Raw genomic sequence first — 108,672 nt, 5'->3', positions numbered from 1 at the left:
GGGAGTTAAGCAAACTATGAGGCTTTTTCAGTGTTTAATTGTTGTGTGCCTGCAAGTTAATGAGCTATTTAAAACATATTCTCTCCATAAAAATAAAGTACAGCAGAAATTAAATTGAACATCTGAACCAAACTTGAACATCTGTAAAATATGCTTGCCATCTTGCTTCTCCTAATTCTACTGCCATCAAATTGAGCTCTGCCTTAAGCAAAAATATTTCTACAGCCCTCAATAGTGGCTGGTTTCAATTATACAATAATATTTTAAATAGTAAAGTAAACATGGAAAATATTGTCAGTTGGTAACACAATAATCATGAAACATACAGAAGCACTATAAAAAAAAGTCTTTTCATCATACAACTTTTTGACACTTATTTTATCCTCCAATCTCTTTTTTGTTGTTTGTTTTATTTGTTGTTTGTTTTTTTAATTCTAGGAATAAAAGCCTGTTGAAACAGACTAAATATTTTTGTTTGCAATGTTTATATATAGACAGTAAATAGTCAGCATAGAGGTCAGAACAAGGAAAGAAACACTTAAATCACCTAGCTCTACACAATATATTTGAGATTTAGAAAAAAATCACTTTTTTCTTTTTATTTCATGTTTTAGAGAATTTTCATAAGAAGTCCTAATCACTCATGCTTTTGTTCCTTTTCCACTTGAAAACCCAAACTGAAATTTTACCTATCAACATTTTAAATCCATCAAACAATAACAGCTCCTGCCTTTCCCTGGACAGTAATCTTACCAAAATAAAGCAAATTGTTTGTGGATTGGAGTCAACTTCTTCAGATTCTGGATATCCTCTCCCAACAGATATAGCATTGAACAGAGATATCTTTCACATTGCTCTAAATCCAAATATATAAACTGCCTCCCTGGAGTTTCTGTGACAAGGAACTTTTCTTTGATCATCAGAAAGAGGGGAGAAAGTTGCATAGGTGATTAAACAGATTTTACCCATGTCTTACCTGCTAAGGAATCACTCTTGGATATTATGGAGAGTTAATGTTACTTATGAAATAGATCTGTCTAAATAATTGGTTTTCCTATAACTATGTAAAACAAAATTTCAACAGAAATTCTCCTTGATGCTTGGTTTTGTTAATCAAATTAAAATTCACCTTTATGTGTGATCATCAATTTTATTTGAAACATAAGTAAGAGATAAATAAAATAAGTAAAATACATTGAGTAAAATTCAAAATTATAACATTATTATTTTCCAGATGTTTGTAGTGGGCTGACCCTCTCTGAATGCCAGGTGCCCACCAAAGCCACTCTGGCACTCTCCTCCTGAGCTCGACAGGGGAGAGAAAATACAAGGAAACGTTTGTAGCTCAAGATACGGACAGGGAGGCATCACTCAGCAGTTACCACAGCAGGCAAACCTCCGGGTTAACCTGGAGAAATAAACCAAACTCATCACCAATCAAGTTAAAGTAGGACAGTGAGAAACAAAACCAAATCTTGAAAACAGCTCCCCACTACTTCTCACTTCTTCCCAGGCTCAACTTCACTCTGATTTTCTCTACCCGCTCCCCCCCACTGGCACAGGAGGAAGGGGAATGGGGGTTGCGCTCAGTTCATCACACATTGCCTCTGCCACTCCTTCCTCCTTGGGAGGAAGATTCCTCAAACTCTTCATCTTCCCCCATGTGGGGTCCCTCCCACGGGAGACAGTGCTCCAACTTCTCCAACATAAGCCCATCCCACAGGCTGTAACCTTTCACAATCTTCTCCAGAATGGGTCCCTTGCACAGTGTGCAGTCCTTCAGAAACAGACTGCTTCAGCCTGGGTCCTCTGCAGAATTATAAGCCCTGCCAGCAAACCTGCCCCAGCATGGGTTTTGATTCCCATGGTTCAACACATCCACACCAGAGCCTGCTCCAATGTGGGCTTCCCCCGGGGTCACAACCTCCCTCAGGCATCCACCCACTCCAGTGTGGGGTCCTCCATGGGCTGCACATGGATATCTGCTCTGCCATGGACCTCCATGGGCTGCAGGGGCACAGCTGCCTCCCTTTGTTCTGCACCACAGGCTGTAAAGGAATCTCAGATCCAGTGCCTGGAGCAGACCCTCCCCCTCCTTCTTCCCTGACCTTGGTGTCTGCAGGGCTGTTGCTCTCACATATTCTCTCTCCTCTCTCAGAATGCAGTTGCACAGGGGTTCCTTCCCCCTTTCTAACTCTGATATACCAGAGGTGCTACCAAAGTCACGGATGGGCTCAGCCTTGGCCAGAGGCTGGTCTGTCTTGGAGCTGGCTGGAGCTGGCTTTATCAGACATTGGAGAAGCTTCTGGCAGCTTCTCACTGAAGCCATCCCTGTAGTCCCCTGATACCAAAACCTTGCCACTCAGAACTGGTGTAATAATACAGCTGAAATATTCCTTAATTAAATATTTTGTTGCAAAAGACAGGTCTAATACCAGTTATGTGATGCAAATTCATATATCCAGTGTACCTAAAATGTGCATTGTAAGTGAACACAAAATCATGGACGTAAAAGGGATTTCTGAGTTAAGACAAAATCAGATATGTATGTCTCAACACACACTGGTTAAACCTGTTTTTAAAGAACTTCACAGCTTCTCAGCAGCTCACTACTTTTACTCTTAGAAGTTTTTTTCCTAAATACCTTATATAACTCCTTATTTTTGCAATTTAGGCTACTATTGCTCATTTTATCTACAACAAACAGGGAAAGCATTACTCCCTTCATCTTTGCTAATGGCTTATTTACTGCATTCCTTCTCCACATCATATTCCTTTATTTTTATTTTGTTTTTAAAGAAAATAATCAAAATCACTTATTCTTTCCTCATAGATCATGGTTTCCAGAGTTGAAATCCCTGTTGCTTTTCTTCTCTATGTGCATTTCAGCCAATCCTCTGCCTGGTTTGGAGAGGAAAAAACAGAACTGAACAAAGTATTCTAATGGAAGCCTTGCGAGGGAGGTCCAGAGGAGAGGGATTTGCCTGTTTTGGATATAGAGTTCTGTTTATACATTTTCTTTTTCACAGCTGCATGCCTCTGCTGATTCATGTTCAGACATACTAATCCATAGGTTTTCTTTTGTGCACAAATAGTAGTAAGCCTCCTACTTCACTTATTTGAGCAAAATATTTTACTCACTCTTGTGAACCTTCCTTTTAAATTTCCTTCCCCAGCTTCAAAAGACTTCAAAGCCTTTAAGATTATGTTAGTAGAGCTGTCCCCATCACTCAATTATAACAAGGTTTCCCCGTCATAGCCAAGATACATATTATTCACATGCTGTAATAAGAGTGCTTTTAGGGAAGAAAGCATGAAATTTTGAGTAAATATTCATCTCTTGCCATTTCTGTCTTTTAGAAAATAAAGAGCAGATTTTCCATCCTTCCCTTTTCACACATGAATGCTCACAGGCACAAACTAATTTTCTATGGAGGACTCTGTCAGTGTTAGACATTTTTCAGAATGCTCTCAGCATATAGCTGGCACCTAAAGAGAAGGATTTTCTGGTTTTGAATGAAAAATTCTTGTGATAAACATTGGGGGAATGTCTTAGGTGTAATTTCTCAAAGTATTCAGTTGCATGATAATACTTTTTTAGAGAGAGAAAAGAAATCTGAAATTGCTGATCAAAGCATTGAGATATTTAGGTCATAGTCTTAAAGGAAGGGACTCATGCAAAAGCTTGATTTTAAGTGAATCACAGAGGGTCAATGAAACAAACAAATAAGTACTCTGTTACTTTGAAAATAATTTGATTATTCAATAATTGAAATGAGAAATACCAAGTAGACAGATAAATGAAGGATTTATTTAGCAAAATAGTGACTTGTGTGAATTAATTTCGTAGCTTCCAGGTTCTGTTACTGCTAAACCAACCATATAATTTCTGAGAAATTACAGGTAAGGGTCAAGGTAAATTCAAACCAATAGATTAATGACAACTGACGTTATACAGAAACAGAGAGTAGGACTGTGGGTTTTTTGTTTGCTCAACGGTCAAACTTACAGCTTTTCACTTCTGGTTATTAGTGTTACAATGAAAAAGGAATTGAAAACAGTTGCTGAAGAATGCCTTCCAAACATCAAATGATAGGTGAGTTGTTTAAGAATTAGCTATACCTCTATTGGCATAAATATTTTGAAATCTTGTAATACCAAATTGCTTCACACTGACAACTCTTAGTTTAAGATTTTTCACTGATTTATAACTTAGGATAACTGCTGTTGGAGGTGGTTCCCTGGTAAAAGCTAAGCTGTCATCAAATAAGGGATTTCTCCTGACAATATGGAGCTTCTTAAACTTGTTTTATGCATTTTCAAGGTCACAACTAGCAAACTCAGTGAAATTTGCTCTCCTACAGAAGTTAGGTGTTCAGCATTCATTTAGCAGGTTAAGAGCTACCTTATATGCACCTAACAGGAAGGGAGAAATTACTGCCACCATAAAAGTAATAAGTGACAATCTATACATATGATTACATAAAAGTATTATTTGTGACTAGTAATGATGAGAGAGGTTCATATAAAGAAATGAAATTTTAGGTTTTCAGAATGCTGGGAAACTTACTATTATTGGATAAATGTAACTTTGGTGCCAACATTTCTCATAAGGAAAAATCTTGTTCTAGCTCATTTTCATGTGAGCATTTAGACACAGCCTCCAGGAGAACCCACTGTAGACTAATCTAAATAATTCAAGCAGCATGACCTACTGCAAACTGACAAGAAAGCTATCATGGATTTTTGGGATACCTTTCATTCCTCTGAGGGTATTGATGCACAGAATATAAACCAGTCTCACAGCCTATGTTGCCCAGCATCTCTCTCTCCACCCTTTTGTGGATGAAAGTGGTTTCTATTCCCCTGAAGCTTTATCCAGAGAGGGTGGAGAATAATCCAAGCATGGCTTTTTAAATGTCCTATTCTCATCTGCTTAGTCCTTATTGTGGAACCTTTACATTTTCTCTAATTGAGTCACAGCCATTAGCTAGCATGCAAATAAAATAAAATAAACTTATAGCATTCTTTGACCATGGTCCTGACAGTCATATGGATGATATCCCCAAAAAACAGTGTAATTTTTGTTTTGCTTTGTTTTTATATAGCCGCAGCAATCCAAATTGTAATAAAATGCATCAAAACAATTTCATATTCTTATATCTGGGTTTCCAGTATTTCCAAGAGTACACCCACACCTCTAGTCCCTGCTTCCTGTTGCTAAGGACAATGTGTTCAGAATCAATACTTATTTTTAATTTTTCTCTGAACCTGCCAAAGTGTTCTGCATGTCAAGAATTACTAAAGGGAACTGCCAGTTATTTCAGAGAGCACATGGGGAAAAACAGACCTAGATACCCTTCCAAAATCCAGAAGTGTCAGCAAATCCAAATGCTTCCCTTGATGTAATTTCGAACATCTGAAAAAACATTAGTAACCCAATGTTAAGGATTAGTCTTAAATTATTAAAGCAAAGAAAATAATAGACCTGATTCTTACTGCATTTTGGCTCATACAGTTATTATCTATGTAAAACATATACAGAAGAAGACACTAATTTTAAAATTGAGAACGAAGGCAGTGAAACATTTCCTCTATCAAAAGTAAACTCTTTGGCATATACTGGTGGCTGATTTCATATCAGGTGGCTCAAATCTGTGGAATACTTCTCCTCTTATGCACTTTGTAAAGAAAAGACATTAACCATTAATTGGTGATGGTGAATTGTCCTTTTGCTTCCCTCTTCCATTTCAGTTGCATCTCTGATTTCTATGTGAGAAACGGAACATGAGGTTGTGTGCACTCTGGGAAACACAGTAAGTGGAAATGGGTAATAATACACTGAGGATTTCAGCATTTCAAGAAAAGACTTTTTTTTCTTAACATTAATTTATTTTTCTAATAAGATTCTTGTCTTTTGGTTCATACTTAATGGCTGTCATGGTTTACTAAATATATTAAAGTAAGTGACAGAATGCTATTTCAGAAGTGCACACGTGATGCAGAGGGATGTGTTCTGATGAAACATGAATGCAGTAAAAATTAATCATGTAGCATGGTAGGAAGAATTTCCATTCTTTTTTTCTGTTTGGTTTGTTTGTTTGTTTGTTTGTTTGTTTGTTTTCCCTAGGATCCTGGCATTATTGTTTTTATTTATAGTTCATCCAAGAGGTTCCATAATCTTGATTTTGCTCTTACCCATGTTTGCAATGGGGTAAATTGCTACAAAAATAAATGAGGTAAATTGCTACAAGATAATAGAGAGGAAAGGCTGGTTGTGACCACAGTTAAGGAAACAAAATAACTGTCTGAAAATTAATCATATCTTTATAGAGATTCCCTTGGGATTTTTTAGCTTTTTGTGTTTGTTTTTTTTTAAACCATAAATAAAAGGAGACAGTGAAAAGAGAAAAAGGGATCATTGGATGTAATTTCCATATAAGTATAAAGCTGCAATAAAACACGTTACGTTGAACATGGAAATTCCCTGCGTGGTTCTGGACTCCTGTCACAGCAGAGCCATTATGAAATCATAGGCAAATATATTCCTGGTCACAAAAACTCTTTCCAAGAAGTAGATGCAGCTGGTTAAGTTATATTTAATAGCTGCTGCTTGGTCAATCCTTTGACTGTTCAGAAGCATGTGGCACAATGCCAGATCGACATTACCAGTACACGTGATGCATCACAGCAAGTTCTGTAACTCTCCAACAGCATGTGACTTAAAATTTGGTTTCACAACTTCCAAACACAGCTGTTTGGAAATATGCAAAACAGTTTCCATAAACTTCTCAAGGACCTTGTATGCTAGAGAAGAAAGGGGGAGCCAGCATTCATTCAATAGTATAAAGCAGAAAGTCTTCAAATTATTCAGTAAACTAGAATCTAGTCAGCTGCAAATGCCCAGAAAAAAAAGGACTTAGAGATGACTACAGAATAGCAGTAAATTATCTTGCATTGCAAGTGAGAAAAAGGCAAAATAATTAATAATCAGATACACTTTTATTAGGAAAAGACCCCATTCCCAGTCCTGGGGTCCCAGTCCTGGAACTGTTTTGAATGTATGTGTCCAAACACCTAAGGCAGATCCAGAGGAGAACTACTTAGGTAACAAAAAGAATATTAAATTTGTCATTCCCATGAGACGGCTTGAAGAGCTTAATTTTTTTTTAATCTGGTAATAGAACCAGCAAGGATATATGACTGATTTCTGGAAAGTGAGCATATCCTTGTAATCCTGATGAGGGATAAACAGCAAGAACAAAAAAGAACTCTTTCAAGATAAGAAAGAATGTCAGGGGAAAAAAAGAAAGTGATTATTAGTATTTTAGACTTTCTTCTTAAAGATTAAAGAGTCCTAACCTGTAGAGCTTTCAGTATTTAGAACAGACTTCTAGTGAAAGCAGTAGGAGTAAAAGGTTTCAAATAGAGAACTTTGAAGGAACATAATGTGCTTTCCTGCAACAGAATGGGATTTCTCTCAATGACTTATTTCCTTCTAATCCATTGTTTCCAATACTGTGAACACATGCATGAGCACATGCATACACATATATGTATATGCAGCTAAAAATTTTCAGTACATAGAAACTACAAGTTATTGTATAATGCATTTTACCCATGGCAGTGTGTAGCATTTGATCTGACTGCATGCATGTGAACAGTAAATAGAGATATGTGAAAGGCTGGCCAGGAATTAAATGTCATAACCTTTTGCCACTGCAAAGCAAAATATGTACTTTGGGTGTATAGCCCTGAGTCAGTGTTTTTATTGACATTAAATTGTTATACAATATTTTTATTTTAGATAAACACAACGACAAAGAAAGAGCAAATAAATTTTTCCAGGAACTAGTTAGGATCTAGTGTACCTTAGTATACCCTGAAAAACAGTGTATAATTTAGGAGTGACTCATTAGGGCACCAGCTTTGGAGGATTGTTCAATTCCTGCTCTATCATGGACTTACAATTAGTGAGAAGAAAGCCAAGTGGGGCCAATTTCTACTATTGTTAGTTCAGTCACAGTGTTGATGGAATTACTGAAATTGGTGCAAACTCACTCACTGTACTGAGTACAGCACAGCCTTCAAGACAGTGTGAAAAACATTAAGGCAGTCCAGCAACCCACGGACAGTGAAAGAGGTGATGTCATCCCTTCCAGCCTCCTCCCTGATACCCAGATACACAGCCCTGCCCTCTCCCTCATAACAGCTCTGGGGCTGCCCTCCAGAAATCTAATTCAGCTCACAAAGCAATAAAAACAGGGAAAGAAGTCTATTCTAGCTGCTCAAAGTCAGGACCATGGGAGACAAAGCTATGCTTTTTAGTATGAAATATTCTTCAATTGGTTGGGTCATCTGAAACTATGTGCAAAGTCTTCAAAAGGGATGAAAAAAACTATTTCTCAAGAAAAATAACACCATTTCCACTAATGTCTTCTAGGCAATCATTCTATCAAAACATTGAGAAATAGGAAGGAGACATAGTTTTGTCAAGGATTATACCAAAAAGTACACTCATTTACATTCAGTATTAATCTTTAGCGCTAAAATACTTCTGTATAGATAAAAATGTCAATGCATTTGTGAGTGTATTGTATGTGTATAAACAGAGAATAACTGAGTTACCCATTTCATGTTTCAAAACTCATTATTAGCATTTATAGCCAAAAATACCTGGGACATGGGTGATCAGAATATTATCCAGAATACCAGCCCAAGCTAACTACCTAAAGAAGCAACAGTATTTGCTTCATAGTACTGAAGGGTTTCTTGGATATTTTTAAAGGAGTGAAAAAAAGTGTAGTATTTATTGAATCAGCTGAAAAAAGGTGCTACTCAAGGGTCTTCTCAGGCTAGCAATCTGTTAGGCTGGGTTTCTGAAGTCCCAAGTCCTCAAACTGAGCTGGATTAGTTTGAACAACTGGACATTGACTGGTTCATTTTGACTGAAATGATCCCAGGAAAAAATACATTAATAGTTCAGCTAGCAGAGCTGATGGAACAGTGGTCTCTGGCAAGACTTCATAATACACTTCCAGGTTTGAACAATTCCAGCCAGCCTACTTCTTTTGTGATGTGGAGCTATGCCTCAAGTCCCCCTGAGACACAGGGATAAGACCCACAGACTGCTGTCTCCAGCACATCCAGCTAGTTAAACCTGAGCTGCTCAATCACTACTACTGCAAGGCAGAATCTGGAAATCATCACTAAAAAAGATGAGGTTTTTCTATACTAAATGCTGCAATTTTTAATTGTATCTAATTTGTTTACAAATACAGTGTCTTTTCCACAATCACTGTGTTATCTAACAGCTCCATTTGTATTTGGAGCTGTTACCTCTATGGGTGGAAAAAAAGGATTTTTTTTTCTATACATGAACATGGAAATTATTAACAACTACCATGAGAAATTATTTTAAAAATTTAAAATTTAAAAAACCCCAAAACCAATCCAACAAATTACTTAATACTAAAACAATAGCAGCATCATGTCCCATCCTTAAGTGATGCAACATTAACAAAAGAAACATGGGATACATTTAATGTTTTACTTCACTGCCTTCATCCATCTTTTTTATGCTCAGTGGTATTAACAAAAGAAGTGCAGCATGCTCTCAGCCACTCCCAACAGCAAAACCCAGGAGCAGCCTAGGCAGTTGGAACAACCTGCCCTTCTCTTTCTAATGAATCAGCATCCGCTTACTGTGCGCTTGTATAACACTGTTTTGCAATAAAATGTGATCAATTTGTGCTGATTTATTTGCATTTGTTTCTATCTAACTGATAGAATAAATTCTACAACATAATATGCATATATAGCTCTGCATGACTTTATGCAAAAGCAATTCCAATGGTTCCCTTCTCCAGTTTTCCTTTTCAGTACCTTGGTGTTGCTTGCATTTGTGAGCTCTTTGCCAAAGAAAGAAATGCTTTCTTTTTCTGAAATGCTAAAATCACTAGTTATCATCTGACCCATGGATTATAGATTAAGACATGAGATTGTGCCTCAGCAGAAAAAAGATTGCAATAAAATTTTTATGAGTATCATACCTTTCTATTTCCCTTAAACTCTTTTCCAATTCTTTAGTTATTTTTGTTAAAAGGTTTCCCATTGTGAAGGGAATTGCATAAAAAGCACAAGTGCTGGAGTTGTACTGAGGAAACATTGTTGTGCTTTGTTATGAGTCAGACTGGATGGAGTCAAAACATATGACTTGGTCTTAAGAAACCCTGGCTGAAAAATAATCAAAATCACATATATACATCTGCTTTTATAGAGTATATAACATCTGGACTGAAATTCCTCCATCATCCAGTTGAAAGTGATAAATATTCTCTTTCCCTTTCTTCATTGGATGTATTCTAAATGACAAATTTATGATTTTTTTAAAGGTTAGAAATTTTATAGAAAAATCTGGTAACATTTTTCTGTGTAAAAATTATTATGCCTGCAGTCAGAATATCTTCTTTTGGTTCCCCTTTCACACAGTGCCAGTGGCAAGCTTTCATGTCTTCATAAAACTTTAGAAAGCTTTATCTCATGCTATACTAAATGCAAAGTCCAAAAACCAAGTTATAGACACAAACTTCCTTATTACTGTATTTAAAACCATTGACTTGTGCTCTTCTTTCTCTTCTGGTATCTTTAGTTGCACCCTTCACTTGCTGCAGCTTCCTCAAGCTGCAACACTCAAATGCAAAACACTTTGTCTGATGAATATCATCCCTTTTCATATCTACATGACAGGGGATGTTTTGAAGTCTTTTATGATCCAAAGAGAATAATAAAATCCACTTTACACAAAAGGGCTGAATGAAAGTATTTGTGCAGTTTTAGAAGGCCTTATTTTTGTATGGCACAGAACTTTAAACCTTGCTTTCCCACAATCATGGCAATTGCTCTTCAGAATGTACAGTATTGGAAAGGGGATTGCTGTGAGAGATGAGAACAATTGCACACCAAACTTATGGCTAAATACCCTGTGAATGTGGAGGTTTTTAAAAGCTGAAGTAAGCTATTCCTTTTGACTACATCAGATTTTTTCTTGAGTATGGAGAAAGATTTCACTTATTTGTTGCTTCTCCTTTTTGTTTTGTTTGCTTTTAACTTTTCCCCTGAAAAATTCTGAATGAGTTGCCTTCAAGAGTACTTTTTAAGTGAGTACCTAGTCCAGGAAGTTAGTGTAGAAGAATTTGACCTCATGTCTTCAGAGGAGGGTAGGGGATGGTTGTGGTGTGTTTGAGAATGAAAAAATACAACCCTCACACAAATCAGAGTGATATCTTTTATCCTGAATGGTTTTCTCCTGTTTTATCGTCTCACCAGTTTCATCCACCCATTTGAATGTCAGCTTATTATGAGAATGTTGATGGACTACTGTCTCTCACTCAATCCCCTTCGTGCAAAAATATATGAAAGGCAGGTTTTGGTGCCACTGAAGAGTCTTTAAACCTATAATGAATAGCTCATTTCATACAGTCTAGGAAAAAGAGGATGAAGAATTCTTTCATCCTGAAAATTCATGTGATGAAGAAGGGTGTACAAAACATTCTGCAAAATAGACTTGTTTCTTGTGGTCTTCTGCTCAGTTAAAATAAACATCTTTTAAGCCTAAAGCGATCTCCTAAATTTAGAACTCTCAGTTGTGTACATATCCTTGTGGATATCATGAAAACAAGAAGTTCATTGTTGCATGTTAAATTTATACTTGGTAAACCTGCCAAGAGTGTTTCCAGTTGACTTAGAAAAATGTCAAGCTATTGCCTTGGAAAACAGGATATTAAAATGCTTGTTGATAATTTTGTTTCCCCTGAAAAGAAAACATTGAGGAGAGAATCCTTCCCTGAACTGTCACATAATGATAGTGACCATGTGTTTCAATTCACAGCGTGTTCTAGTTAAAACACACATGAAATTGATGAATTACTGGTGTGCATATCTAACTGTGTCTTGCTTAAAGCAAGGTATGCAGGACAATAAAAATCTTTGAGCAAGATACATTATCAGATTGATTTACAGAACTCTAATCTTGAATGTACTCATCACTTTCCAGCAAATGATCAGTGTCACCAGGTGTACAGTTATCACAGCCAAACTGTATCTCTGACAGTTACTATTGGAGCTGTCATTCACAAGTTTCTCATTGTTTTCCACTAGGCCCAGTAGGTAGATCTCTGAGGTAAGAAATCAGGTAATATCACAGGTTATGGCTAAATATCACCTGATTATTTGGAATTGTATTGTTTACATACATCTATGTACATATATGTTTACACATGTGTGCTTATATAATGTATGCAAACATTACCTTGTATATTAGCTACTTGAAATCTTTGTTAATCCTACAAGCTGGCAAAGACAGCAACTATTTAGCAAGAAGTCAAAAATTTTACTCTGTATTATTTGGAGACTGGAGACATGTGCGGTGCCATGGGCAAATTACCACTATATGACTGACATCAAAAAGGTTCAATTGAATGAAGACTTTCTGTAAGACCTGTAAGTCTATAAGACTTTCTCTGCCATAACTGCAAAAGAACCTTTCTACATCATCAGTCCATTCCTATATCCCCTGCCTTCTTGTAGCCATAACTGGCATAGCAAGGCAATGTTTTTCTACATTGTTTTGTTTTCAGTCTTCCATAACAAAAACAGACAGAAAAGTCATGCATTGTATTAAACAGTTATTGCAAAATGAATCATTATCTGACATGCGTCAGAAAAAAAATGAGATTAATTATGGCATGTTCTAGCTACAGCATTTGGAATCTTGCCATTTGCCAAATTTGTTTTCCATTAACTTTCCTGAAAACAAGTCCACTAGTTCTGTTTAGATACTTGTTACTATCAGTTTTCTTATCAATCTTAGCTGTTATTTATCCATATAACATCATTAATATTTGTTCTTTAGTATCCACAAACTTTCTACCACAACATGAACATACTCTCAAGCAAAAACAGACACACAAAAAAGAAGGAAGAAAACACTGAAACAAACAAAAATAAGGAACTTCCTGTTACAAAGAGAAATATTTAACAAAACTCTACTCTCTACAATTCTCTAAGCCAAAACTTTAAGGGTCTGCATAAGACTGTCTTCAAGCAGGCTCTCTCAAACCGATAGGGGAATGGAAGGGCCTCAAATTCCAAAATTCAGGCTATGAGCCACAAAACATTTAAGAACTGCTTAATTTGAAGCAGACAGGCTTGGGTGTAAGCTTGGGCGCCTGTGTATGCCTGTTGACTTACTGACCTGCCTGCAGCTAGCAAAATGTTTTCCAAGCATGGAAGCCATTCTCATGGAGGTTGTGTCTTCAGTAGGAAACTAGGTGTGTTGTCACCTAAGGTAACAAACACCTAATAAATTACTAATGAAGACAGGAAATTTGTAGATTATATACATTAGCAATTCACTACAGCGGATTGGGCTGCAGCAAAGGTCCTGCTTGATCTCTAAATTCATGTTGAAATTCTGAACTGATTTATCTTCATGAGGACTTTACCTCATACTAGTAATCTTAGTTATCACATGCTAGTTAAGCTGAGTAATGAACACCTTGAGTTTTTTGGAGAAAACAAGATGTGTGAGAATCCATCTGTTTGCTTGAGATCTAAATTACAACTCATCTAAAAACAAAGAAGTCTAATGATTACATTGAGAATGTCTGCTGATCTTTATCATCTTAGTGTTACAAAAGAAGGAAGTTTCTTGAACTGTTAGGATGCAAAATACTGGTAAGGACCACAGGGAGGTAGAGAGTTGACTGTGTGTTAGGACAGATAGTGGTCCCTTGTCAAGGGCCTTCTTGGCAAAATTTGCTAATTAGACTGAATCATGTAGAAGGTTTTAAACAAAATAACTTTTTTCTTGGCAAGCAATCATCAGGTTTACATTCTTTTAAAAATCCAAGCCACGGTTCCAGTAATTTGCCTGGTTTTCCAAATGAAGCATACACATGTAATGTTCCTAGAATCCTGTTTGCTATGCTTTGGGTTTTTTTTAGTGAAGATAATTACCTGCTTTATTTCTTTAGAAAATGGTAATTTGAGAGGAGTTGCTTTTTATTGTTGTTTGCTTTGCTCGATTTTTACATCCATTTGCAGACCTATGCTGAATTAAAAGCTTAGTAGAGCCAAGATTCTTCAGTTTTGCTTTTAGGTAAAATAGATTAGGTTAGCAGTATGCCTTAAGGTCTCTCTTTTTTATATATATTTATTTACCCGGTAGAGAAACTGAGGTTCCTTGTCACTGCATGCATTTTTCTTGTAGTAATTACCCTGAGGTAAAGGCTTTCTTAATAATCAAAGCCAGACTGAGGTTTTTATAATTGTGGGGTTTGGAGAGGTGGTTGCATGCAGTTGGTAAGAACATGAAGCCTGATGCCTGCTTGGTAGTACTCTGAAATTACTACTGTTTAGTAAATACTAAAAAATTCACTTTTCCCTTCCAAGAGAATCTGCATGGAACCAAGCTAAGTCCTGTCTTGCTTTCAGATAAAATTTTTCTCAAATAATGTCTCTAGGTGCATTCTGAGTAAAAGTTTAAAGCAACACTGTACTTTATCCTATAGTACCACACCTTTACCACAGCTCCTGAACAGAGCAAGAAAAGGCAGTATAAACCTAGAAGAAACAATTGGACATAAAAACTCATATGCAATAATTATTAAATTAAGTTAATATAAGTTTAATTAACTTAGTTAAATTGCAAAGTTCATCCAGTAATTTCCAGTAAATACGTACATGTTTTTATTCATACTCTTCATTAATTGCATGAATATCTTTCTTTGACAACTTTGTTCTTCGGAATGTATCTATTGAAGAGGCTGGCAGCTGCTTGTATGTAAAAGAGAACCAAATTTGGGCAAATTTGTTAAGAATAGCATAAATTATTCAGTTTCAATGAAGTGACTACTGAAATTCACTAATGCAGAGACCAATTTAATTGACAAGAATAAATATAAAATAATAAATTGAAACGTAAATAAATAATGAACCCGAACTGAAGTACAGAAAACTATGAGACCATGGGCTCTGAGTAAAACTAGCATCCTGGTATCCTGATTCTAAAAGACAAAGGGAGAAATGAGGGAAAAGCTAGTGCAGGACGAGCACAGATTATATTTTCTCTAATATTTTCCTGGCCTCAATTGTTTTCACTTTACAAATTTCCTGAACCTCATGTAGTTAATCTATTTAATAACCTCTCCAAAGTATTTGCATCACATTTCTAAGTGTCTTTCCAGTTCTTTGCTTGAGCACATATTTATTTTTTTAATATAAAATATCATTTAGCAAAAAGTTCAAAATATATACAACACCACTGCATGAAAAATCACCTACTTGTATTTTAACTGCAGAAAAGCCTCTGTTTGTTAGCCCCTAGTTCCTGTCCTGTAAGAGGCAGTGAAGAGGTCTCTCTAGCTTCTACAAAACTATCTCCAGATAGCTATGATTCTGAAGAGCTTTTTCATATGCCTACCCAGTCATCTCTTTTTCAGTTGAATATAATTCTGGTTTATCATTATTCATTCTGAAGCTGGTTTATATCTTTGATCATCCTTGTTGTACTGTGAACTTTTTTGATTTCTGCTGTAGGCCTATACTCTGCTGAAATGAGATAAGAAAAAATCACAATATTCTAGGAGCAGATGAAGCATATATTTATAAAGTGGCATAAACATTTATTTGGCATTTGCTCTTTCTTCCTTTTGTAATAATTCTTAACAGTCCTTTTTGTCCACTGCTGAATGTCAAATCAGTGTTTTGACGGAGCTATTTATCATAGTGCCAGTTCACTTATGACAAAGAAAGTTGCAGACTGCCAGGTCACGTGTAAAGTTAGGAATGTCTTTCCTCATGTGCATTTGTTGTATGTATCTAGAATGAATATCAGTTGCCTCTTCATTACACAGTCACATCGATTCCTAAGGTCCTTTATCTGTCTTCAAATGCTCTAGTAAATAATATTATCTGAAAACTGTTTCACCCAGTAAGAATACAATTTTTTAAATAACTTAGAAGACAGTTATAAGCCAAGATGCAGTGCAACTGCAGTGGAACTACAGTGGTAACATCTCTCTTGTAATGAAAACATATAAATTCTATTTTGGTTGTCTTTTAACCAGTGTTTTATCAGTGGGACCTTCCCTCTTATTCCGTGATTATTTAGTCCCCTTAAAAGCCCTTGGACAAATACAGGTAAACAATCAGTCAGATTACCTTTAGCTCCATGTCTGGTGAGTCCTTTGAAGATCTTCAAGAAGTTTGCAATGCAGGATTTCCCTTTAGTAAAGCTATACTGAGTTGTCCCACAGGAATTGTAGTTATGCAGGCTTCTACCCTCAATTAATTCAATCTACATTAAGATTCCCACAGATAATTAAATGTTTAAATATTTTGCTTACTCGAGCCACCTTTTAAACAGCATGAAGCTACGCAAATAGGTGAAGTGCCATGTATGCTACACCTTTTTCAGGAATGCCTTGTGCTCTAATATGAGCAGGGGCTCTGATTCTTTCATCACTACACTAAATGTAGAGGTATAAGTGCACCACCAAACCTCTAAGCTATCATAAATTTGTTACACTGTAGTGATACTGCATTACAATGAGTCGTCTCTAATACCTAAGCTTCTGTTAGAACCTAGAAGCAGCTCTCACACAAACAGATGTTTAGTCTGGAGAGCTGGAGGTAAAATATGGTGTCTGGCAAGAGAATTTTCAGCATCCTTTGGACTCATTCTGAATTCCTGTTGTATAAAAACCAACAGCTGAGAAAACTTTTATTAGAAGTGACAGCCTTTGGGTTAAAGCAAGAGAGGCTATTTTATCTGAGACTATATATATATATATATATATGACAAAATAAAATTAAAGAAACAAGACAAAGCACAAACAAATTTAAAAGTAATATTAATAAAACACACTAGACAACTGTCAACCATTCCCAGCCTAACCTTCTTGGCAATTTTGCAGAGACAAAGAGATGTTTGGACCACTCCTCATACAGCTCAAGGCTCCAGGACACAATATAGCTCTAAACAATTTAAAAGCTTTTCTTTAATATTCATAGAAGCAAGGACTTTCAAAGCTAGTAATAGCCTTTCTTTATGAGTAATCGTTATAAATATGCTTTGATTCGGATAAAGCCTTCAAAGTAGTTACAGACTATCAATTAATACATATACGAATAAAAGCACTAACAGTTTTGTAATGCAGCAGAAGTGAGAGGCAAGAAATTATGTATTTGGACATACCAAAAGAGATGTAGTCAGGACGGAGTAGGAGATAAGAATAGGAGACTTCAGAAAAGACTGGATCTTCCAAGACATAGGCACAGAAATAGAAATCTTGTCCCGTCTGTACAATTCTTGCCATTTCAAAAGATCCTAGAGAGTTTCACAACATTTGAGAGTCAGAGGTTGCCTCCAAAATACTCTTATTTCAGACCAAAAGTGGCCTCATGAAGGAAGTCCCCCAGTTTCCTCCAATCACTGCATGCTGGTTTGCATTGCAAGGTAGTCTCAGTGTGCATGAAACTCTTTAGGGTGAGACTGATATACAGTGCAGAACTTCACTTCTGCTTAATAACACTTCAGCTGGTAACAGACATTCACTTAATGCAAGCCAGGAGCTAACCTGAAGTAATCTCTCTGTACTGCAAACTTGTACCATGGATGTCCTCAACAACTGGCTACCAGCTAAGGTAGATGTAGCCAGAAGATACATCAATAGCTCACACAGAGGAACAGTGCATGTATGCTATAGCATCCAAGTACTAAGTTTTGCTCAGTCTTCAGAGTAACATATTGCAAAATTTATATGATTTATTATTATTATTATTATTCTATATGGAGACTAGAATTAAGTTTAGCTTATGTTAATACTTAAAATTTATGCATGGAATTTATGCTGGTTAAACCTGCACTCAAAACAGATTCATCCTGAGTAGGAACAGTTGCTGGGTACGTGCAGTGGATGTGTCTTCCACATTTTAATAATCAAGAATGATACTTGGCCTGAAGCTGTTTTCCCTCCGTTCAACTTTTTGAGTTAGATGCCAGGTGGTAATAAATACCACCTACTTTGGCCTGTAAGAGATGGAAGTCTCAAACTGAGTCACATGAACATCATTTAAAGTCAAGTCTTCAGCTCTTTGTCTCTCATATCAGACTGAGAAAACATACTGTCTTAACACCAGTGTTGAATTTTAAGGCATCCAGCACTCACACATACACAAAACCCTACTTGTGCTTTTCAAGTCTTTGCAGGTGTGTAAATATGCCAGCAGAGTACATCTATCAGCCAGTGAATATTATCTTGCCTCTTTGCATGAGAGAGATCCAAAATTGGACCCAAGTAGCTCATAAACCAAAGTCAAGGCCAAATGAACATATTAAAAAAGGTTTATAATTTAGTCACAGCCAAAAAAGTCATAATTTATCTTAATCCCAGACATTTTAACAGGTCTTTGCTAAGCATTGTTCCATTTGTTCATGAACAGATATTTAGCATAGACTACTTGGTGAAAACATATTTACTCTACTTGACAAAAAAAAAAAAGGCAATATTGGCAAGCCTGTTTAAATGAAGAATCCTCTAGACTATGGAACTCCTGAGGCAGCTACAACGTAGATAACATCTAGCTTTTGGATTAAGGGCAACAAGGAAATTGTTTCAACAAAGCAACAGTGAAACATATGGAGTTATTACAGACATCTACGTAATAACTGGGGACATGATAATTACAGTGTCAATCAAGGTGGAACATGATCAGAAACAGATGAAAGAGAAGGCAAAGATCCAAGCAGAAAACATTAATTTAATTCAAGAGAAGGCTAAAAGATGGTAAAGACAAAAGGAATTTAGACAGATGACAGCAAAGATGAACACTTCAGCAGAAGCGAAAATGAAAATTTTATAGTACAGGAAGCTGTACAAAAGATTCTGCAGATAATTAGAGTAACCACAAAGGGTACCCAAGGGAAGACAGCTTTGCTGAGACAACGGGATAACTTGGCAGTGGTCAGAGAAATGTGTTGGAGCTCCACAGCAAATAGTGTTCTGTTATGTGAGTAGTCTTTTCTGTCCAACAAACAGAGATAAATTCATAGGTTTAACTCCTCTATTGTCTGACTTTCCAAACATTGCATTGCTTTTCAGGCACTGTATACTTTTCTAGACTAATTTTCTAAGCCAAACCACTATTTCAGCATGCAAAGATAGCTTAGAAATTTCTACAGTACAAGTAAACTGAACTCCGACTGAAATAGAATTAAATTTAATACAAACTAAGATGGAAAACCGGGCTGTCATACTTGCCAGTAGGAACTATAGCACACAAAGCTTCAACAGTAAAAAATGGAACAGATGTGACAAAGAGGTGTTTTATTGTTGCACTACCATGAGGGGCATCTAATGGAATACTGCACAGGATGTTAAAAGCATAATAATAATACCATAAAAACTGGTCAGATGAGAAAAGCCAATGCTTCTTGAGATAGATACACAATATAAACATGTTTGAAGAAGACTGTCTCACTGTCAGGTATTTTTTGCTTTTCTGAAAATCTGTTCACAAGTAGGACATGAAGAATGACTTTTTCTATGTAATACACACTGCTGTGATTTGCAAGGCCTCAGTAAATTTGCATGACAGTGGAATATTCAAAAATACAAAGAGGGTACTATGCCAAAAGAAGCAGCCAAATGGTTTATACCACACAATACAAAGACCTGCATGACAGTCTTAGGCAGGTATTCACAACCAGACTGAGCTGGTGAAAAAGACTGAGCTCAGATGAGTTAAGTGTTAGCAATCTCTAACCTACACAGGTATAATCAGCAGATTATCACAAGTATGCCTCAAGCCTAATGATGAGGACATTATTTGTCTGAGATATTTTTAATGGGAAATGGCAGAGGGAGTGTATTGTGATACTATCTTTTCAAATTAGTCACAAATAATTATCAGAGAACTTCCATTAGTGAGAAGTCTCATATGTGAGGCTCTGAGTCTGTGAGAGTGGGATATCAATACAAGCCACTGTCAACAGAGCTTAGCAGAGCTCAGACTGGAATGCTGCATTCTTGTTCTCACTGCATGTCTGGTGGTGCAACAGTCAGGAAAAGAAATCAGAAAGTATGGAAAACTATGTATCACATCCTAATGTGATGATGAATCCAATGAAGATGAACTACAAAATCCCAAGAACAGCCTAAGGAGCAAGTCATGACAGCTGGAATGACAGCAGGTATAAATCAAAAGCAATCCACAGCAATACTCATCCAAGGCTAATATGTAAAATGACACTACAATGAAGAGCTGTTCCTATGCATGACTGCCACTTAGGATCAGAAAACTGACAAATTTGTTGTGCCCTTCCTTCACAACTGCTTCTGACAGTGAAAGAACAGTGGTGTAAATAACATAAGCATTCTTATATGATCTCTTTGCTGTGTATGGCACTGCTTGTATTCCAGTTTGAAATGATTTGAGGTTTATTTTGTGGAAACACAAATTTGACATAACTGATTTGTGACTGATCTCATAATATGGAGAAAGAGTATAGCTGTACTTAATTCCTTTAACCTTTTTCTTTTTTTAAGAAAAGGGAAGAAAAGAGGTGTAAGCACTGTTTTGCATCTCACGAAAGTAAAGCTGCTTCCTTGGTCTTAATGAGATCTTGAAATTTTGCATGCCAAGAGAACACCTTTTTATCTAACATTGAAAGAATATTTGTGGTTTATGTGCCTAATGCAATAGTTTATTTTACCTGAGCCCACCTGTCTGGAATAGGTTTAATTTTTCCATCTCAGATAAAATTGTAACACCAGCTAGAATTTTCATTAAAATATATTCTATACAGAAACAACACGGATCTTAAATGAGCTGTGATAGTCTTCCTAACATAAAAGTTCATATGATTTTATGTCAGTGAGCTAAGAGATAAAGTGGAATGCTAATATTTATGCTGTGTTTTCCTTTTTTTATGCTGTCACAGCTGTCTTAGACTAAACAAGACTGATCTATTTTAAAGAGACTGTATAGTTACTTTAAAGAATTAACATAGCTTCTAGAATATTTGCTTTTAAGAGACTAATGGGAGATACCAATATTAAATAAACATACTAAAAGACAAATATACACATTGTCTAAATAAAAAACAAGTTAGAAGAATAGTTTGTCTATATATTCATTTAAACATGCATACATAGCTGGGGTTAACCATTTCAAATAATAAATATCCCCATCATTTTATTGTCCTACATATTGTTTTATTTAATTTCCATTTCCACATATTATTCATAAGGAATAAGGGCATATTTTTTGTATGTCTATATTTCTCCTTCAGTGACACAAATTTAATAAATCACAACATGAGAGACAAATACATTTTTAATCACTGAAGTGAACTGAAGGTCTATACTTTCAAGAAAAACTGTCAAACTCCACATTAGCTTTAGTGAGGTTTTAAAAAATATATTCAGGAAAACTAATGAAGTGTGTTGATTTGCTATGTATTTAGTTACTCCCAATTCTATAACCTGTATTAAAAAAAGTATACACAGGGATCAACATGTCTCTTCCTCAGTGGTGCTTGTGTCACCCTTTTTGGGAGGTTCATGACCATTCCAATATCTAGTAAATTACTTTTGATGTATCAAGAGTACAGGAAATTCAATCTTATGTAACAATGAATAACTGCAAATTCCAAGAAAAATTACTTCTATCAATTAGCCTGGGCAATTTTATTACTGTTCATAGCTTTTAAATCTCTTTTTCACATCTTTTCTGTCCTTATGTCATGTATCAAAAACCTTTCCCTGCAAGCTCATCTCCATGTTTTAACTTCATAGTGGTTTATGTCTCATTGCGTTTTCTGTAGATGTTTAGATCATGCTCCTGTATTTTCTTCATCACCATCATCACTATTATGCATAACACTAAATTACAGATCAGCATACACTGATGAAAATAGTGTTCACATACTGGAGTTGCAAATAATGGCACTGTGTGTATATATATATGTATTCAAAGCACTTCTATTTACAAGTAAACATTATATGAATAGGTTCTGTTATACTGTATAGAAGCTGCTTACCTAATTAAGCACATCAAAATAGTTGCAAGATCTGATCTTAAGAAGATTTCTGTAGGAAAGGAATAGCTTTGTATACTAATTGTTTTTAAAGAAGATCCCTTGGTTTTGCCCCTGAGGCAAAAAAGGCTGTGACCTACCACAGTTTTCCAGTTTATAAATGAAAATTATTTCAAAGTTTTTTGAGTTTTGGAGATATTCTCTATATTCCTATATTCCCCTGATATTCTCATAGTATTTTTGGCATATGAGTTTTAGACGAATTTAGCATAAGAACAAAAGTTTTGCTTCAGAATTTATTGTATCGCATGAATTTTAAAGGCTGTAATCTCGTGAAAAATTTTCATCCATAAGGACTTAAGCCTAAAGAAACATAAATCTGGAATCTCTTTACTGAAGTCAATGGATATGTTCCAGATTTAAATGGCTGAAAATAAGAGTACAGTTCAGCTTCAAATTTTATTCACAACCAGAAATTTTTTAAGAATAGGATATTTTGCAAATTATTTTTATAAAGTTTTCCTCTGAAAGGAAATATTTATTGCCATTACGCTGTCAGCTGGAAAAAATATGGTTATTTATTCCAACCCTTGAAAAATGAGGCTGATAGTTTTGCCACATAGGATGAACACAAGACTGAGTCATGGTTACAGTATGCTGGGTGTGGCTACAAAAGAAAGAAATATTCCTTACCTTGACAATATTTGTTTTTCTAGGGGGGAGGTGAGGATGGGGCAAATATGGGTGATTTTATCAGTGAATGGGTGTGTTCACAGCAAATTAGCTGTGTATGCCAGCTGAGTAGGGTTCTCTATGAACTTTTGGTACCACAACACAGTAGCAAAAACAAATAGTCTAACAAGGATTCACAGAAAATCTTGATGCTATAGGAAAACTCTTACACCAAGTTTGAAAGTGCCTAAAGCACCTGAAGGAGAAATACAGTTTTCACAACAAGCAACATTTTTCCAGGTTCCTGACGACCAGGCTGCTGGGTGCAAGGACAGGGAGATCACACACAGTTACCATATTTGTCCATCTATAACTTCCAAGTTATCCACTGAAATCCAGGGCAGTTCAGCAGCTATGTGGATTAAACATGATATCAATAATGTTTAATTAATCATAGGTGAAAGGTTAGAGCAGAGCATTTTTGCTGTTGCCTCTGGTCTGTGACAGCCTGGTGCTTTTCCTTCCTAAACTTGGCTGGCTCACGTTTCCATCTCCTCTGCCCCTTCCACTCCAGCCTCCATCCTCCCCAATTCCCATGGCTTGCTCTCCCTGTGACACAGACACACTGCTGTCAGTATCACCCCCTCCTTTCCCCTTGCAGAACTTACCTGAGTGTGTGGGTGGTCTGAGCACTTCTTTCCACAGAACAGAACTCTAAAAAGGCCTGGATTACTAAAAGCAAATATTTACACAAGAAAGTAAGAAGCTTTGCTTATGCAGGTGAAGAATAGCTATCCTTCCCTCCTTCAGGCTCCATTTCTGCATGTCAGCCCCAGCCTCAGGATCTCCCCTGGCATCCATCAGGGGAGATGGATGTGTGCATGGCCTGTGGGATCTGAAGACACTGAAACATGCTGTGCACACAGGCAGGGGTGAGGCACTCCCGAAGAGGGGAATCGTGGTGAGCTGAAGAACCATCCTCAAATTCAGCCCCAGTGTCACAGGGGCTGAGAATGGGTGAAGGCCTCTGGCCAAACAACATACAGACACAGACCTTCACTGGCAAAGCAGCATTGGACAGGGATGCATAGTCTCCAAAAGCATATGGAAGCAACAAGACAGTTACAAAAAGCGTCTCTTACCTTGAAAACTTTCCTTTTTTTTTTTTTTCTTTAAGTAATATTAGCGTTAATCCCATTCCTTATTCTGTCCACACCATCCAGTGGCTAGGCTGTTGCTGGGGGAACCATTTCACACAGTCTCAGAGAAGTTCTAGCAGCCGATGGTGACTGTTTAGGCTTCTGGAGTTTTTTTGTCTAAATATCATTACTGATCTGTCTAACCTACTCTAAACTGAAAAATTACTGATACTAAAATTACTGAGAAACCAAAAAGTGTCTGATGTATCTTGTGCACAAATCTGAACAGTACATTCTGCATCAATCTGCCTTTTAAATATCTGTTTGAAATAGGGAGCTACTCTTCAGACCTTTAAATGTTGTTGCAGGCCTGAAGAGAGCTTTTTCTCCGCGTCAGGGCTTAGTAGATGGCATGTTTGCCAAAATGATACACAAAGAATAGGGCAGGTGTTGGACTTATAGCTTGTTCTTCCAGATCTCAGGGAAGAACAGGAAGCTCTTAAAAGTTTGTCTTTCTAACATTTCCCTTATTAGTGCACTTGTTCTATATTTGTTTTGTATTCACCTCTGCCAGTGAACACCTTTCAGCAAGATTTCTAGCAATAAATTACCCTTTGAATCAGGATACTTGGGACGGATTTTAAAGTGGAAGCTTTGCCTTTTATTGAGTTAACAAAAGATAATTTTCAGCCTACATAATGAACATGTTCCAGAGAAATATCTGAATTCCAGAACTCAGTCCTGATGCTTTTCAGCTGAAATTCTGTATTTTAGTTCCCCTATGAAGCTTCTCACTTCCTATGAGAGGAAGCATAATGATACATGTGAGGGGAAACTCAGGCTAATATGACTTCACATTTCTTATTTTCTTTAAGCTCTTGCATCCAAAAAAGCACTGCCAGGTCACATGAAATCCCTCAGAGTTCTTCCCCAAGGACTGGCCACACATTGCAACAGAACTGCAAATATTCAATACTCTTCTTACTTTTTGTTATTGCTGCTAAGTCTTTTTAAGGACAGTCACACATACACAAAGACAGAGAAAATATTGTTTCTGAGTCAACTTGGATACACTGAAAATTTTCTTCTGGAGACCAAAAACTGATTTCCAGAAACCCAGTTCACACACTACTTCAATGGCACATTCAAGAATAAAAGACAGCAAGCACCAAAATATGTGCTCTCTGTTCAATGAAGGGAACAGAAATTAGTCTGGACAAGTTGATCCTTCTGCTTAAGACTATGTTTACCTCAATTTCCACTGGATTTCCTTCCTAACCCGAATATCCTTTCTTATCCCATTTTAGGAGAACAGTTCTCATTTCATCACTAAAGTGCTATTCAACTCCGTCTTACAAAAAAAAAATATTATAAAGGCCTCAGTCATATGTTAATTTAAAAGAACTGGTACCTAAAAACTTTTACTTTTGTTTCTTCCAGAAAATTATTTTATTTTCTTTTATCTGTCTATATTGTTCTCAATAGACCTTACCTTTTTTTATGCCAGGTGTTTGCTCCTATGCCTAGGTTCCCTACAAAAGTGAAGATATTTTAGATAAAGTCTTCAGATGCTGGATTTATTTTTCCTCAGTAAAAGTGCTGTCAACAGAACAAAGGCTTTACCTGCAAGGAAAACATATGACAGCATATGACAGCAAATGCCGTATTAGTCTAATACATTAAAAAACAGGTGATTTTAAGTTCATAACCCCTAACGCTGTTCTGCAATGAAACTTGGGCAAGGCTCTAAATCTTTCATTACTGACAGCTAAAAGTAAATAATCTATTGTAAAGGATGTAATTTTCAAAACTCCCTACTTTCTCTTTGCAATGTCATAACAAAGCTTTGTTGTGGCAGCTTTTATAGCTGACACCACACAAAATCCCTGTTAGCAAAAATAATCTGCAGTTTTAAAAAATATGTTTGTTATCTATAAACTCCAATGAAACCCTGGGTGCCAGTGAACCCATGGTCTGGTAACTCACAAATTAATGAGCTTTAAGACTAGAAGGTACTATTAAGATCATTTATTATGACCAGATACACAGGGTAGATTGAGAACAGATCAGCAAGTAAATGCTGCATTAAGTCAGTAATTTGCCCTTGAATTGAATTATATCACAGTACAGAAGAACTGAATTTCTATCACCTAAATTTTAATAAATTAATGGGAGCATGTGCTGGGAATACATGATGGAAAGAGAGCTTGGGAGACAGTCTTTACACCTGGACACATGGTAATAAATACAGCAGACTCATTTGGCAAACCAAATTTAAAGAGAAAAACACTGATGCTTCTAGAGCCCCTATAAGGCTACGCTTTCAGCTTCTGGACTATCCATCCTCAGCTGGAGATGTAAATCTCTTAGTTTCAGCTGCAGGTGTACACTGGTCATCCTGGCAGGATGGCTGTGACTGCTTGAAGAACATTTTATTAATAGTGATATTCCTTTTACATACAATCCAAGATTTTTTCAGGGTCAGTTTATATGTATTTGTTCTTGTGCCAGTGTTGTTCTTTAACTTAAACAGATCTGTTCCTTCATGGTGTTTATCCCTGAGGAGAGCAATCTTAGCCCCTCTCAGCCTTCCTTTTACAAAGTTAAATAAATCACACCCTTCTACTATCTCTCATTACTTAGGTTCTCCATTCCTGCTGTTACCCTAGTAGTGTTCTCTGCAAATTAACTATTTTCAGTTAATTTTTTTGCATATCTGTGACTGGACTTTTAACTATTCCAGATGACTGCAGCACCTCTGTCCTGCTCATCGACTCCCCTGGAATGTTTCAGTCTCATTTGCCTTTTTTCGTGGCTCCACCCCTTGAGCAATTTACACCCATGCTATGACCATCAAAAATGCTTTATGTTTCTCTTCCTTAACTACTTGCAACAAAGAAGATGCAATCTTGCAGCAAATATCTTTGTTATCAGCCCACAAATCATGTTCTTATCTATGATGAAATGCCATATAGATGACATTCTGAAACAAATCTCTTCTGGGCAGATCAAACAGTAGCAAGAGACATGCATGCATGGCTAAGAACAGTTAAAGATGAAGGCATGGAATGAAATTGCTAAATCTTCTCATTTAACCACAAGAGGATTAAGCTTAATGCTTGTTCATACAATAATAAGCATTTAGAGAGAGAGAAAAGTCAAACTTGGCAGTATCCAAGTACAGAGAAATATGAACAAATATTGTAAATCAATACACAGTCATTAGATTCTTTTTTTCTGGTAAAAGTTTGGTAAGGGTTTAAGTTTGGTAAGGGTTTTGTTACACAGAAATACTGAATACAGTGAACTTGTTAAAAATTCTGCATGCTTTCATACCTCAGAAATAAGGAAAGAGTAAAAATAAACACAAATTTTGCTTCCCAAAATTTGAACATATAAATAGCAAGCACCAGCATGTGTAGAAAAGTCTGAGATTAAAGTTGCTGAGATTAAAGATTCATAACTTGCTGATTATTTGCCTCTCTCACCTCTTAAATGAACCTTCTTTGGTAGTGGAAGGTTTTCTCAATCTGTCCTTGCCAGCAATAGTAAGTAATAGTAATTAAAACACAGCAGTGAAACGGGAATCCAGGTGCCTGTTTCTATAGTGAATGTCCCAGTGACCAAATAGAGTCACTCTTCTTCCAGTTTTTAGTCTCACTGAAACAGAAACTTCTGAAGTTTCCATAAGACAGACTGTTACAGGAATAGTTAAGAGAGCCATTACACACCCAGGAAGTTAGAATGCTCTTTCAGGAGGTAAAGGACATGATTTCAAATCTCAAAATTCTCCCATGCAGAATGCCAGCCCTGCATATTCTATGTCTGATTATCCCAGCCTCCTGGCAAAAGAAAAGGTGATCTTTCATTGGGTCTGTGAATACACTCTCTTGGGTTTTTTTTTTTCTGACAAAACCTAGAAGGCATTCCTTTTAAACAAAGGGTTTTTCTAAGTTGAGAATGAAGGCAAGGATCAAGTTTATTTCAGTACAGCAAACAACAAAACATATTCATTTAATAGAAAATATTTTTTCTTTTAATTATCTGGTTAAGCAGGCAAAACAGAGAACTTATTTTTTGCTTCCTTTTCCAAATCTTAGTCATTGCAATGTCTTGCAGCTGCATATTTTGACACTTTGACAGATACTTCCAGATCTGCCCAATGGCTGAGGAATGACTCTCTCACTTGGAAGAACTGTCTGAGGCATGGGAACACATAATGCTTTTTAAAGAGGAACTGAACTAAGCTTTACCTTACTTTTTAGATCATTATGTGTATAAAAGAGAAAGAATGGTTCTGCTATGGCTTGTTTCTTATATCAAAATGCTCATTGCTAGCACTTTTGATCTGATTCTTTATGGCATTTTATTATTCTATTACTTATTATGCAGTTGTGCCCCAGGCACTGACTTCAGCTCATTCTAAAACTTCAGATGATCAGCTAGAATTTGCGCAACAACACCAATTTCAAAACAAGGCTCTGTTTGCTTGTGCATTCATGCAAATTTAAGGGCAAAATATATACCCCATAAGGATGACTGCTTTTGACAGTTCATATGAGAAGTTTATACTTTAGTCTCAAGATCAAATCCTAGATTTTCTTCACATCACTGAAGAAACAGTCTACATTTACGATACCACACCTTCTGTGTTCAATACGGCTTTTTGTGCAAAATGGTAATTTTGTTCAGAATTGTCACATCAACACATCTGGCTTCTTTAAAATACAACCTTTCAGTCCATTTGGTTGTGTTCTGGGCCTTCAATCCAAAAGATATCTTCTGGCACCAGACATCCCCGAAGAAACACACTCCTAACTTCCTCAAGGAGGGTCACTACTTTCTTTTTGAAATGTTCATTATGAACTTTTAGTCAAGCAGCAAGACCTTTGTTTTCAATTTTAGACAGTTTAGTTCCTGTTATTTTCTGTACAGTTCTGTAAGGTCTTGAAGGTTATCTGTCTTTTGTTCTAACTGAGAGAATGTGCTTTGGTAAGCAAGTAGATTTGGCTAGAGGTGTAAAGCTGAAGTTAGTTCATCCTGTTTTAAGAACATGGGATATATATATGATTTTCAAATTCATATATATTGCGTATTAGTTCTGAACTCTCAACAGAGTAATGCTAACAGAGTCAAAGTAGTGACTAAATTTGCATTACATGAAAGTTTAAATTCTGTAAAGAATATTTCACAAGATTAATTTTTTGAGACCATACCATTCATAGGATTTTATAAGGATAGTGCCAGCATGAAGAATTGCTTTCAATTACACTGTTCAGAAGGGAATTCGTAGCTGGTTTTCAATGTTAATTTGGTTTATTCAGTAACTCTGTTTACGGAAACATTTTTATAATTGTGGTTGTTATTTTCTTTTTCACTGTTAAGGGCCTGGAAAATAGCTCTACATACATTTTAAGAACTTTTAATTTTTCATGCTAAAAGTTATCATTTTTCTGCATGTGAAGTTTTACTGTCATGTTCCAAAAACTCAGCAGAAGCTTCTAGGGTCTCTCATTCACAATGCTTGCTTTTCCATAGACACCATTTGGGAGCATTTTGTTCTTCACCTGTAAGAAAATGTACCACCTGGTAAATTGCTCTTTTAGGACATGTCCTCCCTACCATATTTTTTAGTTTGTTTGATCCATGAGGCAGTGCCATCCTACAGACACTTGTGGACAAGATAGGTGATCAGTTGTATTCTGCCAGCATCATCTCTGTACAGAAGTGCTCTTCTCGTGGCACTACAGAGCCAGGCAAATGTCCTTTTTAAGACTTCAGGGAACCTGTCAGTGAAGGCAGGAGCAGCAACAAACCATATAATGTCTCTGCTACTCCCTAGAAGAAAGCATAACTGTGGTCAGCATCCATACACATTACCTAGTGAAGTTCGTGGCTCCAGGGTGTTTGCAATGATATTTTTGCTGCCTCTGAAAAGACTTGCTACAGTGTGTTGAGCCATGCTGCTGGAATGAACTGATGAAATCATGAGAAGCAACAGTTAAACGTTATACTAAGAGTGCTAGCAGACACAGTGCTTGACTCCTTTTCACCTGAAATAACCTTCTGGGTAATACTTTTTACTGTGATTGTTTTAAATTTTTTTATCATGCCTAATGTTCCCACCCTTTTCAGATCACAGTCAAAACATCTGCATGGCCATCAAAAAGCCACTCAATAGTTTTGGGTTAAAAAAAACTAAAAGTGGAGATGCTCTCTACCAAGTAATATTTCCTTTGATCTTCCAGTAGGGAATGCATTTAGCCCAGTGCTGTGAAAAAAATGTAACAATATTCTTTCCATAATTGAAAGTAGATCACAATTACAGAATTAATTGAAAATCTCTGGGAAATGGCTGGAAGCGTTTGAGACTTTGAAGAAGTTATCTCAGGTGATCCTAGGCTGATTACAGATGTTCTTCTTCCACATCATTAACATTCTCAAAGTGAAGGGCTGTACCTCTACGTCAGAGTTTAGCTTAGGTAATTCACACTCACTGATTATTGGGATTCACGTTGCAAAACTTCCAGATTAGCTGTTCCACTTAGCAATGTTCCAGAAGTAGAGGACTTCTTTCTGTTTCTCCTTCTGAAGTAAAGGTCAGAGAAATACTGTGAACAGCCTGTACTGCTGTTCCTAGAATCATAAACCAGTTTGTGGCTTTGGGAATTGTGAAGCTGCCAGATCAAGCAGCAATATTACATTATCAGAGGTAGTTCCCTTTCTTTCTTGAGACTAGGGAAATTAGTAAATCCCAGTCCTCCTTTTCATCGTTCAAAAAATATACTTATGCATGCAATCAGTCAGTTTTTCTAGAGAATCATTTAAAGTGACTGCTCTTTCTGCTCCTCTGGGCAGTCCCTTCCCTTTACCACCATAAATAGACAGAGTTTCAAATGGAAAATCTTACAACTACAATAAGGGGCAGACTTCAAGTGTTATTGCTGTTTCACAGACTCACAGAATGAGTAAGGTTGGAAGGGACCATTGAAGGTCATCTAGTCCAACCTCCCTGCTCAAGCAGGATCCTCTAAAGCACATTACTCATAATTGTGTCCAAACAGTTTTTGAATGTCTCTAGGGAGACTCCACAACCTCACTGGGCAATTTGTTCCAGTGTTCAACAAGCCACACAGCAAAGTTCTTCCTCATGTTCCCGAGGAAAGTTCTAGTTTCTGCCTGTGGCCTCCTGTCCTATTTCTTGGCACCACTGAGCAGAGCCCAGTTCTTGACACCATCTGTTCAGACACTTACATATATTGAAAAGATCCCCTCTCCATCTCTGCCTCTCCAGGCCAAACAGTTTGCTACAGTGAACCATGGGTATCATCACAAAGTGTGTACTCACAAAGTCAACAGACACATGCAATAAAATGCAAGAGAAGTAGAACTTCTTGAAGTCAATTCAGAATGAAACAGTAAAACCACAATGGTACCAAATAGACAACATATTTTTCAATTAGCTTGAGCATGCTACTGGAAATTTTTCAGAAGCCAATACAAATTATGTGGCTTTGGTTTACCAATATTTTCTGTGGAAAAAATGCTATTCATGAAAAATTTGGACCAACTTTAGTGAAAACTACTTGCAAAGTGCAAGATAGATTTATAAAACCTCAGAGATTTGATTTTCAAAATATTCTTTTACTGATTGCAAAATCTATTTTTTATTCAGTGGTGATACAAAGGAGTTAAAATTTAGGAACAAACTGAGGAGCTAAAATTCTGCTAAAGACACATAAGTGAATAGTCACATGATTGCAGTTGTGCAGCAAAGAATCTACATGGCAACTATGAGTATATAGTCACCACAGCTAAATTAAATGCTAGTAATGAATACATTAAGTAAACTGCAATGAAAAACAGACTCTCATGTGCCAGAGGCAACATTTTTTTTAAAATCTTCCATCTTCCAAATACAATTATAACATCTTCCTGGAGTCACCCTGAAGTAATAATTCATTTCATACTCATTGGCTGTAAACATCCTGGTATGACACAAAAATATTTAAATTCTTTTTTATTTATTACCTTATATTGTTTCATGGCTAGGATGCCTTTAGAATGAGTTGCTCTGAGGTGAGAGAGCACCAGGCTTAATCTAAAATTATTTCACAATGGATTAAGAGCAAGTCATTTACGTGATCTCAAGCACTTCATGCTATCATGAACTCTTTAACTCCTTGTCTCCACCTATGTATATGTATGACACATGCACAAATGCACCTATATGCTCTGTCACCTGTCACCTCAGCATAATTCTTGGATCTCGGGATAGTAAAGACTATCAACAGGATATGACAGTTTTTATGTCTCAGAGAAACTACTTTTAGGAAATCCCCCCTTGATTCATAGGACAGAATTGGGTTTCATGGTCATGTGCATTGTTACATTTTCACTGTTGCTCCAGAAAATCTGGGTTTCTTGAATGCCCTATACAAATCTACCAGTGGGTATCTAATATTCCTTAAAGCATCTAAAATTATGTGGATGCTAATGTTCCCACTATTGTCTCTAAACTGAAGTAAAAGGTGTCTTACAGAAAACTGTGCTGTTCAAAGATTTGGTTTGGCACTTTAGCATTGAGCCATAACTATTTTGAGGCTTTCTGTGAAGAATTCTTAGGGAACAGAAGACAGCCATAATAGCCACTGCTCAAAAGACAGAATATTTTCTTTCTTTGTTAGTAAATGTAGACTGTGTGTGACGTACTTTCTCTTGGGAGAGATCTAAAGCAAAAAAAATTATTGCATGGTATAAGTCTGCATTTTTATTGACTATTGTTTATTTGACAGTGACTGTACTAAAGACAATCTATAAACATGAAAACTGAGTTGTTAAAATTTGAAAATGAATTTGACATTTTCTGACATGTTTGTATAGTCTAGTTTCTTAAACATTTGGACATAATTTGTGAATCTATTTTTCTTTGTATGTTTGGAAGAAACAGATGTTTAGTTGCAACTTCCCTATCACAGGATACTCCATTTGTATTTCACATTTATGGTATACTAAATTGTAGTTACCACATACTGTGTGTTTATTTACTTTTCTCATTTTCAGTCTCTCTCTCTTTAGTTCTGGTTTTCTTCTTTTACTTTAATTCTGACTACATATGCCTTTCATAATCAGAGCACTGAAAATCCAGTTTGACCAAAAAATGCAGTCGGATGCCAGAAAAACAGAGAACAGCTGTCCCAGAGTAGGCTGTTACTCAGTTGCATTTATTTACCTAATTTTTTGAAAAAAATATCCCTTTTTAAATACTAGTCACTACTAGTTAATGTTGTGATAAATGACATCTCCTGCTGATACATCTTCTAGGTTAAATGACCAGAAACAATACCAGGTAAAAATTCTATAGACTCACAGCTCTTTCTGCTTTACTTCTGAATCTGTTATTTCATTCTTCGTTGTTCTTGAAGACCATTTTTGCAATATCTAGATACAATAATTAATCCACAGTTGTGAAGACTTTTCTATTCCAATTTTCTATTTCTATTTGGATTTAATAATTGCAGAAATTTTTTTTAAGCCCACAGGGTGTGACAGCAGTTTTTGCAAGAAATTATATTGTCTAGAATTTAAATGAATCATGTTGGTACACTTAAAAACAAATAAACAACAAAAACATCTCACATAAGCCTGGATGTTTCTGCAACTACATAAAATGATCATTTACTTTAAAATACACAGGCATACTTCAGGAACTACTGAAGGACTACTTAAAGTGCCCTAGTTTCAAAAGAAGGGCATTCCCTCACACCAAAACCAGTATCACTGTACAGCCTCACAGCCTTGTGGTTAAACACTTTCTAGGGAGATATGGATTTCAGTTCATTCATTTTGTGAAAATGTCTTGAACCCCTTAGCCCCATATTCTATGTGAATGTTTTAACTGTTCAGGTATTCAATAAAACAGAAGACAGGTCATCTCTACCACCTCTTTTTAAAATTTAAAAAAGTGGTCAAAACATCAATATATTGACTGAAGTTCATATGAAGTTGAACAGGTAAATATTTGGGCAGAAAAACCCTGTTATTTCAAAGTACTGATTATATTTAAGTTTCAAACAGCTGCCCATCTTAAACCTAGCAAGATGGCAGTCGCTGAAAATAGTGACATTTTCTGCATTAGAGGAGTTTTACTGCCAAAAATACAGTCCCTAACATGGTTCAGCAGGGTTTTTGACAATCATAGTCTTGGATTTAGAAGCTCAAACAATCCACAGATCCACTTTTGGCACCATAATATTTTTGTGGATCTTGGCCTGAAACCCTCTGAGCCTTGATTTAAACTAGAAAAGCTCTACAAGAAACTGCAGGCATGCCAGGAGCTATTGGTGCTAGTAGTACTCTATCAGCTACCATGAGGACAGTGCTTCCTCCCCAATACTAATGGTGGAAAGATGTAGAGCAAAAGGCTAGTATAGACACATCTCTGATTGTTTAGGCTGATTATTTGTTCTCAGAGCAATAGAAGGAAGCTATGCAATGAATTTGTGCAATAAATTAAGTGTTAAGCAAAGTGTTTTCCCCGTTACTGATATTTTTGCAAAGTTTGCTGATTTCTCCAGCTCTCATCCCCTTTTGAGTTTGCTACTGTGTTAATTCTGCCTGATTAGTCACATACCTAGTGAATCAGCATAAAATAATTCATGTGTGTCTTAGCTTCATTGGATTACATTTAGTCATGCAATATTTGACTTGTCTTGGTTCCTAGATTCCTAGTGTATGATTTTGAATTTGCACATAGTTAGTCTCTAAATTTTTGGACATCTTTGCTGGTTGTTGAGACATCCTGCCTTGAACTTTATCTGCTCCAGATGCCAGATGTGGTTAGTAACTTTGAGCTAGAGCCCAGAAACTCAAAAAAAAAATAGGCCCAAAACAGATATGGAGAAAGAACCTACAGTAGTGCCAAGATCCACCCTCACTTTTCGTGCAGAGAAGGTACACTGAAAACTTTGAGCAAACAAGTGCTCCATCTACATGCTTAACGCTATGAAAAGATGACATTAGAAAAATTGCAAAAAGGAAACTGGAAGGCTCCAGCCTAGGAGTACACTTTGTACTTACTAGAAACCTCTGATTAAATATATATAGAGTTTACTTCTCTCTTATTCCGGGGAAGCCTCTGCATAACTGACTTGAAGAGAATGTATTTCTACCTTACAGAAAATATACATGATTTAAATAAATGGCCAGATTTACCTGTAAAAGCAAAAAGTAAAAAATAAAATAAATAAATATATTCACATTCAGGAATATGCTGATAGTAAAAGGCATGATAATAAGAGGCATGGTACTAGTTTTTTTCTTTATGAAGAATACTCATTTTTTACAGAGTTCAAGCAAGTCAAACAGCTTTATGGAGGCACAGAATATTTTTAAGTGTATTTTTAATATCTTGTACCTCTGTAATTTGCGAAAATAACACATTTCTGAAAGTCTGTTAAAAACAATGCTATTCTTTTCCTTAATTTGTGATAAAGTACTGGTTTTCTGTTGTTTGAAGACATATTATAAGCTCTGTGGTTAAACTGTCTTTAGGTTGTGGAATCTGATCATACCAGATTCTCATATGAACCACTTGATACCTGCAGCTTGCCTGAAATTAATTTAGAATCACACAGAAACTGGATTTATGGGCCTGACCTTAATCTCATGATATCCAGGAGGAGAAAGAACAAAAACTCTTCCTGTTTTAATATAAAAATATTGCCCATTGAAATTTCTTTTTTCTCATTTAAACAAGAATAATTTGTTTAAGGTATGGAATCAGATAAGTTCCTCAAAATGCTCTTTGAGATGCATATAAAATGCTTTTCTTGGCACTAAACACTGTCAGCCACACCTAATGTCACCTAAGCCAGAAAAGAAAACATAAACTCACTCTGTAAATACTGTTTCTCTTCTGCCAGCTTGTACCAGTTTGGGTATTTAATAATGGGCTAATTTATCTTTCAAATAGAAACTAGTGACATGGAGAACCAGCTTATTTCCTGGATATGGAAAGGTATGCAAGCTATGTGTATTTGTATACATGCACACAAATATACTTTGATTATTGAATGCATATTGATATTGAAAGAAGGACAGAACGAAACATACCTAAATTAGGTTAAGAAAAAGAAACATTTTTCAAAAATAATATTCTGCCTGGAAAAAATGTTCTGAAAAAACAGTGTGGAATAGGTTTTGTTAACTTTATAGACACTATAGCACCGCCATAATATCAAAAAATATGACTGTATTCATTCTGAACAAAGATCCACATATGCTAAAATCCTGGTTTTGACAGTCTCCAGAACATATGAGAACATACAACATTTACGTTGTAAGTCTTCCACATTTTGCTATCACCTTCAGTGATGGTAATTTGGCGTCTATGGGTGCAGGAGCATGCAAGTCCCAAATGTCAGAAGTCAAGCAAGTGAGGCAGAAGGCTGCTTGGCTGAACAGGAATATTCTTTGGAAATACAACAAAAAAAGAATATGCATGCACAGTGGAAGCAGGGTCAGATGGCAGGAGAAGAACACAGAGATTCTGCTCACCACTGTAGAGAGAAAATTCATGTGGCCAAAGCTCAATTTGAGTTGAAGCTGGCCAGAAATGTGAAGGACAATAAAAGGAGCTTATTTCAAATCCATTAAAGGCAATCGGCAGTTTAGCAGAAACATCAGCCCATTACAGGATGAGGATGGTCATCTCACAAACAGGGACAGGGGCCTGATGGGATTCAGCCAAGAATTTTCAAAGAGCTGGCTGATGCCATCGCAAAACCTCTCTGGATTATTTTTGAGCAGCCTTGGGAAAGGTCCCAGATGACTGGAAGCTGGTGAGCATTGTCCCAGTTTTCAAGAAGGATGACCCCAGAAACTATAGGCTTGTCACTGTCACTTCAGTGCCTGTTGATGTGGACTTTTTTCATTTCAGTGCTGGATTGTGAATATCTTCAGATCACAAAGCACTTCAATTAAAATCTGTTGCAGAATTCTGCTGCAATGCCTGTGCTGTAAATTGCCTTACAGACTTTGGTGTCTCAGCTGCTTAGAAATGGATTACATAATTCTTTACAATTAGGCTGGGATTCACAAACCAACACAAATTTTCACTCCAAAGTTGGGAGGATGATATTTTTTTAAATATCCTGATATATCGAATAAATTTTTGTGCAGCACACACTTGAGTATCTTGTGAGTGCTTCATGATTTAAAGCAAAAGAAAAGCAATAATTGGGAGACAATAAAAATTATGGGGGTTTCACTCATGGGAATGCTGTCTAGTAGTATTATACTTATTTGTTTTCCAGGCAGACAATATGTCTAAATGTGTTTGTCTAATAAGCCTTAAAATATAATAAGCCTTAAAAAACTCTGACTGGAATGGCTGACACTTTGAAGTTCAATGTTATGGAAAATTCTCACATTTCACAACTACACTACTTTATCACTACAAAGGAAGTCATAGTCAGGAAATTATTCATGGAATATGAAATTAGAAATTCTGAGGCAAAAAGAACTGTTAGAAAACTGAAACACATCAAAAATATTATATATAAGAAAAATTGCATTGTGACATAACACAATTAATAGAATATAAAAGCCCAAATCAACAATAACAAAACAAATTAAGAATAAAATTATTTTTGCCAAAAGAAATATTATTATTGCTAATGAATGAAGAACAGTCTTATTCTAATGATTTTTTATTTGAAACTTGTCAAAATAAATGTGGTGCCATAAGAGATTTTGCTTTCTTAATACTGAAACACTGAACATCCCAAATTACAGAGAATAGCAACTTGAAATATGATGTGGTATAGGGTGCTAGAAAGACAGAATGATCCAATCTGATTCATTTGACATTAGCAAAGATAATTTGGTTGTTACTAGGGTTCATTCTGGTGTTACACAGTTCACAGATTTCTGGCAGAGTATGTTCATTTTCATTTGCATCCCTATGTTCAGTCTCATATCCTTACTTTGGATTTTTAGCTTCTCAATTGCATTTTTTTTTCCTTTGAAAAGGCAAAGTAATTCTTAGCATCTCAAACATTGTACGGTTATTCAGTAATGTTACAGGACAGGAAATAATTCAAATAAGAGTGATATTTCTCCCCTAATTTAAAAGTAATTTCAGAAAATAAAAAATGTTATTTAATAATATAATGTAAGGTATTGACAATCTTCATTCCAAGAACAGAAATTCAGTAACAGGATGAAGAAGGACTAGATCCATAAAAAGATGTCTGTGTCTCAATACCTATGAATATATGTCAATTCTATAGACCTGTTAACTCCATCAACAGCAGTGCATTATAAAATTTAGGAGAGAAATTAAACATTCCAGTAAACAGTGTGCCTATCTTAACACAAAATTGATAATTAATTGATAATTAATGCACTAAATTAATGGCAAAAATGATAATAATGGCAAAACACTAGCTTGAAAGACAGCTATCACCATACATAAAATTGGAGAACAAAGTAAGGAGGATCATTGGTTTCATGGCTCCCTGCTAATTCCTTATTTTTCAGATTTGTAATGAAGTTTTTCTGGGGCTTCTCTCTCTCTCTTTTTTTTTTTTTTAATATTTTTACTTTTAAAGGTTAAAACAAATAGAATTGATACAATCAAAACAGTATTTCTTCTCTTCCCAACTAGATATTACTCAAAGTAAGCACATTACTAGTACTTATCAAATAAGACAATAAGACTCCAGCATTTCAACAAATATCAAAAAACATGAGTTTTATCTCTGTGGTTATAATCCTTTAAAGAACTAGACAACAAGTCACTTGCACTGGAATTGCACAGTTCTAAGAAACACAAGTTACTGTACTGTGTGGCCAGTCCGATTTTAATTGCTCACCCTAGCTTTTTAAAAAGCCATTTAAAATTTGAGTGCAAGCCTACATTTTCTTTGCAAACATACAGATATTTGCAGTGCTTGATGGGTTGATAATCAAATTAATAGGGAAGACAGTCAGTCCTACATACAGTGTGTTGCCAAAGTTGCAAGAGGCATGGGAGGGGTTCACATATTTTTGTTTTGGTTTTGCTGCCAGCTGCCGTACTGCTGTGGTGTTTAAAGACAGTGCCAAATACAGGGTTTTAAAGGTTCTCCTATAATTATATCAGATAGAGAAAGGGCAGGGCATGCTTTAACACTGGATCCTTCCTTATTCATTTAGAGTCTGTCTCGAGCCTTGAGAATTTTGAAACCTTGCAGAATTGCCTTCCTAGCAAGGCCTCATGCTCATTCTTCTAGCAGACGACATTTTTTTAAGTGTGTTATTGATTTTCAGGCATGGGATTAACCCCAAATTTCCCTATCTAGCAACATTTTAGAAGTGATTTTAATGATAGTGCTTCCATACTCATTGAACGTTGTGTCACCTTAATTGCTTTGAGCTTTTTTATTTTCTTTAACAGAATTAAATATCTGAGGGGAAATAAGAGCAGCTAAGTGTTCCCCAGTTATTTGACCTATATGCAGGACAATGGATTGAAATATTTACCACTGTCTTGCCTGACATGCAGACTGAGTTAATACTGAGCATGGCAGAAGGAATTTGATCAAGGAAAGATATGCTGGAGGGCTAGAAAGCCTCTCTGAATAGGTACTCAGGAAAGGATTTCTAAATCTTCTGTCTTTAGCTTCCTAGGCAGCTATTTTCTTCACCTCTTCTCTAGATATTTTGTCACTACATTATTTCCTTTACTTCAAAACTTTTCTTTCAGTAGCAGTAGATGTTTCCAAAATGATGGGAAGATCAGCATTCCTTCTCTAATGCCAATTAAAGGCAATCTAAAAACCAGTCATCATCTCTCTTGCCTCTCCTTTACTGTAACATCCTCTCACATGCTCTGACAAATCTTTTTACTAAATCTGTATAGTTTTTAGACATTCTTAAGAATCAGGAAATTGCACTGCACAAGTTTCTCATTCCCTTTTTTATCATCTGCAGTGACACCCCTTTTCTAGTTCATAAAGCAAAGTGATCTAGTCTTTACTGTATGATCCTCCTTAAGCTATTAAATCAAGACTTTTTATTCTCATGTACTACTAATGTATCAACTGCCATTTCTATTATGACAATATTGCTAACCTCAATTGCTATTTCTCGTATTTTCAAAAAACTCCACATAATGCTCTCCTATCCCACCTGCTATTTTTGAAAAGACAGACAGCAGGACTCTTTGCTTTAGAGTCTTACTCCAAATCTCACCATGAAAGTTATGACATCTTGAACATATAGTATGAGCACAATGAAAATAGATTTTTGACAACTGTTTTCTTGTACTCTACTATGATGTATCCCATTTTCTCCTATTTTCCCCAAGTACGTTATGTTTTTGTGCATGTTCTGCTGTTGTCCTGGATGAGCAAAATAATCTAACCACTCACCTACCATGAGCTGATATGATGTTGTGCTCTAAAAAGGCATTTTGGCAAATCTCTGAGCCTGTTATTCATTCATTTTCTTGCCCTCTGAGTTAGTCAGATATTTCTGGCAGCCAGTCTATGTCTTGAATTCTTTCGTATACACAGCCAGGTGTAATATTTGAAATGTAGCACAGCTGCTTAAGCTCATCTTATGCAGTAATTGATGACTTTCAACTTAACACATGCAGAGAGATAACACAGAAATTGCATTAGGAATAAGCCTCTCGGACATGGAAAACTGTTTTATACTTGCTGAACACCTAAGTTTCTTGCTAAGGAAGAAATACACACCATATTAAGTATGTGGCCTGAAACCTGTCTTTTAATTGTCCCATACAAACCTGGGGTAAATCCTCTAGTTTTGTTTTTCTATTCATTCTTCTTAGTAGAAATTGGGCAAATGCACTAAACTACATCCCAAAGTACACATGCTGCTTAGCTGTGTTTGCATGTCCTGCTACACACATTGCCTGATAATGCATTCACAGATGTGATACCACTCAGTTCTCATAGCAGCTTGGATAACGTCTTGCAGAGAATGAAGAGATGGTAACAAAAAATGAATGAACAGGGTGACATATGTCTGAGAGGTCATATTTCTGTCTTCATTACAAAAATAGATACAACTACCTGGAATTCGTTCAGACTTTGATACCACTGTGGTCTGTGAGGAACACTGCAGCACAAGCCATGAACTTACTACATGAAGGGAAATGGAAGAGGAACCATAGACATAAAAGGAAACCAAAAAAAGACGTGTTGCTAGCCAAGAGGTCTACTAGAAAGCAGTAAAGGAAATGACATTCTGTACACAAATAACATGCAAATATGAATAAGCATTTGACATTGCACTCCTTGTGCAGGAGTTTGTGTGAAAGATCTAACCTGAACAGCTTCAGCATCTCAGACTTTTTTTGTAGTATTATTATTTCTTAATTTTGAACAGAAAAGATAGATGACCTGTATGGAATTACTTGTCTCTCAAAGCACCATATCAAATATTCATGGACTCATTTAGTATCTTTTCATGCCTGTGATTTCAGATAATAGCCCTTTGTGATATTTTTGACTCTAGCTAATGTATTGTATAAAAACTCCTTAGGGCAACCATTAGTGCAAATTTCATTTTGGTGAAAAAAAATCACAAATATTATAAGATTTGGTTTGACTCTACTGTTGAATAATGCACCATTATTAACTGTCTCACATTTTCTTAAATGAGCATATCAGCTTAAATGAGCAAATCAGTACACACAGCATAAGGTACCCCAGGCATATACTCAGTCTTCTCTAAACTGGCCACTTAGAAAGACAGATCCTTTATGGTATATTTCTGCCTCTTGTGACAGCTCTTCCAACTTTTTATGTGAGATTGGGTATTCTTTTTTCTTAAGGATGGATTTTTTGAAAAGGTGAATCATTGAAACATTGACAATGGAAGTCCTCCTGCTTCCATGAAAGTGTTCTTTAAAATTGAAAGTAAGGTTCAAAAACTGTCAATTTATGAATTAGAGAGGTAAAATGTTTCACAACTACTCCCTACCCCCAAGTTTCACCAAGAAGACTGAGATGCTAACTCTGGATTTCTAACAAATGTCTACAAGGAGCTTCTTCCTATGGGCAATATTTTACCTTTTATGCAGTTGGTCAAATTAAAAACTTGTGGTGGTAAAGGACTATATGGAAACAAATTTCTTAAGAGTACCTGTAGTGAGTTGGCAGCAAATCCAGTGTGGTTTAAAAGACAGAAGCACACACATCCTTTACAGCCAAGCGATCTCTGCTGGCTCCAGGGGTAAATCATACAGCCGTCTTTCTAGTACTTCCTCCTGCATTTGGAGGATTGGCACATCCTGTTCCAGTTAGGAACATTGTCTCTTATATCAAATATAGTTTTCCAAGGTTATGGGTATCAGCGTGGATCCTTTTTTTGCCACCTTGGAAGATGTGTCATTTAGATTCTTGAATGAAACAGTGGCAGTTCAGCCAACATAAACAGGTAAGAAACTCTGGGTTAGTTCATCAGAATATTTCTAAACAATTTCAGCCTATAATACCCAAGATAATATTCAGCCAAGCTGATCTCTGGACACAGATTTATAAGCTTTGTTTTATGGAAACAGTGTGTGCACTCAGATCTTAAAGCATTCCAGCATCTCTGAAGAGTCCAGATTGTTCTTAACATTCATGCCAAATTATCAACAATTTAGAAAACTCCTGCCAAAGGTCATTCCAAATACAGCTGTTTGGAATACAGAGGGGTTTATTGATCTTTTCCTTTGCATAGCTCTTTGAAAAAATATTACATTGTGCAAATAAAGACCATGAGAGATGTTGATCATTGCCATAGGAGGGGGAAGGAGGGGCAGGGGGGTTTCAGGGTTAAACTGAGAGTGAAATACTACATTGCAATGTGATTGTTCAGTCCCTGTGTGCTAGTACTGTCCTCATGATGTGACTTTAACTTGGCACTGTACTTGTGTCCCAACAAATTAGGGAAGCTGGCTCAGCTGGTTGGGACAGAGCTCATTAACCATGCCACTTTATGTCACATAAATTTCTCAGCTCCAAAGCAAACTGGAGTCCTCCCAGAAACACAGGTATCATATTCTAACAAAATCACTAACCCCAGAGGCCATCTTTGACTGCTCTTATGAAGTACAGTGAATCATGATCTTTAGGAAAACTTGATGGCTGTGATCCAATTTAGCAGCTGGATTACATTAGTTCACATTTTTAAGGACAAAGGTTATAATAACAAGATCCTGTGTTACTCAATTTACTTAATTAGGTAACATAGTTACCTTAATGGTTCTGTAACAGTTTGCTGGGTGTTGGGAGCAATGTAATTTCTTTCTTCTAGATAACACAAAAGAAGGGAATTCCATAGATAAAGGAAGACTAGTAGAAAACAGAGGAGGGATAAGAGAGAGGGCAAAATAGGCACACTGTGGTTGAGAAACAAGGAGAAATTACAAGACGTTAATGACAGAGATGCTGTCTGAGTCAGTGTACTTCAGGGCCTTGAAAGCACGAGTAAAAAGTTTAAACCTGATACACCAGGCAAAAGAAAACAGAGAACATAAAAGACAAGTGTCATTTTTGCATGATGTGCATGTTTATAGAACTTACAACTGAAACAATGGATTTTTCCTGCCTACCCAACATTCCACAATATTGCATTTTCTATGGGATAATATTTGTGAATCTCGCAATAAGCTAATGAACAAAAACATTTATTCCAACTTTTAGATTTTTAAGGGTGCTCTTATGTCTACTGCATGGTGATATACATTGAGAAATTTTAGTTGCATACAGTTCACAGTAATGTAGCACACAGAATTTGGCTTATAAGATGTAAAAGCAGTTAAACATGTTTTAAGGTACAAGCTTCGTTAACCACAGACCTGAAAATTTCTAGAAAGCACTTATCTTGAGACGTCTAACATCTGTAACATTATATGGCTGCTTTTTCATGCAAATATATTCTGCTTACTACCGGAATGAGAGGGAGAAGGCTGGTGGGTTGAAGTGTGAAAAAGGGCCCTGTGTTTGTTTCTTTCGAGGTCGCCCTCATCCTGCTCCTAATGCAATTTGGGCCAACCAAAACTCACACAGCCCCAGGAGCTGCCAGCAGCCCTTATCAAAGCTTGTAGCAGCTTCTCACGCGATTTACACACACACACACACGGAAATCCCCCTCTCCACCGAGCGGAGCTGTAGCTGCCCTGAGACCCTTTCTCCGGGGGACGCCGCCAGCCTGTCCTCTCCGAAAAGCCTAGGAGTGGTAAGAGGGGATGAAACTGATCCCTCTGCCTCCTGCTCTCCAGGGCTCATGCAGACACTGGGCAGGACGATTTGATGACCTGCCCCGCCCCTGCTGCCCCCGCCCATAAGCTCCGGGCGGCTCTCGGAGTGGGGAGCCGAGGGGAGGGAGCCGCTGCGGCGGCAGGAGGAGCAGGAGGGAAGGCAGGAGGGAGAAAGGAAAGCGGACAGGTGACACCGCGCTGGGTTGCACCGGCTCGGCGGGCGCGGAGCGGGCGGCAGGAGCGCGGCGGCCATGCACGTCAATGGCAAGGTGGCTCTGGTCACCGGTGGGGCGCAGGGCATCGGCAGGGCTTTCGTGCAGGCGCTGCTGGGCAAGGGCGCCAAGGTAAGCCTCGGGAAGCGCGTCCTCCCTTTCCCTCCCCTCTGCCCCCAGCCGGCACCCGCGGGCGGGGGGTGGCGGCAGCCCCCGGGGCTCGGCTCGGCGGGAGACCTGTCCGTCTGTCCGTCCGCCAGCCCGCCACTCATTTTCCTCCCTCCGCGCTTAGGTAGCCCTGCTGGACCGCAACTCCGAGGCCGGACAGGAGAGCAAGGCGGCCCTGGACGAGCAGTTTGAGGCGCAGAGGACGGTGTTCATCCAGTGCGACGTGACGGACCAGGAGCAGCTGAAAGGTAGGACGGAGCGCTCAGCACCGGCGAGCGCTCAGCGAGGCTTCTGGCGGACAGCCCTCTTCCCCTCGCTCTGGCACTCGCTCAAAAACGATTTGTTCCTGTACGTACAGATGTGAAAAATTACTGCCGGCATTACTACCACAATTTCACTTTGTTCCTTGGCACATCCGAAAGAAAAGCCAAAGAAGTCATTTCCATTGAGTGTTGTGTGTGATATTTTTGCATGAAAGCCTCTGCAGAAGATAATTGCTATTTTATGAGTAATTACATATAAACTATAAAGCTGAGGCTTGCTTTTTATGAGGTTTCACTACAGATTCCAAGCTGCATTCCCTCGTCACAGGAGTAATAAATTCTGTACTGGGTTACAGTGCTCTTTCCATATACTTACTTTCATTGGGTGCTGCCATAGCTGAAAGCAGAACTGGCAAAAAGCAGCACGCTACTTTATCATGGGGTTGACTGTAGGGTGATAACATTTCACACACGTTTTGCAGATGCATGGAATGAAAGGAGCTTCCCTGATGAATGATTTGCATTTCTGTTTTCACTTAGTGGATAAACAGTGTTCCCTAACTAAGTTCTTAGAGTATCACATAACATTGATGTACCTTCACGATATTTCATAACAAGCACATCACTTCATTAAAGTGTCATTATTAAATGATACATTCATAGGTAGTGACTCAGATTCAGATCTTGACATCTCTTTTGTCAGTGCCCTTTCCCCAGATTCATTTCTGCCAGGCTTCATGTGAACAGTTTTAGTTCTGTTTTTGTTCACTTCACTGGTCACTTGCTCCACAGTGATCATTGAGCATATCCATTCCTCTTTTAGAAAACATTGCTGCTACTCCAGAATTCAGCAGTCTTGTCCACTGTTCCAAGCTAGCATGATTATTCCTAATTCTGTAGTTTTACATTGTCTGTTTGTAAGAGAGATGCTAGACTTTATTTAAATCCGGGATCTGCTCTAATCAGCAAAGTTTCCATCAGCGAGGTTGATCATTAACTTTTTTCTCCAAGTGGGAGGAGTAAGGAGCAAGAAAAAGCATCCTAGGGGTAGGAGTAACGTGTGCTGCTGCACGGGTGTTGTTCTAGTGTGCCTGCTCTCCCACAACTCATCCTCTCTTTAGTGCCAGGCAAGTGCAGGAGCAACAGGGTGTGAACTGGGAGCTGGACTGAGTAGGTCAGGTCAGCGGGGGAGTTTTTGGAACCAAGTTAGTAAGAATAAAGCAGCCAGAGTAGAATTGGAAATGGTTCTCGCAAAGAGAGTAAGAACAGGCGGCTGCTGCTGCTTTGCCTCTCTGATCATTGTATTAATCCTGCTGCAGATTTCTAACCATAAATTTGTAATTGTGCCTTACAATCCTTTGGGGATTCTGGGTTGGTTTAATGTTGTTTTTTTGCTTGTTTGTTTGCTTGTTTTTAACTGCTGGGGTTTTTTTCTTCGTATTTTTCCACTTTTAATTGTAAGCTGCTACTTAACAAATTTAGATTAATTTCACACATAGTGTTAAAAAGTCATATTAGATGAATCAGGTCCTGTGCTTTATGTTAAAGGTCATGTGCGTGAATGAAGTTCCTCCTTTTTTAAATTTAGCCTTTACAGTAGGAAGCAAATCTCAGTACTAGAACTAGTATTTGTAAGTACATGAGGCTTATGGGTAAGAAATCATCCGCTTAACCGACTTTCAAGTCTTGCCTCTACTTTTTCTCTAGTGGTTCTTTCACAGAAACTCCTCCAAAAATCTCCTATCTCATCCCACTTCTGAAAAATCACCATGCATTTACTTTTGCCCTCCAGGGACAGTTAGGAAGCTCACCTATAACTGATGTTTGTGCTTACTTTGCATTGTTTTTCTTACCTTGCCTTTAAAATGGATCTTCCTCTTAATTTTTGCTTCTCCATTCAATTTTTCTTACGATCATCTGCTTTTAATTTTTATGGTTCCATAAGCACTAATTAATGTGCAATGTAAAGAGAGAATTATTCTCCATATGAAAAGAAAGGAATAAATCAGCTTATACTGATGTGTGGGTGACAACTTTACTAAGAATTTATAATGAGTTTCTTCTTTTTGAAGATGGGTAATAGATGGGATTGCTGTAGGCAGATAAACTTTTACCAGAAATATTCCAAACACAGATAAGCAAAAGCATTTGGCTTTTTTTCTCAATGTGCAAATGAAAAACTACAATTAGTCAAGACTGCATAAATTTAATAAATAATTGGCAAAATCACTATTATCTGTGGTGGTTCTGAAAGATTCTATTAAGAATTAGGTTGATGAAATATATTGTTTAGAGAGGGTTTAAAAGGCAATCAGCCTGTTTCCAAAATTTGGAAGCTAAGTGAGAATTCAAATTATATTTATTTTACTCATTGGAAATAACTTAAATAATCACTTCTGCTTCTAATAAAGACAAAGGTTTTCATTTGCCCTTGCTGATGAGGAATTGGAAAAATAAGAAGTCACTGAAGAGTTAAGCTGAGAAACCAGAGAATGAATTGGCAGCAAATATAAGAAAATCCAAAAAGGCAGACAGACAAAACTAGAAGGTTTAGTAGTATTACAGTATTCTAGTATGGAATAAGAATATTAGAAAAATCTTTACCATAAAGGCAGTTGGACAAGTAAAACTTGTCCCATCAGCTGCCTAGCTCTTGTTTTGGTGACGAGATGATGACTATGATGTACCTGCAGCACTGAGGCAAAGAAAAGGCTGGTGCAAGAAAAGCTTTGCAGACCCCTGCAACTGCTGCAGAAAAAAGGTAGCTGTCTCAAAGCTGATGCTGTGCACCTGATTGACATGAATAGCCAAGCACTAAAGATCAGAGAAGGAAGATGCTTCTGGGATCACTTTTCATTGAAGGGATTTCATTAAGGTCTGTCAAGCATAATTTTGGTATACGTGAAATACTGTAGATTATGAGTCAAACACCAATGGTTTTTTAAACAATATTTTTTTTAAAACAATATGGGGGCAGGTGTCTTAGTTTACATAATAGTAAATATTTCGTGACAAGGAACAATATTTAGAGGGGAAAACAAGCAAGCTATATATACATGTCAGATAATGTGCTCAGTCCTGGAGTATTTCAGTCTGGAATGAACATCTGGAAGTTATCTCATCCAACTATCTTGTCAAAGCAGAGTCAGGCTTGATGAGTTTGCTCCTCATTATGACATCATCATGTTTTTCCATACACATCTTTTATCTCAGTTCTAACACTGTCACCTGGGAGAACACAATGTCATTGTGGAAGTTTCCCAGTTCTTATTTTGAAATTCTTTGGAAGAGAGGTCACTATTTTTATCCTCAGAAAAAAGAAGATTTGGATTTGAGAAACACATTATTAAAGGTACCTTACAAGTAGGATATATAACAACTTATCCATAAATAGATACATCTAAACAAGAATCATGATGAATTATTTGTAGCTGAAATATTCCTATCATTTATTCACTAAATAAAAATTGTGTATTAGGTTAAATTTGGACTAAATGACAAAATTTGTTCTGAACACATGAAGATTTTATTTTTCAATCAAAATAGATGGTGTCAGATCTTGAATTCACTGGCTATAACAAACTGTTACAAATCAAGCTATAAACGCTTATTTTATACAATTGGGGTGCCAAACATCCTATCTAATACAAAATGTATAGGTGCTAAGAACTTTCATTAGCTCCCGTTATCAGACACTATAAAACTGAATGAAAAGGCAACTATGCTACCTTAATCCTTCCAGTTTCCCTGAATATATCTAATGTTTGTTCATGTTAAAGAATTTAAATGCATGTTGCTCACTAATGTTTAAGAAAATAATGAAGACATTTTTGTAGACTAATAAATGATGCATTTTTATGTATGCACTGTATTTTATATCTTACTTTCCAAAGTTCTAAGAAATTTCACTCTTGGATCTTACTATAGGTGCTTTCAAAAAAGTAATTGAACATTTTGGAAGGCTGGATATTGTGGTTAATAATGCTGGAGTGAACAATGAGAAGGACTGGGAAAGCACTATACAAACTAACTTGGTAAGCATTATCTCTTTTCACTGTTTATATTTCAGTATTTAATGCTGGAATACAGTTAACAGCCTGTGGGTTGTACAGATTGTGCCAGGTGACAGAACTTTAATTATTGAATTGGTAAGTACAGCTATTGAAATAATCACCACATAACTGAGAGTGTGGTAGGTCCCTAAAATTGTCTATCCAAAATATACAGCACTGTGTGGAGGTGCTCAGGCTGTCACCAGACAACATTCTCTTTCTATAAAATCCAATGAAATCCCAAATAGGTGTAAGAATTGACTGCCCAAGACAGTAGAGCTGCATTTACAGTAGGCTAATGTGTTTATATGACTGTTTTAGAATATTTTAGTTACTTGTGAGGCTCAGCTGGCCTGCATTAGAGAATAAATTGCCATTTATTGATATTGCAAAAAAGCTTGTTCAACCAAGAGCTCCACACTATTCACCAACCATGCTAGCATAAAAGCTGAGCTTTTGATATAGGCCACTTCACCATCATCACTGGTAGGAGAACACTACTTAAGGGCACTTACTTGCTAAAATCCAGTACATTCAACAAGACTGAAAAGTTAATTTTCAAACAAACTGTTATCAGTTCTTTGATAATATCCGGTATCTCATCAGATCAAGCCACAAGATCTGTTTCTCATTTGAATTTTTTTTTTTTAATTTAGAGTACACCTCTAGGATATCTAAGCTCCAAGGAAAGAACTTTCTAGCATTAAAAAAATTTCTAGGTTAATAAAATTCTGACCAGCTTGTATTCTACCACCTGTGAAATCCTAATTCAATGGTGATTCAACAAGTCACACCAGAATCATACTTGCTGCAAAGAAAGTAGCATAAAGAGGCTTTGAAGAGGGAAATGTGGAGTTTTCTCATTTGAAATTTCTCATGCAACAAGAAAGCTCAGAATAAGAAAATTAGGTGTGTTTTTGTTGAAATTTTTAAGGACAAAGGTACCGATCTTTAAATCCTAATTCCTCAAAAAAAAACAAACTAACTAACTCCAGGACAAGTAACACAAGCTGTATGTGAGACAAATTATAGAAAAATTAATGAGAAAATGGGCATTTGGGAAAAAAAGTAGTTTTATAACACCTTTCTCAATTTTTTTATATAATGCACCTCTGTATATTTTTTTAATATCTTTTTTTTATTTTTTTATTTTGATTTTTTTATCTTTTATGTATGTTCTTCAAGACTTAAGTACATGTATTTCTTCCTTTTCATTTCTAAAATGTCACAAAAAAGTAAACATCAGGAAGCTTCATATCATGATGTAACAGTAGTCTGTCATTCTCAGTTATATGCAACATCAGTATTTATTAGTACAGATCCTTTGAATTTGAAAGAAGACTGTGCTCTAGATGACTTATTTCTCTTTATTTTTGTGCCTGGTTTTAACACAGGATATAAGTTACTGTAGGCAGCCATCCTGTCAAATTTACAAGCACCAATAATTAGTCATCACTGAAAATATTGAAGTCCATGTGAGAAATATGTTTGATTGTGATTTACCTTTAAATTTAGCTCAAAAAATGAAGGTATTTCTGATCAGCAAATCTTGAGGATATTTATTGTCTAAGTAAACATCCTAACCTAGAGTGATGTCCAAGTAATTTTTCAATGCCAAGAGCTTCAAACAGAAGATGTTGAGAACCTCCTTCTACTGTATTGCAGGCGACACCAAGTTGTGGGTGGGGATGTTGATCTGCTGGAGGGTCAGGAGGCTCTATAGATCAGAACAGGCTGGACTTAGAGGCCGAGACCAATTGTCTGAGCTGCAATACAGTGAAGTGCTGAGTCCTGCACTTTGGTCACAACAACCCCATGCATCACTGCAGGCTTGGGACAGTGTGGCTGGAAAGATGTCCATCACAAAAGAACCTGGGAGTGCTGGTTGATGGCATCTGAACATGAGCCAGCCGTGCCCAGGTGGCCAAGAAGGCCAATGGCATCCTGGTTTGTATCAAAAATAGTGTGCCCAGCAGGAGTGGGGCAGTGATTGTCCCTCTGTACTTGGCATTGGTGAGGCTGCACCTCAAATCCCATGTTCAGTTTGGGCCTCTCACTACAAGGAAGACATTGAGGTGCTGGAGCATGCTCAGAAAAGGGCAACAAAGCTGGTGAAGGGTCTTGTGAGGAGCAGCTGAGGGAGTTGGGGGTATTTAGCCTGGAGAAAAGGAGGCTCAGAGGAGTCTTATCACTGTCTACAATCACCTAAAAAGGAGGTTGTAATGAGATGAGGGCCAGCCTCCTCTTCCAGGTAACAAGCTGTAGGATGAGAAGAAATGGTCAGAAGTTGTGCTGGGGGATGTCTAGATTGGATATGAGGAAAAATTTCACTGAAAGGGTTGTCAAGCACTGGAACAGGCTGTCCAGGAAAGTGGTTGAGCCGCTGTCCCTGGAGGTATTTAAAGGACCCATAGATGTGGGGCTTGGGGTCATGGTTTAGGGGTGGATTTGGCAGTGCTGGGTTAAAAGTTGGGTATCGTGATTTTAAAAGTCTTTTCAAATCAAAACAATTCCATTATTCTATTTTTTTTTTCTTATTGCAAGTAATTGAGAGGAAGCAGACCGTGTCTCAAGCAGCAGAAAATCTGAAATCCAACTCTTAGAAACCTACATGCTTAACTGTCAACATACTGCTCTATTTTTTTATTATTTTTAAGGGAATGTTATATATTTTATACATTATTGTATAGGTAAGCTCACCATAAATGTCCTAATGACTTAATACACAGTTGAATGTTCAAAAAATTAATAAATACACGGTGGTGACTGGAAGAACATCTAGAACAATCAGAGAGAGTAGCATTACAGTTATGTGGGTTCAATCAAGGCTGCTCTAAGATCCAAATATCTCCACTCACCTATTGATTTGATTATTCTTTCCCTGTCTAACATGGAGCGAAACTACCTACCTTATTTCCATAAACATTTATATTTAGTTACTGTAATTTCCATAAAACAAGATAAACTTCATACTTCTTGTTTTTTTAATTATAACAGTGGAAGAAAAATAGCTGATGCATATAATATCTTATATGGATTGGTTCTATAAAATATTTTTTTTGTTTCTTGTAGAAAGGAGCAAAATGTATATGAAATACATGATTTTAAAATGTCTCTATTTCCCTCATGTAAGATAGTTAGGTATTCTTTGCATTATTCCTAAGAACAGAAATAATTCCTATACCCACACAGTATGATACACAGTGTATACATATTTTTCATTTTAAAATGGGAAAAAACCCCTCTATGTGCCAGTTGTTGTCTTAGTGATATCATTTATATATTGATACAACAAATATTCCCTGCCCCAGTTTAAAGTACAAAGTACAAAAGTGGAGCAGTACAGAGCAAGATAAATCAGAACAAACACATCTGGGGTGTGTTCTTTACGGCTAAAACAGTTCACGGAACCGGCTGGTCTTCAGGAATGTTTTTAAAGGACTGTAAGGAAAGTTTTCTGATAGTACTGCTTGAGAAAGCATGAAGAAGAAGGTTCAAAAAGTGGGACTTAGTTTGGAAGGAAGATAGAGGGAATAAAGCACAAGACCTTCTTTATCCATTAGTTTCCTGAGAGCAAGAAAAGACAACTTGATTAAGATGGGGAGAAGGCGTATGGAGTACCGACTACTAAAATTATATTTCTATTGCAGTACTTTGCACCATTTTGCTACATTTTGTGCTAAACATCCATCTTTCCCTTACTTTATTAATATTTCTATTACTTTTTTAGTGAAGTATTCCAGCAATGCCACCTATTCCTCACTTCAAAACTCAAAATCTCATGTTCTTGACTTGATTGATACCAGCTTGATCAACAGCAGCTTCAACTAGGGATACTCATACAAAGGAACACTCTTGTTATATATTTAAATCAATCCCCCACATGAAATTAGGAAAAAAATTGAAAGCAAAATCACAACTATCTCCTGTTTATGTGATGATTTTGCACATTTTAACACTTTCTGGCAAAAAAGGTCACAACTTGGGCACATAAAAAAAACCCAGTCATATAGGATTCAAGTATTTGTTGCCTAGAGGTAATTAGAATTCATATGCACACATAAAATTTATTCAGGTGCATGACAGTCTTATCCTTCATTACTAGGCAAAACGTTGAAATATGCAACAATTCCGAGTTTTTACATTTTTCATGAGTTTGATCTATTCATTTTTATGTGACAGAAGTAAGAAATTTCCATGAATTTAGAAAAGTCCTTTGCTAAAAGGAAGTCTACCACCATTGTGGTTTGCCCTGCAAAATACTTAGATTTGAACTACAGAGAAGATAATGCACTACTGTATATTTATGTGTGACTCCTTACAGTATAGCTCATGGTGAAATACCTCTTCCAGCAACTAGCAAACCTGCAAAATCAATCTGTTTGCTTATCAGTAAGGACCTATTCCTCAAAATGCCAATTAATGTCCCAGCAGAAACCAGAAGGGTAACTAAGCAAACATCAGAAGTGATTAATTGGATTTATTTTTGTGACAAAGACTTCATGATCTTCACAAGGCCATTCCACTGTGCAAGCCATAAAAGGAATAATTTGGGAATATGCTGCAACCTTCTTTTGGTCCATACACCTTTCTGGCCTTTCCCAGTGTACCAGGAGAAATGACAAGGACCAAACTTTCATCCCAAAGTAATGTAACCAAGACACAGAGCTGGATTCAGCAGCTGGAAATAACCCCCAGGTCCCACAATACAGACAAAGGCAGTCACTGGTTCTTAGGGCCACCAGCAGAGAAACAAACCAAAACAAACAGTGCTATCTGTAAAAGATAAAATGGCATAGGTGACTGACTTACTGACAATCAGTGGCTACCTCAATGGCTTACTTACCTATTCTTCAGCATAATATGATGTCAGAGGATCAAGTGTCTAGGGAGAGATGTGGCCAAAAAGTGAAAAGCAGCACTTACCTTGAATTAGTAGCACAAGGATCAATTCTCTATGTATGTAAAGAAGCCCATAGGTATCATTATCTTTGTGGTTTATATTGTACTAGGAAGGACACAGTGACTTACTTAATTGCACAATAAGTCAATGAACTTTTTAGCTTACTGTTTTATTGTACGTTTACAGTAACCAGTGTTGAAATACAATGAAAAGCAAATGTCTTTGAACCAAAAACATAGGCCCAGCTCTTCAAAATGGAATACTATTCCAATGTCCTTCAGGAATGTGAAGGCATGTGGAAGGGGAGGAGGGAAGTAAAGAAAACTGCACAATCAAAAATTGAAACACAGTGTTTCAGTCCCTCCTTTTAAAAAAGCTATTGACTTCTAGCAAATTATCAAATCCTACTACATATTCCTTTCCCCTTTCTGTCTCTTTCTCTGTAGATTTTTTGTTTTCCATAGTTTGAGCTGGAAATTCACACTCAAGAGCCTTCAATATCATTTCATATAGCAATCAAACTAACCTATACATAGGAATGCCAAGGGACCTGCAGGCTTCCTCCATTTTGTCTACGTCCTAGAAAATCTACGTTAAAAAATCAGTCCCACCCTCCTGTTCAACAGCAGAATGCTAAAATTTTCCATGGGTGTCACAAACAGTATTTAGTGTCAGACTTTTGAAGTTCGTCTTACACAGTTCACAAAGAACTTTTAAATGTTTCCTTATAGATAGCCATCAATTTACAACATCACTGCATGAAAGGCAAATGATCTTGGGTCAAATTCCATCTCTGTACTAACCTGCTTTATGAAACCACAAGTCTGTGGCTCTTTCATTTTCATTCAGTAACCCTAGCAGTGAACTATCTTAGCTCAGGAACCTACATGAAATGTTAGGACTGATTACCATTTTGTTTTCTCAAAGGAATTCATATTCCCATGTCACCTTGGTAGCAATACAGTGCTCACCTTCAGCACTGAAGATGCTGACGTATTTTCTCAGCAGGAAGTACTAGATGTATGAGACAAGAGGTGGAGAGGGAAACCTTATTAAATAAGTTAGAAACTATAGAAACTATGTCCATTGGGACAACTGCCCTGGAACATTAGGAAAAAAGCATTCTGTGCTAAGTTACTTTCAAAGCACTTGTCACTTGAATGGGTTGATGATTAATGATGTCCTGGGCACCCTCACCAAAGAACACTTTTTTTTTTTAAATAGATAAATCTAAAATGAAACACAAAGTATAACAGCTTACATATAATACAAGAACATTGTACACATTGTACACATTGGAATACAAGAACATTGTACGCATTGGCTGACATTGGCTCCTAAAGGCAGAAAAAAATTAATTAGTACTCTACTGAAGACACTATGTCTAATTAGAATTTCAAAATATCAAAATATTTTCTTTTGGAATGAAAGAATTAGAGCTATACAGCCAAAGGACACATAGAAAAGTGAAGAATCAAAGATTTTGTAAATTTTATTTCTGATTTTGACACTGGCAACTAAATTGCTATTTAAGAAACAAGTTATTGATTACTGATATGTTATTCTCAAAAGCAACTGCAAATATTTTGAGTATTTGCACAATTATTCTGCCATGTTTACCATGCTGTTAGATACCATTTTGGGCATATTACTGTATGATACTTCAGCATGTCTGATCTCCTCTAATTTAAATGTGTAATTTATGTAAACTAATGCTAGGAGATATTCCCACACTCACAACTATAACTTTATTTGAAAGAATCCTAAATTTTCCACTGTCAGTTGAAGGGTAAAATTGCCTTTCTTGAGAGCACACTCAGACCTCCAGGGTACCTTGATGGCCCATTTTCATTATGTTTTATAGTAAAACACTGTATTTTGATGAGAAAATAAATAGCAGTGTTACTGAGATCACATATTTTTCAACAGCTAGAAGGACAGTAATTATTTTCTGACTTTATTGATACTATTGATGCCAGTTTTCCGTAGCCAGGACAAAAAAAACAGGTAAGAGTCAACTGTCCCAGTTTTTTATTTACCTACATTTAGTTACAAATCTGAGTACTTTCATACACTTTGTTCTTGACATGTTTATGAAGAACATCCATTCAGCTAAATGCAGTTGTAAATAAAGGAACTGTAAAAAAATCAGCTATAGAATGCTTTCTTGTACAAAGCCTCCCACTATATTTTCATCTTAAACTTAGGCTTTTTCTTAATTAGGTAATTTTAAATTTAGTTTTCCCAGATTTTTGATTCATAGAAAATGTATGAATTATTTTTTATTAAGAACATGGGATTAAATTATTAGTCTTAAAAGTACAACCTGGAAACTGCACAATCTGAAATGACCTTTCGTTTCTTTCATTTAATTTAAAGGAAATTACAGAGATTTTTTGTCATAACCCAAAACCAAAAAACTGGGTGCAGAAAACATAATTTTTTATGTGAGAGGATTGGAGAGAGGTGTATTCTTGCAAGAGAGTGGGAAATCCATCACACACTACTTTAGATGAAAAGTGCCATCTGCTGAGTGTGCAGACAGATAGGCTCTTATCACCCTGGGTATGTGGTTCAGAGTTTATCTGCAGAATTCTTTATTTTATCAGCCCAAACATCATAAACAGCCATTTCACCCAAGATCAGCCACACTCAAATTAGGTTTTTGCCAGGATCACAGGTAAGGATTGCAAGGCTATAGCAGGTATAAGGGGCAACATCCAAATGGAAGTCTGCATTTATGTTCAACACCACCTCTTACAGTACATTAATGTAAAGGACAACATGTCTCCAGTCACTTGAAGAAATACTGAGTTGATGGATTCCAGAGGGAGAAATAGAACAATACAGTAATTTTGACAGGACAGCCAAGCTACCCACTTTTTTCTTGGTTTATAATTGTGGTTTGGCCAAGGACTCATCTAGGTCTATTATCTCTGTGAATTAGAAGGAATAGAAAAGCCTTTAAGGAGCTCCAAGCTACTTCCTTTTTCAACTGATTCATTTTCTCTAATCATAATAAATGGAATTCTCTTTTTCTGCTCAGCAGGCTGAGCCACTGCTCCAGGGCATGACAGGACCTGCACCTGCTCTCCAAAGAGAGCATTAACCCCTTTCTTTCTAAAATATCTTCTGTATAGCCTATCATAGATATATATTTAAAAAACACACCCCACTCTTAAGTCCAAATCTAATTTCAGTAGAGGTGCCAGTAAGTTTATGTTCAGAATAAGTATATCTTACAGCAACACTACTGGGCATTAACAATCTTCATTTTAATGAATCAAACCTACATGTGGCAATCAACATTAAACAGTACTAGATTAACCTTTATAAGGGCTCTGCTACTTCCCAGGACGTGCAAGAGAAATCAGATTTAGTTTGGCATGTGTCAAGACACTGAAGAGAATTCTTTGGAAAGTTTCTGTATAAGTTTCTGATTTAATCAACAGCATCCTTTTTTAATAATTCAAAATGTTTTTTTTTTTAAATATGTTAGCTTGAACAAAAGTTTCCAGGAAAGAAACAAACAAAAAAAAAATCTATTTATGGGAATTCTTTCTTTAGGAAACATTTAAAATATTATTTCAGAATGTTGAAATACTCATATTTTGTGCAGTTTTACAGTGTTCCAAAAAATAGGTATTCTGAGAATATATTATTAGTGAGAATATCTCACTAAGTGCTTTACTATAGAAAATGAGAAAAGCTGATTCATTATCAAGATTCCAAAGTAAACTTGGTAATGACGTCTCAGGTTGGTTTATCTCAGTCAATGGGCAGCCTCACATTACTTGAAAAATGAACAAGTGATATTAATAAATCAGGACATGCACTCTTCCAAATCTAATTCCTATTAAAACCAACAAGTATAAAGGATAAATGAAATTATGAAAGGATGAAGGATTTATGAAATTTAATTAGAAATACTGCTTTATATTTTATAACATGTGTGTCTAAAAATACCAGCAAATTAAAATGAAAGGCAATAGCCATCTCAAAATTATTCCAGTTTTGTTTTAGGCATTTAGATAGTGGCAGAAAAATAGTTCACATTCTGATTTTAAAAGCTTTTCTTTTTTTCTCCAGTTCCTGTAGTCACTGTCCAGTACATTTGAGGCACATACTGAGTTTTCACTGTGGTTTTTTTTATATGAGAAATTTCTGTCTCCATTATTCACAATTCTGGAGATCTTCTCTGGTCAAAAATAGTGAAATAATCATGCACACTTCATCGTTTGGGCATCTTAATTTTTTTGGGTCAATAAATAGCACTGAACAGTCATAAAATACAAATGGATTTCTCATGTAAAAGTGGAAATAACATTCCCATAAGAATAAAAGAGTGTCTCAATGCATTTTTCCATTTTAAGTAGAAACTGTAAAGCAAATGTGAAATGATTACAGGGAGATCTAAAATAATTGCTAAGAAATTATGAAACTCATCACTAATGCAGTAATATTGGAACATTTCTCTGAAGTTATTATCTTCCACCAAGAGCCTTGTCTGCTGCTGTTGTGATAATAGCTGCAGGCTCCCCACCCACCCACTTCTTGATGAGTGTACCTGTCACCTATTGTCCTGCCTTCCCCACCCCATGTGACCCTGGCCACTCCCTCGGGTTCCTGTACTCTAACTCTGCCCCTGTACCTCCCCTGTACCCAGAGGTCACTGGGCCTGTGTGCTGTCCCCACCCCTCTCTGTTTCCCTATAAAACCCGTCACCCTCCACCATCTTGCTGTCTATGCTTCACCTGTGTCTGGGCGCACATGTCTATGCACATGTGGTCTATGCACATGGTCTGTGCACCAGGGGAGGTCTTTGTCCTCTGGTGCAGCCACGTGAATAAACCTTTCCATGAACATTCTGCATAGACTCTCCTCGCCTCCTTTATCACCTCTGGTTGCGGTAGCAGACCAGAGAAACCAGAGCTAGCCTTATGGCTCCCCGGCCAGTGAGAGCACAGTGACCAGGAGAGTTTGGTGCACTGAAGCTCTGAACCGGGCTGGGCAGAGACACTCTTGAGTAAGGTCTGTTGTAACATCCCTCAAACCACAACATGCTGCCTTTCACTTACCGTTTGTTTCACTCTCAGGTAAAGTGACTTTGTGGGAAAAAGTCTCATCATTCACCCAGGAGGCTGGTAACCCCAGGCTTGGTGTTTCTTTGGACATCTCAGTTTAAAAGTCTGAAGTTCAGTGAGAGGAATTTCAGCAGAATTTCTGACTGCAGTAGAGTTCAAAAACAGATTTTAAGGAGTCAAGATGATACAGGTCTTAAATCTTCACATTTTTTAGAATGCTTTTATTACCTTATCTATATTTGCCTGAGTGGGCTAACTTTCATTTGAGAGGAGTGGTAAAACTCCTGTAACTTTAGTCAGAAAATAATACAAATTTTTAATCCTGGGACCAGAAATATATCATGGTACTTAATCTTAAATAGTGTGAATTTCTTGTTAATTTAGCCAAATGCAGTTTTAAGAGTTAATGTTATCTTCAGACATGATCAGTATTTTTTTACAATATAGAACAGGGTGTCTCAAGAAAAATGATGGGATTTAGATCAGTTCATCAGCCACTTATATGTTTAGATAATGCATGTGTTTCATCTATAAATTATTTACTTACTGTTTATTTCATTTTCTTCACAGCTCTTATTTCGCATTACAATATTTTAGTTAGATTATTTATATCTTATTAAGAGAAATTAGTAAACTGCTATTCTGTCTATCACAGTTGTGGTTCTGAAGTTACTCAGTTGCAATACTGTGGAGCATCTGTGTTTATAATCTTCAAAATGTAAATAAGATCACTGGTAGAGCAATACGGGTTCTAGGCACCACAATAACAGCAAGTTTCAGTTTGTAGAAGCACAACAGATATTTTGAATAACGTCAATAATTCAGTTAATTATTTTGAATAGCTTCAAATATTCTTTGAGTATCTGCAATAATTCGTTCCTGTCTTTACCAGACATCTGTGATTAGAGGAACCTACCTCGGCCTGGAATATATGAGAAGAGGAAATGGAGGCGATGGAGGAGTAATCATTAATATCTCATCCTTGGCAGGTGAGAAAATTTTCTGCATAAACTATATCTGCTGGGTTTTTTTCTAAAGTAAATGAATCATGCTTATCAGTCTTCTTCTTTCTTGTGGCCCTTCCCTGTTTACAACTATTTTGACCTGGTTTACATCACAGCAGCAGAAAGAATACACAATGACCACAACATTCATTTGCTTTTTCTAAACACAGTTCAATAGAAATGAATCAATAATTTTCCTAACCCATCAGTCTTGCATTTAAAATTTTGAGCATGACGTAAATTCGTCCATTCAACTCCACAGGAACACAGCTGTAGGAGTACCTAAGGCTAGACTGTACGTACTTTTATTAACAAAGACTGTCACACGTCCACTCTGTGTTCAAGTCCTTTCAGATGTCATCTACCTGTACTCGAGGGGTCATAATATTAACACTCATATTTCACTAAGCTTAACCAAGTGTTTCTTTGCTTACTGCTTTTCTATGCTATAACTGTATTTCAATTTATTGGTATAAAAACAGAATTCCATGGATTCTAAGTCAGTTGGGGGTAATGCTGTCAAGTTGTGAGGAAGAATTCTGCATCATTTCCTGTAGGTATACTCAGTGTTGCAGTGACTGGGCTCACAGCAAAAAAGCACAGCTGAAGGGGAAACTGTACATGGAGAATGAAGTCACCTGACAAACTTCTGCAAAAAATTTGTGGGAAAGTACTTGCTTTCGCTCTTTTTTGTTTGGAGAGATTGGTTCCTCTTTCTACTGTCAGACTTGCTGGGAAAAATAATGGATATGCTACTTTACACTTGGATTATCAGAGGGGTTTTTTGTATCTGTGCAGATTACCAAATTATAGTAATTTAGTTCCGGGATATTCCTATGTGTTTTAACAACAAAAAGCCAGTTAAGACAACGCTGGCTATAGTACTGATTGTGGATAGGTGTGGATGTTCTGAGTATTTTTGTGTTCTGTCTTGGCTTTTGTGATTAAAAATTCCAGTTCACCCTATTGACATAATGCATATAGATCTTGAGGATCTGACTCAATATATGCATATATGTCAAATGGGTGAGGGGTTCTTTATTAAAAGCCTCCATGTACCTCTAAGTCAGCATTTGCCATACTGCCTAACACCTTGCAGACTGACACCAGTAAGTTTATCTCTATAGGCTGAAATGGACATTGTATTGGGTGCAAATTAACCTGAGGGAAACTGCTGTTGCAGTGCAAGGGTTCATCAACACGAGTAAAAGATTAAACATTTTCACAGAAACACTGATGCCCATGCAGTGCTTAAGAAAGGGTAGAGGTAGTAAGCAGCTTGATTCCTTTTCTAACTGGTCTCAAATGAGCACAAAATTATTTTGTTTTTAAGACCTAAAAGCTTGGCTGTTCTGTTTGTTAAGAGCTTATAAGTGCTTTTTTTAAATTATTTGATTTAAGTTTGCATTTATCTACTTAATTTTTTTTACAATAACGTTGTGCTGTGATGATTATGGATGTTTGTCAAAACAAAGTTTCTTTGTTTTGTTTGGTTTTATATGGCTTGCATTTAACAATTGTTTCCAAGGTCATTAGGAAAAACACACTTTAAAAGCTAACATATACTAATTTTTATTGCTTATTTATTTACTGTTATTTGTGGTTTTGACTCTAATTCTCCTCTCCAGTCTGAAGGTCTAAGTCCTGCAGTTTATTCCATATATGAAAGGCAAAGTTCCATTGGCTTGCTTAACATCCCCTTCAAGTGTTTTCTTAGAGCAAGCTTCTGTTGATCATTAAGCTTTTGAGTGGTTTTGATTCCCACTGTCCAAGTTCCCTATAAGATACAGACAGCAAATCTTCTGTTTGCTTGGAAAGAAAATGAGCAATGAGCAAGTGAGCAATGAGAAGGGTTGTATTTAGTGCTTATGAGGCATTCAGTAATATTTCCTTTGCACATTAACTAGCTACAGGTACATCACCATGGGAATTTTGCCAATGATTTGGACTAGTGACAGAATTAAGCCTTACAGTTTTGCATTTCCAAATACACAGAGAACTACTTAAATTATTTCTATGAAGTGGATGCTTAGAAGTGTTCTTTCAGCTGGATTAAAGCCAGAGCGTCCACCCTGTCTATCCAGTACTGAGTCTTGCTTTCTTTAGTCTCTTCACAGGACAGGACTAAGTAAGAGAGGGAGAGAAATACGTGAGCATGTGCAGCAAGCACTCAACCATGTCTCAAAGATACAAAATCTAATTTTATTGGATTTGTGCATTCATATCAAGACAAATTCCTCTAAACTGAGATAATGAGAAATGTGTTTTACTTCAAACTTTGCTCCATAAAAAATAATTCCAATGACTGCAGGTTTTTGTATTGGAATAAGCTTATTTTCAAGTTCAAGGAATAAAATGTTCTAGGAAGAAATGTAGGAAGAAATGGTACCTTTAATTGTGCTCAATGGAATAGTTACAAGCAACAGAGAAAGCATAACTAAAGAGGCTGTTTAAGTTACTAAATTTAACATTGTCGTTTGCCTTGTGGTGGCTGGTACCTCTACACTTTTTGCAATTAAAGGATGAAAGGTATTTGAGTATAGGCACACATTTTGGTTTTGATGGCTTTCATATTTTTAAGAAGGTATTCTGTGAAACTGAATTTTTAACTTTCTGTATTCTAGCAGACAAAAAAAAAGTCAAAATATTCACAGAGGGTTTAAAAGTGTTGGAATTTTTTAGCATAGTATCATGTTACTTTTTTGAGAGGCTGTTCAATGTGTAGTGAGTCTGAATACCTTTCTGCTGTACAGCTACATCGGGGGGTCGATTGCACCCAACTTCAAGAACTCAGATTCCGCAAACAGCTAGTTTGTCCTCCCTCTATTGAAACCTTCAGCCACAAGAAATACTTAAAGTACCTCTTACAGCAAACAGGCTTTTGTAGGACCAGATTGTCGCTGTTGAGCAGCTAGCAGAGTAAAGAAAGCACCATTCTCAGTGGCAAGAAGGAATGACCTTTATTGTTTTGATTTCATTGTATATATAGAGTTTTCAAAAGTCACCCAGATTGGTCAGTCAGAAGCCTTCCCCCAGGCCTGATTGGCCAGGCCTGCACTGCCCAAGTTCTGGGACACTGTTCCAATAACATCCAAACTTTATCTTTATTTATAAAACACAAGAAGAATTCTCATGGGAAAAGCCTGTGCTAGCCACACCAGATCCTATATATATTACAGGAAAAAAACTAATCATATGGTTACATCACCAAGCAAGGACTCTATCACCGTGATACAGGGGAGCAGAAGTGTCAATGACTGTTCAACTGGTGCTTCTGTTCAGCATCATGACATAGCTTTTGATCCCTCCCCTTTGTGAAAAGAAGAATGCTGAGCAGAATCTACCAGAATGAGGTTAAAAAATTTAGAAGCTATTCCCTTCAGACTCCAGTTCACTATAAAGAAGTCATAGAAATGGCAGAGCTTAGAATTTTTGCTACGATTTCTGTTTCACCTTCGTTTTGGCACTCAGGAAGACTACAAGGATATCATGGGGGTAATACAGGGAGAAAAACCAAAAGGGCCAAAGTCCAACTTAAAAGTAAAGAGGCTAATAAATCTTATTAAAAGAAAGAGATATACTTAAATCTCTGAGGGCAACATGTGTTCAGTGGGAAAGTGTAAATGGGGAAAAATGTTTAATTCTGTTTTCATCAAAGTTCTTCAGTGGAATGAAAGGAAACACTGGTTTCAACAAAGCTTACTGATAAAATTCAAACTTGTTGATAGAATTCTCCACCTGCAGTATTAATTTCTCGAGATGTGGTTATTGAAACTATTGACCATGATAAATAAGGAGTTGTAGTGAGATGCCTGACACCATGTCTTTGATGGTAGAGTGATCTTGACACTCTAACAACAAGGGGACTAGAGTATAAGCAAGTGTGGGAGTTGTCTCTGTCAGCCTGCCAAGAGCTGAGGAAAATAAAAAAGAGCAGTTTACACTGGAGCACAGGGTTATTGTTGGTCTGCTTGCACTGGTTTTGGTAAACTAAAGAGCATCTTGAGTCATCACAAAATCATTTGCAAATCATCATGCAGCAACATCCAGACAGAGAAAAATCTAGCCATAGCTGCCCCCCCACCTTTCTAAGAGAGATTGAAAGCCAGATTTATCACTTTCAAGAGGCACACTGATCCATCACCAACCATTTAAACACCTTCCCTTTCTTCCTCCCATTATATTGTGCATGATGTTCTCCAGTCTGTTTCATTGCCATTCTGCTTTGCATAAGATAATTAAATAATCATGGAAGCAGCAAATAGAATCCAGATTTTCTAACAAATGAATGCCCTAACTAATATGTTATGAACTAATCTCAGCTCACTGATTGAATAAATATTATGCAGGCAGAGCAGACTCAATGTCACCCAGTGGTTCATCATAAAATACTTGCTAGGAGAGTCGCTGGGACACACCCCTTAACAAGGGCCCAGCTCTTCCCAGGGCAGGAAAGTAGCTTAGATCTGGAAAACCCACACTGTGGTTCTGAGTACTGAACTCAGGAACAAAAGTGAGGCAAGACTGTTACTGTTTTATTTGAAGGATGCTAAAACTACTCTTAGATGTTTTGTCTGAAAGTGAGTCAATTATTTTTTTTTCTTGTTTCTCCACTTCAGCAAAAATAATAATTTCAATTAGGAAAGAGCTAGTTTAAAATTAAAAAAAAAATCTATTTGTTCCTCTCTTCCTGCCTAGTTATTCCTGCTGTCTTTGGCATTTAAGTAAATCTTTGAACTTTATTCCACTTCTTTATTGGGAGCTGTGCCCTTCCTTTGTTTATTTCTTGACTTTGTTTCTCTTGCCTCTCAAGTAAAACGTAATTTGTCTTACTGTCATTAAAAAATTAAAAATAAAATTACTTCTAAATTACTCCACCCTGTTTCCCAGTCTATGTTGTCTGTCTTATTTCTGTTAGCTTTGGCCTAATTAGGATTTCCTTTATTTAAAACATGTAAAAGTACGTAAGAGGGGTTTTTTTAATAATACTGTATTATTTCTAATGTACTCATATTCCAATATTTCAAAAAATTTGACGAATGCTGATCATCAAAAGTCAACAAACAGAGGAATATTAAGGCTGTGTTGTGATCACATCCCACAGGAGAAAATACAAAAGCCATTTTCATAAATTTTTTAAGCAGAAGCATAACACATTAATCCTAGCTAAGCAAATAAATACAAATTAAAAAGAACAACCAGCCAACAGGTTAAATTCTTCATTTCCCACCATTGAACAGTGCTGCTTTCACAGGATCACCAAGGCAGCATTTAATTCAAGATAAAACCTTGAAGCTGTCAGGTGGGTAATTAGAGCTTCGTGCTGTCTTAGGAAGTTTTTCTTTCAGACAAAATAGATTCCATAGCAAAGAGTCCATGCAAGTCTGGCATGTATCATTTTTCTGGCAAATCCATACTTAGAGCTAGGTAGTGGATTTTCATCTCCACTGAGAAAAATCACATCCATCTTTAAATGTATCACTTTAAGATACGACATATGAAAAGTGAAAAAAACATATGTGAGTTATTAATTGGGATGACTTCCATTAGAATCAAACATTAAGACATCAAAATTACTATGCAGTTTTACAATGACACATTCAGGAAAACATTTTATCATCTTATTTTTGGACAGGCTGAAGTAGGTGTTCATAAGGGCCTATTTTTCAGGTGGAACTACAGTAAAGATTTTGTCCAGTTGAGCTGGCCAGAAATTGCTGGCATAATTGGCAGAAATGAATATGCATTCATGGTCTGTCATTTCTTCTTGACTAGCTCTTTGCCATCCACTCAGTCTTACTAGAATTAAATTTTTTTTCTTCCAAAACCTGTTTTCCCTTCTTTCTCTACTATAAATAACAATGTTGTGCTCTCCCACTCTGACCGTAAAGGCTTACAGAGTTAGCAGAAATTTTTTTTTTTGCTTCTCCTATTCCCACACTTCCGTCCTGAACACACCATAAATGATTGCAGGTGTCCAGCTTACATGTCAGCTATCAAAGCCTATATAAAATACTTTGCTCCTCACTATATTTTAAATACTTTACTGATTCACAGAAGATGGCTCAAAAATCTCATTTTTGAGTGTTTTCTTCCAGATCCTGTCCCTTCTTGTACGTCATTGTCCATAGACACAACTTTTCCTTTTAAAAGTTACACTTTTCTATTACTCTCCTTTTGACTGCGCATTTTTATCCATCTGTTGTTTTTTTTCCCAGGCTATCCCAGATTACAAAATATAATTTGCAAATTTTTACTAATCTATTTTGTTGCATCTTTATAAATCTACCACAGATTTTTTACACTATAGACCTATATGTGTGTTTAAGTTAATCATAAATTAGGAATATTCAACATCTTTATTCAGCTACCTTTTTATTTTAAAGGACTCATGCCTGCTGCATTCCAGCCTGTGTACTGTGCTACAAAGCATGGTGTAATTGGATTCACACGGTCCGTAGCAGTAAGTATGCATTTTCCAAAAGGCTATCAGCAGCTCCTTGGGAGCTTGCCGAAGTTTTTCATGTTCCTTCTCTAGAGCCACACAACTGGAACTAATTATCTGAAAGCAAACAAAGTGTCTGAAGCAGTGGAGGTTCCCTCCTTTCTCAAAGGGAATCCAAGGATGTGTGTTTATGACTGATTTGAGGTTTGGCGAGCAGAGAAGATGTTGCAAAGTAATTTAAGGACAGTGGGAGGAGTCCAAAAGCCAAGTTCTAATCCAAGTTTTAAAAATATTTTTTCAGAATCCCATCCAGTCATTTAATATTTTGCTTTCCTTATTACTAAGTAAGATTGATGACTTTTTTTACGATAAATAGGCACTAAAGTGTACAAAAGTGACTTGCACACATCATTTACTCTTACCTACTCTTAATACTCTGAAAATGCAAAATGACATATTCAGGATGGGACATGTAAGATGGCAGTATTGTAAGTCTCAGCCTCTGACACCAAAACTTTCAAGTTAAATTGAACAAGCACTGTAATAAAATAATTTGGAGGGAAAAACTATGACTATTCTTTCATAAATTAATCTTAAAGATAGTCTACTCATATAAGATTTCCAATCTGATTTCCAGAACAAATCACGAGGAATTATACTTTGAATACTCTATCCATATTTTAAGCCCCCATCTCCACACAAATAACTTAATTTTCAGATTAATATAAAGAGAATAGTATGGACAAGTGTTGCATAGACCATGTTAAACACATCACGAGCATAACACTTAGGTCTCCGTTTTTGTTTTCTCATTATTAATATCCCCATCTAAGCACAAAAGTAAATCAGAAGAAATTTTGTCTTTAAAGAACATGAGAATGGCAAGGAAAAAAGAATAATAAACATAATGAATTACAGTATTTACCAGGAAAGGCAGTACAGTCTGATGTTGGGGAGGTCTGATACCTTACATCTAGGATTTCAGTTTCTTGTCTTCCCCAGACCAAAAGGGCAGGCTACCATACCATGAAAATGACATGTGACTTACAAAATACCTGAAAGGAGTCCTGCTAAATGTTAAAATAAATAGAATGCAGTGTTTAACAGTTATGGTTATTCTTGGATATATCATGTTTAGTTCCTCAGTTCTGTGCTATTGCTAAGGAAGTTCATCCAGCGTTCAACACATACCTGGAAGTTGATCAGAGTTCTTTGCTGCAGACACACTTTGGTAGAACCTCAAACAAGGGGTCCTACCACTGCCAGAACAGCTTGTGCTTCTTGCTTTCATCATGTTCCTGAGCTGCTTCCTGAAAAAAAATCCATTCACAGGGACTTTCCAGTGATAGATTCATACCTTGGCAAGTACAACAGAGCAACTAGAAATGTTTAGCATTACAGTTGTAGGGATAGAGAACAGATCCTATTTCTGTTGATGTGAGGGAGGTAAATACAGAATCTTAAATTTATTTATTTCAGAGTTTTCTTTTAATTAAATATGTTCCTGTAAGATTGGAAGCTTACCTTTGGGAAAATTTTTTCTTGTTTTTGCTTAGAAGATTTATCCCCCTAGAATAGTGTTAATGACATGCTAGGAGCTCTAAGAACAAAAAATATTAGAAAAAAACAGCTGCACAGAAATAAGAGTTTTGATTTCTTGTAAAATTGTTCTCCTAACAAAAGAAATGTAGGATTTTTTTAAATAATCTGTCATGATTACTAGAGAAAACATGCTTCAAACTTAGTTTTTGAAACAAAACAATCAGTAGTAACAAAATATCCTTACTAAGCAAGTCTCAAAAGTACTTCGTGGTAAATCTCATACTTTGAAAACTTACTTACACAATGCTGTCTTAAAATGTTGATGACAAATGCCTAACCCTTTCTCTTTTCTAGTTAGCTGCTAATATGGACAACTACGGTGTAAGACTGAACACAATTTGTCCAGGATTTGTCAACACACCAATTCTTCAGTCAATAGATAAAGAAGAGAATATGGGACAATATTATTCATACAAGGATGAGATCAAAAATATGATGCAGTTCTATGGCGTGATGGAGTAAGTCAAGTCAGATACAATGGGTTTTTGCCCTTTCTTGATGAAGAAAAAAGACACACAATATTACTTTCAGCAAAATTAAAATACAAGGGAAATGCTGCCTCTGATAAAAGTCTATCAAATGCATTATCCTGTATACAAAGAAAAAATGGTAGATATCTAAGGCTATTTTAAGGGCATCGTCTTCACAGTGATATATCCCTTATGTATTCCCATTTCCCAGTAAAGTCCAAATCAAATTCCCAAGTTAAATTTAGTGATTTTAGTTTTTAATAGCCCTTGGAGCTCCCTCATGAATTTGTTTGATCAGACTTGTGAGATACAGGGTATATAATTTGCACTGAATTTTACTGAATTTTCACAAAATTTTCAAGTGAAACAAGATAGGAATCAGACCAAGAACTGACAGCAGCAACCACCGTGGATCAGATCTAAGAGTTACCTGGCCCATTACAGTATTGCCAACAAAGGCCAAAAGCAGACTGTGAGAATATGACAAGCATAAAGTGATATTTTTTATCACTTTCTTAGTTTCTAACAGTTATTTTCCAAGATGCTTCTGCACAAAGGAAAATGTATGACTGTGTTGTTTCACCCATATTTTTCATTATGTAACATATTTTGCACCTATTGACCACAGTGAACTGCATATGAAATTATCCTTATACTAATTTGTACGTCAGCTCTGCTACAGAAACGGGGTAAATCAGCAGTTTAAATGCCAATTTTAAAAATTTTCGAATGTCTAGATTTACATTAAGTTCCTTTACTTGTCCTTTTTACATGTTCTTTTATAGCATGACTCTCAAATAACTTTTTTTTTTTCCCAGCCCATCAATTATTGCTGAGGGACTGATAACAATAATTGAAGATGATACTCTAAATGGAGAAGTTATGAAGATCACAGCATCCCAAGGAATTCATTTTCAGCAATATGGCCAAACACCCTTTACATCATCAAAGAGATAAATAATTTTTGTGCTAATTAATTTTGGCTTTCCTTAAATACAAAAACTTTTGAAAAGAGTGATTTGGGGGAAAAAAAGGTTAGTATTTTTTCTAGATCAGTGAGAGTGTTCAAACATTTGCATCCTAATAATAAAGAGATAGGTGAGAAAATCTGGTGTGGGAAGATGTTACTACCCTATTGTGATTCTATAAGCACTAATAACAGTATTAATTTAGTAGAATAAACACATTGCTCTGAAGCCTTTTTTTATTATTATTTAGTAGTAGGGGCCATTTTTTTCATTCTGGTAGTTCTGATCTACATACTCGAAGCATATTTTGGTGGATCTTACTTACTTTGTTATAATTCTTTTCACTGTCATGCTTACTTATTTACATATTGAATTCGTTAGACCAGGAATTCAGTTCAGTAATCTAGACCACAAATGGAGCCATAAGGAGTTAAAAATTTATTTTTTCTTATGAAACAGTAAATAGAACAAGAGGCGAAATTCACATTCCTCATATGTATATGCAACTGAATACGTTGTATATCCTATCAGAAAGTACAGATTTTTAACTTCTTGGATTTTACATATTTATAAAATTGTTCAGAAATATTTTTGTTTTATTTTATATATGTATATATATATGTATGAGAATTTTCTTACTCTGTATATACAAGGATGAATATTTTGGAATTGATTGAAATGTCCACTTCCTCATTAAATCTTATTTTCTAAAGCTTTAAATCTAATTCTTGCAGTGATTGTTTAAAATTTCAATTGTATCCTGAATAATCTTGTTTTTATCATGTTTTATACATGTCCCTTTAGGTTTCACAGTACATATTCTGAGATGTAGCATGTCATATAGTGACAATGAAAAAAATTGAGCTTCCTACCTCCTGAGCACTACTGGACCTTCTGAATCTAAGTCAATCCCCAGCTACATTTATGCAACAAACCTTCACACTTCATGAGTTACATGCCTAACAAAAATAATTTTTTGCATGGTAATTTAATTAGGCTCATAGCATAAGATTTAATAGCTCCTGGGAAAACTGGGAAGTTAATATTTACCCTTCTTAGGAGTACAGACTTTAATTGCACTAATCATTTTTTTAGTATTGTAACTGAAGGAGTGGAAACAATAGTACTTTACGTTCTGTGGAAGTCAGGAAGTAATAAGTCTGTGGAGAAAAGAAAAGAAACAGAAACATGTACTTTGAATTACTCATCATTCTACCAATGCCTCCATTTTTTGGTTATGTTAACACTATTTTTAAAGCCCATTTTGAAAGCACACATGATGCTAGCCACAGCTTTAGCATCCCTGACAGCATCTCTATATCCCTCTGGATTAAAAACTACTATCTGATTTGATAATATTAGTTTCTATATTTCTCTCATTAAAATCAGAGAATTTCCCAATACATGGCAGAATAGTGTAAAAGATGTGATGTAAACATGAAGTCAGCATGCGTTAGTTAGGTCCTAATGCTAATCATCTACCTCTGTGTGTCTACTTGTTAAGCAGCATTTCAACTTAGTTTAGAAACAAGGGAAGATTTGATAATAATGATAGTACATGCAAATCATATAAACACCAAACACACTAAGACAGTGACTCAGCAGCTTCTCTTAGCTTCAGCAGTTTCACTTCAAATAACTAGAGGAATATTGGTGATGATACGTTGCTGTCTTGACTGGTTTTGCTCATCTCTGCTCCTTGATACCCCAGAAGAAATATCTGTTAAACAGGGTGGGTTGATTTTCCAGGGAATAAGTGAAAGCATATGTAATTTAATAATGTTACTAATAAAAGACCAGGAGTCCAATGTATGCTTCCTGAAGGGAGAAAACCAGAAAGAAATGTAAAGTTAATTGCAGCTAATCACTTTAGTCATTGTACTATTAACTTGTGATATTGTACTTCTATAAAATTCTAATTCCATGAATTGGCATTGTTCTAAGATTCCATTTATGTGGTATATAAATTGTCATGCAAGAAAAAACTAAATTCATAAAGCATACAATTAGACTCCAGGACACCTGAAAAATCTAAACCTGTATCTGGGAAAGAATTTAAATAATATCGTATATGTATAGGTCTTTTCTTCTGGATTAATTTTGTAACTCAAAAGACAGATGTTTTCAAACCAAAGCCATACAGAAAATTTCATGAAAGGCATATACAGCACTGATTTCCATCTGATAATCTGATAAGGAAGTCTCAGAATCAAATAAACATTTAAACAAAGATAAATCTCAAATTATTAGGACATCTGGAACTCATTGAAAGAAACATGTACAACTGAAGCAAAATCCTTGATGCAAATCCTAATGTGAAAAATAGCCATCAAATTTCTAGCTTTTAATTAAAAAGTGCCCCAAACCAAATATTACAGCTTTCCAGTTTCAGATAGTCTGAATTTAAACACATCTGAGGGTTTTATCTGCACAGGAAGAACAAGTCCTACATATGTTTTGGAAAGGTTTCCTGTAAGACTTCCGCCCAACCTTTGGAAGCCTTCCAGTAAGAAAGAAAAAGAGCATATGTTTGATTTACAGAGAGAAACACCAGAGAAGCAGTAGGTAGAAAGATGACTTGAAGGGGGAAAGTGAGTTTCACTTTTTTGCACAAAGACTGTTTTGAAACTTCAGTTAAAAGTCTTGACATAATTCCAAGACTTAATTTATTTTGCCTGAGAGACCATAATTTAAAGACAACTGTTCCAGTTTTGTAGGGAAACGCAGCCAAAAGAAAAAATAAATATTTTAAATGAGATACACTAATTGCCAAGAACATAAAATAACAAGTAATATTCTAGACTCATATAGTGATTATTACTTGGAATGAACACTCAACCCAAGTTTACTTTTCAGTGGGTCCTTAGAGCTTCAAATATCATTTTTCTTAGGGGTAAAGAATAAATATTACTTATGAACTCAATTTTTTTCAGTGCTTATGATCCTACACAAAAGCTGACATCATAAGGCATTTCACATGCTTTGTTACATGACAGTGTTAGTTTGTATGTATTATTTAATGCCTTAATTCAAAGCACTTAAGAGGTATATAATCTACATAATTATGAGGATAATTCATTGCATTCTGTAGAGTTCAGGATGACCTGGAATTAACTTGTATTATGAGTGTCATAAAATCCTATGTGTATCAATTTTGTTATTGAGAGGGTGAACCATGGAATAAAAAATCCTTCTTGTAGTTTCCTTAAATTAAGGAGACTAGACCTTTTCCTCTTATTTGGAACATAAGCTTCGCAAACAGTAAACCAACAATAAACTTTAATAAAACCAAAATGTGATTTCCAATGAAATCTTGAATATGAGACTAATCTTTAAAGGAACTGCATCAGATTTTAGTGCTATGGCTTTTGGGCAAGATGGAGCTCTTCTGCCAGATAATGATTTCCTTCCAGTGTTGAACTGCTCTAAACTTTCTACAGGCTGATTCTCCAACTTGGACTTCCCTTTTAGCTAAGTCTATTTGCTTTGCATTGAGACGTTGACAGTTTTCAGCTCCAGCTCCAGGAATCCAGATGGTGCAATGAAAGTGAAGGATAATACCATATGACTTAGATTTTTTTCCCCCCTCCAGTACAGAAAGGAACAGCTTAATGTCAGGTCAAATTTAAAATTAAAACAGAAAGGGATAGTAAACAAGAAGAGTTGTGCTCCACTCTGATGGAGGCTGTAAACAAGAAGAGAACAGATCAGGTAAAAATAAGGTGCAAAGAGGCTAAACCTGAAACAACTTTAAATAAGTAACTTTACCCCACTGTTTAAATGAAATGCCATGACTATGTACTGTGGCCCAAATTTAAATCTGAGTGTTTTCTGACTTGTATAGAGACAGTCTAACATGCTATTCTCTCAGGGATTCAGAGGATAAAGTCAAGATCTTCACAGTAAAAATTAACCTTAATGAAAAAAATGGAACTATTTCAAGCAATCATTCAAGCATTTGAGACAGTTATGTATTCAGGTCCTTTTATTTTTCACAAGCTCTGTGCTAATTCATCGCTGGCATCTGCTGGGCAAACTTTACAGACATTATTACTAATGCAGAGGCAGAATTAATTTCTTGCTACAAGAATCGCATTTTTCCAGCTTTCCCTTTCATCAGAGGGATGCTCTCCCTCCTCCTTTCACAGAGGAGAGAGGCTACACAGGACAGGATGATCATCTGGTGACAGGTCTGACGTCTGGTCCAGGAATTCTGGATGGTTGAAGGGTCTAGATTTAGCCTCATCAAGCAGAGATTTATTGTAGTGACGTCGAAGAAGATGAGAACCACTGAGAACACATTCACTTAAGACATCACTCATTTCACTGATTTCAGAGAAATTCTAAGGCCAGTTTGTTATTTCACATGATCTCCACATCAGAGAAATGGCTCTAGGTATTGCAGCAGCTTTTTTTCCTTGCAATGGAACCTTTCCTCAGCAGCCACAATCTTGAGAAAAGAAAAAAAGAAGAATAGGAAATCAGGCTCTCAGTCACACAGCTTTGAACTCTTTACTGCAAGACATGAGAATAAGCACACTTCTGCTTGCATTCAGAAAAATAGCAAAAACACAACTTTCAGTGCACTTTCCCACAGCTGCAAACAAAATCCACAGAAGCAAAGAGGAAATAAAGATATTTTTGGAATACAGGAATGTAAAACTCTTCAGAAAAAATAGTAATATTTTAGCTCATCTAGCTATTCTGATTTACTTAGTTTAAAAACTAACACTTCAGATTCTTGTACAGCATTTGACCTTGAAAATTATTTCAGCAATTAACACTACAAGCAGTTAACGTCATGTACACATGAACAGGGCAGTTCTCAAGAAATACCCGAGATGGGAAGAGACTAATGAACTCTCTACTACTTATTCTGGAATGGTTCTTACAAAAAATGAATCAGCTTCCTTGTACAAAGTCCTTCTGGCAATTTCACTTCAAAGAGATAGAATGTTCCTTTACGGAGCTTTTATCTTTCTCTGCATTTGTAAATCTGTTTAAATACACTGCCCTCAGAAATGCTTACAAATTAGTTGACACTTACCGAAACTATTGCTGTTGTTTTGATTTAAGAGGGTTACTGTACTTGGTATGTATTAATGCAAGACTAGAGACAATGCAGATAGTGTTTCTTTACATATCTCCACATGTACACACACACATCTGCACTTATATGTATCCAGTACACACTCATAGACTACACATACAATAGAAATTATCTTTTGTTCTAGAACAATATTCACTATCTATGCATGTCCCTGGAGGTAGCAACTTTTATAAAAGTTGTGAAGCTTTATTTCCCAGTGATGTTTATCTCCCAAATCTGGTCTCTTCAAATCATTAAATATACTTAAATCTGTATAAATTACATTTTATTGAGAATGTTTTACCTAGTTGAATTTGCTGTTTCATTTTTCTTCTCAGGTCCTGAAGTATATCAAAATCAGATTTACTCTTTAATTTAAACACTCATATATTAGCTGATGCATGATCTTTCACACAATATGTGTCCCTGAAATGCCACCTGCTGAGGCAAATCTATTGTCTTATATTTTCTTATGTTTTATGTACTGTCATAGATTATCACAGTCACTGAAAGGTTTGTGATGCTATACATGGGACACTTCCCAAATATTTCATGATAGAGTCTTTAGAATCATAGAATCACTTAAATTGGAAAAGATATCTAAGACCATTTAGGCCATCCTTGTGGCAGGGCAAATTTACTTTTTTTCATATGGATTTTCCTTCTTTGGTTGTTTAAGCTGCTAGCATTATTAAGTTTTACTTGGAGAAGGGGAGAACAAAATGAAACAATAACACCAAAACTCAAAAAAGGCAAAAAAGAACACCCATTGACATTTCATTTATTGAACAGAATTGTACACTAAATACAAGAGTGAGTTCTGCTTATAAAGAACAATTGTGCTACAGTATGGCCTAAAGCAAAGATATGGTCACTAGGCCAACCTCTGGGACTGTGTTCCTTGAAAAAGCATCAAATATATCATCTGAGTAGCCTCATTATTCCTTATCATTCCCTATTATGTCTGTCAACCATTAAAAAACACAAAAAAAAACCCCAAAAAAACCAAAAAAACCAACCAAACAAAAAAAGTAAAAAGCACAAACATAGAACAAAATGTTTCCATAAAGTACAAAGCTTGTGCTACTCAAGTGAAGATAAATAGCTCTATCTTGCAATATGGATATTTGCCTATGGCACGTACATGGTGCAAATTCTGTGGCTAAAAGAGTGAGGTTCATTCCCATGAACAACAAAGAGTCTGTATAAATATTAGTATGAATAGTAAGTTTCCTACTGGCCACTATTTTTCCCTCAATTTGTCATTGTACCATACTGTAAAAAAAATTATTTAAACAGCTTAAGGAGGAAAGATGGTTCAGTAATCTATGCACTGGAATGAAATTCAAGCTCCATTTCCAATGAGAGTTCCTTAAAACAATGTGGCCCTGAAAACACATTGGTAGCATAAATTAAAATAGTACGTGGTGCCAACAAATATCTGTGGAGTCTGTTTAACAGACACAAGGACTAAAACCACATTAGACATTGGTTTTGGCATCTACAATTAGCAACAGCTTGAAAAGCAATCGTAATCAAATTAATCGTACTTAATTTCTGTAAATTTCAATCCTTGATGCTGCAATTAAAACAAAACATTTTTGATCTCAAACTAAATGAAACTTCAGCCCTGAAACATTTGTTTTGTTGCAGAAACATCTGTATGTAAAGCAGTATTTGCACGCTAATCTTCAGGGAAATGCTAAGATGTCATCAACTTCGGTGAGGCTGAACCAGCCTACAAGTCAGCTGAATCTGTGCTCAAGTCTCCGTGCTAGACAAAAAATAATGACAGAGCATATAGCAGTGAGGCATTAGCTGCACTGACTGCAAATTGGTCCCGATGGAGTTTTCCTTCTTTGCCAAATCTTCCCATGAAGACTAAGAATTTTGGACAGCCCTTGTAGTCAGGGAAGGTGAAAACTATGTCAGAATGCCCCAAAAAAAACAGCTGGAATTTTCTGCCTCTCTCCAAGACCTTGTTCCTGCACAACATTGCTCTCCACCTTCTGGATAAAAAAGGGCTGCATTAGCTGTCAGAGATTGTTAGCTCTTTGCTTCCATTTTCCCTTATTTTCTGGATATTCAAAGAAACATTCAGTTAAAAGTCTTTTTTGGCTTTTCCAGCTATCCCAGAAAACTAAAATTCATCTCCATAGGTATTGAGTCACAGCTTCTGAGCTGCACAATTCTGGAGAAAATGTAGAAGAAAGTGTTAATTGACATGGACTTGGGAACTATTTAACAGTAAATGCTGCTCCAGAGCATGTGACAAACTGTGAAGATTTGCCAACAGTAGTTAAAAATATGCATAAACTAAGTTCTCACTCAATTTCTAAATGAAATGTTAATGTCTAACCAAATTGACCACAAATACCTTTTGCTCTTCTCCAGGCAGAGGTGGTTGAGTCCTCAGTTCTGAAAAGCTAAGAAAACAACATTCCAGAAGAAATTTAAAAAGTGAAAGAAAGATGAGACTTCACTATCACAGGTGCATATTAGCAGAAATCTACCTATAAAGCCTGTAGCATTATAGTATAGTAATCATTCTAAATTTTCAATATTGATTGGGATTTCCCAAGGGGGGCTTGTGATAAAGTAAAAATATCCTTAACAGCTATTAATGCTTCACACTCATTGCTATTGAACTCTGGAATATAAGTAAATTTTGCACATCTATAAACTGGCAAATAACTGCTAACAAACAGCTTGACTACCCTGTCTTGGAACTTGGCTATATCTATAGTACTAAAACTTTGAGGAAAGATCTGACCTGCAGAAACATAGTTATTGGTTTCTAATTTTTTATTTACTTTTTTTTTTTCTTTCCATTCCAGTAGTTTTTGTATATTTAAACACTCTGAATATATAATCAGGCCCCTAATCTCTTGTAAAGCAACTACAACTACTGAATCCTCAATATTTACCTGCTTTTTAAAAAAATTTGATCAGGTGATCAGAAGATCTGGCGTTGGTGTTTGGCTGACTCCCAAAGCAGAAATGCAAATTACAAAGAAAATGTATTTTGATTTGCAAATCTTTGGTTTAGATTTAATATGTATTCATATCTGATTAAAACTCAGAGACTGAAATGCAACTATTATAACTGAATTTCTAATGCCTACTCTAATTTTTCAAATCATTAGTAATTCGTGCATTTTGATTAAATTTTCACTCTCCAGTAATTCTTTACAGCACGTCTTTGAAAGTGAGCTGCATAAAAAGTTCTATGATCAGACAGATTCAGACCAATTCAGTAGCTTTGTTTATAGGGCAGCTGCCAAGACTTGAGTCACTAAGTCAGCCTGTGACATGCCCGCTTGTATAACTTGTATTCTTTGGCAGCGTTTGAGGGGTTTGCATATCTCTTGTTGGATACATAATTCCACTCACATATCAAAAAAAGTAAATAGAGTGATAAATTTGTATAAAATTAGTTTTAAAACTGTGCTCATTAAATCCAGTGGAGACCAGTGTATTTTTTTACATCCTGCACCACCCTCTAACTTGGAGGTCAAAAAGGCAAGAACTTGAAGCTGGTTAAACACAAACTTCTTGGCTTACATCACACTTTTGATTAAAAGAACAGATTTAAAATCCATGAGGATAGTGTATCTTCTAACAGAAGTTGGTAGATACACCAAAAGAGCAAATTTAATCAATTTATCACAAGAACCATCGACTTCAGCCGACTGCAGATCAACAGCCACCTTTATGTGCACAGAGAAAGCACATTCTCTTTTGCTCTTTCTCTCCATCTACTTAATCAAATTAGGGAAAGGACTGTGGAAAGGGTAACAAACTTCAAGCACATCTATTTGCTCTTTAAGTTAAAGTTGGATGCAATACCAAAATAATTGGTCTCCACCATTCAGAGATCTGTTCTACTATTTTTGTGCAAATTTTATGCTGACAAGAGCTGTTTCCTAAGTAAATGGCTCAAACAATAAACACTTTGAGAGATGATTTGTTTTGCTTCCTCTAATGTCTAGAAAATGGTTTAGCTTATTAAGCTTCTTAGTCTCATACACCACATTTTAGCTCTGGATTGAAAGAGTTTCTGGTCACCAACTGTTACTTTTTTGCTCCTAAATAGAGGTTTATTTAGTGGAACAACCAACTCTCAACAACTCTTGCATCCTGTTTAGGTGGTATAATACAATCGAATTTCATATCAGATTTCAAAGCTTGTCAGGGCTTGCTTAGATGTTCCTATTTATCTTTCTCTGGAAAAGAAAGGAAATGTTTTGTTTGCTTTCTCATATCATTTTGCCTTGGAGGATTTCAGTAGGCCAGCTGGAAATCCAGAATATTAATTACCTTATATACACCATTACGTCAACACGATCTGGAGGAAACATATTTTTCTGGGTTTCCTGTTCTAAATGATGTGGTTTCAGATAGAACATTTGATAGTTGAGGACTGGGGCCTCTCTACATGCAATCAGTTCTTCCTTATCAAGTAAAGCATTGTTTTTAATTTCATTTTCTGCTAGTGCTAGGCTGAAATGAAATTACATTATTTTTCATATTTGACCTTTCCACACCTGAAACTTCATTTTTTACACTTTGAGGTAGGGTGTCTGATGGTCAAGGAGGAGAAGGTAAAGTAAAGGTAGTCATCAAGGAAGTGACTGTAGAGCCTGATATTTACAGCCTTAGAGGACACAGAATCAGTGTTTCCCATGCTCTTTGGAATCAAACTGGTATTGGGTAAGTTTGGCTTGAATTTTGGTGAAGCACATTCATCAGATGACTAAACAGAGAGGAACTTGGAAAGAAATTTGTCACCCACTGTCTATAGATCAGTCCACAGCCTGAGAGGTGAAGTGTCAAAATTCCCATGAGGGAAGAACATAAACCAGTGTCAGTCAAAATAATAAAACATAAGGAGACAGACAAGAATCCATACAAGTTTCAGGACAGCCTTCTTAGGGACATCTCCTCTGGGGCTAAGAGCTCTATGATGTTTTAGATCATTTGGATAATCTTACCTTTGCTCCATTTCTTATTAAAGGTTGGACCTTATGATTTTTCAGTGTCCCTTCCCACCTGTTCTAAGATTCTTGCACATTTTATTGGTTTGAAAACAAACCAGTGGGAGATCACAAGTCAAGATTGAAATTAAAAATAAGTGAAATAATACAAGGTAAAGCACTGACAAAGTCAGATACAACCTAACACCCTGTTAGGGTGGTAGTAGCAGTCCAACTGAAGTAGTCCAGTTGAAGCGGTGATCCTGTGAAGGTCTAGTCTCCAGCTGAAGATCCAGTGGTAGCTCTCGTCCTCTGGGAACCCAGTAGACAGGGCTCGCTCAGGCAGTTCCAAGGCCAGGTTATATCCAGGTGGGAACACCTGGTTCCTCCCTCCTGGGCAGAGCATCTCACAATGGGATAAGTCCATGAGTCACACGGTGGGTCCCTGATGGCCCATTGCCTGTCATGCAGGGTGGGTCATTAGCAGGTGATGGCAGCTAACGGCCCACAGCTGGTGGTAATAGAAAACTACATCTATATTGCAACCTAGGACACACATTACTTTTTTAACACCCTCTACATGGGCTATATACTATATACTATGGTGCTTCTGGGGCTATTCATTTTCAGACCACCATTACAGCCCACAACCAGCCTGAACTCTAATCTGTCGGCAAATAGCTCACATCAAATGGTGGCAAGCAACGTCAAAAAGATCCACCATACAGTGTCGGTGTATGGCTAGGAATTTCCTTCCTAAAAAGAAGTCAAGTTTTATGCTTTGGGTCAGAAAGAAGAGAAAGGCAAAATGGTGCAAAGTTTGGATTTTTCTTGTAATCACTAAGTGTGGCTGCATAGTTCTACTTTCCATGACCAGATCCAGAGGTTTAGAAATTACACACAGAAGAATGGGCTGCAGGATTTTATCTCATGATAACACTTCTACCTGTAGTGTAATGGCAAGGAAAAAAATACACAGACACCTGAAACCAGTTGTGAGGTTGGCCACCGCCTGAAACAGCAGAGGTTCTACTTCCACATGCACAAACTGATGAAAGAAGGGAAATTTCTGTTTATGGCAGAAAAAACCCGTGCTGCTAGCAGCATGAGGGCACCACAGACAATGTTTTCCTTGTTTCTGTTACCCTTGGTGAACAGGAAGAGCACATCTAACCTGGTCTGAGAAAAGGAGGTGTTTTTCCTGCGCTGGCCCGGAATTGGCTGTGAAGAGGAGGTATCTAACATATCAAAGGGCTTCCTGGGCCATGATATGCCGCTACAATAAGGAAACTATAGACATGACAGACTGAGATGAAATAGAATAATCTGAATTCTTGTGTATCCTTCCAACATCAATTCTGCCAAGGAGGAGGTCTGGGGAGATTACTGTACCTACCTTGCTCCTCCCCTTTCTTGGTCTATGTACCAGCAGGAATTGTTCACCTGATCTGGACTATGCAGCAAATGCATCCCTAGGAGGTCCTAATCATACAGCTTGCAAATCATATCAAAAAACACATTTCCAAGCTTGGAAAGCAAGCTGGAAAAATGGACTGAAAGGCTAAGGAAGGAACTTATACTCAGAGGCCCCTGTTGCAGAATTTATGGAGATACAGCACTTTTTATATTTGCAAAAGCAGACAACTTTCAAAATGGAAGGCAAATTATAAAATCGTAGAATTATTAAGGTTGGAAAAGACTCTTAAGATCACCAAGTCCAACTGTCAACCCAGCACCACAACCATATTCACCATTAAACCATGTACTCAGATGCCATATCCACATGTTTTTTTTGAACACTTTCAGGGATGATGACTCCACCACATTACTGGGCAGCCTGTTCTTAGTACTTAACCCTTTTGGTGAAGAAATTAAATGAGATTACTTTATTAAGGCAGGATTCCTCACATAAAAACATCAATATCTAAATTAGTTAAATATTTTCATGCCTCTGATTTCCTTGTAATTTCTAAGAAAATATTTTTTTCTGTGCTAGCATCATGTTGAAAAGATTTTTAACATTTTTTTTAGTATTAAGGGAAAACCCAGAAATTCCATTTTATCCAAAGGATAAGAAACACTTCATATGAAAATTTTATTGTCAGTGATAAACATAGTCCTCAAATTTTTTTTTGTCTGTTTCAGACTAGGAGTATTAGGTGCAATTACTAACATTATTTGCCTTGGCAAGTAGGGAACTCAGGGCAAAATATTTCTATTTCAAAGATAATGTATGCTATTTCACCATAGAAAGCATTTTCACCATTATTAGCCTGAACTCGTATTTTCTCAAGAATCCATGACCTCTTTGGAACTAAAACTCACTCTGACCCTACTTAAGTGGTACCTTATTGTGCAAGGGTAGCGATTTTATTTTTTAAATACTAACTGATATTCAAATATGATTTCTATTTTTTCATGAACACTAGTTGACAGACATTTATCATACCACACTGCAAACAGATTACGCTTCAAAGTACAATATATTTTAGAAGGAAGGAAACTGATTGGTTAAAGAATTGAAAGATACTTTCTTTCTAATATTATTTTAAAACATCTATGTAACAGCACACCATATCCTCCCTCCTCTCTTGTAAACACTTGAGGTAGCCAGGCAGGTTTTTGAAGGTCACATTGCATTGCTACGGATGAAGTTTCATAAAAAGTCCAAATTATCATGTTTCTAGTATCCTTTGTGGCAATATGCAGTAATATACATGCAACCTGTAGCACAAACATGATTGTTCCTAAGAATTTTTCAAAAAGAAACATAGACAGCTCAATATGCATCTATGTTCATTTGGGGTTTTTTCCAACTCAACGATAATCACTTTTACCACACAGGCTCCATGAGAAAAAATGCAACAAAAGTATACCACCTTCCGTTTCTTGTGTAAAAAACAAAAACACCCAAAAAAACAAACAAAAAAAAAACCCAAAAGAGAGTTTATTGAAAACCCACAACTTATGAGGACATGCTTAAACACACAGATAGTACTGAAATTGAGAACGACAGGTTGAAAGAGAACAGACAGTGGAATCAAGAACCTGCCTATACCCATGCTGACCCTGTTCTTTCACTGCCAGATGTTTATCCCATTTGGTCCTGTTGCAGACTTCCTCAAGGAGTTGTTCCTCTAAACAAGCCAAACAGTTGCTCCTCTAAACTGCTGGCAAAGTGCCACAGTAATCCAGCATTCTTTGTACCTCACAACATGTGTGACAACTTTCAGAAGGCTGAGCCAGTTCACATTACTAGGTAGCACTGACATCAGCTCTGGTGTGGATCATGGAGGCACAAGGATGACTAGCAAACTCACATCCTGATCATGCAGAAAGATGTTTGTAAGTACATGACCAGGCTTGCATGTTCTGCTTTTCTTTCATACAGCTGGCCTGAGGAGAAAAGCCTATTGGATTAACTAAATATTTCATTTCCAAACCATAGAGGACACTTGCCAATCTATAGCTATAAATTTTGGGGGAATTAAATTTATAATTTTTTCTTTTTTAGTTTCAGGTTTTTTTCTCTGCCTTTTAGCTGGCTTCATTCTTTCATTTCTCTGCACTTGCATGTTCTGAATCATAGGATTCCACGTATCATTAATTTCCAAACAATTTGTGATTTCTGGTACCCTATGAAACCATTTTTTAATAAATACGAATGTTCTCTCTCTCACTAGAAACCTTGCACCAGCTAATGCTACAGAAGAATATAAAAGATCTTGAACTAAATATAAAGAAAATATGGAGAGAAAGATCAGAAGTAAAATGTCTTGTGAAATTCCTATTTTCTGGGACATTGCCGTGTGAAATTTATTCTCAGAATAAATACCACAGTGTAAAATCAGTAACCCTAGTATGAGTAAAAACGTTTGCTTCAGGAAAATTACATTCATTATAAGTCCTGACTTCCTGTTATAAGATTGACAGCAATGACCTTCTTAGAGTGTGTATGGAAAACCAAGGAAAATGGAAGTACTATATGGTTTTTAGGCAGTGTCAGACTGTCCCCTCTTTGTCTTCTACCAACAATTTCTTCTCAGCAAAAGACAGAAGTAGAACATGAAAAATGGTTTGTTTCTGGGAGCAGGTACCCTCTTTTCCTTCTCCTATTTTTTGCTACACCACGCTCAAGTGCCTCTTTCATCCAGAAGCTTGTTGGAGCCTTCTTCTCTGTCCTTGGGTCTATCAAACCACTGATATTGATCCTAAGCCACTTTCTCAAAATGCCCTTACTGAAGAAGAGGAACTTGCAGAAGTTAGTACTTAGCAGTTTCTGTTTGGGATTAGCAAAAGGATTTTAAAATCTCCTTAGAAAACTGTGAAAAATTGAGGTCATAATAAGTAAAACTGAAATTCTAAATAACACCAGAAGTTACAATAGAAACATTACACAGTGTTTTCTGGTTTTGTCTCTTACTCAGCTCATGTTTTGACTTAGACCCCAAACCTTTACATGACTAATAGCACAACAAAACCAAAAATCTTTCTCTTAACAAGAAAACACTTACCAAGAATCCCTTTTCCACAAACATAATTTTTGCTGAATATGGGTTATGTAGGTGAGCCTCTTCTGGGAAAAGCAGCCTAGAGTTAGAGCCACTGAAACCAGCTTTCCATCCTTCTGATGTGCATCAGACCACAGAATTGTTTGAATTGGAAAGGACCCAGAAGAATGGTTGAGTTGAACTCTTAAGTGAATGGCCCATATTAATTATGTATAATTTTTTAATTCAGCTGATTCTACTTAATAATTTCACTTCATTTGAGATAAAAATTGTCAACTGCCAGCTTTTCTTTTTATCCTGATCAACACAATTTCTAACTGCTAATGAAATTATGCATTATTTAATTTGCTTGCATGCTTTCCTCCAGAGTCCACTGTACAATTTCTGGAATGCTAGTTACTTCATAATTTTTCTCTGTGCTATCCATAATCTTGCTGGGGATCCAGACAAGGGAAATTTAAGCAAAATTAAATAGATTGTAGAAAGCCCTGTCTTGTAATCACATTCTGCACTGCTATGTTATATTTTACTACAGTTCCTAGTCCCACATGAATGAAGCCTACTCTTTATTTTCTACGCTTGATTATGCCGAAATTAATAACTACACTTTACAGTGGAACACTTTGAAAGAGGAAGACTTTAAAGACTAAGTCCTACCTTTAAGAGGTCTATGAGCTTTTACAATTTTCTTTAAAGGAGATAGCATTTTGTTTGGCAAGATTCGTACAGGCACTTGGTGGCTATGGAGCATTTTAACAAAATTCTGGGTAGCTCTTTAACCACTTTAATGTCCTTTTTATAGCAGCCAGGGCTGCTCTTTGCACCTAGCAAGCATTTAATTAGTGGAGGAAAGCAAAACAACACTTTCTTTGGGAAAGCACTGAAAAATGAAATGGTCTGCAAGATTACCACCAACATCAACCCCTTTCCCAACTACTGCATAGAAGACTATTTCACTCTTAAGTGCTGTGATTTTGTATTTTAAGAACTTCAACTTGCAGACTGAATTTTAAAGGAAGGGTTCCTGTAATGTACAAACTCTGTTTAGGCCACCAGAACCTCACTTCTGTTTGGTCTGGAAGATTCTTTACTGAATCTAAAATGAGGGCAATTGGTTTGCCCTCAGGGTTTAGTACAAACAAAGCTTTGGGAAATAATTAATTTAAAGTGCAGAATAAATAGTAAGGGAAAAAATGTTTACAGGTAAAATATAAATTTTTTAAAAATCAGGAAAAATCAGTGAACTACAGGAAATATGCAACTGGAAAAATGAGATGGCCAGATAAGCAATAAACTATATTTTTTTGTGAACATGATGCCAATTTTAATTTACAAGAATTAGCTGTGAAATGCAACTGAAAATTGTAGCTGAGTCAAAAACACAATAGCAAGGTTTGCAACTAAATTTTAACACCAAAAAATCCTTATAAAGAACGTATTTATAAAGAGATTAAAGAGCATGTGTATAATATATAAACATAAGTGTTATCAAAATCTCATGAGAAAGCAGCGAGAGTACTGCTGCTTTTGCTGTAAATAAAACCTGGTAATTAGCTATTAATCATAGAAAAAAACACTCAGAGATAAACATAAAAAATGTGCACCTAGAGATAAACATATACACTATTTGATCTGTGCTAACGAAGAAGGTAGTGTGTCGCTGTTGAGCAGCTAGCAGAGTAATGAATGCATCGGTTCTCAGTGGCAAGAAGGAATGACCTTTATTGTTTTGATTTCATCACATTTATAGAGTTCTCAAAAGTCACCCAGATTGGTCAGTCAGAAGCCTTCCCCCAGGCCTGATTGGCCAGGCTTGCACTGTCCAAGTTCTGGGACACTGTTCCAAAACATCCAAACTTTATCTTTATTTACAAAAACACAAGAAAACTTCCCATGGGAAAAACTGTGCTAGCCACAGTAGTGTTCTGGAAATCAATTTTTTTTTAATTTATTATCTCAGCAGGTTTAATTTGTTTCATATATACAGTGTTTGTGGGGTATTTTTAATCGATCCTGACAGTTCTCCAGTTAATTATTAAAGTGCCTAAAGCTTCTGCATGTACTTCTTGTAGTTGACATAATGAAAACAGAACTGAAGAGTTTTTCTAAGCAATTCTGTGAACATACTGTTCAGAGTGTAAGAACAGGGACATCCTACCACATTATTTGACTGCTAAGCAAGGAAGTTCTGATAACAAGTTATGTAATTTCATCATAGATGCTGGTGGATTAGTGGTAACATCCTAAAAAATGTAACAGTTAGGAGTTATGAATTCATACACATGCACCTTCATCCTATTGCCCAGATATTTTACATGGCCTTTCCGTATCTCCCACGCACTATACCTGCAATCATCAGACTTTTATTCTGTTCCTATATTTAAAAAGGATCCAGGAGGAAAATTACTTCCAGCATTTATGGCCACAAGTCAGAATAGCCTCTAGCTATGTTCGTAATGACATTCCTTATCTGTCGCAATCTTGGCTTCCTTTTGTTTGCTGGGCTTTTTGGGAACACTCTGTCTAGTAGTTACTCTAATCTTGTTCTTTTTCCTAAAACACTTCCACAGTGGAAAAAAAAAATTAATGCAATGCAGAATAATTCATTTATACTGTTAGAAACAAATCCAATAAACTTGGAAAATCTATCCATTTCAGTCACTGTAAACAGGGCAGATCCTGAGCACCAAAACTGACTACAGTCAGGCAGAATACATAAGTGGGAATATTCAGCAGCTGTTTTACAATGTTTGTATTTTTTGTAAACAGAAAAACAGGGATCAAAATTATTAGGAAATCCCCAAAAGTGGGACAGCAAAGTCTTTCTCCTTTTGTCTTCCTACAGGGTGAGGAAAGAAAAAGAGTAAAAAATTTACACATCTGAAATGCATGCAGCTTCCTCTGCATGTTTAATGAAGCACTTTTTTGGTACACAGGCTTTTCAATTTAGTCTTTTTGGATGTGTTCTCCATTAAACCTACAAGTAATGCTGAGTGAAAGTATTTCCCTCTGATTTACGTAAACAGTGGATGTATGAGAGTACACAGGAATTGTCAAACTTCCATATCCTGTTTCTGATAGCAGGCACTATCACTGTCAGAAGAAAGCAGGCAACAGGAATGAGATATCCCTATCAATGTGGACAGCTGTTCCCACCCTCTGAAACTGGCTCATGTCTAGAAGATAACAAACATCAAAACAACTGTTAAAAAATGCAAATAATCTTGTTACCTCTACAAAGCAGCAGCCTGTTGTTTAGTCCTTTGGCTTTGATGTTACATAAAAATTCTTAACCATCTAGTGTATTTCCAAGAGAACTTCTCATTTCTCCATCACAGCACAAGATCCCATCTCTTACTCAATTCTATTGCCTAATGATAGAACTGAGTATTCTTTTTCCCAGCCAAAACACACAATTTTGTGCAAGTGCAGGATTGGCAGTGGCAGCGTACAGAAACAAAGTGTACCAGGTTTCTACTCTACAACCACCCTCAAGATATACCAATGATGTTCAAATTATGCAATGTATTTGGCCATCATAAAAATTCAGAATTTATTCAGACACCATTACACAATTTTTAATGGAAATGTACTAGCAATATCAAAGTAGATTCCCTCACACTCCCTACTTTATCAGTGGCTATCCACAGGACTTCTGTGAACCTGGTGCTGCTTCCCAGCATCAGATAACACAATTTGGAAAAGTCGTTGAGACCTTCCTAAAATGCATGCAATTCTTTAGGCATGAAGTAAAACCAACTAAAAGAACAATTTAACTTTTTTTCCACATCTGTAGTACTCTATTTACCTGAAAGAAGTTCTGTTTTCTTCAAAGTAATCTCAAATGGAATTTTAAAAAGAAAATTGAAAAAGTAGCTTTTTCAATGAGAATGTTGAGTATTTCCACTGGGAAAACTGCAAAGAAAATTAAGCATGAAATAAGTTGAAAAAAGCTTTATAAAAATATCATCCTTTGAAAACTCATGTAACTGTCTCCATCAAGTGCTTCAAAAATGTTATTCACTGATATCTGAGGTTACAGGAATACAATTTCTGGTGATAAAATAATAGTTTTCAAAAAAGGTTAGAAAAAGTTACAATTAAAAAGTGTTACTCTATTGAGTGAGAAATAAGCAACCTAGTAGAAGGGTTTAAGTGAAACTTCAGAGTTTTAATTTGGCAGTTCACCTCAATACCAGCTTACGTCCCTCCTGTTGCTAGATATTATCACATCAGATTATTAGAACAGTAATATAGGATTTCAAAGTCAACTTTTCTCCTTATCTTTTGTATTCAGTCTTTCTATGTCATCCAAAAAAAAATCCTAGACAGCCCCTGCTGGGTTAGATCATCCAGCATAACTCAATACAGACAGCTCTTTCCAGACAAGATTGCTTGTTCTACAAAAATCTATGATGTTGGGATTTCTGTAACTTCTCTCACATATCCCTTTCTTCATGGATTTCACTGGAAAGAAGCTTTCACATATTAAAATCGGAATTTTATTTTCCAGATTTTGTCCTGTTGTACTGGTCTCCAGTTCAGGCAATAAAACTACATGATTCCTTATTGTTTGCATCTGAACTAATAGTATCAGGACAGAGATGCAGGCCGTGTCACAGCTGAGTGCCAAAAAATAGAGAGAGCAAAGAGAGAGGCCACCAAGTGCTCTAAAGTGATGGGAAACGTCTCACAGTGTGAGATATGCTGGGAACCAGAAAAGCGATGCAAACTTCCAAAATAACTTACACTGAGAACTATTCTGTTTAATAAATAATTAGTAACTGACTAATGTACTTTAAATTTCTGAACTAAGAGCAATGTGAAGATGTATTACGCAACAGAAAGAGGGGGAGTATACTGTTTACAGTATACTTTTCACACAGCAGTATCATTTTATGCAGAACTAGATGAATAAAAATAGGCTATATAAAAAGAATTTGAGAAGCACAGTTCAGTCTTTCAGGACAGGCATTGTTTTCTCCATAAGTATTTTGGAACTTTACTTCAGAATTCCCACAAGAGTCTTACTATGAATCACTTCAACTCTTGCTGACTTTTGCAAGGCCACAGCAATGTTCCTACTCTGAAATGTACATTTAATTGGAAGGTATTAATCTACTGTTTAGAGTAGAAGAATAACACAACAGACTCCATCTGCCTGAGAGCTCAACAGTAAATTGTCTTGCAATTTTCAGATCCTTTCTCTGCCTTACTGAGATTCTGATATAAATTCAGCATGAAGAAAACTGGATTCTCATTTCTCTCATCTGTTCTTCTTTCCCTTATTTCTCACACATTCAACAATGTGAACTTTGGTGTGTGTATATAGACGTTGTTAACTATTGTCTGAGAACTATTTATCCAGAAATCCTAAAATGGTTACAGCTTTTTCCCATTAAATTATTCAAGCTGAAACTTTTCCACAAAAGGTTTCTACACCTACATAAAAGTCTAATTGCACCTGGCAAAACCCGTTATTTCCAGAACATGAATGGGTTAAACTTTAATTTGTTATGATGGAGGCCAGTAGTGCAGAGTCATCCCACAATGAAAAGAAACACCACATTGCAACACCAATGTCTCTGAACAGCCTGTACAGTCGTCAGCTGATATCACGTCAATGCTAATTAAATAGAGTTGACACAACTTCTTTAAGAACATATGGAGAAAGATGCCTCAGCCTGGGAAAACTGCATGGTTTTCTTGAGTAACACACAGTTTGAAGAAGTATCTGATTTATAGAAGTCTTACCAGCTCTTCCTGGGAAAGGGACAAGTATTATGCCTGTGTACTCAAATCTGAAAGGGAAAGAAAGTTAATCTGTTTGAATGCCACTGAAGTAACATGTAATAAGTAGATAGTGTGAGAAATAAAAATAAAGTATTTGTACGAAGTAATTCAGCTTCCAAGGTAGAAGGATTTCTGGTGCCTGTGGTGGATAGAAATTCATTACACATACTACACTTATTACACGTGTTATTACAATAATACACCTCTCCTTTCTGAAGAGTTGCTAGACAGGACAAAACTATTGATTTTGTAAAACCTGCAACACAAGTGCACAACAAAAATGTGGTAATCACTTCACTGATCACAAAAGCAATGTTTTACATTTCTTTTAAACAAAGTAATATTTATATGCTGTTAATTCCAGGTGTTTTACAGATAATTCCACTGGGTTATTTTGTGTAGTAGCTACTCCTGTGCTGTAATCTGAATATTTTCCATGCAAACAGATTATTCATTGAAGCCAAGGAATATCCACTTTTAAGCATGTAAGAAAAACAGATCAATAAACTTCACATGCAGCACAATAGTCTCCAGTTCATTAGGACAGAAATAGAAAAGACCTTGACTCTGTGTAAGCACTGCTCAACAATAATAAAAACAGTCCTGTGTTATCAACACTGATTTGGTCACAAATACTAAACATAGCAACATGCAAGCTACTGTAAAGAACATTAACTCTATCCCAGCCAAAACCAGTACATTCACAAATAACACCAACAAAAAGAAATCAGAGCAAATAAAAATTTTTAACGATATATAGGTCAAATATGCATTAGAGTCAGCTCAAACCTATTCATAAATAAAAGAGGGGAAAAATGTAAGAGGAGGGGTAGAGACAGTTTCTCAGAAATCACTATTCAACATTTTTCACTTAAAGGAAGTAAAACATTATCAAATTCTAAAGGCAGCTGTGTACTCTACAGTATTTTTAAATTAATTTTTCCTGTGAAAATAGGCATATACAGACACAACCCAAACAGCTATCTCAAGGTTTCAAGCAAATCATGTTTTTGAGAGAAGGAATTTAATGAACATTTAACAGTGCACACATTGAATTTGAGATATTTGAGCACTGAAAAAGATGAAAAATTGCAAAATTATTTCTGAGTGTTTTCACCTTGGTACAGGAGAATTCTGTTCAAAAAGACAAATTGGAGAGCTGAGAAAAATCTTAGACATTTTTGAGTGTGAATGGTAGCCTCAATGCAGGTGCAAGGTCAGTGAGAAGCCAATAATGCAGAAGAGGAATTGCAGAGAAAATCACAGGGTTTACTTCTCAATTGAAAAAACCCACAAAAGCAAAAACAAACATAGTTTAAGAGCATGTATTGAATAGATTAATTTTACAGACACCCAGATGACAGGAGTGTATGTTTGTTAAGAAATTGCCTGTCATATCTTTTTTTTGTGCAGTAGGTATTTGCCAAATTAAATACTTAATCCTGAAAAAAAAATTAATAAATACTTTTTTAAAAATCAAGGACATGAAGAAGCATGGCCCTCAAAAGTATCATTGGTGTTTTCTGTCCTGTTTATGTTTCTAAAAGAAACATAAGTTATTAGTTTACATGATGAAACTCTTTTGGCTGGACAAAGAACAGTGGCCACCACGGCCTGAGGCACTACAGGCAACAAAAAGCAGCAGTTGTATGTTCATTAAATATAACAGGAAAAGATGACAGCTTGTGACGAATCAGGCTAGCTCCCACTCTGAGCAATGTGTAGGGAGGAACAAAATTCCTGAGGGCAGAAAGCTCTGTTTTACATTTGATACCAGTCAGAGTTTATGATATTCTCAAGCCTGACTCTGACCTGTCTCTTTCCCTTGACCAGATAAAACCAGCACAAACACCTGCAGTGACCAGAAAACATAAAAGCTCTCTTGCAAGTGGCCACAGCAGCAAGGGAGTCAAAGACATTGCCTGACAGCTGAGCAAAGTAAGCATCACACTGTTTTCCACCTGAAGCAAGAGAGTTCTCCTTGAGCTGGAAGCCCGTGTCAACAGCTGGGTACAGTTCAGCATTGAATTGTGATGATGGCTTCAAGGCAGTAGGGGGTTCAGAGTGACGCTCACAGCAGGGGGAATAGCATGAGGTCCCAATTAAAATGATTTGGCTGAGATGCAAAGACTACTGTTGGTTGGAGGAGCAAACACATCCACTCTGTGGAGAACAAATTTATTCTACTGTCCAGTGAATCTACATCAGAGTGACTTTCCTGTCATCTGAGTCATTTGCCACTTTAAATACTCTAAATCAACATAGCTGTTGTTGATGTGCACTTAGAATTTACAGAAATTCAAAGAAACACCCATCAGATCTCAAGTGTAAAAGAGCCAGCACAAGGACTGTGAAAAAAAGCTGCTGCAGTAGCAAAACCAGTAAAGTTTGTTGCTGTATTCTGGCACTAGAGTATGCCAATATCTCCAGCAGTGACAAATCAACATGCACAAGTCATTGATTATAAAACTGCTGCTAGTATGACATTGTCAGTTCCTCATGCTGCTTCCTCAGTATCTACAGTGAGCGCTGGTATGCTGCACACAAAATTGAAAATGTCTATTAATGTTTATTAGCAGCTTCTCTTTATTTCAAAGGATGAATCATCTCTTGGCTCCCCGAAACTCTGAGTTAATCTTAGCCACTCCTGCACTGACTCATACTCACTATTGTTATTATTATGGGGAGTCCAGTGAGATACTCCAGTCCATATTAGTAGTGCCATAACACATCTGATTCATCCCAAACAGCATATTGCTAGTGAGCACAGTATGATGTCAGGATGTATGGGAAAATGGAAACATAAAATCAGAAATAGGAAATATATTTGTTAAAGGATTAACAAGTGGACAAGACACTTGATAGCTCTCAACAATATATTGCTGTTGAGTGACTGAGATCGAATTAGAAAATAAGAGCCCTACAAAGTTCTAAGGAAATAGAGAAGGAAATCATTCACTTGCAGGCAGGCATCATCAGCTGGAAGTTTCCTCGTTTGTGCTCCTGCCTTAAGAAAAACAGGGGAAATGCACTGTGACCTCTAGAAATCATTTTCATTATTCCATTTTCTCCTGAATTTTGAAGTTCCTATTGTAAATGTGTGCATACCTGGTAATCTCTCCACTAAAGGATGATGCTATAAGACTACTCTGGACATACAACAGGTGCTTATAATAAGATCCAGACCAAGTCAGGATTGTCAGGGCTTTGCACATGAGTCTTTACAACTCCAGAACTACTTTACTAGAAACATGTAAAATAAAAGGTGCTATTCCTTAGACCTATTAGTTAAACACCCCTTTACTAAGGATTTCAGAAACTGCAGAAGGAAAAAAATGTAGCAGCATGATCCCTTAATAATGGACTATTTCACTTCAGGTTACAAATCTCCTTCAGGTTACAAATCTCCCATCAATACAATGTACAGTACTTTCATCAGGTACAAAATATCCATGGCACAGATAATGCAGCCACAACCCTTACCCAGCTCTAACGATTACATGGTCTACTGCCTCTACTCTAAAGCAGCATCCTGCTCATGCAGAGCTGGTTTCTTGGGTTTGCTGCTATTTTTTGTAGTGGGATTTATTCTTTCTTTTTTTTTAATTCAAGTGACATTTCCCTTTCTTGTTCCTCCCACTAGATTTTCCCACTAGGAAATTCAAAAGGAGAATAATACATGGGTCCATCAGTCCACAAGCTGGGGAAGTCATTTGCAATAAAACATACTCCTGACCTTGCCTTGACTGCAATGTACAAGGCCCTTGGAAGTGTTATTCTAATTGAAGTGATCTGAATGTGAAAATAACTAAATAAAAGAACATAATTCTATTGTACTGTACACGGAGCTCGGCAGAATAAGACAAAGTGAAGAAATAACTGTCTTAATTCTAAAAAAGATACTTTTCACTGCTTTTATATCTCCTTTAGTAAATACAAAGTCAAAAATTTGCTGCTGAATTTAACATAGAGTGTGATTGCCAGATATAATGGTTTGCCTGCGTTATACCATTCAATATTCGCAAACATAGCTATTGTATAGGATAAATCTGATTGCCAGTAATCATCCCTCTTCCCTCTCACAGTTAAAACCAGACTTTATTTCATTCCAAAAAACAACCTTCATTAAATCTGATGTCCTGTACTGTTCAAGGACCACATACATATTCTCTCATGCTCTGGATCACTCAATAATCATAGAACCATTTAGGTTGAAAACGACTTTTGAGAACATTAAGTTCAATATTAATCCAGCACTTCCAAGCCCACCACTAAACCATGACCCTGAGCACCACATCTACACCCCTTTTAAATACCTTGGGGTATGGCGACTCAGCTTCCTTGGGTAGCTTGTTCCAATGCTTGGCAGTCCTTTTCATGAGGAAATTTTTCCTCATATCCAATCTAAATCTCCCCTAGCGCAACTTGAGGCCATTTCCTCTTGTACTATAGCTTGTTACCTGGGAGAAGAGACTGACCTGGAACAACCTCCCTTCAGGTAATTGCAGAGAGTCACGTATCTTTCCTCTACCCCATACACCATGCTCCCTTTTTGAAAAGGCTGTCTAAGCCTTCCTTCTTACCATTTTGTTCCAGTGACTATTTTTTTAAACTCTTCTGATGGCTTTTTCTTCTGCTTACCAGGGTTTAGAAGTGGTTTCCTTTTGCCCTTTGAAATTCATGTCATCAAAGCTCCTGGAGCTAGTTGTCTGGGTTTTGTAATCCAAAATTCCTTTTACAAGCTCTTGACACTAACAAGATTATTGCTTCTTTCCTTAGAGGACATAGCTTTCCCCTTCAAATTTTTCTCTCTTTTCTGATGAAGATTTTGCCATCTGAACAAATGAGAACATTTGAAAATACATGAGGTGAATCTGGATTTACTCAATCCTTCTACCTTATTCATCTTCAAATTTGAAATTAAAGAAACAAACCATTTCATGTATTTTGTTTATCTCTTCCATCTAACTGCACAAAGCCAATATAAATCTGCTCAGTAAAACTGAGCAAGAATTGAGGTGACCTTGACGATGGATCTGTAACAATTTTGTTACATAGATAACTATGGTTTTACTGACAAGACATTCAATTTATGTAGAGCAATGCTCTTGTAAGTGATAAAACACATCACTATCAGTGTTGGATGAGATATGAAAGGACAGCTTTAAGCCTAATTAAAATTCAATGGCCTATTTTAGCACACATAACTATGCGGGACTTGCACTTGAGTGCTCTGTGAAGTACTGACACTGTGTGATGAAGTTGTGTGTTCTGAGATAGAGAAAACTGCAAACCAAGCAGGCTGGCACTGAGCTTGCCAAGAAATTGACACACTTTGTGACTCAGCTCCAGGACTAGACCTCATTGACCTAATAAACTAAATGAGACAACTTATTTTCAAGAAAAAAAATCTATTCTGAAGGCAATCAGAAAAGTAATTTTCCACACAAAGTTCATATCAGTTCTTTGCTCAAAATGCTGAGGAATAGCTGAAAATCTCCTAGTATTAAACCTTTATTCTCTCATCCTGACTTTTATACATAAAACTGAAGCTCAACCCTTTCTGGGCCACTTCTCTATGTAAACAGTTTTCTCTGAATAATAAAATAATCCTGTCTCCAACCTCTATGTCATTTTGGAATTTAAAAATCCACTCCTTTTAAAATTTTCACTGGGCAATGCAAGCTACCTCATTTTCCACAGTATCCCTCCAGTCCTAATTTAAATTTAATTTTCCCTGTATTTAATTTATAAATGTGAATGATTTTCACTGGCTCACTAGCACTGGAATGCAAGGTATATGCTATATGTCATGCTTGATGTGTCATGTTTGGTTTGGCTAACAATTCTTAGCCAAGTAAACTTAATGTGGGTTTGTTATCTCTACATATCTTTGATTGCAAATTCCTCAGGGCAGTGACTGAGACCTCAACAAGGTACTGAAATCTACTAAACAAACAGCAGTAGTTAACCTGTACAGTAAATTTCCATGACTTCACTGACAAACATATTGCCAAACATTTTTCACTACGATAATTGGCCGTCAACTAGCAAAATAATTCCTGATCAGAAGCTGATATAAATTAAAGAAGTCTATTGAAACTGTATGACAAACCTACGTAACATAACACAAATCCTACTGGGCACCAAAATAATAAACATTTTTGCACCAAATCACTGGTTGTTGGGATAAATCCAACAAATTCTTTATTGGCTATCTTCCATACACTGTCAAGTTGCTCTTTCCATCCTCACTACACTTGCGGAGACACATAACACACAAAACAGCCGTATTGCTAATCAGGAACATACTTGTGTAAAGCACTAAAAGCCTCAACACTTCCCTGAAACCCATACAGATTTGGCTGTGCCAGCTAGATAAGAAATAGGCCAAAAGGACAAAGATAAACTTGTTAGGCCTCCAAGACTCTAGCAGAGACTTTGTGCACTGCTGCAACATGGCAAGGTATTCAACACAGATAAACACCATTACATTTTACATGGTGATGAAAGATGACTCCTTCTTACTGAAGCTCCCTTCATTTTTTTTTTCCACTTTTCCATGGCTGTAATCAAATCAAGTTGTAGGAAGCCTAAACTTCACGTTCTGGCTTTTCAATATTGCTACACTCGACTTGGAGCAAACGGGATTTTAAAACACAACTGAGTTTGTTACACTGTCAGATTGCATTCTGTAGCAATCATCTGGTACCCATACATTCCTCAAGAAAAATACCCAAGAAACTTTCTATCACTTCTACTTCAATGACAATTTTACAAACAGAAATCAACAGAAATTGCACACTAGAAGGTCAATATGCTCTTAATGCCCCATTTGGGCAAGGAACACTGACTGTGTTTTACCTTTATTCTTTTCTATTTGCCTTTTGAGGTACTTGGGAACACAGGTGGGGGGAGCTTATTTTAGTTAAATTCCAGAAAATTAAATAACTTGAATTTTACAAATAAGATCACTTAACCCTAACTGAAAACATTCAAGCACTGTGTGCAAAACCCAGCTGGAGCCCTTATCAGTGGAAAAATTTGATTATACTGATTAGAGCAAGATATCACCAAGTGAACTCCATGCATTTAGTAAAAAAAAAAAACCGAACAAAAAAACCCCAAAAAAATAAACAAACAACATGCAGGGAATAATTTCAAATCACAGTTTCTATTATTTAAGAGCACAACCCTGCCTTGGTTTTAAACTTGCAGTTAATAACAAGTAGAGGACTGAATGCATTCTGAGGCCTTTAAGAATATACACACAGCGAAATGGGTATCCAAGGAAAGGACCACAGGTCTACACACATAGAAACTCTGATTATACAATAATGCACAGGAGTCTGTTTTCAAACATTAGGTGAACCAAATTCAGCCAAAAGTGGCATTACTCCCCAGCTTGCAAGACTTGACTTTATCAGTCCAGTAGTGATATTTTCAAAATATAATATGCTCATTGCTTAGAGTTGTTATGGCTTCTAAGCACGAAACAAAGGGCAAGAAAACAGTTATATGTATTTTAAATAAATTATACCAAAACCTAGTGGTAATAGAAGTTACTGAGATTCTGTATCACCCAGAATCTGACTAAATACAATAATACAACATTTAGTAATTATTTTGTAGTTATAAATGGTTAGGTTACCACTAATCCTCTCGGGTTTGGCAGAACAATTTAAACTCAGAAAAAAATGCTCCTACACTGCCATCTTGTGGAAAGTATCCATTTTTCATTTATTAGCTTTGCTGGATGAAATACCCATTCAAAAGGAAATTTTTGTTTCTTTTAGTACACTGCTCTTACATATCAGACAGGTAAACTGTTTTGGTTTTCTTTAATAGGACAGTATCCGTTTAACTTCAACTCATTTTTCTACTCTATAACATAAAAGCAATGAAACAGATTCTGCATCACACTTGTACTTCAAAGTGCAACTCAGATAAAACCTGTAACTCAGAGAGAAAAGGTCATATTACACTGAATGCAGCTCAGTGACCAATTGGCATGTTCTCATTTTCCAGAACCATATTTATAAAATCCCCCTTTCAAACATATCCTCTCGCCTGCAATTTAAACAGCACCTACTCAGCATCTCAAATAATGCCCCAAATAACATTTGTACAACATTTCTCACCCTCAAAGGAGCTCTCACTGAGCAGAATTCATGGTCAGTGTGGGAATAGCTCCACCACGAACATGAAGGAAGCACTTCTTTCCCCTTTCCTGGTTAAAACACACTTCCACTGTAGGCTGTAAGAACAACAAGGTATGTATATTTCACTCAGGACTGGTAAATAAACATTAGTCCATTCCAAATGGTGTTATATCAGCTAGATTCAGAAAAAGAATAACAACTTGTCTAATTTTCTATTTTCATGAAGTTTTTTATATTGAGTTTGATAATCTTGAAGGGACCACCCATAAAGGTTAAAAAAGCAAAATACCATAACATGACACAAGACTCTGCAGCACAAGCAATAGCTGCAGCAAAACCATAGTTGGGATCAAGTCTAAAGTTTTGCAAATGTGCTCAGATGCCCCTTTTTTGGGCTGTTTTATTTTAAAAACATGCATTCCAGTCTACCCCATTTTTACCTGGAGCTACTCTATCTTCAAGTTAATCTTCCTAAATATTCTCCCTTATCTGTCTCTATCACACTTCCAGGACCACTGTGAATATGAATACATCTTGCTGCACATTATATTCCCCAAACAGCTACAAAAAATATATTGGCATTCTTGAGTTCATGAAGATTATATAGCATTTTCTTAAAACAGTGTTACTCTATTGTCTTCAGCAGGAAGACTGCTGAATTCTGAGATCCTGAACACCACAAAAGGAACCATTTTGGTCCTGTTTGCCCCCAAAACACAAACAAGCCAACCTTTGTCCATCGTGTACGGGGCAGAGAAGATTATTGGGCAAAGTGGGATGGCAGACATGAAAGATGTTTTACTTGAGTAAAAATTGCACCAACCAGTAAGACCCCCCACCCTTAATTATGATGAACTCTGAGAGAGACAATTAATATGTCTACTCAGGACAGAAATAACATTTACTACTGGAAGAGTAAAGAGAAGTTATGTGTCAGTAAGCTGAGAGTTCAGTATGTAGCATAACAATTAGCTGCTATGACATAGTATTTTACAACATTAATAGTAGTAAAGAGATCTTAAAATTTTAATAAAATTCTTCCCAGTTCAGTGTGGCAGACTTCAGAAGGAGACAAAATACAATAGATTTTCTGACTGAAAGCTGTCAAGGCTCTTAGAGTCCAGATTGAATGTAAAAATAAAGTTAGAATCATATCATGGTATATAGGAGAACAACATGCCTGGAGAGGGGTGCAATTTCCAATCAAAAAAAACCAGACATTTTTTATTTCAATCATGCATTTAAAAACAAAACCCAAGAAATGCCCAAGTAGTTCTCTATCCACAAACTCCTGGTTGAATAGAAAACTTCAATGCATTAATTTTTTTCACAGCTGCTGGGCTGAGTTGGAGATTGTATTAGCAACAAGCAGTTCTATCAAAAATATGCTGGTTTTATCCTGCAAATGTTAGATCATCTTCAACATAGCATATTAAGTTGACCCGTCTTTTAAATTTACATTCTGTTAAAATGGAGAAGTTGATGTGCTTTAAAACCAAGTGGAAAGGTAAAACTTCTGCTTACACTGACAATTACTACATAAAAGTTTTCAAAAACCATAAAGCTGCTTACACCTTTTTGATTATAAGAAATAACTCCAAATGGTTACTTATCTAAGGATGTTAATTAGTCTGCACACATCCTGGTCTTCTTCCCTCCTCAGGCTCTTCTACAAGGGCAACCCTGCAGCACCACATTCTTGCCTGAGTCAGAAACCCTCATCCCCCACTGCTGCAGCTGCAGTTGTGAGAAACAGCAACAAAATCGTAAGAATTTTTTATGTAATAGGTTAATTTTTTAATAAATAAATATTATTCAATTAATAATATGTGAATATTATATACCATGAAGTTATTTTCTCAGAGACATTTTGGGGAATGCACTTGTTGTCCAAGGTAGGTGAATACACATAGCAGCCTGGGATTTTTGGCACAAGAGAGGAAAGTGAAGGGGGAACCAGATTACAGAGGAGTTTCAAATGAAGATAGAATAAAACCAGGTAGAAGTGGGGGAAATTATGAAACCACCTGTTTGTTAAATTTCCATAAATTATAACAAGCATGAAAATAGTTACTTTATAGAAACATCCAAACTTTTGAAACAATGTACACATAAATGTATATCTGTACATTTGGTCTAAGACCAAATATACTTTCTTTACCTTAACATGCCAGCTATCTCTGTCTTTGTGTTGACCAATGTATAGCATGCTTTAATAGTGAACATAAAAAAATCTTCATCAAATAATTTCTACTTCAAACATAGGACTTGGCACTCTATAAGTTAGTAAGAAACATATGGGTAGCATACCAGCACAGAAAATGGCAGGTCTGTAAATGTGCAGCATCCTCCTGATGGCCATTATTATTATAGAAGCCCAGTATTCATACATAAAAATCTGAAGATCTATTTTTATTGCCTTATGGCTGGACATCAGAAATCACTTTAATATTTTAGGGCTCTCAACTCAATGTATTTGAAAGGATCACAGCTCCATGTGCTTCTCCAAAAAGGATCTGATTTTAGTTCACGGTTTCTCTGTATTTAAACATCCACCTTTAAGGTACTTTGTGTCCCTTTCCCCCACAGTATACTTGCATAATTTCTCACAGATTCTTGGGAACCCATAAAAGTTTTATATATACCTGTCAAAATAATACATGTCAAGATAATAACTTTCAGGTAAGTAGTGTCTATTCTGAAAAGCTCTAGACGGCAAGAGAGCTAAGCATAAAACACCCTGACTTTGCATTTACTTCTATGTGTATCTCAGAGAAATTCCTAATTTCTAAGTGTTGCTTATATTAATGGAAAAACGATACACTCAATATCTTCAGTGCTACACTCTTGGACATTGAACAGATTTTTCAGAATGCAGAAACCAGGAAACTTCTTCTAAGGATTTATTTTTTAATTATTCCTCCTAGAAGTTATGATTTTATTCTGATGAGGTTGATAAATATAGCTTGATCCTTCCAATTCTCTTAAACATGAAATGACTGTGGTTCACTTTTAAAGGGACATTGTACAGCTTATTCAGATTCGGAGATTTGTGAACAATACAAGTACAGATTTCAGCGGTGCAGTATCAGGCCTTACAACAGCCGTCATTCCTGCCTTTTCTGTGACTTTTAAATTCAAATTATTTTATTGGCAGTTCTCTCACAAAAGTTGCATTTTTGCACACTACATAATGTTTAAAATGTTCAAAGCATTCATCAATAAAGTAATCAAGTATATCCCACAATGTTAATTTATTTAGACACCGTTCAAAAGACATAAGATCACACTATTTTATGCTCATTAAATATTTAAACTGCCATAAAATGACATGCCATAGACTTTTTTACACATAATAAAAGAAAGAGTTAAACCTGTGAGTACTGGTACTTAAACAACCTTATAAACTTGTGCAAGACTGACATGGCTATAAAAACTCTGTTCATCACTAATAAATCACTCCCTTCCTTTATCTTAATAGCACCAGCATAAAACCTCATGATAACAGTTACTGTCCAGATTTACAGTGGTGTAACAGAGGTCAGCACTTGGTTCCACACGTTTTAGCGTGTGGTTATTTCTATGCATACTTAAAACTTTGGACCATACAGAATGAAAGAGGCTGCAAACAGAAGAGAACAAATTTTCACTAATAATTTGTCTGTATGCCCGATACAAAGCATCTGTGAACAAACAGAGAGACAGGTCTCTCCCTAGCAGAGCTAGTTTGAACTTTATATCTAAAGGCATATATTGAGCAGGGGGCAAGGAAGTGCACAGTATAACATGAACTGACTTTCACTGCTGTCCTGCTCTGCCTCTGAACAGGCAAGGGACACTAGATTGCATAGCAAAGAAGGATGCAGGGTTTCCAGAGGGCTGTGGAATAGAACATAGAAGACCCTGTAGCTCAGTTCTAGAAAGAAAATCAGTCATATTGAGCACAGATAGTTCAATAAACACCATGAAATACAAAACTCATCTGAACATGCAACAATCAATTGCAGAAACATTACTGTTTAATTTACCAAGGAAAAAGATGCCATGATTTTTTGTTGGGAATGCTGCATTTCATTTCACGTGGAACAGCAGAAAGGGGACAGAGAAAGGGAAGGAGAGGAAAACTTTTTCTGTCTGTACTCTCAGACAGGGAACTGGGGATGTGTTCTCTGTGCTGCTAACAGAGAATGTCAGATCATGTCCTCTAAAAAGATACTTGTGTCTATAGCTTATTTCACACTTCAGCATTGTACTGCCAAGCACTGTTGGACATGTAAGCAGAACTTAAATGAAACCAAATTGACAAATCCATTTTAAGCGTTCTGGTTTAACTTAATGGAACTATGCTAGTGTGCCACTAAGAGGGTCCTTCTTCCATAAGTTTGCTGTCCAACTACATTACTACAACCAACAAATAGAGATAAAGTTTGCAATGAAGAACATAACTGACCTTATTATTGCATATCAGCTGTTAGATTCTAAGCTTGTTTTGATAGCCTCTGCTTTCTTTTGTTTGTATCCACAACAAACAGAAGGCAACAAAGCCTGGTCTACGTAATGGGATCTAAAAACACTCCTGGATGCAAAGGGATGCACATGAAATTACAATTTCTGGAGTACTTAATTTTGTAACCAAATCAAAGCTTCTCTGCCTCTTGATTAAAGCCATCTTGCCCAAAACTTTCTTCACACACCTAGAACAAAAATCTATAAACACACTTTTCACACGTGGATAGAGAACAGCAAACATCAATTGCTTCCAAAAACATTTTTGAAGAAAGATGAATGCCATTTCTTTTGCTCTTAGGTTTACACATAGAACCATGGTCTTTTCAACAGATCTTGTATGTGTACCATGACTGTGTCACAAACTCAAAATACTGCATAAAATATGTTTGTCAAATGGCATTTCCACATTTCTTCCCAAAATGCATTTTGTTTATAAAGAAAAATAAACAAAAGATCTCCTAACCCTCTAATGGTCTCCTCACCAAGCTGACATACACCCTTCCACACTAGTTCCTCACAAGCTGGAAGGATTCCAGATAGTCTCCAAGGACAAACTTTAGAAGGAGGTCCTAGTTAAAATATTGGCAGCACATAAATTTGTCTTTTTAATGGCAACCACTTTACATTGTTTAGCACATTTAGAAGGATTTAAAGATGAATTTAATATGCTCACAAAGTCTAAGAAAAAGCCTGTGAGGTGGAGGGGGGAAAATGGTGAGAGATTAAACATACAGTCACTGCCAACATGTCTTGAGCAAGCACTGCATGAGCAGGTGAAAAAAATCTGGTGACTGTGAAGAGCTTGATGACAGCTCTGGGTCTGCTCCCCTTTTTCAACTGTTTCCACTTATATTCACTTCTGCATCTGTTATATATTATGGGGTGCTTTTATTAGTAGCTTTGGATCCATTGAAGGAGGTGAGCATGTGTTCAAAAGACAACTAAAAACAGTAAGACGTTAAAAAGAAAACATGAAACAGTTCAGAGAAAAGCAGAACAAAGCGTGCTCTTTGCAAATAAAGGCATCTGCATTTTGTGTCTATGCCATTTGAATGGAGACAAAATGAATAAAATAGTTTAAATTAAATCAGGGAAAGTAAGTTGATGCATATAATCTCTCTTGGCAAGGACTGCTCAAGAAGAACAGCAAATATACACACTTACCACCTGCAAGTATCTATCATAGAATGATCTTCCTTAAGTAATTTTCCCCATCTTCCCAGCCTTCTACTTTAAGCAATTATTTACAACTCACTTGACAATCTTGCCTGTTTTCCTCTGTATTTATGTGTTGACAGAGGTCCCAAGTCAGGAAAGCATTTGAGATACAAGTACATAGTGGCAGGGAGAAGAGTTGATTCCCCACAAAATGTCTTTCCTGAATATGAACTCTTTGGCCAAGGGTGATGAATTCATGCTTTTTTTTCATACTGTTTTTGGAGGGAAAAGGGAAAAAAAGAAAAAAAAAAAGCAACCCACAGACTTGTATACAAAGTATTTCTTATCTTTTGGGTTATATGTAAACAGTGTTTTTTAGGGTTCTTTTGCTTGGATTTTGGGCTTTTTTTACCTGTGTTACCTATATCTTAATATCATAATTGCTGGCTAGGCAAATATGCAGCTTTACATTTGGGATTATATGCAAAATTATTAAAATAAATTTTAACAAATTTTTTTGTACTGCTGATGGTACATAGTTCTGATAGGAGCTGTGAAACACTCCACAGTCCAATAAACTGTAATTTCGCCTCTAAAAAGTTTAGAGTTGCTGCAGAAGCACTTAAGCACTTGACCAGCCCCTCCCTCAAAGGAATGCAAACATCTGTATTAAAGTGTAGTTACATGATTCATTGTCTTGTCTTCAGACAGTAAAGCCAGTTTAAGATGTTCCCATGCATTTCCTCCCTGACCCCAGCCATTCCTTGCTTCCTTTCAGCTGCTTTCTGAAATAAGTAAATTATAGAAAACTCTTACAAAAAAACATTCTCTGATGCTTAGGTGTTTTAATTAAATGCCTCTCTCTATTTGTGATCACTTTGAAAACACTCTCTAAGTTACAAGTACCAACTTATTATTGGAAGGAAAATATTTTTCCCTTAAAATACACATGGTGGTAACATCTATAAAGTAATCCAGAGGAAATTGTCTGGGCCATAATGACAAAAAAATCCGTGAAATTCTGGTCTAGCCATCAGGAAGCTCACAGAGAGACAGTTTACATTCCATTTGCTTTTCCCAAGACTGCTTACCTTATAGCTATACATATAATGCAATAACAAGCAAAAAGTTTTGTGAAGCAGGGAAAAAACCACCGAACCACACTCCTTATCTGAACTATACTATAGATGGGTGGTTAGGACAATCCCTGAAAATATAGACACATATTTGCATTCCTACCACTGAGAAAACTACTACATGTCCTAAGCCATAATACAAATGGCACAGGATCAAAATACAAATAATACTAAGTCACAGGATCAGAATCAGTTAGGTTGCAAATGACCTCCAGGATCATCACGTCTGTGGAGTTCTAGACTATGCAAATTTTTATATTAATGTTTCTTTTAAATTCTCTTGGCTCTGGAGAGACAGTTTTGTGCTTATGCATCCTTAAATTGATGCCACCTTTCTTCAAACCTACTTTAATAACTCCTTCGAATCTTCTTGTTATTCTAAGGCTACATTATTGTTCGTACACCAAAAAGGAGATAAACCACAGCTAATGTTATCAAAGAAATGGAGATGGGTGCTTTCTTAAAGACAAATATCACATGGAAGAGAACATATGATTTAATCAGTGAAAACAATTCAGTTGCTGAAGAATATATGAATTATGAACACACATTTCAAGAAGAGCAAGGCATCTATAAGCACAGAATTTTGAGTAATAGTAGAAAATATTTCTCTGAATATATTTTTCAACAGTCCACAATCCCGCAAATTAGGCCAATTATCATAATTTTGTTCAAATTACAGTCCCACTGTAAAATCAAAAGTATAAACCATAATAAGACGATAAAGCGTACTATAAAATTTCCCACTAATTGCATGCTACCCTCACAAGGAGAACTAGATTTGTTTTCATTTTTTGTCACATATTTGGCAAATTTACAGATACCCCTGAAACATTAAATTGGTCAGATTTACAAATAACAAAATCAACAGTTTGCCAGCTTCTGGGGGTGGGGGAGCTAAAACATTCAAATTACTGATAGGTATTCAGTCCGTGTGGCCAGATTAGGTCTAACCCAAATCAGAGCACATGGTCACATTTGCTGCAAAGGAGTAAAACCCATTCACAGCACAAACTATGTGCTAGGGGCAGGAAGGATACAGGTTGAGGACACCAGATAAAGTATAGAGTCAGGGGGATTTAGGCAAGAAAAGGTGTGTAGTCTGTTTAGGTACAGATTTGTCAACTTTTTTCAGTTTGCTCTAATACTTGAAAAATTTTGGGTTTTTTCCAGAGCATTTATTGAGGCAGACAAAAATAATGCATCACAGTGTTGTCATAAAAATAAAATTCAAATGCATAATTTTTATTTTGTGGTGATTTTTAACATGAAAAGTTTTATCATTTTCAAGAAAGTTACAAAACAAACTTTTGCTGACTGTCTTAATAGATTTGTTTGCCCCTTTTGTGTAACCATAATTCATCACCTTCATTTTGACATGCAAAACATTTCACACAGCTGCAGAAACACTGGAAACACTTGTTGCTTTCAAGTTCCTAAAGGTATTTTAAACAAGCATATCTCAAAATCTCTTTTCATAGGGAAAAGAGCTTGAATAGATTATCCCAAGATATATTTGGTTTTCATTCAGAAAGTAACCCACCTTTCTCAGTCAAAATATTCAAATACATGAATGGACACCTCCAAATGGGGCTGTTGTGATTAAATCTTCAACATTTTGCTACATTGAAAGACTAGCATTATATTCTTAACAGATGTAGTGTTGGAATGGTTTCATATTCTTCAGAGAAATTACAGAGTATGATTTTTCACCCCGACTCAAGTGAAATGATACTGAATGGAGTGCTGTCAATGATGAACAGCAATCCCAGCTGACCGAAATTTTCTAAAGCAAAAGATGGCATCATTTCACTATTTAACAGTTTGGAAAAGCAGGCTGGAGTGATGAAACCTGCCAGAATTTCTATAACTAGTCCCCGTTTACTCGCTACTTTAGGCAAAGGAACTACACAGTTTAGATTATGGACCTGAGGCTACACACTGTAATTTTCATCATCTCTGAGGAAGGATTTAAACATTAGTACAATTTTATGCAGACACAATTTTTCTAAATGATTTTTCTGATACTACAGAAAAACACTCCAAGTTAGATGTTTTCAAATCCTTGCAACTTGAAACCTAGATTTCCAATGTATTGGGTCTGAATCTCTCTGGCACAAGAAAAGGCTAAGCAAAGGAAAACTTTCAATGAGGTATTTCAATTAAGAAATACATCAGTTTCAAAGTCTGTGACTGGTGTTCATAATCTGTGAGGATTTAAAATCTTCACATACTTATTCCTGTGAAATAACTTCTAAGAGGACTTGAGGTCTTTATTTTTTGATACCAGACCAGCAGGAAATAAATAATCAAGTCTTGTTCACAGTACTGTAATATCTCTCAAACACATTAAAACTTGACTACTTTTTAATTAAAGAAGAAAAAGTAATTTCATTCATTAAAGAACAAATATTTAAACTTATCCCCCCCCCTTTTTTTTTTACTTTTAACATTAATATTTGGGGGGGTTAAGTTCTAGTCACCATTGCATTAACTGTTGCTCTAACAAGTGTTAATGCAGTTCCTGCCTTTCCTCTAAAGAGCTATAAAACCACAGTACTTTCAAAATTTAGGTAAAGACATAAATCTTGGCTGCAGGTGTTCCTGAATCCTTTCCATAATCTGAAAAGAAACTAGTCTTGACCAGCTCTTAATAAAGTTTGGATGCAGTATCGATTTGTATTGAGTTAAACTACCTGAAGAATGAGTATGTAAAACAAACCAAAACTTACTGACATATTTACTTTCCAGAAGGCATGTTAAATGAACTTTAATACCAGATTTGAAAATCCAGCTGTAAAAGTGGTATGCAAACATGATTAATGAGCACTGAACACCATCCAGATCACATACTTACTTGTAGGAACTACAGCAAGCAAGTAAAATTCCACCCTTAAGTAACAATTCAATTTACATTAAGTAACATTCAATTTAAATTAGAATTGCAGTTACTCTTTTAAGTCAATAGTTATTCTGCAGTTGCTATATATCAGAAAAACCTGCCTAGTGAGAGTATAAAACAGATCAGTGCAACAAACATAAGCAACAACCTTTTCAAATATCATTCCTGAGTGCAGAGTGCACAACTTCTTGACTCCCAACCCTAACACAAACCCTTCTGAGTCTGTACCCACTAATCATGTTTCTACTTTCAAGGAATGTCTGAATGTCTCCTCTATCCCCCAGCTACCACTACCACTCACTAGAAAATCCTCCCTCATTATCTTGACTGATTGCTTCAATTAGTGAGCAACTCAGTCACTTACATAATGTTCTATGTTTCAATTCCAGGAAAGTAAAGGTTCACTGATATACTTCAGGTTTACTTAATTAGAAGGAAAATTAACTTAAATGCTCTATAGACATGGTGCTGGGTTAGACTGCCTGAATAAGGCTCACAAACTGTTTGCCAAGACCTTCCTGCATCACAGGTTGTTTTCTCTGGCTGATAAGAAGATCAACATGACCTGTACATGTGCATTTGCAGCCCAGAAAGCAAAGCACACCCTGGGCTGCATCAAAAGCACTGTGACCAGCAGGTTTGTCACAAGAAGTGGATTGTGCCCTATACTCTGCTCTCCTGACACCCCACCTGGAGTGCTGCATTCAGCTCTGGGATCCCAAAATCAGGACACAGACCTGTTGGAGCAAGGCTGCTCACTGGACTGGAACACCTCTCCTATGCAGACAAGCTGAGAGAGTTGAGCTTGCTCAGCCTGGAGAAGAGAAGGTTCCAAGGAGACCTTAGAGCAGCCCTGCAGTACCTAAAAGGGGGTCTGCAAGAGAGCTGGAAAGGAACTTTTTACAAGGGCAGGTAATGACAGGACAAGAGGGAATGGCTTTAAATTGAAAGAAGACAGGTTTAAATTAGATGTCAGGAAGAAATTTTTTACTCTGAGGGCGGTGAGGCACTGGCACAGGTTTTCCAGAGAAGCTGTGGATGCTCCATTCCTGGAAGGTCAGGCTGGACGGGGCTTTGAGCAAC

At 36.4% G+C, this 108,672-nt stretch overlaps 1 protein-coding gene and 1 long non-coding RNA gene across 2 annotated transcripts; one reads left to right on the top strand and one right to left on the bottom strand.

The window, feature by feature from the left end:
• The first annotated feature begins 44,304 nt into the window (after positions 1-44,304).
• HPGD (15-hydroxyprostaglandin dehydrogenase) lies at positions 44,305-70,078 on the top strand. The gene is made up of 7 exons (XM_085058695.1): positions 44,305-44,526; positions 44,687-44,810; positions 48,753-48,859; positions 59,757-59,853; positions 66,255-66,331; positions 68,210-68,373; positions 69,204-70,078. The coding sequence occupies exons 1-7, from the start codon at positions 44,434-44,436 to the stop codon at positions 69,340-69,342; spliced, it is 801 nt and encodes a 266-aa protein (XP_084914821.1). The 5' UTR covers positions 44,305-44,433; the 3' UTR covers positions 69,343-70,078.
• Positions 70,079-73,320: 3,242 nt separating this feature from the next.
• On the bottom strand, positions 73,321-87,251 carry LOC146438254 (uncharacterized). The gene is made up of 2 exons (XR_014852039.1): positions 87,161-87,251; positions 73,321-73,803 (listed from the first exon to the last, which is right to left on the bottom strand). It is a non-coding gene; the product is annotated as an uncharacterized LOC146438254 (long non-coding RNA).
• Positions 87,252-108,672: the final 21,421 nt, after the last annotated feature.

Source organism: Lichenostomus cassidix, chromosome 4, assembly GCF_008360975.1.
Source record: "Lichenostomus cassidix isolate B80296 chromosome 4, HeHo_3.0, whole genome shotgun sequence".
Lineage (NCBI taxonomy): Eukaryota > Metazoa > Chordata > Aves > Passeriformes > Meliphagidae > Lichenostomus > Lichenostomus cassidix.
Note: the sequence above shows the minus strand (reverse complement) of the source record. Positions and strands in the feature narration are given on the sequence as shown.

Excerpts from the sequence above, each read along its gene's own strand:
- HPGD (XM_085058695.1), top strand. The coding sequence starts at position 44,434 with ATGCACGTCAATGGCAAGGTGGCTCTGGTCACCGGTGGGGCGCAGGGC. Across the intron at positions 66,332-68,209 it reads GATTCACACGGTCCGTAGCA|TTAGCTGCTAATATGGACAA; the intron begins GTAAGTATGCAT and ends TCTCTTTTCTAG. Across the intron at positions 68,374-69,203 it reads CAGTTCTATGGCGTGATGGA|CCCATCAATTATTGCTGAGG; the intron begins GTAAGTCAAGTC and ends TTTTTTTCCCAG.